Source organism: Peromyscus californicus, unplaced genomic scaffold (assembly GCF_007827085.1).
Source record: "Peromyscus californicus insignis strain IS unplaced genomic scaffold, ASM782708v3 Scaffold_19__1_contigs__length_69161282, whole genome shotgun sequence".
Taxonomy (NCBI): Eukaryota; Metazoa; Chordata; class Mammalia; order Rodentia; family Cricetidae; genus Peromyscus; species Peromyscus californicus.
This window is the reverse complement of record NW_026294491.1, coordinates 62281635-62417011: the sequence shown is the minus strand read 5'-3', so window position 1 is coordinate 62417011 and position 135377 is coordinate 62281635. Positions and strand designations below refer to the sequence as shown.

The window sequence follows — 135377 nt, the reverse complement described above, 5'->3', positions numbered from 1 at the left end:
ACGGAGGCTGAGGCTGGCAGTGGAGCATAGGTCTTGCACACGGGGGTTGGGGCTGGCATAGGAGGGATAGGATACCTTTTTCTGATGATTAGGAAGAGAAGAAGGACCCCTAGAGAGGGGCTGTCCCTGCAGAAGGAACCCGTGCTTCAATCTGCTTACTGTGGGTACTCATTCAGCTTCGAGGCTTTCCTCCAGTACCTGCGGACCCAGACTGAAACCAAGCCAGTGTTCAAGGAACCAGTTTGGGAAGGAATGGGATTGTCATCACAGTTCATTCAACAAACTTGCCCTTGGCTCTCCACTTTCAGGGGGTCCTTTCCTCCTCCCCAGACTGTGCCTGCAAACTGGGGCCTCTTGGAGTCCTGCAGGATAGCTCTCAAGCAGGTCACAAGGGACAGAGGCCTCAGATGCCTATTCTCCAGCTGTACAGAGCATGTCTGGTGGTACACACCTTTGATCCCAGCACTCAGAAGGCAGAGGCAGACTAATTTTTATGAGTTCAAGGGCAGTCTGATCTAGATACCAAATTCCAGGTCAACCAGTCTTTTATAAGACTCTATCTTATAAAAAAAAAAAAAAAGGCAACAAAACCAACCAAACACCACACACACACACACACACACACACACACACACACACACACACACACACACACAGAGAGAGAGAGAGAGAGAGAGAGAGAGAGAGAGAGAGAGCACGCATCTGTACAGCTCATTTCCTTTTGCACAAGCTTTTGGCCTCTATTATGACTCTCACATTCTGCGTCCCAGACTCGTCTCCTAGACCTCTGTGGCAGGATTTGCTTTGTGTTTGCACCCACCTGAGCTGGCCCAGCAGTCTTTTCATCACTGAGGAAATGGAGGTCTCAATGTTCTCCACTGTAATAAATCACCATTTTTCCAGCTCCCTGAACTTTCTGTCTACCATATTTGTTTGAGGTGGGGTCCCATCTTATAGCCCAGGCTGCCTGAAACTTGCCATCCTCCTGCCTCAGCTTCTCCTGAGTGCTAGGATTACAGGCATACACCACTATGCCCATCTTGTCTGCCATCTGCCTTAGTCTCTGGGGACCTGTATTTTAAAAAATCATTTATTGCAGTTTGGTGAGATTTGTAGACGCTGCAGAGATGCATGCTGTGTTCAGTCTTTGTATAATTAGAGGTCTTAATCATTTATTCAATAAATTAGTCTTCCCACAAAAGCGAGAACTGGGTCTTTCCTTGAGAGGCGGAGATACCGCTAGAACCATCTGTGCCCTCCCAGACTGTTCGGCTGACCCAGAGGGTGCAGGGCAGGGTTCTCAGAGGGAGTTCAACTCCAAGAGCCAGAGCCTCTGCGCCCCCTGGAGCCGCATTTTGGCAGCGCAGCCGCCAGGGGCACCTGCCCGCGGTCCCACCGGGATGGGGTGGGTTAATGCCAGGATTAGCAGTTTGCTCAGGATTCTGTTGTGTCTCTATGGGGTCAGAGTGAGCTCATCCACTACCCTGGAGGAACCCTCCTCTCTCAACTTCTGCCTTCCTCCTCCTGCCCCACGCTTTTTGGCCCATTCAGCTGTAAAACTATGCACACCAGCATGGCGCCTTGCCTGTATAGAGAACTCGCCCTTATTCTCTCCACGCCTTTCTGCAATTACGTGTGTGCCTCACACTTCCCTATTTCTGTAACCGTGCATGCTTGCACTCTTCACACACACACACACACACACGCACGCACGCACGCACGCACGCACGCATTCTGTAGCCACACTTGTATCTGTTCACACTTCAACCCTTTCTGCAATCACACATTTGCACACTTGTCCATTGACGATGTATTTGAGCTCCAGCTCCTCTCAAATGTTAATCTGAAACCTGGTGTGGTTGTGCAGGCCTGTGATCCCATCTACGCATGAAGCAGACGCCGGAGAACCACAAGTTGGAGACCAACCTGGGCCCTTTAGTTAGACCTTGTCTCAAAACAAAAGTAAAAAGATCCTGGGGAGGCTGCTCAGTGGTCGAGGGCCTGCCTAGCACAATTCCCAGTTAAACAAATCAAAATGTTACTCTTGAAAAATATTAATCAAGGGGTCTGGAGAGATGGCTCAGTGGTCAAGAGCACTGACTGCTCCTTCAGAAGACCCCATTGGTTCCCAGCACCCACACAGCGGCTAACAAGTCTGTAACTTCAGTTCCAGAGCATCCCACGCCCTCTTCTGACAGGCATCACAGCTGCTGAGTGAAGGAAGGGAACTCCAGAACTGGGGCTGAACCCAGCAGGAAGTCCACTCCTTTATACTGTGGCCAGCAGCAGGAGTGAAGGCAGTGGTACCCAGTCCCTCTCTCCTGCCCCTCCAGTCTCTAGCGCATCTCAGTGGACGGGCCAGCTGGGAGTCAGGGGGCGGAGGTGGTAGTCTTTGGGGATCAGTGTCCGAGGAGGCTCAGGGCTGCATGGATGCGATGAAGGGGAGAACCAGCATGTGAACACACAGCATAGGAAGTGCTAGGTGTTGAAGCGTACAGAGATGAATGGGAATGTCTGCCTTCTGGAAACTTCCAGCTTATTAAGGGCAGCCTGGCCTGACAACTACTTGCAGTCCCAGAAGGAATTGAGTGTTGTGTCTCTGTTATTGTCCAACAACAAATGATACCACAGATCCTAGACCCCAGGTGACTCCCACCTCCCGATGTCCTGTCTCTGTACGGTCTTCTCCCTGGGTGAGGCCTGGAACTTGCTTCCACAGGCTCCATAGAATGTGACAGAGATGACAGAGGTGGTGGAATGTCACTGACTCGAGAGGCTACGTTGTATAAGACTCCCCTTACTGGCTTGGAGTAAGAGGCACACCATGGAAGACTCTGGAACAGGAGCTGAGGCAGCGTATAGAAGCGACAGCCCAAGACCTGCGGCTGTCCTCAGACAACATCCAGCACAGAACTGCAGCAGCAGCCGCCACACAGCGACAAGGACGGGAATCTGCCCCAGCTCCAGTGAGTCAGAAGGCTGTTCTTCAGCTGAGTGCTCAGAGGAAAGCGCCACCCACTGACTCCCCGACAGCAGCGACAGCAGCGTGGGGGACCCTGGGCTGCAGAAACGCGGGATGACCAGTCTGTGTAGGTTTAAGCTGCTACATTGTAATTTATTCTGCAGGGTAAAAATCTCATAAAGCATGTAAGCAAATGTCAGTGGTGCTGCCGGGGAGATGAATTCTGCTGAGATTTGGGGACGATCCTTTAGCGTGAATTCTAATTGTCTTAATAATAGAAACAGATATCAGGGGTAAATGCTGAAAGATCAGAGACAAAGGAGTAAACCACAGCCACCTCTTACCTTGCCAACTCCTCATCCTGAAAAGAGGCCAACTCCTAACCCCCACCCCCAGCCTTTTATTCCTCTCTCTGCCCAGCCAAATCACTTCCGGTCTCCACCTCCCAAGTGCTGGGATTAAAGACGTGTGCCTCCTAAGTACTGGGAGCAAAGGCATAAGATCATAAGATCCCAAATGCTGGGATTAAAGGTATATGCCGTCTGGTGGTGGTGGTGGTGGTGGTGGTGGTGGTGGTGGTGGTGGTGGTGGTGGTGGCGGCGGCGGCGGCGGCGGCGGCACAGGCCTTTAATCCCAGCACTTGGGAGGCAGAGGCAGGTGGATCTCTGTGAGTTCGAGGCCAGCCTGGTCTACAAAGTGAGTTCCAGGAAAGGCGCAAAGCTACACAGAGAAACCCTGTCTCGAAAAACAAAACAAAACAAAAGCTGTGTGCCACCACTGCCTGGCCTCTATGGTTAACTAGTGGCTAGCTCTGCACTCTGATCTCCAGGCAAGCTTTATTTGTCAGAACACAAACAAAATATCACCACATTTCCCCTTTTTGTCTAAAATAAAAAAAGGTTAAAGGTTATAACTAATATAAGAAAAACTACATACAATGAGTACAATAACTATATACAATATATACAGGCAATAAATACGTCTAGTCCATTAAAAATTCACAAATACAGAGAAAATACTCCATATCTATCCTATCTTGGTGAATCCAAAAGGTTGTACCTAATTCACTTTCTATTCTAACTTGCATTACCAAAATTATCTTTTAATGTTTCTCAACATTATACACTTTAATATGGTGATGTTTTGTTTGTGCTCTAACAAATAAGCTTGCCTGGAGATCAGAGGGTGGAGCTAGCCACTAGTTAACCATAAAATCCAGGCAGTGGTGGCACACACCTTTAATCCCAGCACTTGGGATCTCACGCCTTTGATCCCAGAACTAGGGATGTAGAGACAGGAAGTGATATGGTTGGGAGGAGAGAGGAATATAAGGTGGGCAGAGACAGGAGCTGGGATGGGGGGGCTTTCAGGCTGAGGAGCTGGCGAGGTAAGAAGTGGCTGTGGCTTGCTCCCTTGTCTCTCTGATTTTTCAGCATTTACCCCAATATCTGGCTTCGGGATTTTATTATTAAGACTAATTAGGATTCGCACTACACGATCCCTGTACTACAAGTCTACAGAACTCAACCAAAGTTAGGGATCCCCCCTTTGTGTACCTTAAACTCATCCTTTCAGGAGAACAGATGCAAAACAGACCTGACTGGTTCTTCTCCAAAAGATGACCATCCTTTGGGTTATGTGAACATACATTCATTACGAAGCACTATAAAGAACAGATGGCTTTTATATATTTTCAAATATTTTATTTATTTATTTATTTTTTGTTTTTTCGAGACAGGATTTCTCTGTGTAGTTTTGGTGCTTGTCCTGGATCTTGCTCTGTAGACCAGGCTGGCCTCGAACTCACAGAGATCTGCCTGGCTCTGCTTCCCGAGTGCTGGGATTAAAGGCATGCGCCACCACTGCCCCAGCCTCAAATATTTTATTACATTTTTATTTGTGTGTATGTGCGTGATGTGTGTGTGTGTGTGTGTGTGTGTGTGTGTGTGTGTGTGTGTGTGTGTGTGTGTAGTATGTATGTGTGGTATGTTTGTGGTGTGGTGTGTATGTGTATGGTATGTATGATGTGTATACGTATAGTGTGTGTGTGTGTGTGTGTGTTGTATGTGGTATGTATGTGTGTGTGGTGTATATATGTGGTGTGGTATGTGTGTGTTTGCCACCAAAAAATACAATAAATCTTCCAAATGGCTGAGATACAGCTGCTCTTCATTGTTGTGCCTGTCACTTGCCTGTGCCTACAAGGAAAGGACCCAAATGTCCCGTTAGCACAGGACATAGGGCCAGGCCATAAAATCTCAGGGCCCACCCTGGTTACGCTCTTCTTCCAACCTGCACCTCCTCAGGGACCCACAACCTTCCCAAACATGTCACCAGCTGGGGACACACGAGCCTGTGGCAGACAGTTCACATTCTAACCACAGTGTAGCCCACAGGACGCTTGGAGACAATTCTCCCTCTGGGACGACGAAAGCCGGGCACAGAGAGGAAGCGTCCAGCTCAGGCCCAGCTTGACTCCTCCATGCCCTACAGCCAAAGCTCATGTCTTCAGCAGCAGGGCCCTGCCACTGAGTGCTGGGGATGCAGCACTGGCAGGCCTTTACGGTGTGTGCGGCCCCAGAGACCTCTTGTCAAAAACCCCTAGGGAGGTAGCCTACCCACGTCACCGAGGTTTTCACCCATCCACCTCGTGGCTCCTGGGCGGTGACAGTTTGCACCCGTGCTGTGTGCCATTGTTCAAACTCTTCAGTTGTTGGTTTCATAGATGCTGTCACGGATTTTTTTTTTTTTTTTTTTTTTTTTGTTTTTTTCGAGACAGGGTTTCTCTGTGCAGCTTTGCGCCTTTTCCTGGAACTCACTTGGTAGCCCAGGCTGGCCTCGAACTCACAGAGATCCGCCTGGCTCTGCCTCCCGAGTGCTGGGATTAAAGGCGTGCGCCACCACCGCCCGGCGCTGTCACGGATTTTTAAGAAACTCAAGGGTTTGTCATTATGGGCTCTTTTCAGTCGGTGAGCAGGGTCTGTGCTGCCAGCACCTGTTACAGGAAAGTGCCAATTGGGTTTGGGACTCAGCAGTTACAGGAGCCTGGGCGACATGTGGTCAGCTCTGTCACGGAAAAACCCTACCAATGGGTGATGGCTGTCACGGAAGCTCCATCCTTCCAGCCCCCTGAGGAAGGCAGGTCCCTGAGGAAGGCTCTAAACTCTGAATCCACACAGCAACTCTCATGTGATTGGACCCCTCAGTGACCTCTCAGTAGAGAATGCACCTGGACAGCTGTGCACAGCAGCGCTACCAGGTCCCGTGTGGCCTCTGTCTGGGAGAGAAGCCAGGTCTCTCTGACGTGTATGGCAGTCCCATGTCCGAAGGCAAGAGCCAGAGCATTGGGGATGCAGGCGTATGAGAAGGGCATGGAGGTCATAGGATCAGAGTAGCTGCCGGCCGGCCACCCACTGGATCCTGTTAAGGGATTAGGAGACTGCAAACTGGGTAGAAAAATCCTCTCCTCTGCAGCTCAAGGCTGTAATCTTAGGACCATGGGTCCCCAAGCTTATGCTATTTCCATTCCTTGCCGCCCCCGCTGGTGTAAGGATTTGGTTTTAATCCCAGTCCTCTGGCACCCCCTCGTTTGGATGGGAGTCACAGCCTGCTCTCCACCCTTCTCAGTCGCCTGCGCCATCTGACTCACTGAGTGGCCTTTGTGAGAAGGGAGGGCGGGTTCCGTCAAGTCAAGCCACCCTGTGCAGGGGACACTGGGGAACAGGACCCACCTGTCCATCTAGGGCATCAGTCTCTGGTGGGCCTGGACCATGGGCAACGTCATGGAGGGCAAGTCGGTGGAGGAGCTGAGCAGCACCGAATGCCATCAGTGGTACAAAAAGTTCATGACAGAGTGCCCCTCTGGCCAGCTCACCCTCTATGAATTCCGCCAGTTCTTTGGCCTCAAGAACCTGAGCCCCTCAGCCAGCCAGTATGTGGAACAGATGTTCGAGACTTTTGACTTCAACAAGGTGGGCCGAGGATGGGAGGGAAGGGAAGGGGGGCATTCTTGGGGGATGAGCAGCTGGGGGTGAGGGAGAGAGAACAAGAGAAAAGAAGTAGCCATCCTAACAGTTACTTCAGGTTTTCACTGTTTCCGAGGCTGAGTCTTAGTGTGGAGCCAAGGTTGGCCTTCAACCCACGGTGATCCTCCTGCCTCAGCTTCATATTTGCTAGGAATACAAGCATACGTTGCCATGCCCAGCTTTAGCCACCTGCGAGCTGAGTCAGTTGGTGTTTCCAGCACCTTGTTCGTCTGGAAGGTGGATTTTGACTTTAGAGGTTTGAATCAGCAGATGGTTAAGGGTCTCCACTTTAGGCCCTGGGGATACAGCGATAAGAAGACCCACTTCACAGTGGAAAGCAGAGGTCAGAGGATGAACGCAAGGATGTTCTCTGTCCACATGTTCTATTCTACACCTCAGTGGCTTCCAAGGCAGGTGTGAACATGTCCAAGATGGCCACTGAGCACCATAAGGTGCTGTTTCTGGGTGGGTGTGCTGCTTATGTAGAGATCCCTAGAAGCTCCTTGAATGTGAGGGGTGAGGGGTGAAGTCAGAGAGAGAGAGAGAGCGCCCGCAGGACACTGAGTTGAGTTGCCGCCGAGGTTAAACTGGTCTGGGCAGGCACACCATACTGGCGTCTCCATGATATTCTGAGTATTAGAGTATTAGGACTGGACCCAGGTTGGGACCCAAACATCTAACTCCCAAACTCCCAGGACCTTGGTTCACCTTTCCCCCGGGGCAGTCTGAATGTGCAGGTGGAGAACAAGTAGCATGTCTTCCTGGAAACTACCCAGATGCACTGAGTGGGATTTATGGAGATGTTGGAGGGACAACCTTGAGCCCATGATTGAACCTAGCATCAGCTCGTCCACCTGGATCTGCTTCGAGGATGGGCGCTGTTGGCTAAGGTTTCTGTTGGAGCTGGTGTGGTGGTGCACACTGTTAATCCCAGCACTCAGGAGGCAGAGGCGGCCTGGTCTCTGTGAGACCAGTCAGGACTACATAGTGGGATGCTGTCTGAGATGGGGGGTGGGCAGAGACAGACATACAGATTTGTTGGAGCTCTTCTGTCAATCTGCCGGTTATCTGGAGCAGTCAGGTATAACGATGGAGGAATCCAAACCTGCAGACCTGCTTCCCCACCTTGTGCTCTGCTGATCATCAATTGGGCTGGCCTCTCACTGGGACATGGGATCTCTCAGCGATGTGGTTACATACCCACTGTGGCAGAGGGAGCCCCTTGAACACACCATTGTGGTCAGGGCTTCTAGGGAACACCAAGATCCTGCTGTGGTTATTTAAAACTCACTAATATGTGAGTTAAGAGGCCGAATCGGATTATGAACTCAAGGACCAGCTCAAGGGCAGTGTCCTGGTGTCCGAGGGCTCTTCCAATGGGGGGAGCTGAGCCACAGAGCCTGAGATAGGGTGCTGAGGTGAAGGAGTCACCTCAGGGTGGATACCCCAAAGCGCTTCAAGGGAAGTAGTGGTCCCTCCTGACCAGGTTGGGAGGGGCCCCAGGACCTTACCTCCAAAATCCCTGAAATATCCCCTCTCCATCTGCTACAGAAGCCCTTTGTGTCGAGACATATCTGTAGGAAGAGTCCTTCAAGTCACACACCACCCAACTCCCCCACATTCACCTAACCCTAGTCACTAGTGTGCCATCTCTTCGGTTTCTGTGGCATGTGTTAGCTGGAACTCAATCCTTTTCACTCAGTCGGGGCCTGGGCAAGGTGCTGATTGCTGCAATCCCGGCACATGGGAAGAAGAGGCAGGAAGATGTCCAAGATCACTCTTAGCAACACAGTTAGTTACCAGCCTGCCTGGGGTGCATGAGACCCTGTCCCCACCCCCCAAGGCCCCCTAAACAACAGAAAAGTCAGTCAGCTTCTTGTCTCTGCCCAACCTGGCTCCTCGCGACCCTGCATGCCTTGCCCTGGGGCTTTGTATTGCTGTGGCTCTCTCCCTCTAGAGCAGTGGTTCCCACCCTTCCTAACTCTGCGGCCCTTAAATACAGTCCCTCATGTATGGTGACCCCCAACAGCAAAATTATTTCATTGCTGCTTCATAACTGCAATTTTGTTACTGTTATGAATCGTAATTTTTTTTTCTTTTCGAGACAGGGTTTCTCTGTGTAGTTTTGGTGCCTGTCCTGGATCTCACTCTGTAGACCAGACTGGACTTGAACTCACAGAGCTCCGCCTGGCTCTGCCTCCCAAGTGCTGGGATTAAAGGCGTGCACCACCACCGACAGGTGTATAAATATTTTTGGAGACAGAGTTTTCTGAGGGGTTGTGACCCACAGGCTGAGAAGCAGTGCTCTAGAGCCTGCTGGCTCCCGCCTCCCTTGCTGTCTCTGCTCAAGCTTCACCAACCCACTCCCTGGCTCCCTGATTTAAACTTTATTGAGAAAATTGGGTCTGACCCCACTTCTGCCTTTCCTGGCCATGGCTTTCTACCCAGAGCAGCTTTCATTTTTAAAATTTTATTTTTGGGATGGAGGGTTGGCTCAGCAGTAAAGACTTCTTGCCAAGGACATGGGTTCTATTCCCAGCACCTATATGGTGCTAACAACCTCCTGTTCCATGGGATCCAGCTCCCTCTTCTGGCTTCCTTGGACAATGCATGCATGTGGTGCATGGATAGGTATGCAGGCAAACACCCACATGCATGAAAAAAACTAATTTATTTTTTATTAATTTATTAATTCATACTTATTAATTTAAAAATTCACTCATTTAATTTCTTGTTTTCTGATGCCAGATATTAACTAGCTCTGACCCCTCTGGTCTGACTCTCTTTGCTGGGGTGTGTGCTTTGTGAGGACAGGGACTTACCTTGTTGATTGCTGTGGTTCCAGATCTGGGACAGTGCCTGAAACATTAGTTACATGAGTAAGTGAATATATGAGAAATCCTGAGCCTTTTGGGCTAATATGGATTTTATAATATGCATTAATTTAATTAAGCAATTATTATAATGACGAGCATAGCCAAGCGTGGTAGTACATGCTTACACTTAGGTGGCTGAGGCAGGAGAATCACCACAAGTTTAAGGCCAGCCTGGGCTTATAACAAGACTCTGTCTCACACACACACACACACACACACACACACACACACACACACACACCACACACACACGAGTCTGGATAATACCTTCCCACACCATTGTATTCAGTTGCTCCGTGGGCCACACTGTCTTGACCTTGACCCAATGGCATCAGCACAGGGCAGTTTAATAGCCTGACCCTGAGATAGAACACATCCCTGACCCCTTCCTTTGGAAGCAAAGCGCGGTTAAAGTGCAGTTGTTCAGATGACAGCCCAAGGATAGGGTCTCATGTAGTTCAGGCTAGCCTCAAAGTCATTACCCTGCTGAGGGTGACTTTGAACTTTTTTTTTTTTTCTGAGACAGGGTTTCTCTGTGTAGCCCTGGCTGTCCTGGAACTCACTCTGTAGACCAGGCTGACCTCGAACTCACAAAGATCCGCCTGCCTCTGCCTCCCGAGTGCTGGGATCAGAGGTGTGCGCCACCCCCCGGCTGACTTTAAATGTTTATTTCCCCCTCCTTTGTGCACAGCCACAGCCGGTTTATACCACGCTGGGAACCAAACCCGAGACTTTAAGCATGCTCGGCAAGCACTCTACCAACCAGGCTACCCCCAGCCCCTGCTTTTGTGTTTGTGACAGAGTCTCACTGTACAGTTCAAGGCTGGCCTTGAACTGTGTCTGACCCTTCTATCTGCCTCTTGGGTGCTGATGTTACAGGTGTGCGCCACCATGCTTCACTATCCGAGAACCTAGCTGTGTAAATACAGTTTTACTAGAGCATACTATACTCACTTATTTAAGAACTATGGGGCTGGGATACAGCTCAATGGTAGATGCTCGCCTAGTGTGCTCAAGGCTCTGAGTTCTGCGGCTGCCGCTCAGTTGGTAGAGTGTTTGCATAGCGTACTCAAGGCTTGGGATTCAATTCACCACATAATCTGGCTGTGAGGGTGCACGCCTGCAGTCTTTGCACCCAAGAGGTGGAAGCAGGAGAATTAGAAGTTCAAAGTTATCCGGGCTATATAGGGAGTTGAAGACCAGCAAGGCTTAGAGACTTTTTTTTTCTTTTAAAGGCATGGGTTTCTATTCTCAAAATTATCTCAAGACATCAAAACCATTATTATAGCAGCACCGAGTGACAGTGACTGGCTGCTGTTCGACTGTGTGGCTGAAACACTGACTCATACGACCCCTTGAAAAAAGTTAGCCGTTCCAGTGAGAGGACCTCTGGGTACCAGGGAGCTGCCCCAGATACACGGAAGGGGGGCAAACCAGGGGGGCAAAGGGGAGGCCTGGGCCCGGCCCCCTGCTGGTGTCTCCAGGGCGTGAATGTGCAGGGTCATCACACCACACACAGATCCGTGTTGTCCTTTCAGGCTGTGTCTGTGCACTGGTGTAGAGTTTAGAAGACCCAGTTTCGAGACAAGGCTTTGTCATTCGGTTAATTGTGCGGCCTCATCGCTCTCAACTTCAGCTTGAGTGGGGACAGAAGTGGGCAACTCCTGGGAGGAGCTGTGGGATGAAGTGAGCGAATGGAAATTCTCAGCACAGGAAGTCCATGGAAAGTGCTGGAATAAAAGGACTAAGGGTCCGGGAAATAGCTCAGCCAGTAAAATGCTTCCATGCAGGTGTGGGGTCTGACTTTGATCACCAACACCCACGTAAAAAGCTGGATGCTGCCGGGCGGTGGTGGCACACACCCTTAATCCCAGCACAGGCCTCAAAACTACACAGAGAAACCCTGTCTCGAACCCTCCCCCCCAAAAAATTGCTGGATGCACACTGTAACTTTAGCCCTGGGAAAGGGAGTAGATATAGGTGGGTCCCTGGGGCTCACTAGCCAGCCAATTTAGCTGGATCAGTTTCAGGTCCCAGGAGAGACCCTGTCTCCAAACATAATGTGGAGAGTGGTAGAGGGAGACACTTAATATCAACCTCCGGCCTCCAAAAGTATGGCCATGTACACACACACACACACACACACACATGCTCCACAGCTGTGCTGTTACTGAGGAGAAGCCATTTCACAATCTCTTTATTTAAATTATTTTTTTGAGATGTGTGTCTGTAGTGTGATACTCACAGTATAGCCCAGTATGACTTTAAACTTGAAACAATCCTCCTGCCTCAGCCTCACAAGTTATTTGGATTACAAGTGTGTAGCACCCTGCCCGTATCACAATTTTGGAAGTTCATATTGTCTTTCCCATCTCCGCTGAGGACATGGGGACTCAGAAGAACCCTGTGACTTGTCCAAGGTCACGTCTTTCCCAAGAGGTGGCTTCGGTCTTTTTGGTTTTTCCATTGCTTCTTTGTAGTCATTAAAAAAAAAATCACAACAGTAATATAACTCCTTGTTAGAATGTTCAGTAATACAAGAAGACGAAAAGTGAAGATCGAGGTACCAGGGCTGGAGGCATGAGCTCTTAGCCCAGCATGCAGGAGGCAAGGCAGGAAGATCCTGGGTTCCAGGCCAGCCTGGGCTACAGAAGAAGACCCTGCTTATTTAGTGCTTATTATGTGTCGAGCAGTTTTCTCTCTTCCTCAAGCGTTGTTGCAAAGGGCCTTGTTCCATCCCGATGGCCGTCCTGGGAGGTACGTTGAGCAGAGATGGAATGAGCTAAGGTGTGTGCAGAAGCCCTCAAACACAAGACAGCACCACGCAAATGTTCACTCTGAGCCGGATCCTTGCTGTGTTGCTCAGGGTGGTCAAGGTCTTGCTTAAGGCCACCGGCGGCCAATCAGACCAGGGGGGATCTCAGAGGCCATCTCGCCACGTCCCTGCCAGCTCCCCTTGCACGCATCCGATGACAGAGATCTCATTCCTGATCAGATGGCCCTCCCACAGACCTCTCCATTTACAGCTCTAATCTGCCTGTTTGGACATCTTGGGGCTGCTGCTCTTGCCCTTCCTTGACATGCTGGGATTGAACAGGAGGCAGGAGCAGAGCGGCAGGGGTGCTGGAGGACTGTCCGACAAACAAGTCTTATGCTCCTTGAGCTGCGGACATAGACGAGTGGTAGCATGCTTACCTGAGGTACTTGAGGACCTAGGTTAAATCTCCAGTATTGCAACAACTTTATGCTACACATGAAAGTCACACGTTCCTCCATGACCAACCCCCTTCAAGACTCAGTGGAAGTGTCACCTTCCCTTGAAGGGTCCTCTGAAGTCCCCTTCTGTCCTGCCCTAGCAGAGCTGGGGTGATGCTATAATGTCCCGTCCAGATATTGGATGCATCGTGATGACATAGGCATCTCCCCCCCCCCCCCCGCCCCCATAGTGACTTTGTACTGGTAGTAATGAGGAGTCATCCTGGGACTGGAGAGATGGCCCAGTGGTTACGAGCACTCGCTGCTCTTCCAGAGGATCTGGGTTCACTTCCCGCACCCATGTGGGGCAACTCACCATGGCCTGTAACTGTAACTCCAGCAGATCTGACACCTTCGCATCTGCACTCACGTGCACACACCCCACTGGGCAACACACACACACACACACACACACACACACACACACATGCACGTGTGCACACACACACACACACACACATGCACGCACGCACGCGCGCGCGCGCACACACACATAACTGAGAAAGGAGTTAGGTGCTGGAGACAGGGCTCAGTGGCTGAGTGCTTGCTGCTCTTTCAGAGGCCCAGAGTTTGGTTCCCAGCACCCACATCAGGGTGCTCTCAACCACTCCAGGGACTGTCACCTTCTCTGCTGGCTTTTAAGAATACCCACCCACACATATGGCAAACACACAGACACACATAAACAAAAATAAATAAGTTTAAAAAACATTGAATTTATTTTTATTTTATGTGCATTGGTGTTTTGCCATGGGTGTCCGATCCCCAGGAACTGGAGTTACAGACAGCTGTGAGCTGCTGTGTGGGTGCTGGGAATTGAACCAGGGTCCTCTGGAAGAGCATCAGTGCTCTCAACCACTAAGACATCTCTCCAGCCCAGTAAATAAATTTTTTAAAGAAAGCAAACAGAGCTGGGTGTAGTGGCACATACCTTTAATCCCAGCACTCAGAAGCAGAGGCAGGTGGATCTCTGTGAGTTTGAGGCCAGCCTGGTCTACAAAGCGAGTTCCCGAACAGCCAGGGCTACACGGAGAAACCCTGTCTTGAAATAAAACCACCAAAGAAAAAGAAAGTCAGCATCAAGCAGCATTCACTGACTTCCTGCGCTCCGCTGTGCCCGCTGCTCCAGCTCCAGGAGCTCACTTCATCAAAAGCAATGCTGACGGTCGGCGGCGCCACTGCCGCTAGTCTAGATCAGGAAGTCGAGTGCCGTAGAAGGGACAAGCTAAGTCCCACATCCTAAAACTGAGAGAGGGCCAAGAGGCGGGGTTCAAACCCGCACCTCCAACACTGTACTCCTGTCAGGACAGGGCGACTGTTTCACTGAGCTCCGAGTCCTCACAGTCTTAGCGTACAACAGGGCTCAGTGGAGCTTGAAGCCAAGAGGAGAGAGCCTCCACGTGGGCATCCTCCCCTACCTGCCAGGCCAGCAACAGGTTTGATTGACAGCCTCTGAGGCGGGCAATGTTGGAGCGCCCACAAAGACAGATATTGGTGGTACAATGTACAAGCCTCTGCTCCCTTCTGCTTAGCATCTGAGGGCTTTTGGATGCAGGGGTGGGGTGAGGGAGTGAGGAGGCAGGATTGGGCAGAGTCTTGGAGCGGGGTTCTGGCTGAAGCGGGGTTCTGGCTGAAGCGGGAGGGGCTCTGAGAAGGGTGGGCGGAGCCCTGGTGTGCTGACCCCGCCTCGCCCCTCCCCGCTCACCCAGGATGGCTACATTGACTTCATGGAGTATGTGGCGGCGCTCAGCCTGGTCCTCAAGGGCAAGGTGGAACAGAAGTTGCGCTGGTATTTCAAGCTCTACGACGTCGATGGCAACGGGTGCATAGACAGGGACGAGCTGCTCACCATCATCCGGGTAACTTCAGGTGCAGAGGGCTGGGCCGGAGGTGCGTGGTGGGTGGTCAAGGGTGGGTGCCGGGGCTGAGAGCCCAGGATGGAAATTGCAACCCAGAATTGGGATGACAGCTTTCTCACCAACTGCATGATCTGGGTCTCAGTTTCCTCATTGGTACTAAAGCTCCACTCTTTACCCGTGTGTGTGTGTGTGTGTGTGTGTGTGTGTGTGTGTGTGTGTGTGTGTGCGTGCGTGTGATGGTGGGTATATGGGAGGCCAGAGGAGGGTGTCAAGTGTCTTGCTCTGTCCATCTGTCTTATCGAGACAGGGTCTCTCCCTGGAGCTAGGTTGGTGACCAGCAAGCCCCAGCAGGCCTCTTGCCCTACCCCCACCCTCACCCCCAGCCCTTGGGTTACAGCAGCAGGGCCACACCTGGTTTTTTACCTGGGCAGCAAGCATATTTTTTTAAAAGATTATTTATTTATTATGTATACAGAAGAGGGCGCCAGATCTCATTACAGATGGTTGTGAGCCACCATGTGGGTGCTGGGAATTGAACTCAGGACCTCTGGAAGAGCAGTCGGTGCTCTTAACCTCTGAACCATCTCTCCAGTCCAGCAAGCATACTTTTACAGCCATCTCAGCATTTGAGTCTCACTATGTAGACCAGGCAGGCCTGGAACTCATGGAGATCTGCCTGCCCCTGCCTCTGCCTCTGCCTCTGCCTCTACCTCTGCCTCTGCCCCTGCCTCTGCCTCTGCCTCTGCCCCTGCCCCTGCCTCTGCCTCTGCCCCTGCCTCTGCCTCTGCCTCTGCCCCTGCCTCTGCCTCTGCCTCTGCCCTGCCCCTGCCCCGCCCCTGCCCTGCCCCTGCCCTGCCCCGCCCCTGCCCCTGCCTCCCGAGTACAGAAATTAAAGGGATGTGCCACCACGACACCCCCTGCCCCCCTTTTAATGACAGGGTCTTACATTGTAGTGTAGACTGGTTCACAACTACTTGGCCATATTGACCTTGAATTTGAGGCTTTCCTGCCTCAGAATCCCAAGCGCCCGAGGCCCTGAGGTACCACGATCTCCACTCTGAACAGCTCTCGGGTCTGACAAGTTTGCTCTGCTCACCCTCCCACCCCTGAGACAGATGTCCTGACTTCTGTCTGTCTGTCCTCCCAGGCTATCCGAACCATTAATCCCTGGAGCGACTCATCCATGAGCGCCGAGGAGTTCACAGATACCGTGTTTGCCAAAATCGACATCAACGGGGATGGTGAGAGGGCCGAGGAAGGGGTTCCCCAGGGGATGGCAGCACCCCTGGAGAGGGGCAAGAGAGGAGAAGGAGAGGGGGCCTCCACCCGGCCACCTCCTCTACCCACCCCTGCTCTGACTCAGAACCGGATTTTGGAGAGCCCTGCACCAGATCTTGGGTTCTGGATCCCTTACCATTGCCCCCCAGAGCTGGCTCTGTCTCTGCCCTGGACTACTGAGACCTCATCCTGCGAATCCCTTTCTCTCCATCCCAGGGGAACTGTCTCTGGAGGAGTTCATGGAAGGCGTCCAGAAGGACCAGATGCTCCTGGACACGCTGACCCGAAGCCTGGACTTGACCCGCATTGTGCGCAGACTCCAGAACGGTGAACAGGAGGAGGCAGGCGCTGGCGACCCCGCAGCAGAGGCTGCCGGCTGAGCCTCGCCCTGTGTGGCTTCTGCATGCGAGGGTTGGCCCGGTGCGGTGCCTGATGTGGTTGTTTTGTTCTTGTCTTAACATTACATAGACTCTCCTGAACTCTGCAGAGGCTCGGCTTGTTTCTTTGGGTGCGTAGTGCCAGCGGAGGGCAGTAGCGTGGAGTTGAGAGCCCCCGCACAGGGGATGGTCCCCGGTCCCTCCTTCCTGCTTGGTGCTTCCTGCTGGTATCTCTCCGTCCTGACATCCCTCTCTTGCCCCTCACATCTTCTTGCCCAGCTTCCCTGCTCTATTTCCAGGCCACATCCTTTCGGATGTGGAAGCTCTGAGAGGCTCCTGGACCTCTGATGGAATCCTGGCATCTGCTAACGCAGCTTGAGGCAGTCACACCCTGCCCTGACCCTGGAGCCTGTTTGTGTGACTTCAAGTGATGAAGAGACATTTACTGAGGTTCTACTGTGTGTCAGTGCTGATTGAACACCCTCCAGCCCGCTTCATACACATCCATTACTCCATACACCTCCATGACTCAGGGAACAAATCTCCTTGCCTACCTAGGATACTATTGCATTTTTCATGGACCGTTTCCATCTAAGTGATTTCTAAAGGAAACCTTATAGCAACATCCTGGGAAATACAAAACCCCAAGGGGCTGAGACGCCACTCAGCAGCAAGAGCTGGTTGCTCTAGCAGAGGACCCAGCACTCACATGGTGGCTCACAAACCTCTGTAACTCCAGTCCCAGGGATTGGACGCCCTCTTCTGGCCTCCGTGGACAATGCACACAGAAATATGCAGGCAAAGCACCCATACACATAAAATAAAAATACGACTAAGTCGGGCGGTGGTGGCGCACGCCTTTAATCCCAGCACTTGGGAGGCAGAGGCAGGCAGATCTCTGTGAGTTCGGGGCCAGCCTGGGCTACAGAGTGAGTTCCAGGAAAAGGCGCAAAGCTACACAGAGAAACCCTGTCTCAAAAAACCAAAAAAAAAAAAAAAAAAAAAAATACTAAAAAAATGAAACAAAACAAAAAACACTCAAGTTCAAGCTGGGCACAGTAGTGTACACCTGTGATACCAGCACCCAAGGGAGGAGGAGGAGGATTGCCATGAGTCTCAAGCTAACCTGGGCTTCTGAAACTGTCTCAATTGCCCCACAAAATGAAAACAAATAACCTCTCTCAGGAACAAAAACAACAACAAAAACGTGGGCCTAGTGGCTCACACTTGTTTTAGGGCTCTAGGGCTTGAGGCAGGAGTTCTGGCTAGCCTGGGCTATAGAGTGATCTCCAGGCTAGCCTGAGCTACAGTGCAGGAACTTCTTCAAACAAGCAAAGAAACTTCCCCTCAAGGTCAATAAGTTAGTTTACTTTATTTTAACGTAAAAACATATCTACTCAAGGTAAAGCCAATAATCCGCCAGGCTTCACATTTCAGCGTCTCAGTGTGACATTGCTCCAACTTCCTGTCCTCGGAGGGGCCTTCCGCAGCTGCATTGATGGAAAGGGTTACCTAGGGAGGACCCTGGGAATCTAACTTCTGTACTGGGGTTGCAGGAAAGATGTTTACATAACTATCTAGAAACTGTCTAGTCAGCCTGCAGGACATTAGGGAGTCCAACAGCAGTCGGAGGCAAAGTCTGGCCTGGAACCCCAGTGCAGAGGCGCCTGGTTCTCCCAAGAGATGAAGAGAGGGTGTCTCCACCCGTAAGGAGGCATGTGGGCTATGGCTGGACATGGTGGCAGGCTCACACTGGCGATGGGTGAGGAGGAGGAGATGGGGAGCAGCGCCCAGCAGAGCTGACACCTTCTCTGGCAAGCCCAGCAGGTCTCCAAGAGCAGGAAGATCACAGACATAACTGTCTGCTGCCATCTGCCCCTTTTGTCAAGCCTGGTGGCCACCTGGGGGAGGAGGCTGCTCAGGGTGGGTGGGGCTGTATCACGGTCCTTCCCCGTCCTTATTCTCTTTTCTGACGCTTCCTACCAATCTGTGACTCCCACCCCACCCCACCTTGCAGCTGCCCCATCTCCACCAACACCTGAAGATTAGAAGGGGCCCCACAACTCCCACCAAAGCCCAGTTCTTCCGGGAGCAGTGTGACAGAATCCCCACAACGCTAGAAATCTCGAGAACGGACCGAACCCCAGTGGGCTTCTGCAGACCCGGCAGCCGCTGCTCATCCCTTGTTCTCCCACACCCAGAGGATCAGGAAGTCCACACCAAGCAAGAGTTGGCCTGAGCCAACCAGGCCAGGGGCCTCCTGCTACTTTGAAAGCCTGGAGCACCCTGGAGGCTGAGGGGAGTGTGGGCTCCCGTGGGGTCCCCAGGCCCTCAGAACATGGCACTCCTCCGCCTTTGCTGAGTGATCCAGCCGCCAGGGTTGACATCCATCTGGAGCATCTTCATTACCCACTTGTCACGCCGGGCACCTTCAACGAACTCTGTCAGAGACAGCTGGCCTGAGCAAGGATGGGAGAGATGGTCACAAGGGGGAGGGAAGCTGGGCCTGGGTCCATGGGGAGGGCCTCTCCTAGTCTGGCCCCCCTGGGCGCATGGGGAGGGTCTCTCCTAGTCTGGCCCCCCACCCTGATACAAACCAGACTGAAACCTCAGATTCTAGTCCGTAGCTTGTCAGTTCTGAGTCCACAGGAGCCTCTTGGTACTCACAAGTTGTGTGTGTGTGCGTGCATGCGTGTGTGTGTGTGTGTGTGTGTGTGTGTGTGTGTGTGCGCGCGCGTGCGCACTCAGGCTCAAGCATGCATATGAAATCCAAAGGACAATTTCCAGTGTCATGCCTCAGGCACCAACTACTTTCTTTTTCTTTTTTTGAGACAGGGTATTACTGAGTAGCCCTGGCTGGCTTGGAATTCACTATGGAGGCCAGCCTGGCCTTGAATTCACAGAGCTCCTCCTGCCTCTGCCTCCCACACCTTTAATTATTATTATTATTATTATTATTATTATTATTATTATTATTATTATTAAAATATATGTTTGTGTATATATTTATATATAAACATATATGTTATATGCATATACATATATTTGTGTGTGCATGTGGGGGGGCATACACACTCACCACAGTGTGAGTGTGAGGTTAGGGACAACCTGCAGTGGCTGGTTGTCACCTTCAACCAGGGATTTAATTCAGGTCACCAGGCTTGGTGACAAGTGCCTTCATCCACAGAACCATCTCTCTGGCACCTTTTTATCTTCTAAAAAATATATTTGTGCCTGGAGAGATGGCTCAGAGGTTAAGAGCACTGGCTGCCCTTCCAGAGGACCCAGGTTCAATTCCCAGCACCATGTGACGGCTCACACTTGTCTATAACTCCAGTTTCAGGGGGTCCACCACTCTCTTCTGGCCTCACTGGGCTCTGCATGCACGTGTTGCACAGACATACATGCATGCACGCAAACGCTCATGTACATAGCACAAAATTAAAATAATTCTCCTTATTTTCACGCTCAGCCTTTACCAGGCACTCTCGGCAGAGTTGTGCCCTGCAAACGTGTGCTCTGGTGTTTCCGGTGCCCTTTGAGATTCAGGTCAGCCTTTCCCCAGATCTCTCTTACCATCTCCATTCTCGTCCACCAGGAGGAAGATCCTGTCCACGACCTCCTCAGGTGTGAGCAGTTGGCCCTGCTGCTCCAGGTCCAGCTCCACCCGGCAGGCTTTCTTCAGCTTGTAAATTGCCTATCAGAGAGAAAGACCTAGGCAACTCTGACAGACCTCAGGGACCTGTGTCCCTTAGTGCCACCTCCCAGCGCTGGCCTCCAGGCCCAGCATCCTCATATCACCTGACCCAGATGTCCTGGTTACTTTTTGTTCATCTGACACTAGGTAGAGTCACCAGGGAAGAGGGAATCTCAACGGAGAAAACGCCTCCAGCGCCAGTCTGTTGGGCACTTCAGCATCTTCCTGATTAATCATGGATGTGGGTGGGCCCAGGCCACTGTGGGCAATGGCACTCTGAAGCTCACTGGCCAGGCCACTTAGTGCAATCAGAGAACTTTAAGAGTGAACACTTTCTCAAAACAAAGAAACAAATAAGTAGAAAGTATAGGGGCTGGAGAGATGGTTCAGTGGTTAAGAACACTGGCTGCTTTTCCAGAGGACCTGGGCTGGATTGTCAGTACCCACATGATGGTTAACAACCCCCTGTCACTCCAGTTTAGGGGACCTGACGCCTCCTCTAGCTGGCTCTTGAGGGCACAGCACAAAAATGGTACACACTGTACATACAGGAAAAACATCCATACACATAAAATAGCAAAATATAAGTTGCTTAAAAAATATTACCACAAACACACACCACACATGCCGCCTGCCCCACAAAAAGAAACAATTTTGATTTTTGTTTTTGTTTTGTCAAGACAGGGTTTCTCTGTGTAGTTTTGGTGCCTGTCCTGGATCTTGCTCTGTAGACCAGGTAGCCTTGAACTCACAGAGATCAGCATGCCTCGGGCTCCCGAGTGCTGGGATTAAAGGTGTGTGCCATCACTGCCCAGCACAATTTTGATTTTTATTGACTTGTTTTTTTATGTTAGTTGTTTGAGACTTGATTGGATTGAGAGATGCCTAGAAGATTTGTTAAGTACACTTCCACATAAATGAGGTGTTTTCTAGAGCTAAGCAGATCTAAAAGGCTCTGAGGAATCAATGGCTTAACCCACTGATGGACACAAACCCTGAGGAGACTGTGGAAGGCAGGTCATGGAAGCCTAGAAGACACAGCCTTTAGAAGGATGTCTTTACTGGTGTCGCTAGCCCTGGTTGCACGCTACGGTCACCGCGGTATTTGACGGACAGGAGGCTGGAAGAGTGAGACCTCTGATCAGGAACCACAACGGTCCTTCCTGTTTTAAATTCTTCCCTCAGGTACTGTCCCAGCGGTGAGTTTTGACTCAGATTGTTCGCTCAGGCATGTGTCTCATTCCAGCCAAAGCTGGCGTGGCACTCACCATACGGGGTGCTCAGGCCTTGAACGCTCCATCTTCATGCTTAAGTCTCATGTGTGCTGAGATTGCAGCGTGAGCTTTGATTTCTACCCTATTCACTTCTTGTTTTTAATTTCTTTGGGTTTAATTGGCTTTTAATTTCTGTAGATGGCTTCTTAGATCATTGGCATTCTTGTTTTCTTTTCTCAAATTAAAATTTGTTGTTATTATTATCACTATTATTACTGCTGTGTATGTGTGTAATAGTGTGTGTGTCGGAGGGTATATTCTGTATATGCGAGCACATGTGTACCATGGTGGGCGGGTGGAGGTCAGAGGACAGCTTCCAGGACTCTGTTCTCCCACTCTACCATATAGACCCCAGGCTTGAACTTAAGTTGTCAGGTTTGGTGGGAACCAAACAGCTGGGCCTTTTTTTGTTTGTTTGTTTTTCTGTTTTTTTTTTTTTTTTTTTTTTTTTTTTTTTTTTTTTTTTTTTTTTTTTTTTCGAGACAGGGTTTCTCTGTGTAGCTTTGGAGCCTGTCCTGGAACTCACTCTGTAGACCAGGCTGGCCTCAAACTCACAGAGATCCGCCTGGCTCTGCCTCTCGAGTGCTGGGATTAACGGCGTGCGCCACCACCGCCCAGCAGTTGGGCCATCTTGGTGGCCCCAGACAACACATTGTAAATGATTTCATCCCTTCTACCCCGACTCAGTGCCAGGTGGCTCCCTGTTGAGCGGGCCACCACGCCCCAGAAGTGAGAAGGGGACAGGGCCTGCTCACAGGCAGATGCTGACCTCCACGATGTCCAGCAGCTCTAGGCGGTCGATGCAGCCATTCCGGTCCTTGTCATAGATCTTGAAGGTCCACTTGAGCTTGTGCTCCAGGGTACCCCTCAGCACGAGGTTCAGGGCTGCCACGTACTCCAGGAAGTCAATGGTGTTGTCCTGCATTGAGTGTGGACAGTGTCGAGGCCCAGATCCCCAGCCTCTCCTCCCCAGGGTGTGAGTCCTGTTGACAGGATGTCCCCAGACCCAGTGTTCCCTCTCCCTGCACACCAGAGGCCTCTCTGTCCCTGTGCATGCTGTTCCTCACCCTGGGACCCTGCTCATTCTCTGCCTCGCCCTTCCATGCAGCTGGGATGGCAGACCCATGCCACCAGGGCTAGAGAACTGCTCTTCACTTGTCCAGAGTTTTCCATTCTTAGAGTATTATCTCCCAACATAATTCAGTTTCCACACTGACCCCCATGCTTTAGGAGGCACACTCTGGCACAGCTCCTTCCTGGTGTAGCCTCCTCCCCTGTGAGGTCATAGAAACTCTGGGACGGACCATTTCTGGGACACCTCTGGCTGGGGTTAATCTCATCTATTCATGGGTCAGCAACAATTACCCACGGTAGCCTGAGATGGATGGAAACACCCATACCCTCAGCGCAGGCTGGAGGCACCTGGGAGATTAACTTCCCTGGCTTGGCTGCGGGGTGCACTGACCCTGCAGCTCTCACACAGGAAGTTCAAACTGGTGCCTGTGCTAGGGCCAGTCCAGACCACACAGTCTCGAAAGGTCAGCAAGCAAACAGAAGGAATCCTGACTAGCAAAAGAGACGGCTTCAGCTACCCTTACATTTTTTTTGTAGATTTATATTTATTTTGTTTTACACGTATGACTGTTTTGCCTGCATGTGTATATGTATATCATGTGTGTGTCTGGTGCCCATGGAGGTCAGAAGAGGGCACTGGGTCACATGGAACGGTTGTGAGCCACCATGTGGGTGCTGGGATCAAGCCTGGGTCCACTGAACTTCCAGCCTCCATCTTCCTTTTTCAAAACTCCATCCCCAGGCTACACTCAGGAGGGGTGTTGCAAGAGAGAGGAGGGGCAGAGATAGGAGGCTGAGGCAGGGGGATCTCAAGTTTTAGGCTAGATTGGGCTACCTAGTAAGACCCTGTCTCAAAACAAACAGGCTGGAGAGGTGACTCAGTGGGTAAGAGCACTGGTCCTTGCAGTGGATCCAGGTTCAGTTCCCAGCATCCACAGGGCAGTGTACAACATCTACAACTCCGGTTCTAGAGAATCAGATGCCCTCTGACCTCCGTGGGCACCAGGTACATGCTGCACTACATATGTAGACATGCAGGCAAAGCGCTCATATACATAACATAAAATAGATCTCAAAATAGCAACAAAACCCCAGTCCTCTAGGTAGGAGCACTGGACCAGGAATTAAGACGCCCGAGTGAGTACTTAACCTTGGACAAATGGCTCACTTTCTTGGGTTGGATGTGTTGGTGTGAAACAGGGTCTGTCTGTGTGGTCAGTGTTGGCCACACCTAGCTGTCAATGCACCCCCTTTCACCCCAGTTTTCTCATCATTTAATTGGGACAAAAAACCACACCCCTCCTACAGCTTTAAGAAGAGGAGGTGGACCTGCGAGGTCGGAAGTTGGCTCTGTGCCCTGTGGGTCTCATGGCTGATCTCAACAGAAGAGGTCCCATCACATTGCAACGGCTGAGCCCACCCTCTGAGTGGGGCTAAGGGCCTTAGACCTCGAGTGGCATTCCCACCAAGTCAGCTTGGCACAAGTTCTTCTGCATGACACTTTCTTCAGATCACCTGTGTGTCCCCTCAATTCAGGGAGCCAAAATAGTCTTTACTCCATACTACAGACCGCAGGGGCTCGGGCAGTGGTGGCACACGCCTTTAATCCCAGCACTCAGGAGGCTGAGGCAGGTGGAGCTCTGTGAGTTCGAGGCCAGTCTGGTCTATCGAAGAGTTCCAGGACAGTCAAGACTAGATAGTGAAACCCTGTCTCAAACAAAAATCAAAATAACACAACACAGCAAAAAGGACCTCAGGACACTGAACTAGATAACCTTTAAAAATCACGTCCTTTTTTTTTTCCATATAATTCTTTCTTTCTTTTTTAAAAAAATAATTTACTTATTTTTATTTTATGTACATTGGTATTTTGCTTGCATGTACGTCTGTGTGAGGGAGTCGGATCCCCTGGAACTGGAGTTACAGACAGTTGTGAGCTGCCATGTGGGTGCTGGGAACTGAACCTGGGTCCTCTGCAAGAGCAGCAAGTGCTCTTAACCACTGAGCCACGTCTCCAGTCCCTGAATTAAAATACATATTTGAAGCAAAGCTAGAGTTGAAGAGAATTTGATACAGATTTTACATACTAGGGTTGAGAGAGAGAAAGACAACTTGGGAAGAAAATAAGAGACACTAAGAACGTGGCTCTGGGCTTCTCGAAGGAGAGGAGCAATGGATTACATTAAGATTGGACCTGGGAGAAGGCTCAGTCCGTAAAGAGATCGCCATGCAAGCATGAAGCCCTTCCCTAGCACCTACACAAAGGCTGAGCAGGGGCCGGCCGGGGCGGCGAGAGACCGCATCAGCCAAGGGCAGGCACTTCCCCACCACCTGTAACTACAGTTCCAGGGGATCCACTGCCCTCTTCTGGTCACCACGGGCACTGCACTCATGTGCACAAACCCTCACACAGTTTAAAATTCAGTAGAACTTTGAAAAGAAAACACGGAGTGTAGTGGCATCTACTTGCTGTTGCTGAGAGAGTGGATACAGCAGGATTTCTGGGCTTACTGACCAACCAGCTTATCCTCATCAGTGAGCTCCAGGCCGATGAGAGGTGGTGCCAAAAACAAGATGGGCGCCTCCTAGGAAATGACACCTGAGATCCATCTCTGGCCTCCATATGCACACAAATGTACCTCCCGTCCATAAACACATGAATACAAACACACATACATACAAATTATAAGGCCCGATTACCACGTGTTTATTATGTAATTTAGTATCTTTTAGCTGCTGGTGCCATTGGAGGGCTTAAAGAAACTCTGGAACTTGATTCACGCAGTCCCCCGTATCTTAGAGTTGAAAGGGGGAGCTGGAGAGAAGACTCAGCAGTTAGAGCATTTAACTGGTGTATCAGAGGACTGGCGTTTTTCTGGATCCCAGTACCCACACTGGGCAGCTTATAAACACCTATAACTCTAGCTCTAAGGTATCTGATGCCCCTTTCTGGCCTCCACAGGTACGTGCACACACACACACACACACACACACACACACACACACACACACACATGCACACACACACACACGCACGCACGCACGCGCACACATGTACAGTTAATCTTTTTTTTTTTAAGAGTTAAAAGGGACTTTGGGAACTACCCACCCACCTCCCAGTCAGTGTGAAGCCCCCTCCACCCTCCACAACAGAGAAGAACCGAGGGGCCTCCGTCTGAAGGACCCTAGCAAGGGGCGCTCTTCGTCTGTGCTAAGATGGCTTTGGGACATCTCAGCTCCCTGCATTAAGAGCATCAGGGACTCTACGGGGGTGACAAACTGCCCCTTTGCTGCAGCTCCTGACTCAAAATGCCCAGGCTGTGTGCCAGTGACCCTCGGCTCTCAGGGAGAGGATGCAGAGAGCCCAGGAGAAGAAGGGAGAGGGACACATGATGGCAGAGAGGAGTCGGGGGAATGGCGGGACAGAAAGGGCGCAGGGCACGGAGGGTCTCCTCTGAGGGCTCAAGGATGGGAAGGGCACCGGGTGCACTGGTCACGAGTCCCCTGCAGGGAGGACTCCTTACCCCCGTTCTTGTCGAAGGCTCGGAACATGCCCTCCACGTACTGGGTGGCCTCCTCATTGCCCGTGACCTTGAAGAAGCGTTTAAACTCGTGCATGAAGAGGGTCCCACTGGGACACTCCACCACAAACTTCTTGTACCACTCCTGCAGCTCTGCCACGTCCATCTCCCCGGCAGCCTCCGCCTCCTCCCAGCTAAACTGCTGCCCCATCTCGGCTCCTCGAAGGCCTCGGCTGACCTTAGGCTCCGGCCCCTCGCTTCCGTCGCCTTGGTTCTACCAGCGCTTTCATTGTCTCGGGGAAACTGAACTTGATTGGTAGTGAAGGACCTCCAGAAGGGGGGCAGGCCGGGCCAGCTTAGCTGTGTAAGACCATTAGAAGATTCCCCTGTGTCTGACCTCCATATGGCTAAGCTTCCTCAGCCTCCCCTTCCACAAGTCCGATGAGGCTGTGAGCGTAAGAGCCCAGCGGGTTTCTCAGTCTCTCCAGTGTCTGTGGCTCCCTCACAGGCCATGCCTGAATCTGGAAGTTTTCATTTTCCAGCTTAAAGGACAAATGCTTCTCTCCAGTCATCACTCAAGCTCTGAACTCTCTCTTTCCCTCTCAAGCACTAACGACCGGCAGGATCTGGGAGTGTGGGGCTAAAGTATCTTTGAGTGTCTTATATTGAAGGCCACGTGAACCTCCTTTAGAAGCAGTTACATATTCACGCTGTTGACCAAGTATGTGTTCATTACATATTGAATCGATTACATATTCATTGTACGAGAGGCAGGGGGATCTTGAGTTCAGAACCACTCTGGGCTGCCCTGTTGACACAGGAAGACACCCCTGTGTCAACAACAAAACAATCAAATTATATATTTATGCTATCTTTTAGATTTTATTTATTTTTTGAGACAGGTTCTCACATTGTAGCTCTGGCTGTCCTAGAACTTACTCTGTAAACCAGAATGGCCCTGAACTCACAGAGATCCACCTGCCTCTGCCTCAAGTGCTGGGGTTAAAGGTGTAGACTACCATGCTTGGCTGCATTTTATTTTTATTTTGTGTGAGCAGGTGTTTGTTTGTATGTATGCACGTATGTATCACATGAATGCAGTGTTTCATAGAGGTCAGAAGGTGTCGGTTCCCCTAGATGTGGAGTTACATTCATGGTGAGCCACCACGTTGGGTGCTGGGAACTGAATCCGGGTCCTCTACAAGAGCAACAAGTGTTTTTAACCAGTGAGCCGTCTCTCCAACGCTTTGGCTTATTTTATTTTTAAAGATTTTTCTTATTTTAAAATTATATATATGTGTGTGTGTGTTGTATATGTGTATGTGTTGTGTTCACGTGAGTGCAGTGCCTATGGAGGCCAGAAGAGGGTGTCAGATCCTCTGGAGATGGAGTTACAGGCAGTTGTGAACCACCCAACACAGGTGTCGAAGTCTGAGCTCAGGTCTCTACAAGAGCAGCATAAGCTCTTAACCACTGAGCCATCCCTCCAGCCCACCAGAACCTATTTATTTACTTACTTACTTACTTACTTACTTAACTTACTTACTTACTTACTTTATTTATTTATTTATTTATTAAAAAGTTTTTTTCATTTTACATACCAATCCCAGTTCCCTCTCCCTCCCCTTCTCCCACCCCCTCAATTCCCCCCATCCCACCCCTCATCCACTACTCAGAGAGGGTAAGGCCTCCCTTGGGGAGTCAACAAAGTCTGGCATACTAAGTTGAGGCAGGATCAACAACCCCCACCCCCCCACCCCCCGTGTCAAGGCTGAAACAACAGGGCATCCCACCCTGGGGAGTGTGTTCAAAAAGTCATTTCATGCACCTGGGATGAGTCCTGGTTCCACTGCCAGGGGCTCCCCAGACAGATCTAGCACATAACTGTCACCCACATTCAGAGGGCCTAGTCACACCTATTTTTTTAAGTGCACACTTGCGGTTCCACCGTGGAAGGGAGGCTCGGGCCAGAGCTCATCTCCAGCGATCTGTGCCAGCTGACACCCCAGTTTCTCTGAGCCTCACCACTCAGCCCCAGTGTAGGACCTTCCGCTGTCTCCCTTTCACGGTCTAGTGAAGTTTTCTCCCACATCCCACATTCCTCTGGGTCTGAGGCTAGTGCTCTCCTCATATCCCACTGTTCCTTCAATGGCTCCTTTTCTCCCTCAGACTGTCTGTTCCAGGGCTGGAGAGATGACTCAGTGGTCAAGAGTCCTTTCTACTCTTCCAGAGAGACTGGGTTCGGCTCCCAATACCCACACTGAGCGCTCACAACTGCCTGTGATTCCAGTTCTAGGGGATCCAACGCCCTCTTCTGGCCTCTGCAGGTATCTGCAGCCACATGGTGCACATACAGGCCAGCACATGCACATAAATAAAAATAAAAATTTTAAGTGCTTGTCCCTTTGAGGCCATGTCCTGCTCTGCTTTACTCTTCCTTGTTACTGTCCTTCAAGAGTAATGCCACACTTGTCCCCAGGCGGCGTGTCCATGATGTCAACAGCCACGTGGATGACTGACCATCCATCCACACCAGCTCACAAATTCTTGGCCTCCTTAGCGGTTTTTTGTTGTTGTCTATTTAGCTCATTAATTTGTGTCTGTGTGAGCACAGGCACATGTGTACCACACTGTGCATGCGGAGGTCAGAGGGCATTTCCAGGAATCTCCTTCTACCTTGTTGAGCCAAGGTCTCTCTTGTTTCTGCTGCTCTGCTTCCTACTCCTGCAAATGTCTGGATGATTCTCCTGTCTCTATCTCCCATCAAACAGTGTGAGCGCCGGGCTGCAGGTGCACACCACCACGTCCAGCTTTTCCTGTGGGTTCCAGGGACTGATCTCGAATCATCAGCAACTGATACGTTTGCCTCCTGAGTTATCTTCCTGCCCTCCACCTGCTAAATAGTAACAAGCATCACCACCTCTCCGGTTCACCCGTGGTCCAAACAGTAGCAGCCTCTGGGAATTTGTTACATACAGAATTTCCCAGGTGTCCACTCCTAGTGAGCTGACTCAGGCACCTTGGGGTGCGGCACAGCACTGTTCAGAAAGCCCTGCAGGGCTCCCGAACACAGCGGAGTTTGAAAGCACTGGGCCTTGCCCTGACCAGTTTCTCTGCTGTCTCTGAAAGTCAGCCATCTTGTTGGTATTTCCTCCCCTTCCAGTTCATTTACATTAACTCCATCACTCCAGTAATTCACCAACAGGACGACACTTGCAGGCTGCCGATCCAGCGTTTTCACCCTGTCATTGCTCATGTCCTTTTCCTCACAGCTCAGCACGCTCTCAGTTCCCCACGTGGAACTCTGACCTCCCAGCTAACCCTCGCCTGGCCCAGCCCTGCCTATGCCCTAACCCTGGCCTGCACCTAGGAGGCTGAGAGCTGCTGGAGCACCAGGCAGTCTGCATCCCGTCGCCCTAGGCATGCTTCCCCAGTGAAGTCACACCCCCTCAAGGTGACTGTCCACACACTCCCCACTAATCCCCGAGACCCTAACCCTCGCTTGAATTTGGTGTCTGTGGAGGGAACTGGGACGTGAAGATGGATGAGGACAGGGGCTGGAGTGTATAGGCGCCATGTGAATGGGAAGCTGCAGCTTTAAAGCAAGAGAGCAGTGGGTATGACTCACTCTCTAGAACACACTGCTCTGAGAGTGGGGAGTGGTGACTCAGGCCGTAATCCCAGCCCTTAGGAGGTTTAGGCATGAGGGCTTGGAGTTCTGGGCCAGCCTGGACTATATAGCAAGGCTATGCCTCAAGAGAAAAAGGAATGAACAGGGGCTGAAGAGACGGGTCAGTGGGAACAGAGGACCTGGGTTCAGTTCCTGGCACCCATGTGGTGGCTCATGTCCACCTATGATTTCAGTTCCAGGGACTCCAACCCTCTCCTCCAGCTTCCTTGGGCATGGCATGCATGTAGTGCAAAGACATAAATGGAGGTAAACACTTATACACATAAAAGATAAACCTTCAAAAATTAATTATAAGAAGAAACAAATTGTATGTGGGCCTGTTGGCAGACTATAATTCTAGCCACTTAGGAGGCAGGCACAGAAAATGTATGCTCGAGGCCTTAGTGAGACCCTTGTGTGTGTGTGTGTGTGTGTGTGTGTGTGTGTGTGTGTGTGTGTGTGTGTGAGAGAGAGAGAGAGAGAGAGAGAGAGAGAGAGAGAGAGAGAGAGTGTGAGCACACAGGCCTACTTAGCAGTAAGCACTTGCCCAGCATGTATGAAGTTCAATCCCCAGCATCCAGGGGGAAGAAAAATTAATTCTATGAATGAAACACAACTTGACGTAGTCTCTGGCTGAGGGATCACAAATTGGTTGGGTTTTCACGTGGGCCAGTTGCCCATGACCTGCCCTATAAATACCGCTGACCTAGCTGACCTATGAGGTATAAATATATCACTTTAAAGAAGATTAAGAATCCACAGCAGGGAAGGAGAGCTTGAAGGGGTAACAACAGTAGGATTTAAAGAGGGCAGAGCTCAGCACGGAGCAGGGCATTTGCAGAGAGCCCTAGACAGCAGGCAGCCCGCTGGGCTGCTCGTGTGCACCAGCGAGGTGCGGAGTCCACTGACCCCCGCCAGGCCCGGCTGAAGCCCTGCCATAGTTCCCATGCTGCCGTCCTTCTCACACAACACAGCCCGCTGCCTTGCCGAGGCCCCAACACTGGGCTGTCCCCTCACTCTTGGCCTGTGCCAGCATCGGGCCCACCACACCACTGTGTGTCTGCTCCCTTTGCATACATTATTTATTCCTTAGGACCCCCTTCCCCCAATCTTTTTTTTTTCCAAGACAGGGTTTCTCTGTGTAGTTTTGGTGACTGTCCTGGATCCGGCTCTGTAAACCAGGCTGGCCTCGAACTCACAGAGATCCACCTGGCTCTGCCTTCCGTGTGCTGGGATTAAAGGGATGCGCCACACTGCCTGGCTCCCCCAGTCAGTCTTTTAATGAGAAAAAGGAACTGTGGAAAGGGAACTGGAAATAAGGTCTGAATATACTGAAATTGACATGGACATTCGAGTTCTTCAAAGGCTCTTTTTGAAAATCCTGTGAGTGTGTGGGTGCACATGCATGCCATTACACCTGTGTGGAAGTGAGAGGGAATTTGGGGAGTTCTTTCTTTCCGCCATGGGGATTCCAGGGATCGAACTCGGTTACCGTGCTTGGCTGGTTTTCATGCTTGGCTGAACCATCTTGTGGGCCAGTACAGTAGGGGTTTTCTTATTTTGTAAGACAAGGCTGTACTATGTAGCCGAAGCTGTTTGGTGGGTGTGTGTGTGTGTGTGCGCGCACGCTTGTGTACAACTGCACGGGTGGCGGTCAGAGGACACAGCCTTCTGCAGTTGGTTCTCTCCATCCACCATGCCGGTTCCAGGAACCAAACTCAACTTGTCAGGTTGAGGTGGCAAGAGCCTTTACCTGTTGACATCTCAGTGGTCCACAGCCTCTTTTCTTTCTGTCTCTCTCTCTCTCTCTCTCTCTCTCTCTCTCTCTCTCTCTCTCTCTCTCTCTCTCTTCTTCTTCTTCTTCTTCTTCTTCCTTCCTTTCTTCTTCTTCTTCTTCTTCTTTTTTTTTTTTTTAGGCAGGGTTTCTCTGTGTAGCCCTGGCTGTTCTGGAACTCGCTCTGTAGACCAGGAAGACTTGGAACTCACAGAGATCTGCCTGCCTCTGCCTCCCAAGTGCTGGGCTTAAAGGTGTGTGCCACCATGCTTGACTACAGTCTCTCTCTCTCCCTGTCTCCCTCTCTCAAGATGGGTTTCACTGTAGCTCAGGCAGCCTTAGACGTCCTCAGCCTCCTCAGGGCTGGGGTCACAGGTGTGAGTCACCAGTCACAGCCCCTTCAGGTCCTGACTTTGTCCCCGTCCCTCACCTGAACTTCAATCAATTTCACCGCTTCTTGCCCCAGGTTCAGGCACAGCTCTTCAAGGCTTGGCTCTCTGTTGTAAAGGGTTAACGGCAGCATCTGCTTTATTGTTACTGTAAATCAGATGGCACCTGTGTATGAGGCCGCCCGGGAGAGACTGGGCATGGCATGGGGTCTATAGGGCATGCCACATGAGTCCCATCTAGCCAGCTCTAAGTGGCTCTCTCTCCGTCTCTTCTGGGTGTCTCTTAACCCAACACACAAGCATCACACCGCTGCCCCAGTGCTGCCGCTGCCAGCTAACACATGCCTACCATGAGCCCAGCTCTACCAAGCTGCTTTGTCTAGACCAGTGCACCAAGCTTAATAAGTAGGTAGTTTCCTACATCCCACTCCAGAGTAAGCTCAGGCTGTGGTAGGATTAAGTATTCTGCCTGGGTTTACAGCACCTTTTGTGAACTCTTAGGTGGTACGTCTGTTTTACTCCAAAGTCCATGTTCCTCTACTATTAGTGGAGGGACACTCATCAACAGATTAACGGTCAGCTGACTAACGGGTTCAGGCTGCTTCAGGCCCCCACTGTGGCTTTCCTCTTGGGCTGGACACATCCGTGTATGTGGAGGACAGGGCAGAAGCTGGGTCTCCTCCTCAGCTGCTCTCCAGGTTTCTTCCATGTGTACATGTTTATATGTATGTGAGCACACGCTTATGAGTGTGCATGCACAGGATGGATGTGTGTGTATGTGGAGGCCAGAGGTTTACACAGGAAATCACCCTCAGCTGATCTGCCTTGCTCACTGGGCATCGTCTCTCAGAGCTCACTGACTCGGCTCTTCTCACCAGGCAGCATGGTGGGGGAGCTGGTCTCCTTCTGAGGCTGAATTACAGGTGGGTCGCCATGCCAACCTGGTATTTACATCAGTTCTTGTGCTTACATGGTACGCATTTAACCACTGAGCCATCTCCCCTGCCCCTCTGCCTTATCTTTTGAGACAGGCTCTCTCACTGAGCCTGGAGTCTGCCCAGTCAGCTAGACTGGCTGGCAGCAAGTCCATTTCCCCAGGGCTGGGATCGGAGAAATGCACCACTGTGCCAGCTTTTTATATGGGCTCTGGGGGACTGCGGTCAGCTGTATCTTTATCTTAAAGTGCGATTTTAAATTTTCATTTCTATTTAGTGTGTTTGGACATGCACATGCACAGGTCAGAGGACACTTCCAGGGGCAGTTCTCTCCTTCCGGGTGGGTTCTGGGGGGTGAACTGGGGTGCAGACGCTGCAGTAGTCTTATCCGGTCCACAACTGCCGGCTCAAGATCTGGCTGTGTATGACTGAACTAAGTAACTTGACTCATGGGTGTTTGTCCGAAAACAGCTGAAGTGGATGTACACCCATGAAGTGGTTCGTGAGGACCGGTCCTTGGTGGCGAGCATTTATCTATTCTGTTTTTACTGTCTATAGAAGGAAAAGCCCCCGAATCTTAGTGGGTCCTGATTTCTTTTACTCCATCTTTTAGATCCAAGTGTGTCAGGGCGCTGTTCTGCCAGACCCAGCACCAGCTCCGCTCCTGCCTGAGCGCTAGCTCCTAATCCTGAGCTTTACTCCTGCATAAGCACACTTCAGGCTTACCTTGTGAATGGCAGCCAGCACCTGAGTGGAAGGTCACAGGCGGGCGGCGGGGCTGTAGTTCTTTCTGTGGTGATGGCAGTCCGGCAGTATGTACTCAGAGCACGGACACCTGCTATTAGGTCAGGAATTCAGTGTACAGGACAGAGAAGTGAAGGAAACCCACAGGACACAGGCCTCCGTATGCTTTAAAAGAAGCCTTCTCCGATGTGTGTGTGTGTGTGTGTGTGTGTGTGTGTGTGTGTGTGTGTGTGCCATGCCAACCACTCTCTACTTATCAAGCCAAAAAAAAAGAAGCGCAAAGATTTCAGTGCAGTGGAGTCTTGCCTCACCCTGGGCTTTACATGCAATTGAATCTCACAGATGTGCAGGTATCTTCAGACAAAGCAGGAACACCTATCAAACAAGAACGCCATCTGCAAGGGACAGAGAGAGGTACTTACTTGCACCTACCAGTACTTGCAAGTCACTGGATCCAGTGAGTCACTGGTATTGACCACAGTTCTCAGGGCAAAGTGCACTGCACAGGAGCTTGGTGAATGAATCGCAGGGGAGATGAAATGATGCTAAATTCCTTGAAAGAACAAACTCTCTACAGTGGCCATGGGCAGTGGCTCTGTGAGTCCCTGGGTTCAAGACTCCTGTGTGTCACAATGTACATTCAGTTTCTGAAACAGCACTGCCATCAGGTCACTTGTTGACTGCACCTCTGGGCAGCACAGAGGAAAAGGCCGAACTTCTAAGCGCTCAGCAGTCCATGAACCACAGGTTGTTCTGGGAACTTCAAAATAAAAACGTGGGTGAAAATTATATCATTCATTTTCTATTGAATGAACAAGTAAACATTTAAAATTAGGCCAAACGAGCTGGGCATGGTGGAGCATTCCTTTAATCCCAGTATTTGGGAGGCAGAGGCAGGAGGATCTCTGTGAGCTTGAGAAATAAAAATGAATGAATAAATAAATAAAAACAATAATACAGTAAAATCAGCACAGGTAGTCAGTGGCAACTATGTAAGTGTGTACATCTGGATAGTTTATTTCAAGTTATACAGAAGTCTGCTAATGTTGTTCAAACCAGAACAGAAGCAATGTCAGGTAGAAAAGAACAGATACAGTGTTTCTTCAGTCTGCCGTGAAGGCTTCAGTGCTTGAGGAGTCAACAGAGCAGGTCAGGGGGGCCTGACTTGTCCTCAGCTGGAGCTAGTCCATGGCACTCACCCCGGGCCTGCTCCGTTCCGGTCCAGGCCCAGGTGGCATCCCCAGGCTATGACTTGCTTTCTTCTTTCTCCTCAGTGAGTGTTTCCCACATTGGCTCCTTGATATGTTCTGGCAACTGCTGTATCTGTGTCTAAAACCAGAAACAGACCCAGCTGGAATACAGTGTGGACTTTGAAATGGACTCTGCCTACAACCAGATCTATTGACCTGCCACATCCTCCTGCTTCTCACTGATCCCCTGACTTCGAGACCTTCAAGGAGGGGAGGGAGCATAAAGCATGGTGCATAAGTTGTCTCATGCCCAGTGACCTCTGGGGGGCTGTCCTGTGGTCCTCAAGCCTAAACAACTGTTGGAGAGACTTCCACGGTGGCTCAATGAGGACGTGGGTGGTGGTGGGGTGGGCCTAACTCTGTTCCCAGGGTGCCACAGGCCCTCACCCCCACAGCTAGGACAAGGCTGTATAGTAAAACAACCCAGCTGGCCCTCTTGAGGCAGGAATTTAAGCCTTACCTTTGTTACTTCCATGGCAACCCCTTCGGGTAGGTTCCGCTGGATATATTCCAAGTAGACGTTGGCTGTGCACCCAGTCAGGTGTTTTAACTAAAACGGAAATATGAAGACGTCCTGACACAATGCAGGTCACAGATCTTTGAGTTCTCTGTCCCTGTCACTCTCCACCATGCTCCCTCCAGTGATGAAGCCTGTTCTAAGAGATCTTACACAGAATCTCATTTTAAAACATACAGGAGGCTGGAGAGATGGCTTAGTAGTTACAAGCCCTGGCTGCTCTTGCAGAGGACGCAGGTTCAATTCCCAGCATTCACACAATGCCTCACAACCACCTGTAACTCCAGTTTCAGGGGATCCAATTCCCGCTTCTCACCTCTGCTGGCTGTGGGCACATGTGACGCATAGACATCCATGCAGGCAGACCCCGTACACAAAAAATGAAGAAAGCTAAAGAGGGTTTGGTTGTCGTTGTTCTCACATGTAGGAGCCAACAAGATGGCTCAGTGGGTGAGGGCAGAGCCCTCGAAGCCTGAGAACCTGACTACAATCCCCGGCACTCAGCGTGGTCAAAGGAGAGGACCCGCACCACGAGCTATCCTCTGACCTCCACACATGGGGTGCCGCATGTGCCCCTCTCCCCACAGATAAATGTTTTTGTTTATTTTTTATTTTTCAAGACAGGGTTTCTCTGTGTAGTCCTGGCTGTTCTGGAACTCATAGACCAGGCTGGCCTTGAACTCAGAGATCTACCTGCCTCTGCCTCCCCAGCGCTGGGATTAAAGGTGTGCGCCATCACTACTCAGCACAAATACATAAATGTCAAAAAAAAAAGAGAAAAGTATCGATGCCCTGACTGAACCTGATGAAGGGCTTTACGTTCAGCTACGTGCTGGGTAAAGGTTTTGGGTGTCGCACAGTTGCAGACGGGCTGACTGAACCCACCTCCAAACATCTGTAGAGCGTCCTCATCTCATACTGAACTCTGTGCTTCTTAAAGATGTGCACCGACTTGAGCAGAGTGAATCGCTCTATTTTCCTTGGCGGTTCGTGTCTGAAATGAACGGACAGGACAAATGTCAGCTCAGTGATGTCCCACGTGAGTCACTGCTACCAAAGCCTCGGTCTGCAGCTTTGCAGGTCAGACCCACTCAATTACAGGCACTGACTGCCACTTACTGACTCCAATTGTCAAGCCTCATCTCTAACAGATGCTTTCACAAATCTCAGGCCAAAATAAACACTGCAGATAGAAAGAAGAATCTTGCCCACAGTCCCATCAAGCAGTGCCACTCAAGAATGAGCACGCACACACACACACACACAGGCCATCTGATCCTTCCTAAGGCCCTCCCTCACACACCAAGCATGCCAGTTATGAAGAGTGGCAACAGTGTGGACATAATTGCAATGTCTGCTGTGTTAGGGTAATTTATGGATACACTGACAATCCCAGAACAGTCTGTTTTGGGAAACAATTTAGTCCTTTGTTTGTGCTACAAGGACAGGCTGCCAGGGCCTCAGACAGCCCCGCTCAACAGCAGAAGGGGCGGGTGCCCAGAGGCAGTTCCATGTACCCTGCAGTCACTTCAGGAGCTCATAAGCGCATCTTACTTGAGGCTCCCAGGGAGGTGGTGTTGCTCAGGATGGCTGCACATAATGGAGGTGTTAGCCAATGAAGCATCATGGCCAGAGTCTAAACGGAGAAGTGCCTCAGAGCCTCCTCTCAGGGAGATCCCAGACAGAAGGCTTCCAGGGCTTACTTACATTAGTGCAATGTCTAGACATGGTTTCTCTAATTTTCCTTGTTTCCTCATTCTAGTACTTAACAATTCTAGCAGACACAAAGTGATAGTACTTTTCAAGATGATCAGGACAAGCTTCAACTTTACCCACAAATTTATCCTATTTTACAAGTTCAGACCTATCTGGGATCACAGTCAGGTTCCTGGCTAATCACCCAATGGCAGACAACAAGTCAGATTAGGAAAGGTCATACTCACACGTTAATAGAAATGCCAAGTTCTTTAGCAGCGAGAACAGCAAAATACTCATAACTGTCTAGTACAGCCTTGTCGTGGGCTTTCACTAAGATGGACAGGCGTTTATACAATGTGTCTGGCTCACTGGAAGTGCTTATCTGAAATAAAAGAGAGAAGTTTTGGTTTTGGTTCTTGTAATATTTATTACCAGCAAATTTAACATATTACTGATTGAACGACTTCAGAATTTACTAATAAATGAGAAAAATAACAAGCAATGTTTGAAAACTACTAGCTTTACTACTTCCAAGTCACACCCATCTGCCAAAAGACCTTCCAAACCGGTCAAAATCTACTGAGAATCAAACAACCTTCAAGGTTACTACAAAATCACCAGGAATGTTCCAAATTAATTATTACTGAGCCCCAGATTCTGGTAAGAAAGGACTCAGGGTCTGCTAACAGATGACCTGGGTAGGAGGCTGGGCCTGAAGAGCTATCTTCTGGCGGCTGGATAGAGAGAGAACTGTACGATTTCCTGGCTCTCCCGTGTACTCACGTTGAAGGTAGGGTAATGACACCTGTGCTGAAGCTCGCAGCATTTCCGTGACGAAAAGCTACGAAGACACCAGTTAAAGTGCTTATAAATGTTAAACACGGCTACACAACTGCTAAACACTGTAATCTTTACACAAAGCCCGGCTAGCTCTATTCACCCCTTTTTATTAGGATTTATTCATGTATGGTTGGCCTGTCTTCACACAGAAATTATTCATGTCTAATTAAAATGTTATGACACTAGCTGGACCTTCCACACTAATACCTAAAGACCTTAGAAATAATGGGCTTGACATTTCTGACTATCTTCCAAGAGGTGAATTATCTTCATTTCCTTCACCCATTAAACTGGTAAATGTTATTACTAATCAAGTGAGTCAGAGTTAAATTACTTCACCCCTGAAAAGAGAGCTACTTAGTAAACAGAAAGGCAGACATCTATTCTCAATTATTCCAAATAAGATGGTTGGAAAAACAGAATTAACTATCTTTACATCAAAATTGGTCCTAAGATGTGTTCTGTTTGATTCGTGCAGGGTTTATTTATTTAAATTCTTGTGGTATCAGAGAGTTCTAGGCAAGAACTCTACTACTGAGCTAGCCTCAAGCTTCCCTATTGGCTTTTAAAGCTATTGTGAATTTGCACCAAATCTCAAGAGACTTCTCGAGATGTTTTGTGAGATCATCATTGATTTAGCTTGAAATAGGTAGACATCTAACATTACAAGGTCTGATTTCTCAGAGGTCCTCAAATGACCAGGACAAGTAGTGAGGAGACTGTGTGTGTGTGTGTGTGTGTGGTTTGCGCACACACTCAAGCCCTGGCATGCACGTGAAGGTGGCCCAAGGACAACTTCTCTACTATGTGGGTTCTGGGAAATGAACTCAGGTCAGGTTGATCAAGTGCCCCTACCCACTGAACCACCTTTCTGGTCTTCTAGGTCACTATAGCAAAACATTCGACGTGCACTAACTTGTCTGTGTGCATGCCGTGGCACACGTACGGCGGTCAGAGGACACCTTGCGGGAACGGCTCTCACCTTTTACTGTTCGGGTCCTAGGGCTGCACTCAGGATGTCAGGCTGAGTGGGAAGTGCCGTTACCACTGAGTCAGCTCACCGGCTGGACCATCTATTCTGAAACAGGGTTTCTCACTGAACCTGGAGCTTACTGACTGGGCTAGACTAGCAGGCCAGCAAGCCCCAGGGACTCCTCATCTAGTCCCCCTCAGCACTGGGATTACAAGCACGTGCTGCTGTCCCCAGCTTTTTACGTGTATGCTGGAGATCCAAACTTGGGTTCTCACGCGGTGCTCCAGCCCTCCGTCACTTCTTATACACAGGCATGGCCGTGGAGCACCTGAGCTGGAGACCAGCATTTATACATTGTCTTGGATATCTCTCTTTCTTTTTTTCCAGAGATTTATTTATTTTTTATGTACACTGGGGCTTTGCCTGTGTGAGGATGCATGTCTGTGTGAGGATGCCAGATTCCCTGGAACTGTAGTTACAGAGAGTTGTGAACTGCCAGGCTGTGGAATAATCCTGTCGTACACTGTAAAGATCTGCCACTCCAATTGGTTTAATAAAAAGCTGACCGGCCGATAGCCAGGCAGGAAGAATAGGTGGGTCGACCAAACTAAGGATGCTAGGAAGAAGGGCAGAGTCAGCAGAGTCACCAGCCAGACTGAGAAAAAGCCATGGGTCTTGGGGTAGCACACAGATGAAAAGAAATGGGTTAAGCTGTAAGAGCTAGTTAGTAATAAGCCTGAGCAACTGGCCGAACATTTGTAATTGAGTCTCCTTGTTGGTTATTTGGGAACTGGTGGGCAGCACAGAGAGTTCTACCTACACTGCCATGTGGGCGCTGGGCACTGAACCTGGGTCCTCTGGAAGAGCAGCCAGTGATCTCAACTGCTGAGCCATCTCTCCAGCCCAATATTTCTAATATTTATTAAGTGAATAAAGAAAAAGGAAACAGTTGCACACTGTGGATGAATGATTCCATGTGCCTGAATAAACTATATATATGGACTCACACCAAACTAAAAAGAGTTTTTTTGTCTTGTTTTGTATTTGAGACAGGGTTTCTCTGTGTAGCTTTGGAGCCTGTCCTGGATCTTGCTCTGTAGACCAGGCTGGCCTTGAACTAACAGAAATCCACCTGGTTCTGCCTCCTGAGTGCTGGGATTAAAGGCGTGTGCAACCACTGCCTGGCTTTTGTTTTGTTTTTTAAAAGACAGAAATGGAAGGATTTGGAATTTTTACAACTTTAGAAAAAAAACCCAATGGGCTGTGATGATGCATACCTTTAATCCCAGCACTCAGAAGGCAGAGGCAGGTAGATCTCTAAGTTCAAGGCCAACCTGGTCTACAGAGTGAGTTCCAGGACAGCCAGGGCTACCCAGAGAAACCCTGCCTTGAAAAAAACAAAAGAGAAAAAAAGAAAAAAAATCCAAAGCAAGAGTTAGGAGTAAAGACATATCTGTAACCTTATCACTTAATACTTAATACAAGGCAGGAGGATTAGGAGTTCAAGGTCATCCTTGGCTACATAGCTAGTTTAAGACTAGCCTGGGCTAGACAGCATTCTTGTCTTAAACTCTACAAGGTCACATAGCTACTTGTATATTCCCACTGTGCCAACGATCTGCATCAATGTGAACAGAGCACAGCGAATGCCCAGGCTCAACATTCAAAAGAAAAGACTTGAAGGCTACAGAAAGATTATTTTTCTGTAACATCAAAAGATTCAGCATCGCTAATTAGCGCACTCCTGAATTACGCTAAGAGTAAGAGCACTCATTACCAGTTACCTGGGATAAATGCCACACCCCCTTAGGACTTACTGTGACAGCATGAAAACAGCGCGCACGGAGGGGGGGGGCTCCCAGGGACCTCAGGAGTCCGCAATGTGCATCTGCTGGTGTTCTAGGGTAAAATGGTCAGGTGTGTGGGAAGTAAGCCGGAATGAGATAATCAGGAAAAAAACAGAATGAAATAGTTAATGTAACTCCCTCTGTTGTTGCTGTTTTTTGAGATGGGGTGGCACGTAGCCCAGGCAGTCCTTGAACTTGCTACGTGATTGAGGATCTCTTACCTCTAGCTCCTAAGTGCTGGAGCCAGAGGCCTGCACTGCCATGCCCTGCCGAATGGGAGTTACCCACCGTAGGTTTGATCAAATCCCTTGGAACATCAATGTGCAGGTTTGACAACGGTGCCCACTTCATACTGGTGCTGCTGTGTGGGGAAGAGAGGTCTCAGTCAGACAGCATGGAGCCCGTTTTCTAGCACAATGAGCAGCACATCTAGTCGAATACTTACAGCAGGAGGCCGCCAGTTTGGGCTGAACTGCGCTTAGAACCATTTACAGACAAATTCCCCAGTTCCTAAAAAGAAGGGAGACGCAGGTGTCAGGAACAAAGTTGGTTCCCACAGCACTGGTGATTTCCACTCCAAGTCAGAAGGTGCACGGTGCTCAGTTAAGGGTCTTGATTTTTCAGAGGAAGATACTGGGCATGAAAATGACCAAATTAGATTTCATCAAAAACAAAGTGCTTACTGCTCTTAGGACCCCGGTTCAGTTCCCAGCACCCACAACCTTCTCTAACTCCAGGGCATCTGGTGACCTCTGGCCTCCATGGGCACTCACAATGCATGTGATGCACATCACAATGCATGCGATGCACAGCAAACTCAGATAGATAGGTACACACACAGACAACACTCAGCTAGGCATGATGGTGCATGCCTTTGACTGGAGTACTTGGGAGGTGGAGCAGGGAGATCCCTGAGTTCGAGGACAGCCAGACTGTCTCAGAAACAAAACAGAACAACAAAAATCTTTTAAAATTACATGTCTGTATGATTTAATCTGTTGACAGCTGGAATAACCTTTGCTTGGCTACAGCACCTTGCCTGTAAAGAAACGCAGCACACATCACGCCCATACCCATCATTACTACTGGGCAAGGAGCCCTGACTCAACACTGCCCAAACCCCGTTAGTGAGCGCCCCCTGGTGGAACAGTTTTAGGAGGCAATTGGCACTGTTCAGAACTGTGGTTTCTCATCCACCCAATAATCCTTTAAACTTTCCAGAGATTGAACAATGTAGCCCTGAAAAGCAAAAATAATAATAATAATGATAATAAAATAAATAAATAAAAACACAACAAAGATGGAACTAACAGGGAAGCACAAGTAAGGCTTAGTTAAACAACTAACGGTGCTTTTAAAACAACCTGTTTTCAATGGCCTAGTGATGAATGAACACCTTTAATCCCAGCACTCGGGAGGCAGAAGCAGGAGGATCTGTGAGTCTGGGCCAGCCTGGTCTACAGAGCAAGTGCCAGGACTACACCGAGACCCTGTTTCAAAACAAACAAACCCACCCCCAAACCAGCCCACGCTTCTGCTTCCTTGTTCTCCACTCATGCTGTGAGACACCAGCATCCAATCTGACTTGGCTTACATGCAGGAACAGAAACCAGGCACAATGCAGGAGCATGTGTGATTCCTCACTCCACTCATACAGTAAGGTCTCCTACATCGGTGACCCCAAAACCTAAGAAGCATGATGACTCCCAGTCATATTCATCTCTAAAATATGTTTGTTTGAGACAGGGTTGCACGCAGCACCACCTGGCCTCCAGCCGGATAGATGACAGTGGCCTTGAGCTCCCAATGTTTGCCTTCACCTCCAAGTGTGGGTTGTGAGCCACTGCACCTAGCTTTAGTCTTTGAGGGCTTGGGTGTGTGCAGATCTGGCTGGGAAATGTTTTTCATACAAGTGCAAAGATTTCAGTCTCTAGCATCATATTTTTCTTTAAAAAAGGTCTTCATTTGTATGGGTGTGTCTACATGCATGTATGTGCAAGTGCAAGTGTGTGGAAGCGAGAGAGGAAGCTGTTGGGTGTCATTCTATCCGTCTCTCCCCATGCCCAAACTTGAGTTTTCTTGGCTAGTCTGGAAGCCAGAAAGCTTCAGGAGCCCTCCTATGACCCCTGGTAGGTGGGGTCACAAGTGAGCAGGAAAGCCCTGCTCCTGAAGCTGCATCCCAGTCCTCACAGCTGTGCAGCAAGTGCTCTAAGCCACTGGACCGCCTCTCTTGGCCCCGTATATTAAGACTGGTGGGTATGAAAGTGTGGCTAAGACCTCTCAGGAATCCTTATCACCTTTCAGGAGGTCTGTAACCAAAACTGTTTTCATAATAACACTAGACATGACTCAAGACTTATCTGTTTCCATTCTCTCACAGTGGATGTTTCCAAAGCTGCATGAGTTGTACTGTATAATAAAGGCGGAATGCAGAAACAGACCCGAGAATAAAGCATCAGGCACTTAAACATTACTCTTCATTAAATTTGCTTTTGAAAACCGTCTTTCTAAAGTGTTAACTATTTAACATGTGAAGACTCCGAGGCAGAGGACCTGAGTTCCACTGAAGGCTAAGAATGCAGTTCAGCGGCAGGACCTTTGTTTGGTGTGGGCAAGGCCCTGGGTTCAATCTTTAGCATGAGTTTTTTTTTTTCGTTTTTTGAGACACAAGCTCAGAGAGCCCAGGCTATTTTTGAACTCTGTGTGCAGCTGAGAATGACTTTGAACTTCTGATCCTCTTGCCTCAACCTCTCAAATGCTGGTAGTTCAGTGTGGGCCACCACTTCCTGGTTTATGTGGTGCTGCAGAACCAAACAAGGGCCATCTTTAGGTACATCAGTCAAGCACTCTAGAAACGGAGTTATATTCTCAGGCCCCCTTTTTTTCATTCATTTGTTTTTTGGGGGGTGGTGGTGGTGGTGTTCGAACCAGGGTTTCTCTGTGTAGCCCTGGCTGTCCTGGACCTCGGTCTATAGGATAGGCTGGCCTCGAACTCACAGGGCTCTGCCTGCCTCTGCCTCCGAAGCGCTAGGATGTGTCTATTTTTGGAGACAGTCTCGACATGCAGGTCAGGCTGGTGGCAATCTTCTTCATGCTTTCCGAGCGCTGGTATCACAGTGTGAGCCATCACATCCAGTTCTCGGCTTAATTTTCTAAACCACTAAATGGCCACTGGTGACACTCACGAAGGCTGCGAGGCCAAAGTCCCCGAGCACCGCCTAGTTAAAGTTTTTTTTTTTTTTAATATTTATTTTGCGACAGGATCTCAATACCTATGTAGCCTGGCTGTCCTCGAACTCTGAAGTCCTCCTGCCTCAGCGCCTCCCCCGTGCTGCCATCAAAGGCATGAGAACGCCGGTCAGGATTTCCTTCTTCAAAGAACCTCTTGAGGGCGCTCTAACCCACGCCCGACCTCGGAGACCTTCGCGCCCATCTCCCCGGAGTAAGGAGACGCCTCGGTGCAGTGCCACGCGAGGTCCCGAGCCCCAGCTCGGCCCCCTGCCTCCGAGGCTGGCCCCCTGCCTCCTCGGGGCCCAGGGCTGTTTTCATCACCCTTCCTAACGTGAAAGGTGGGTTTCTGAATAGACTTTCCCATCGTCCCCGCCCCGCCATGCTACAGCTCTCGTTCCTATCTCAGCAACTGGCGTGGGATCCCGAGAGGGAAAATCCAGCCCTTTCCCTGTCGCTTCTAAACAACCCAAGGCAGCAGCCCTGGAGGGGAACTCCGGTCCGGCCGGGCAGCGGGTGGCAGCGAGACCCAGCGACTGCGCCCGCGGCTCGCCGGGGCCCGCCCGCCCCTTTACCTGCTGCAGGCGCCTGCACACTGCCGCACACGCCGCGCGCGCCGCCATCTTGGTGCCCTGACCTCACAGGATCGCTTCCGGGGTCACAGCGTTGTTCTCGGACCATAGAGTTCGACAAAGAGAGAGAGAGAGAGAGAGAGTCTCCTGGTGTTCCCGCACTGAAACAACCATAGAGACGTGGTTCTTTTGATTTTTTTTTTTAATTTCGACTTTATTGTTTATTTACTTATTTATTATTAACTCATTCATTTAATTTTTTGAATGGTTGTGTCGCTTTTGTGGTTTGGGTAAACTGGCTTCAGCCCCTATCTCGTTACCAAGTTCTGTCTAAATGCTGTTTATCCTAAAATCCTGTTTGTCTTGGGTGGTTGGTTCAGTTTGGTTAGAGACAAGCACAACAAAACACATGCTTGGAAAGAAATTTACTGCTACTGCTGAGTCCAAATTCTAACATTCTACCTTGTTGCAAAAGCCATTTTATTCTTAAACTCTCTTCACACCAACTAGAATGCTTGGTTTGTTAACGGAAATTTTTAAGCTTTGTTTTCCAAAATGTCTTCACATGCAGTTCAACATATTGGAAAGCTCTACAGTTAGGAGCTCTGGTTTCTGTTTAGCTGGGTGACTTGTTCAAATTTCTTCCCCACTCTGAACCCATGTTCTCATATGCCGAGTAGGGACAAGAGGATAAAGTGTACTTATAGCAGAGGATTAAATAAGATACTGGTGCAGTGTTTAGTACAATACCTGCCACGTGATAAGTGCCATCATTGTCACATAAGATTTCTTCTACATCCTGAGTCTTAGGAGGTTGTTGGGAAGATGAATGAGGATCAACTTAAAGAGGACACATAGTATCTCAAGAAAGCACCATACCAATGTAAAGTCCTGTCTCCCCAAGTAGGTATTGGTTGCCTTATTCAGCAGGCGAGAAAACTAAGCCCAGAGTAGAATGATTTGGTCCAGATGGCGCAAACGGATGAAAGATCTAAGAGTATGAACCACTTTCTGCCCCCCAGGCTGGCTATGTGGGGGTATTTCCATGCCTCAATATGGAAACAGAATCTTCATTAGTACTTGGCTGGACTTGGCTATGCCCTACCTGGACAGGCAACCCAGAGGCCTCCTCAGGATTAGGCTCTCTCTAAACCGTGACATTCAGGGTGGTCTGTTCTGACAGTACCCCAACCTTCATCTCCCTGCTGCTTCTAAACTTTGCATCCATGGCTCCGTGTGGCACTTCCCTGATGGCTCTTCTGCCAGTCTCCTGTCCTTCTGGGTGGTCTCAGCTAGTGAGTGTGCCACACCCTTAATGATGGTGACACAGCAGCTTGAAAATGACTTTCACTTAGGTTACCTAATCAATCTCATCCTCACGAAAATAATTGTATCTTAATTTTTAGGTGGGGAAACTAAGGCTCAGAGACTAGTTGAATTGGTCGAGGTCAGATGATGAGTTACTGAACCCATAATCATCTTCACAATCCTAGTTCAAGGCCTGCTCTACCCTGTGAAGTGGGCTGATGACGATCAGCTTTTGTTGTCTCTTTTGGAGGAGAGGACTGAAGGTGCCCACCCTCCCCTACACCCCACTTCACAAAGAAAAGGCATGATCTGCTAATTGAAACCAGAGAGATGTGCTTTATGCAGCCTTAGGACTGGATGCCCTCCACTCCTCAGAGGCTTTGGCCTTTTTCTTGATGGGCTCTCTCAACTGAGATTCAGCTCGCTCAGGACTCTACCTGTGGCCATTGCAGCTGCCTTTGGTTCCTCAGATTTCTCCACGTCTGTGCTCAAATGTGGGGGTTTACTGAGACCCCCTCATTCTCCTCACCTAAGTCATGTCATAAATCATAAACTATATTTCTGTGTAATGCCCCAGGGGCAAGTGTGAACCTTGTGCAATTAGCCGGGACAAGGTGGGAGTCACCATGTCTAAGTCAGGGTTTCTATTGCTTTCACAAAACACCATGACCAAAGCAATGTGGGGGGACCAAAAGATTTATTTGGCTTACACTTCCATATGACAGTTCATCAAAGGAAGTTAGGCTAGGAACTCAAGCAGGCCAGGAACCTGGAGGCAGGAGCTGATGCAGCATTACTACCATGGAGGGGTGCTGCTCCTCAAGTCTTGCTCAGTCTGCTTTCTTATAGAACCCGGGACCACCAACCCAAGGGTAGCCCCACCCACAAAGTCCTGGGACCCCTCACATCAATCACTAATTAAGAAAATGCCCTATAGGCTTGTCTACAGCTAAATCTTAGGGAGATGTTTTCTTAATTAAGGTTCCCTCCTCTCAGATGACTTTAGCTTGTCCAGCACCCATTATAAAGGAAAAAGCCAGGTTTTGCCAGCAGTAGAGCTGGCATGGCAGGGCCAGCCACTTTCATATTCTGTATAAAACACACACTTGTATTGCATGTTGCAAAAAGGAGTTGGCACACACACACACTGATCATGGTGTGCTTCTGGTTAACTCTTCCTCCCAGCCCCGATGTCCCTGGAGGAGGTTTGATACTGACAAGACACTAACTAGATTCATGGTCCCCCCCCCAACATATTTTATTTATTAATTGTGTGTGTGTGTGTGTGTGTGTGTGTGTGTGTGTGTGTGTGTGTGTGTAAGTCAGAGGACTGAGAACTTTTGGGAAGTGGTTCTCTGGGTCCTGGGGAATTGAACTCAGGTCTCCAGTCTTGGCAAAAAGAACCTTTACCTGTTGAGTCATCTTGGTGGCGTCTACATTCAGGGTTTCAAGCAGAGCTTGGGGCCAAAGATCCATGGAGTGAGAGATGAGTGTGCATGAGGGTGGTTATGAGAGGCACAGACACCTCAAATCTCAGAGACCTGGCCAATCACTGCCCAGAGGGGAGAGACTGATCTCTAAATGACAGAATGCTATAGTGAGAAATTCACGGAGTCTGCTTAAAGGGCAAAGGAATTTATTAAGAAAGGAAAACTCACAAGACAGAGCAGAGGAATTGTCGCAGAGTCCTGGAAAATGTGAGGCAAAGTCCCATGCTGTTCTTCTGCACCTGAGACTGTCCCAGCATCTAAGTTCCATGAGGGAGCTAAGAGAGAGGTCTATGTGCATCTCAGATCTTAAGGGTCTCCTCGAGGCCATGCCCCAGGGGCATGTACTTCAAGGTCATTGGCAGGTAGAGCAGTTACCTGCTGTATCTCTAGGGGCGGGGCTTCAAGGTCATAGAACAGCCATCCACTACAGACTGCTTTTGTTGTGGAATATTATTTTAAGATGTGTTACATTTGTTTATTCTGTGGAGCTTTTGTTTAATGATGCAAAGATGTGTTGCGTTCTTTTATGTTGCATTTGTTTAACTCTGTGAAGCTGTGTTACTTTGCCTGTCTAAAATGCCTGATGGTCTAATAAAGAGCTGAATGGCCACTATCAAGGATGGGCTGGCAGAAGAGAGAATAAACAGAAGGAGAAAAAGGGAGGAAGAAGAGAGATCAAGGAGTGAGAAAAGAAGGGGCCAGCCACAGAGTAAGAGTAAAAGATTACAGAAGAAAAGGAAAAAGCCCAGAGGCAAAAGGTAGATGGGATAATTTAAGAAAAGCTGGCTAGAAATAAGCCAAGCTAAGGCTGGGCATTTATAAGGAATAATAAGCCCCTGTGTCATGATTTGGGAACTGGGTGGCAGGCCCCCAAAAGAGTAAAGAGCCCAAAGAGGAAAAAACAACCAACACCATGCCTTTGTTCCCCCATATGATCTGCTGGTAAGAGATGAGACTTCAGGTCAGTTTTTTGGCTGTTAGTCCACAGTCTGCTTGGCAGCTCTCTGGATGAAGTGTAGTTTTAAAGATTCAATTCTTGTCTCTGCTCACTGGTTTCTTTAGGCCACAGGCAGCAGGTGAGTCTGGAAACTCCAGGTATAGACAGGACCCTGGGAGCATGCTGTGTGGGCCCCAGCAGCGTTCTGAAGCTGGGCAGATATTACAGTTCCCTTTCCTACAGCCGGAACTTTTAGACATCTCACCCCACTGAGAGGAGCAGTTCTAGAGAGTCCCTGCAAGGGCACCCTGCTTCCGACCCAGAAAGCAGGAGTAAGCAGATCTAGGTTCCACCCTGTTTCGACTGTTTCAATTGTTCTGTTTTTGAAGAGAGCCCCCTTCAAAAGATTCATTCTCTCCCTTTATGCATGCATGTATGTATGTATGTGTACGCTCTGTGTGCGTGTGTGTGTGTGTGCCTCCTGACTGTCATGTCCTGGAGATCAGAGAATAACTCTCAGAAGTTGGTTCTCTCTTCCCACTCTGGGATCCAGGGATCCGACCCGGCCCCTTGTCTGCTGAGCCATCTCACCACCTCTTTTTGAGATAGAGTCTTGTGCAGCCCAGACTGGCCTAGAACTTGCTATGTAGCCGACGCTGGTCTTGAACTCCTGACCCTAGTACTTCCACCTTCCAGGCACTAGGATCATAGGCAAGCACATCCGTACTCAACTTTGCCTCTCTTGCATAAAGGAAGCAATCCACCTCTCTAGAGCTTTTGTTGTTTAGAATTATTATTTTTATTTTCCCCAAATATTATTTTACAGTTCTTTTATGTAGAGATATCTGTGATCCATAGATCATGTCTGTTTCTCTTATGGATGTATTGCTCAATTCCTTAAAATGCCTAATTATATTAAAAACCCATCTCAGCTGACCGGCTGTGCCTGGGGAAGATGAACCTTGCTGAATTCAAATTTGACTTCCATTCTAAAAAGAATGGGTGCTCTTTCTTAGACAGAGTGTACCTGGGAGAACAGAGAAGCTTTACCGGGTGCCTGCAGAGTGCTGGCTATAATTTACCCTGGAGGTGTGTGTGTGAGGCAGTTCCTGGTATTGATAACGTTACACTTTGCTCGTCCAGTGGCTAAGTGGACCGGCCCCCCATATGCCTTGTTCAGTATTCAGTTCTGGGTGAAGGAATCAGCACAGCCATCTTAGCATTCCTACATTCCACAGTGTCCAGTACAGAGCGACTCATGAGGAGACTGAGTGCAGTGGTGGAACTGGAATCTTGACCTCTAAGCCGCCTCAGCTATAATCCTCGCTGTATGTGTGCTGCATCTAGACCAGCTGTTATTTTATATAGGATCATCTAAAAGAACGATTACAATTCAAGTTAAAAGAGGGGGCTTAGAAGATCAAGATGTTGAACGAGGAAGCTTCACTTAGGGCAAACTGTATAAAACACAGATTTTCAAATTTTTTCTCAAGTTTGCTGCTGACTACTAAAAAGTAAATGCGTATAAAATTTTGGAAATTCGTATTAAAATGCAAATCAATCAGGGTGGACACAGCTGTTGTTGAGGACTTACAGTTAAGATTTCCTTTCTTGTTTGCTTTGTGTGTGTGTGGCGGGGGGTGGGTAGAGGGTCTCACTGTGTGGCCCTGGCTGACGTGGAACTCACTATGTAGACCAGGCTGGCCTCAAACTCTCAGGGATCTGCCTGCCTCTGCTTTCCAAGTGCTGAGACTGAACACTTCAGTTTGGAGAATGGCACGTCTTCAAGTGGCTCATCGATTACCCGAGGAGCCAAGGTCAGTCCTTGTTTTCCCAGGCAGGAGCACTTAATGAGAATAGTCTCTGACCAGCAGACTAAACCCACTGTCCACGGACGTCATCGAGACGGCGGAGCCAGCACTGACCCCGTGTCCAGTTGTGTGTGGCCAAAAGAAGGAATGAGCGAGCCGAGTGAGACTCCAAAAGGTGAGTTTATTTCAGGGCAGCTCAAACACTGAGTCAGGTTTTCACAAACAAATGTGACTGTGTATTTGGTTATACGTCTACCGGGTGAATGGCCATCTGTGGGAATGGTCAGGTTTCTGGAACTTCCTCAATAGCCTCCTGTTCCTCTTCTGCAAATGCACTATGATCATTTAAAAAGAGAAATCAAAACAGAATCAGCACAAGGCTTACCATCCAGGACAGGGGACAGTGTAGGATGCTCCAGAGAGGGCAACGCTTACCGTCCAGGACAGGGGACAGTGTAGGATGCTCCAGAGAGGGCAACAATGCTTACCGTCCAGGACAGGGGACAGTGTAGGATGCTCCAGAGAGGGCAACGCTTACCGTCCAGGACAGGGGACAGTGTAGGATGCTCCAGAGAGGGCAACGCTTACCGTCCAGGACAGGGGATAGCACAGGACACTTCAGATCACCATCGTTATTATTTTAATTTAAGGAATGCACCTTTTAAGGACAGGTCTATAAAACATCTTTATTCATTTGTTACATATGATGTTTAAATAGTACTTTGCTTTCCAGCTTCAAACTTTATTTTTTTAAACCCCTGGAAAATAAGACTTTTGGTTCACCTTAACAAAAACTGACCTAGGAAGAAACATTTTTAGCAAAATGTTATTATAAAATTCATAGAAAATACTGTCCTCTTCATTTTTTTGTTTTTGCCAAAATGTTACATAAAATCCTTATTAAAAATACACACATTACAAAAGAAAGACCATAAGTAGATTACACACAGCGTCTGCTGTGAACCGAGGGAGCGGCATTCCAGGAACATACAGTTAAGCACATTGGAAACTACGATGTCAACTTCGAACAGTGAAAACCTGAATTACATCCTGCTGTGAAGGCATGCAAGTCACTGGCTGAGGACAGGACAGGGCAGAAGCCGGGCAGGAAGCAGTCACAGCCACTAGTTAAAAACGGTTTCCTTTTTATTACATTAATTTTTTCAAAAATACTTTTCTTTACAATAGAACTCCTAGAAAATATTTACAACCTTCCTCTAATAAAATATAACAGCAGTTAAATATATTTGAAAATAAGATGGGTTTTTCCATAAAATATATCTGTTAACTTTTTATGTACAAGCTTTCTCAAAGGGAGTCTAAGTTCATTACTGAAAAACCATTGCGTCAACCAGGAGCCATGTGAAGACATTAACCGTTAGGAAGAAAAGTTCTTTGGGGCTGGGTGAGGTGGGGGGCAGGTAAAACACAACACGCACATGCAGGTAGAATCATTTCCAGAAAAAAAAAAAGTGCAATATTTTAATAGGAAGTCAATTCTCTAAGTTGATAGCCGGGAAATACTAACTCAGGTATGTGAACTGTCTCATTAAGGAGGAGTTCTTTGGTTATTTCAAGTCAAAATATTCCTTATGCTATACTGCGTGGAAAAAAATCAAAATTACATTATGCGTTGGATATTGGCGGTGGCAGGTCAGTTTATTTCTAAGGGTTCAAACTGGGCAAATCCCCAAGCGGAAGGAGTGCATGGACTTCCTAAAGTCATCTGGGCATTTGCTCTTTCATGTGGCTACGCTTTTCCAGACGTAAAGGCAGATGGGGCCTTGCGGTCTGCCGCCACCACCGAGTGGCAGCTGGATAGTTCTGAAAGGGAGCTCGTGCACAATGCCCAGGCAGGTTTTAACTCAACACTTCTGAGATCATACACAGGCTACAATAACCCTTTGAAACAATAGCAAAGAAAACACACCCCTACCATCACCTAGAAAGGACCTCAAGATAGTTCTAAAAACAGTGATGGAAAGGGAAAGAATCTTTGAAAACAGTCTTCTGTTTGTGGCTTTCCTGAGACTCAGAAGCCACTGCCTGAGTGGGGGCTGTGGTGGGCCACGGTGCCCTGGCCCCGAGTATGTGCCAAATGGTTTTGTAGATTCCCATGTGAAGGATGTCCAGCCCCACTCCCTCCTCTCTAATGCCAAGCTGATCATGGGCCAGCACAGTGGCCCAACATGACAGCCACACTTACATAGAACTGGGGAACTAGTCTACTCAAGGAGGGTTACGACCTGAAGACATCTGGCCTGGAGGCCACAGGCCATGAACACAGAAAGGGGGCTCACAGGAGCGCCTCTGTACCAGGGCAGGTTCCACTCTGACTGTGCATTAACAGTGGGAGGGGGTCAGCCCAACTGAGCCCAAAAGCCTGGGCAAGGACATTTCTGAAGGATTACAGGTTTATTGCCTTCAAGTACAAATGGCGCCCCCTGCTGTCAGGGGCAGAGCAGAGTCATGTAGCTTAGAGAAGTCCACAATCGCTTTGGTAAGTGACTTGTAACGAATACATTCAGGATTTGAATGCAAGCATCGTAGCGAACTTGAATCTGAGCCCATTTTTGTTGGCTTTCAAAGCAGTTTCCATTGCATCTGCTACTTCTATGTGTTAGAAAACTACCTCTCTGCAGCTAACATCTTGGCAAACCTCAGTCCAGCACACACAATTGAGAGCAAATCGGAGTGAAAGGTTTCACAGTATGTTCAAGTGGTGCAAAGTAAGTTCAGAACTCAACTGGCCAGGAACCATGTTGAAAAAAAAAAAAAGAAAAGAAAAGAAAGAAAGAAATAGGTTCTTCTGACCCAAGAGAATGCTTTCTAGTGGGTCAGAGCTGAATAAAAATAATTCTTGATGAGAAAAACATGGCCTAAAGTCCCAGCATGAATGGGGTAACCTGCTTCCTATACACACATACACGCATATGCACACACACACACACACACACACACACACACACACACACGCACACATGCACGCGCGCGCACACACGTTCACACATGCACACACGCTCACATGCATACACACACACACACACACACACACACACACACACACACACACACACACACACAGCAAGTTTGGAGATAAAAGGCAACCAGGGTGGCTGACATCTGAGAGCAAAGCAACACGCACGTGAGGTTCATCCCCGCGGGAAACGGCCTCGTGAGAACACAGCCCAGATGAGACACCTCTTAAAGATAGTTGTGCCAATTTTTTATTCCCCCCAACCCCCAACAAAAACAATTTAAAAGAAGGTAAAAGAGAAAAGAACTGGATTTTTCCCCTCCCTTAACCTGAAGAAAAGGACCGCTTTTTAAACAGGTAGTTTAAAAGGGTTTTCAAAGGAGCAGGAAGTCCAGGTTTTCCTGACTGATGAAGGTGGAGGCCGTGGCTTCTGTGTCTCTAGGTGATGAACAGGGGCTTAGAGTTCTGTATCACCCTGAAGCAAAACCGAATCTTGGTCATCCAGGAGAAGATCCGTGCCCACCACCTCGGCCTCATCCATGGCCCCTAACTGCTGGACCACATCGTCGTCCAGGATGTCCACGTCCTTGACCGGCTTCATCAGACTCAGCTGGTCCAGGGGCAGCAGCTCAGGTGCCCCCACCGGCCCAGTAGTCCTCTCGATGGTGGCTGCCATTTCGGCTGCAAAAGCTGCCTTCTGAGCCTTCTGCCTCTGCTGCTCCTCCTGCTGCCGGTGAGTTTTCATGTGTGCGTTCCGGCTTTTGATCTTGAAGAAGACCCTGAAAAGGAGGCAGAGAGCAGCTTGTGAGACTCTGGGGAGGGCTGAGTTCCTGCTGATAAAGATCACCCTTTCCTGCAGGGACTGGGGGGATGCAGGCTGCAGGTCTGGTTTGGGGTGGCTCCCTCCTGCTGTGACCAATCATCTCTCTGGGCATTATTAGGAAGAAGAATGGGGACAGGAAATCACTGATGCTGAGTCCTGTCTCCTCCCTGTGCTAATGGAGACCTCTGGGCTGTCCTGTCTGGCTAGTCTCAGTCCAGCAGGCGCTCTTGCTTCTCCTACGGCCACCTCCTGTTCCCATCATTAAAAGCACCCTCTACACTGGAGAATCCCAAATCTTGCTGATGAGTTCTGACGGTCCTACCACAAATAACAAGCCGTCTCCTACCCCTGGCTCCTGGGCCTCTTCTTCCAGCCCAAGTCCACTAAGGATATGTCCACACACACCTGATGCACCCCTTTTTCATTCCACTCTTTCCAACGAGGCTCGTGACCCTTCCACTTCAACCTCACTGAACCAGTAACCCTGTGCAGCCGATTCCAGTGGCCTTCAGGCTTTCTTGTGCTGGGCTGCCAAGCCCCATCTACCACTCCTTTTTGCTGCAGACCCCTCTGGGCCATCAGAATTATCATTTCATACTGTTTTCTTTAGAATGAAAGTGGGTCTCAGCCAGGAGAGGCTGTGCCCTCCCAGGAAACATCTGGCAATGTCTGGAGACACATTGGATTGCTGTATCTGAGTTGGAAGGTGTCTGTCTAGCACCACAAAAAGGCCAAGGACGCTGTTAAATGTCTTATTTTAAAGGCCAGCCCTTTTCCCCCAGGCAAGGAATCATGCAAAATATCAATGGTGCCCACAACCCTGGATAAAAGGATGCCAGGTTGTTTAGATCAAGGGTCCAGCCTTTTTATTCTAGCCACTGGCACACAGCTGTGTCTGTCGATTTTCCCTACTGCTTTTGGGATATGGTGGGGACGAGGTGTTGAGACAGCATGGCCTGTACATTCTGTATGATTTGCCGTCTAGCCATTTTCAGGAGTTAGCCCAGGTATGAGCCTGTGCTTATGGAGAAAGAGTAGCATAAATACGATTATGTGACTCTCCCAAGCTAATCAGCCAACCGTCCACCAGGTTGAGGACTTCTATCTGGACATGCTGGAAGGGAACATGAGCAGCAGCAGGAGGCTGTCTATGAACTTGCTCAGTGTTAGTCCTAACTGGAGAACCCCAGCAAGCATTTCGAGTTTTCGTAAGGTCTTACTCGAACTTTTGATAGGAAAAGAGGCAGGTGAGAGGCTCAGCTGGTACACGTGTTTGCTGAGAAAGCCCGACCACCTTGAGTTCGAGCCCCAGGACCCACATAAAGATGGCAGGAGAGAACAGACTACACAAAACTGTCCCCTGGCCTCCCACATGTCCTGACATGTACAATGGGCACACACACACTAATACCAAAGAAAGTCAAACAGAAAGAAAAGATCTCAAATAACATAAAGAGGCAAGACAAGAGAAAATGCTCACTGCATGCTTTTGAATGGCAGCTGGAAACATGAAATATAAGGCAAGCACCCCTGTCCAAATGTACGCACATCTGTACACACAGTGAGACTTCCTGAGATGGGACCCATTCTAATTGCAAGGCTCACATGCTTTATACCCACTTTTTTTTTTTTTTTTTTTTGGTTTTTCAAGACAGGGTTTCTCTGTGTAGTTTTGGTGCCTGTCCTGGATCTCGCTTTGTAGACCAGGCTGGCCTCAAACTCACAGAGATTCTCCTGTCTCCGCCTCCCAAGTGCCACTACCACCCGGCCTTTAAATATCACAATTATCCTTTTTATTTTATTGTTATTTTATGAGAATGGGTGTTTGGCTGCATGTAATTCTGTGCACTGCATGTGTGCAGCACCCATGGATGCTAGAGGAGGGCATCAGATTTAGAACTGGAGCTACAGATGGTTGTTAGTTACCATCCAGGAGCAGACCCAGGTCCTCCGGAAGAGCAACCAGTGCTCCCAACTGCTAAGCCAGCTCTCCAGCCCACCTGACACAGTCTATGAGGACATGGACACAGAGGTCCCCACTGGCCTCACTTATGGTACTAGGAACATCTTCCTGACAGTTTCAGAGGCACTGGTAGGCAGCTCTCCATTGCTTGTGTTTGGGACCCTTGAGATTATAAAGAGAAACTCAGCAAGGCCCGCCCCTAATGGCCTCTAAGCTATGATGACGCTAGAGCCTTGAGGTTTCGCAGACTCACTGGGAAGGGAACTAGGAAGGAGCCATGCATTTTACCACTAGTTTGGCTCTTGGTAAAGCAGCTAGGCAAAACAAAGCCGAAGGCTGGGGCAGCGTGGGGAAGCCAGGCACTGCATCCGGACAGAGCAAGGGTTAAATGTCAGCTCTGCTTTCCTGGCAGTGTGACGTGAGACAAGTCATTTTACCTGACTTTAAATCTTCATTTATAAAATAAGCATGAAAACTTGGATTGGGTGGAGTTTTCCCCGTGAGGATTAAGTGAGTTCACACACGTGAGGTATGTGTGGACACTAGCTGTTAACGTCCTACCCACTGTTAGCTTCCTCCCTCAGCTGCTGTTTTAAGTTACACGTGAACGGGCTCTCATCAACTCACTGTGCCAGCTTGCAGCATCATGATACAGAGGACAGGACACCTTAATGTGATGTTAGAGAATGTGGTAATCGATTAGTGATGTCTGCTGTGCGCAGAGGCATGAACAGAGGTAGTGCGAAGGTCTACCTGCAGATCCCATGGATGGTATCAAGGGGAGCCCTGAGACTCTGGTTTTTTTTTTCCCCCTAGTTGGAGAAACAGCCCCCACAGGACAGGCATTCACTGTGACCCTGGGTTCGGTCCCTGGTTCCAGTGTACCTACTTGCCACACTCCTTGCAGGGGAAGATAGTGGTGGGGTCTGTCTCTCCACTGGTGGTGCTGTGAGATGGTGAACTCTTTACTGAGCAGTACCCACTTTGGGTGCCACCTGGCTTCTGCTTCCCAGAGGGGACAGCACCTCGGGTCTTGGTCACCTGGTTGGTGCCGCCATGGATGCGGGCATGGCCATTCAGTGCCTGTCGGGAGCTGAACACCTGGGGAAGAAAGGGAGTCACATGACATCTACAGTCCTGAAAAGGAAATTAGGGTTGTTAGTTACTCGGTGGTAAAACATGTGAAACATGAAACAGCACACGGTTCATACAAGCAAACCCTGGGCGTGCGGCATAGAAAGCAAGGCTCTAATACCCCAACCACTTCCTCAGTGGTCTAACCTGAGCCCAAGGCAGTGTGGCTCAGCACCAAGGACAAAGCTATGGCCTCGAAGCCAGGAGACCCAGCGTCTAGCTCTAAATTCTATCTCTGTTGCAACTAACAGAGGCTGTTGAACCTACTTGGCTTTCAAGTCCCCCTGCCATGTGCAAAACGAGAGGAGTTAGAACCTCCCTCGGTAACCCATTGTTTTAATTCTTGTTGGTTTCTGCGATGCTAGGGATGGAGCCCGAGCACTTGCTAGGTGAATGCTCTCACTCGGAGCTGTCCCGCAACCTAAGAGCACTGCAGAAGTCATGGTTAAGACCCCCAAAATTTAATAGGATTAAGCAAGAGGCCAGGTTTTCTTATAGTTTTGGGGACATGGTGTCACTCTGCAGGTCTGGCTGTCCTGGAACTTACTATGTAGAGCAGACTGGTTTTAAACATGAGCCAGTTCTCCTGCCTCTGTCTCCTGAGTGCTAGCGTGTATCACAATGCCTGGCCGGAAATATGCGGACCGATGACTTTGAGTCTCAATCTACAATCCAGGCGGCCTTGACCTCTCTGTGTCGCTCAATTACTCATCTTCTTGCCGGCATCTCCCAAGTGCTGGGAGCACAGGTGTGCGCCACACGCCTGGCTAATTGTACAAATACCGACACACAACAGGGCTTCTTGGCTTAAGAATTACGGATACTAGGGGCTGGATACTCGGGGACTTCCCCATGCACAGCGGGTGTTTAGTGGCCTCTTCCCACCAGATGTGGGTCCCCCCTTCCCAGTCCTTACAGGACCAAATTATCCTCTGTCCAGAACCTCTGAATTCTAGGGATATAATCCATACCCTAAATCCTATAGCCCTTTTTCCATTTTGCTCATGGGCCCTTTTTATTGTATTACAGAAAAACAAGTCTGTTTCTGATTTACTGAACCCAGCCTCTGTTGTTAGGCATGGAGTGGGTTACCACACTGACCTTGAAGAGATTTAAAACGTCATTAAGGATGTCTATCTTGCTGAGTATGTCTGATTAGGCAAAGTAAAAGATGATTTTCTGCCCTGCTTGGCAAACAACCCCAAACCCAAACATTTACTGTACCCAAAAACCATGAATTGAAAAAGTACCCAATTTCTGAACAAATTTACCAAGAAACATTGTCACTTAGTCACATCTTAGCTCAGAACCAAAGCGATCTGGGCAAACGGCAGAGATGCAGCACAGAGGCCAGGCCATGAGCAGCCAACCCGCTGGCCAGTTCTCATGTTCTCTACAGAAGTGAACAAAGATGTCTACACCTCTGTTCTTTTAAAGCCTTTTCATTTTCTTTTTAAAAAATGTAAATAAAATGAGTTTTCCGTATTGATACATAAACATTTTATTTATTTATTTTTGAGACAGGGTCTCACTATGTAGTCCTGGCTTGCCTCAAACCAGAGAAGCCTGCTTCTGCCTCCGGAGTGCTGGACTAAAGGCGTGTGCCACCTGCCCAGCCAGGATGTAAACATTTTAAAGACTTTCTTTAAACGGCAGACTCCATACACAACATTCAATATACTCTACACTAGACGAGCAAAGAAGTCTGAGGACAATGTGCTCCCTGGGAAGGGAGGGGCACCCTCATCTGGGGGTGACACCCCTGGAACTTGTCCATACAAGTGTGTTAGGCTTTGAGAGTCACCGTGTTGGGAAAGGGAAACCCTGGCAGGCTCTTCCAGTGACTTTAAATGCATGCTGACAAGATAAATCTGACATATAGTCCGAGGGCCTGCAGAGAGGCACCAGGAGACCGTACAGCACACGAGTGTACTTTCTGGAGGCCTGGACACTGTGGAGCTGTCAATCACACACTTCCTGAGGGCAGCAGCCTTTTCTGGGTTTTGCCTGGAGACCAGGTCTCATTATATACCGCAGGCTGGCCTCAAAGTCTCAGTTCCTCCGGAGTGCTGGGGTTACAAGCCTGTGCCACCACACTTGGTTTTAGGGCCCCTCTAAGTTCTCCAGCATGCAGCATCATGCTCCACAGAGGACACTCACAGTCAACTCTCCCCTGGCCCAGCTGATTAAGAAAGAAATAGCTACATGGCGTGACCTCTGCCAGGTGTCCATTGCTCTTAGAACTAGGCACAGCTGCATGACCCTCACGTCTCCCAGAGCCAGGGACAACACAGATACTTACAGCCCCACAGTTGGGCATTTCACAGATGAAAGAGCCTGATGGTTGGCCAACGGCCTGCGTGGGTGGCCCCTCAGTGGGAGCCAGGGCAGGGGCAGGTGGTGGCTCTGGTGACTTGGGCACCTCACTCTCCTCTTCTTTTATGGATTTCCTGTCTTCCTCGGGCTCCTCCTCTTCCTCCTCTGCCTCTTCTTCTTCTTCACTCGTCTGGTGTTAAGAAAAGCAAGAAGGTGATATCCCCAAAAGGTATTTTTAGTGGTGGACAACAATCATAAGCCAGGAGCTCACGGGTCACTGGGGCTGTCACTTCTTTTCCTATGGTAGGTGACAGTCTGCCGCGCTGGTCTCTGGACACTTGGGATCCTGAGCTCAAGCCCTCTCCCTGCTGCACTTTGGGTCCCCCCATGACCCCTCATAGAAAAATCATGCTCAGGCAGAGGGTAGAGATATGAAGATGCCCTACCTAGGGGCGGGAGACAGCACAGCGGGTAAGCATTTCCTGCACAAACATGAGGACTGAGTCCCAGCTCCAGTCCCCAGATACAAGCTCTGTGTGTGTGTGTGTGTGTGTGTGTGTGTGTGTGTGTGTGTGTGTGTGTGCGTGCGCTGGGAGGTAGAAACAACAGGATCCCTCTAGGTTGCTGGCCAGCCGATCTAGCCAAGAAGTTAAGCCTCAGTCTCATGGAGAGACCCTGTCTCGAAAATCAGGTGGAGGGACTGGAACAATGGACTGCCCGTTAAAAGAGCTTGCTGCTCTTTCAGAGGATCTAAGCTCAGTTCCCAGCTCAAAGTCCAACAGGTCACAATCTCCAGAACTCCAGCTCCAGGAGATCTGATGCCCTCTTCTGGCTTCCTTGAGCACTGCACACATGTGGCATACATTTATAAAGACACACAAACATAACCCATATAAGATAAAATAAGGGCTGGAGAGATGGCTCAGCAGTTAAGAGCTTTTGCAGATGGCCAGTGTTCAGCTCTCAGGACTCTCAACTACTTGTAACTCTAGTTGGAGGGTGGTATGATGTTCTCTTGTGGCCTCTACAGGCACGTACATGAATGTGGTGCATGTAGAGAATTCACATTCAGGCCCACAACACATACACATAAAGTAATAAAATAAATCTTTTATAAAAATAACTTTAGGTGGGGGTGGGGGGCTAGAGAAATGACTTAGCAGTTAAGAGCACTTGCTGCTCTTTCGAGGACCCGGGCTCAATTCCCAGCACCCACAGGGTTCCAAGGCTCTGAGCTTTCTTCTGAACTCCATGGGCATGAGGCATCATATACAGGTAAAACACTCATACGCATACAATAAGACATTAAAGTAGCAAGTTATTGAGCAGTATGGTGTGGGTAGGGCTGGGAAAGAATTCAGGGATTAATCTGATTTTAAAATAGAGATGTATTTGTTTTTATTTATGTGTATGTGTTTACACCTGCATTAGTTTATGTGTGCCATGTGCATGAAGTGCCCAAGGAGGCCAGAGAGCAGGCAATTCCTTGGAGATGGAGTTACAGATAGTTATGAGCTGCCTAATGTGGGTGCTGGGGTACCAATGACGAGCCATCTCTCCCATCTTCTTTTTCTTTCCTTTTTAGACAGGGTCTCATGTAGCTCAGGCTGGCTACATAACCAAGGCTGCCCTTGACTCCTGATTCTCCTACTTCTACCTCTCAAGTGCTGGAATTTTAAGCATAGCCTATCCCCATGCCCTCCCTCCCTCCCCTCCCTCTCCCCCCAGCCAAGGCCTCACTACGTAGCCCAGATTGGCTTTGAAGTTGCAATCCTCCTACCTCAGCTTAAGTAATGAATGGATTACAGACGCGCACCACCATGCCTGGCTAAACACAGGATTTTAAGAAACTCTCATCTACTTCCTGCCTGGGCAGCTACTTGACTCTGCTCTGTCTTCCCAGGGTAGAGTGAAGGTGGCTGGCTCCTGCATGCTCAGAAGCGGCTGAGGACCAGGACACAGGAATTCTCTGATATAGATTTTTATTCTAGCTACATTTTTACCATCCACAAGAGGCTTGCATACTTATTATGCCATGGAAGAGCCTGTAAACAGTCATCCCATGGTACAAACGAGGAAACAGAAGGTATGCCCAGCTGCTTTACCCTCTGCCAGGCCCTCCCTGTACACCCACTGTTTACAGCAGGCAAGCTCCAGTTTGCCAGGCAGCTCGAGGCAAGCCTTTGATTCTCAGAAACTAGAAGCAAGAATTTCCAAGAAGAATGAAGATTTCTGAGAACGCAGCCCAGTACCCCGGATCCAGAAACCACAGGTTTCCTCTCTCATGTGTTATTTTTATTTTTATTTTTATTTTTTCAGACAATGTCACATCACTACATAACTCTGGCTGGCCTAGAACTTACTACGTAGACTAGGCTGGCCTTGAAAGTACAGAGATCCATCCACCTGCCTCTGCTTCCCAAGTGCTGGAATTGAAAGTGTGTGATACCACACCTGGCTTTTTAACTTTTATTTTTAAATTATGTGTATATCTTTATGTGGGTGTGTACATGTGGGTGCCCTTGGCAGCTAGAGGCATCAGATACCCTGGAGCTGGGGGTTAAAGGTGCCCAATTGTGAGGTGCCCAATGTGGGTGCTAGGAATCAAACTCGGGTCCTCTGGAAGAGCAGCAAGTGCTCTTAGCCACTGAGCCATCTCTCCAGCCCCTCCTTCCTCCTCCTTTTCACCCCCTTTAAGACAAAGTATCACTCCATAGTCCAGACTGGCCTAAAATTCACTATGTATTCCAAGTTAGACTAACTCATGACTAACTTGTGCCTCTACCTCCTGAGTGCTGGGATTACAACTGTACAATACCATATGTGGCCTCTCTCCAGTTTTAATTTAGGGGAGGGCTGTGGGAGAATGACAGAGCTAATACCAGCCAACCCGAGGCAGCTCCCACTTTTCCCCGTTTCAGCGACAGTCACGGGTAACACCATGTAGAGGTATATTCAAGAGGTTGCATTAGCATGGTATGTGTAAGAAATGGCCAGTTTCCAGCCAGTTAATTGACCAGTTAGTAATGATTTTTTGTTTTTGTTTTTGCTTTTGTTTTTTGTTTTTCGAGACAGGGTTTCTCTGAGTAGTTTTGGTGCCTGTCCTGGATCTTACTCAGTAGACCAGGCTGGCCTGAACTCATAGAAATCCACCTGTCTCTGCCTCCTGAGTGCTGGGATTAAAGGCGTGCGCCACCACCACCACCCGTAGTAATGATTATGTAGTCAATGTGAACTGATACAAGCCCAGCACCTATTGTGGAACAGTTTCTAGAATAAGGCCCCTTGTTAGTGGAGAACACACAGGCTGATTTTACTTAGGTGGCCTTCTTTCTGTACGCATCTATCACCTTTCAAATGCAGAGTCTTAGGCAAAACCATGAACGCCTACTTTCAAAGAATGGGGACTTTGTAGTCTCAAGCTATTAAGTGGACTGTGGTCTCCAGTTTGGCATTTATGAAACATGCTTCATAATAAAACTTTTGACAACAATGGCATTTGTTCCATGGTACTTATAATTACAGTTTTCGTACAATGCCATCTATTGGCTTAAGAACTCTGATGACATAGTTCATGTAGCCACAAAGCTACAGATTGAATTCGACCGTATGGTGGTTATGCATATTTCAGGAATTCAGATGGGCTTTTATTTCAATTGGCAATCTGTACAAGTTCACAACACATTTATCATCAAGACAAAGTGACTCAGAGATAGAAAGATAGGAGGACCAGAGCCCAGCATGCAGCACTCTGTAGCCACATGTCAGTCATTTCACAATGCACTGCGGACGGAAGCATTTAGAAGGACTTCAGATGGGAATCTGGCAAATACGGGAGGAAGGAGGAGATACACACAGACAGATATGTGTACACAGTTTTATCTGATATAATTGTATGTGTGTGTGTGTGTGTGTGTGCGCGCTGCGCGCGCGCGCACGAGTGTACGCCACTAGCATCTCTGCCTGCAGAAGCCAGAAGAGGGTGTTAGACGCCCTGTACCTGGAGTTACAGACAGTTGTGAGCAGCCCTCTGCAGGTGTTGGGAATAAAACCCAGCTCCTCTGGGAGAGCAGCAAGTGCTTTTAACCCCGGGCCATCTCTCCAGCCCGAGGATCGATATTTAACATGGCGCCTGGCCCTGGACTGCATACGGATGTGGAGGATGGCGCTTTTATACCCAGGCTTCAAGAAACAGGGAAACTGAAATACAGACTTTCAACCTGAATCTGCCAAAGACACACGTCTGAGTGTCAGGGCTGCTCTTGACAGCAGTGAAGGAATGAAGACAAGGTATTAAATGTGTGGTGTCAATCAGGCACCTTCCCCCACCCCATAAAACTTCTGATTCTCCCAAAACTCTCTACAGAGTTCTTTCTTAAGCAAATCAGGAAGTCAGCCAGGTAAGTCATTCTTAGCTCACACAGCTTGACAAGGACGTTGAATTGAGGGTGTGGAAGATGGCTCAGTTGGTAAAGTTCTTGCTTTGCAATCATGAGGACCTGAGTTCAAGTCCCAGACTCCACTAAAAAAGTTTGGCATGGTGGCATATGCCTGTAATCCCAGAGCTGTGAAGGGGGAGACAGGGGATCACTTGACAGCCAGCCTAACCTCTCTAGTTAGCTCTGGATCCCAGTTAGACCCAGACTCAAAAAGCAAGGTAGGAGGCACACTTTCCTCCGATCTTCCTCTAAGAGAGAACGGTCTCATGAGGTCCTGTTGAGCAAGTGATTATGCCGCGCCCACCCCGACCATCCCCATCACTCCCTCAGGGAGCCCCTTTGTACTTCCTCTAGGAGAAAATGCTCACTTGCCTCTCAGTATTTATGTGTGTGTGTATGTGTGTGTGTGTGTGTGTGTGTGTGTGTGTGTGTGTGTGTACCACTTTTAGTAGTGGGTTCTCTCCTTCCATCTTGTGGTCCCAGTGACTGAACTCAGATCACCAGGCTTGGCAGCAAGTACCTTTACCTGCTGTGCCATTTTGCTGGCCCCTTCCTTGCCCTCTGACAAAACACCGGGGAACAGGACCATGTGCACACGACCCTGCCCTCTGTAGGTTCCCGTTTCTACTTGGCAATCGGTGCTCAGAATGTTGACTGTACTCACAGAGCCAAGGGGGAGCTGGAGTACAAAGACCGCTTTCATGGGCCCGAGTCATCTTTTCACATAAGCCCTTTGCTTTCCCCGAACATCTAAGGGACAGGGTGTGGACACCACTGATGCAGCCCAGTGATGGCCCGTTGTCACCGATGCAGCCCCGTGATGGCCCGTTGTCACCGATGCAGCCCTGTGATGGCCCGTTGTCACCGATGCAGCCCAGTGATGGCCCGTTGTCACCGATGCAGCCCAGTGATGGCCCGTTGTCACCGATGCAGCCCAGTGATGGCCCGTTGTCACCGATGCAGCCCAGTGATGGCCCGTTGTCACCGATGCAGCCCGGTGATGGCCTGTTGTCACCGATGTAGCCCAGTGATGGCCCATTGTCACTGATGCAGTCTAGTGATGGCCCATTGTCACCGATGCAGCCCAGTGATGGCCCGTTGTTGTCACCAAGGCAGTAGAAGTGGCGCCTTCTCCAGTTCTCTTCCTCATGGGAGGCTGCACTGTGGCCTGGCCTTTCCTCCATTAACGTACACTGACCAAAATGGCTCTTCTACATTGTCTGATGCTGTCTCCCCCACAGCATGTCTCTGCTCAGCATCTCTTTGCTCATCCCATCTCCCTCCGGAGTTCACAGAGGGATGCTATTATGGACCAGTGACTCCTGTCTCAGAAAACCGTTCGTCCACTGGACAAATACTTAGCGAGCGTCATTTTTATGTATTCCCCTGGGCACTGGCTCTAGGCCCTTGTTACACCAGAACCTGAGAAACGACTTTCTCTTAGCAGACCACATCATGTGATTTTCCCTCGTGTGTGTGTGTGTGTGTGTGTGTGTGTGTGTGTGTGTGTGTGTGTGTGTACATATGTGTATGGAGGCCTGAGGCTGAGGTGAGGAGCCTTCCTCTATCACTCTCCACTAGATCCACTGAGGCAGAGTCTCTCAGTGTATCCCAGAGCTCACAGATGTGGCTAGTTTGACTAGCTAGCCTGCTACAGGGCCCCTATCTCTGAGCGCTCTCAACACTAGAATTATGGCTATGTAGCCATGCTTGAATGACATTTACATGGGTTCCGGGGACCCAAACTCTGGTCCTCATAGTTGCCGGGCAAACACTTTAACCACTGAAACATCTCCCTAGTCCTAAACACAGCACTGACATGGTCTAGAATATTCCAGAAACAAAAGGGACTTTCCAAATCACTGAAATCATCTGTCTCACTTTACAGTTCAGCAGGGAGTGAGATCCTAGGTCTAAGGCTGGCATTTCCTATGATTCCTCTCATGTGGACAGCATGGCTCAGTGACCCAGGGCAAACCTCCTTCCTGGCCTGCAGCTCATGAAGCTGAGCATCCTTTTGCAGCATCTAAGACTGTCTGGTTCTCACCTCATACTGTTTTCAAATACTCTTGGAATTCACGGTCATTGTAAGCATGACATCATCCCAACTAGAATATGTCCTGTGAGTGGTGAGGACAGAGAAGGCAGACACCATTTAGCATCTTGACTGCTGACACCCACACATACTGCTGTTTAACATTAAGGAAAAAAAATAGGGATTTTTTTTTTTTGGCTTTTTGTCTCTGTGTGTCTGCTGCATTTGTGTGTTTCCTTCTCAATAAATGCCTTTCTTCAACTGCATAAAAAAATGGTCACATGCATGAGTGTTCTGCCTGGGTATGCACCATGTGTGTGCCTGCTGTTCAAGGAGGCCAGAAAGGGGCGCTGGATCCCCTGAGACTGGAGTTACAGACAGCTGTGAGACAACATGGGAGCTCAGGGAACCACACCCAGGCCCTCGGCAAGAGCACTGAGCAGTCTCTCCAGCTCACATATTGTTTGTACGCTGTGGGAGTTAACTGCTTTTAGTTGGCTGAACTACAGGATGATGGATTGTTTTGTCTTTCTTTCTTTCGTGTTTCATATATTAAATTTTAAAAGACTGACTGACTGACTTTATGTATTTTGTTTCTTTGAGACAGGGTGTCTCTGTATAGCCCTGGCTGTCCTGGAACTTGCTCTATACACCAGGCTGGCCTGGAACTCAGAGATCCTCCTGAGTGCTGGGATTAAAGCTGTGCACCACCACTCCTGGCTACAAAAGAGTTACTTTGTGTGTGTGTGTGTGTGTGTGTGTGTGTGTGTGTGTGTGTGTGTGTGTGTACACGCGCGCGCGTGCACCTAGGTGTGACTGTGTATATATGAAAGCAGGTGTTACAGGAGTCTAGGAGAGGGAACTGGTCCCCTGGAGCTGGAGGTGCCATGAAATTGTGAGCCTTCCCCATTTCATCGTTGGGAACCAAACTCAGGTCCTCTGGAAGAGCAAGGTGCCCTCTGCACACTAAGCCATCTCTGTGGCCCCAGGCCTTTACTTTTACATTTTATTTTTATTTAGGTTTTTTGAGATGGATTTTCATATAGCCCAGGCTAGCCATGAATTATGTAACCAAAAATGACCCAAACCTTCTGATCTTCCTTGTCACCACCTTCTGAGAGCTGGGATGACAAGTGAGTGCCACCACACCCAATATTATATAGTACTGGGATTCAAACCCAGGACTTTGTGTATGCCAGGCAGGCAGTCTACCAGTTGAGCCACATTCTCAGCTTCCATCATAGGTCTTAGGTTTAGAATATGAAGATGACCCTGGATTGTCTGCTAATAAAGGAGATGGATGCCCTGAGTGGACGGTGACACAAGGACTGGAATCATCCACACTCACTCAGTAGCTCTTCAGTGGCTAAGACTTCCTGGTACTACCTACAGGTCAAAGCACCTGTTGTTCATGCTTTAGAGAGACTGCCACAAAACCCCAGAATGGCTTCATCTTTCTGAGACGCACTATTGTGGGAGGTGCAGAGGTCCCTTTGCTCACATATAAGCACTGGTGGAACCGAGAATGTTAAATATACAAGGCTATCTTTTCAAAAGAAGGGACGTATAACTTGTCATCTGCTCAGAAGGCTGGGAGCAGACATGGTTAATAGCCTGGTGACCTTTGCGCTATCTGTGTGGAAGAGAGGACACCAGATCCTCCCCCAGACCCTTAACATGAGCTTGTCAATCTAAAGAACCCATCTTTAAGGAAGGTGTCACATGTAGTCAATCTATTGAACCCATCTTTACGGAAGTTGTTACACGTGCTTTACAAAGAAAGAGTTTCTCACACAGAATGAATTATCACCAAGAAAATTTTCACTGAATTGTGCTGTGCTTAAATACGCCTACAAAACTACTTTGGTCAGACTCCTGAAGTTTGAACTGATACTGGCTCCTGAGTCGTGCTGAACTGAACTACTTTCTCCTGCAGATTGTTTACTCTGCTGGCCATGGTGACTGCAGAGACACCCCTGCTCCTCAAACCGCACATTATGTCCTCAGGCCAATGACATCTGAGTGGAGGTAGGGGCAGAGGAGCCAACTGAGTAAGACACTCACCATGCAGTCATCAATGGTTTCCGCTAGGCGTGTCCGGTGTCTCCTCCCTAGCCGCATTATCTTCTTCCAGGTGTAGTAGTATTCCACGCACTGAGCCACTGTCTTGGACTTCACCTGCCAAGAAAGTGCGACCACGATTAGCTCCAGCGCTGGATGGCAGGCAAGCTTGGTGGGCCAGTTAATTCCGAAATAGGTAGAGTCTGGCATGCCGACCTCTGAGAGTTCAAAGCCAACCTGGACTTTGGGGAGTTCCAGGCCAGCCAGGGCTACATGGTGAGACTCTTAGAAACAAAGACAAAACCAAAACCCAAAGAGTAGGAACTATTCTTTCCACACTTTTACCTGGACGTCTGCAACACAAGTGGGTTCTCTTAATCCTTTCTTTAAAAAAATTGTAACATTTATTCATGTGTATTTCCTTGAGTGTGTCCACGCATGTGTGGGGGTCAGAGGATAACTTGTGGGAGTCAGTTCTCTCCTTCCACCTTGTGAGGCCTGGATTGAACTCAGGTCACTGGATTTGGCGGCAAGCTCCCTGAGCCATTTAACTAACCCTCTACTATTCAATTATCTTAGGCCTCATTCCAGAAATTCTTTATGCAGGTAATTAACAACCAGCACAAATGCATATTCTTCCCTCCGCCATCTTTTCCTCACAAGGGGCAGTGAGCACTCCATAAACACTGTTTTTTTTTTTTTTTTTTTTGGTTTTTCGAGACAGGGTTTCTCTGTGTAGCTTTGCGCCTTTCCTGGAACTCACTTGGTAGTCCAGGCTGGCCTCGAACTCACAGAGATCCGCCTGGCTCTGCCTCCCGAGTGCTGGGATTAAAGGCGTGCGCCACCACCGCCCGGCCATAAACACTGTTTTGTGACATGATGACCTCTGCCTCCATGACACAGCGTGGAGATTTGTAGAGCAGTCTATGGAGATCTTCTTTTTCTACGCCGCACAACAGATGCTTTTCCATATAAAGGGCTGGAGTACTCACCTCTGACTTGATGACTCTCAAAGCCTATTTATGATCTAGGTGTGGTGCACACCTGGAATCCCAGCACTTGGTAAGTGGGGGCAGAAGGATCAGAAATTGATGTTCAGACTCAGCTACATAGCCAGTTCCAGGCTAGCCTGGGCCATAAGAGAGACCTGGTCTCAAAACCAACCTATACCTATTTATGAACAAGTCCTCAACAACAGACTAAGCATTGTAGGCACAAGAGCTTCCCTAAGGCAAGGGACAAGCTTTGCCCTGTGAGCCCCAGAGAGGCATCTCTTACCCAAGATGTTTCAAGCCAGGTGATGGCACATGCCTGTAATGCCAGCTCTCAGGAGGTGTAGGGAGGAGGACTCGACGTCATCCTTGGCTACATACTGAGTAGGGGGACAGCCTGGGATACATGAGCTGACTCGATGGATAAAGGTATGTGCCGTCGAGCCTAAGTTTAACCCTTGGGACCCACATGGTGGGAGGAGAGAACCCACTCCTGTAAGCTGTCCTCTGGCCTCAACTCCTCCATAAGTACTGTAACCGAACACACACACACACACACACACACACACACACACACACACACACACACACACAGGACAGGAGAGTATCAGGCTGGGATGTAGAACTGCACAACCTTTCCTGGCTGCAGGCTCTCATCTGGAAATCAGCTGCTCTAAACCCTCGGAGCATTCCCGATCTTAGGTCTCCGCATTCGGGATGCTCAACCTGCATATGTCTTGGAATGAAGCATTCCTTCCTTTGCTTAGTTCATAGACCTCTATGCTCAGGTGGGGTTCAGTCACCCTGGTATGGAGATGCGAGGGTGGATATGCAGCCACCTACATGATGGGATGAGGCCACCACCAGAAATGTTGGTTGCCCTCTTCAATGTCCACCTGCCATTTGGAATTACTACACAGGTTCCAGCCCGAGGAGCGAGATATTGTCCCAAAGAGCTCTTGATTAAAAAACTGTACTGACTTGTAAATACCGCACATGAACTAGTCATGGAAGCCAAGTGCTGGGCCTTCCAGGACTAAGGTACAGGCAGAGTGCTACAGTTTTAGTGTGGCTTGTCTCCAGAGGGCTCATGTGTTGGGAGCTTAGTCCCCAGGGTCAGGTGTGACACCTCTAAGAAATGGGGCTTGTTAGGAATGACAGCACACGGCTTGAATCCCACCACTTGGGAAGTAGAAGCGGGTTAACCTCTGGGAGTTCTAGGCCAGTCTGGTCTACATAGTGAGCACTTGCTAAAATGGGGGGAGGGGCCTCTCAGAAAAGGTCATTAGGTCTTAAGGAGCATTACCCTGGGAAGCATCAGGTAGGGGTGTGTGTGTGTGTGTGTGTGTGTGTGTGTGTGTGTGTGTGTGAGGAGGATGCCAGGGGTCCTGGTCTAGTACACCCTGCTTTATTCCTTTAAGACATGGTCTCTCAGTGTACCTGGAGCTCAGTTGGCAGTCAACTGTCCCCAGTGATCCTCCTGTCTCTGCCTCAAAAGCAGTGGAGTTACAGGTACATGCATAGCCCCGCCAAGATTTCTGATGTGGACATTAGGGATTTGAACTCAAGTCCTCATGTCTGCGCAGAAGGTACTCACTCCCTTATAGTCATCTCCCTGTGTCTAAGGGAGTTTTTCAAAGAGTAGCCATCCCAAGAGTGAGTTGACCCTCAACGACTCTGGTTCTGTCCCAGGAAAACATCTCCCTTCCGCTTACACCACCTGCCACTAAGCCCTCAGCAGAGGCCAAGCCAACGGGGCTACCTCAGGCACCAAACGGTGGGTTCTTTGCACTATAAAGCTGTTGAAATACTTGGGCATTTTAAATTTTCTGTCTAAATCACTCTCAGCCAATTAAAACCTATGAAATATGTTATCTATTAATGTATGGTTTCCTCTGTGGGTGCCTTATCTCTTTGCTTCTTTCCATTTTTCCTTTTGAATCCAGGGCCTCATGCATGCTAGCAGGAACTCTGCCACTGAGCTATATTCCAACCCTGAAAGGATCTATCTATCTATCTATCTATCTATCTATCTATCTATCTATCTATCTATCTATCTATCTATTCTACTTATCATCTACCTACCTGCCTATCATCTACCTATTATCTATCTATTATCTATTTATATCTTCTATCTACCTACCTAAATCTATCTATATTATCTCTCTCTGTCTCTCTCTGTCTCTGTCTCCCTGTCTCTCTATTTCTATCTCTCTATCTCTCTATCTTCTGTAAGAGGCTATATATTTATCACTCCCTCTCTTTTTTGGGAGTGGTGGTGTTTTAAGACAGTATCTCACTATGTAGCCCAAGCTGTCCTGGAACTTGCCATGTAGACCAAGCTGGCATTGAATGCAACAAAGATCCACCTACCTCTGCCTCCAGAGTGCTGAGAGTAAAGGTATGTGCCACCGTGCCTGGCAGATATTAATTGTTATCATTACTGTCACGATTATGAGTCTGACTCCAGCAATCCTGACACTAGATAAGGGAAAGCCACCTCCCTCCCTCCCTCCTGCAACATCCTAGGAGAGTGCCATAAGAAATGCAGTCACTTGCCTAGATACACAGGAAGCTAGGGAGGTTGGGATTAGCCCCACTTCTAGTTATGCTGAAAGAACTGCACATTCAACACAACACACAGCCATTAAAACAGAAGCTCAGGGGCTGAGGAGGCTGGTGACGTACTTCACTTGTAAGCAGGGGGATCCAAGTTCTATCCCAAGAGCCCACGTAAGGGAGACAAGACATGGTGGAGCACACTGACAGGCACGGTACCGAGGAGGAGGATCCCTGGTGCCCACCAGCCAGCAGCTCCATGCCAATTGAGAGTCTGTCTCAAACAAAAAAGGTGGGCAGCAGGGGCTGGAGAGATGGCTCAGGGGCTAAGAGCATTGGCTGCTCTTGTACAGAACCCAGGTTCAATGCCCAGCACCCACATGGTGGCTCACAACTCTCCATAACTAGAGTTCCAGGAGATCTGATACCTTCTTCTTGACTCTGTGGGCACCAGACATGCATCTAGTGCCCATACATACATGCAGGCAAACATCCATACACATAAAATAAAAATAAATCACTGAGAAAGGTCAACAGTATCTGAGGAACAACATCCAAGGTTATCCCCTGACTTCCACACACACACACACACACACACACACACACACACACACACACACACACACACACACAGAAACCCTAATACCGCAGGGTCTTAGCAATCTGTGCCATCACTCCCCGTCACCTTCATCACACCACCCCAGCTCCGCGTCACCCTGCAGTGACTGCCATCACTCCCCGTCACCTTCATCACACCACCCCAGCTCCGCGCCACCCTGTAGTGACTGCCATCGTTTCCCACAACGGTGGAAGACAGGCCTTTCGTGAGGATGGTGTAAAAGCAGCACAGGAAACCATCTCACTAAGGTGATGTCCAGAATCTCAAAGTTCCTTTCAAATGAGCAGTGGGAAAAGAGGCTTACCATCTTCTGTACAAAAATAAAGTCCTTGCTGTAAGTCGCCAAGGCTTTATTAAACAGTTTTCTTTCTAGAGATGTCCACTTGTCAGAACCTGGAACAAAACAGAACTTTCATTAGGGATCTCAATCTCTCTCTCTCTCTCTCTCTCTCTCTCTCTCTCTCTCTCTCTCTCTCTCTCTCTACCTCTCACCAAAACAAAAGTCTGGCAAGGTGGTGGTGCATATCCATCATCCCAGCACTCAGGAGGAGGAGGAGGAGGCAGGAGATTGAGGAGTTCAATCCTAGCCTGGGCTACATAGTGAATTTAAGGCTAACCTATGCTACATCAGATTCTGTCTCAAAACAAGAAAAATAAAAAGAGCAGATCCCAATTCTCTGAACATTCATTTGGTCTAAGTCAAGATCCAACTGTCGAGAAAAAGGGGCTATACATATGAAATTCATGTTTGAATATAAAGCTAGTCTAGAGCTGGGAACAGTGGTGTGTGCCTGTAATCCCAGCAGCAGGAAGCAGGACCAAGAGTCCAATGCTAGCCTGGGGCTACATAGGAAAGCCTTGCTTAAAAAGACAAAACAGCAAAAGGAAAAAAAAAAAAAAAAGCAAACAACCAATGAAATGTAGAAGTCAGCAGGCCTGATTCTGGTTCAAAACTCAGCAAGTCATTTAACCTAAGACTTCTGTTTGTAATCAATGAGCAGCAGTAACCAGAACCGCCCCTGTTAGTATTTAGATTTTTGTGAGGGTTAAAAATAATCCCAGGGGGCTGGAGAGATGGCTCAGTGGTTAAGAGCACTGACTGCTCTTCCAGAGGACCTGGGTTCAATTCCCAGCACCCACATGGCAACTCACAACTGTCTGTAACTCCGGAATCCAGCACCCTCCCACAGATACACATACAGGCAAAACGCCAAGAAAATGAAAATAAGTAAATTAAAAAAAAATCCCTTCTGAGCCAGGTGGTGATGGCACATGCCTTTAATCCCAGTACTTGGGAGGATCAGGCAGGCAGATCTCTGTGAGTTCAAGGCCAGCCTGGTCTATAGAGTGAGTTCCAGGACAGCCAGGGCTACACAGAGAAACCCTATCTTGAAAACCAACAAAACAAAACCAGCCTGATAACTGGGAGACTGAGTGCTCACTGGCGCAGCGTATCTACAGCTTTTGCTGAATTATTATTTCACGACGTAAGTACTCATGTAGTCAGTGATCCTCGGGGTGGCTAGGTTCACTGTCTCCACCATCACAAAGGCCAAAGGCCATGTTGTTCAAGGCGACAGCTACTGCCATGATGGTAAGTGACAGTCTTGTGGGACACAGAGAAGGGACACTGCGTTCAGATCAGGACCAGGGCAGCAGGGGAGGCTGTGAAGTAGACAAAAGTACCAGACTGGACTTTTAAAGGTCACACGAAGGTCAGTCAGGCAAGAGATAGAAAGGAATTCTGGGGCATGACTGTCAAGTGCAAACTCACAGACAAGAATAATATATTCATTCACTCATTCATTTAATAAGTACGTTTATCAGGTGTCAACTATAAGCAAGCCACGGTGTCAGGCAAAAAGAGCTGACAGGGACTGTGGGGATGGCTCAGTGGGTAAGAGTGCTTGCTGTGAAAACAGGATGGCCTGAGTTCAAATCCCCAGCACTCAGGTTAAAGCATGCATGGCCCACAGAAGCCTATGTTGGAGGCAGAGACAGGTGGGTCCTGCAGTACCACTGGCCGGCCTGCCTCGCCGAAACAGTAAGCTTCAGGTTCAGAAAGAGACTCTGTCCCAAACAATCAGGTGGAGAGTGATGGAGGAAGATGCCCTGTTCTTTTCTGACTTCTGCATGCGCCCATGCATGAAGACTGTACACACACACACACACACACACACACACACACACACACACACACACACCCCATCTAAAAGGAACTACCATTTAAGAATATTCACTACATCTCAGATTGCTAAGTATTTTATATTTACTAGTCACCGGGCCTCTCTCTCTCTCTCTCTCTCTCTCTCTCTCTCTCTCTCTCTCTCTCTCTCTCTCTCTCTCACACACACACACACACACACACACAATCTAAAAAAGCTGCCATTTAAGAATATTCCTTACATCTCAGATTACTAAGTATTTTGTATTTACCCGTCACCAGGCTTTACTAACAACCCTGTAAGACCTGCACTACTGTCCCGCTCTACAGATGAGGAAACAGGTCCTCTAGCAGGGCTCGGTTCTAGGTTTCAGGGGATGGGAAGCACACCAGGCTGAAGAGATGAGGAGGGGACAGTTAGCAGATTTGCAGCCTGTTGGGGCAAAACTGCCGTGGTCCTAACATGCCATTTATGTCTTGCTGATCAAACTCGATTAATGATTTTTCCTTTCTAACGCAATAGGATACGCCAGGAGACTGGATTCAGAATGCAACTGGCTTATCCAGAGTGAGAAACAAAGACCACATGGCGGGTGGGCAGGTGGGAGGCTTGCTGTGGTTTGGATGGCTTTAAATGTGCACTCCTAGCATCAGGTTATAATCGTGGTCCATGGTGTGGTGGTGTTGAGGAGTGGCCCTTTGAGAGTTGGGGCCGAGTGGGAAGTCATTCCCGGCCCCTCCGCAGTCAGTCTTTGGCTTGCCATCACACCAGGTGATCTTTCCCTCTTACAGTCAATCTGCAGAGGGTGCCACCTGCCACGGCTGCCCCCAAGACCTCACCAGAGGGCACCTAAACACAGACTTCCATTTTTTAAAACTGTAGCCTAAATCCATCTATTTTCTCTATAAAATATCCAACCTCAAGCATTTCATTATAGCAACAGAAAACACAGGGCTCTTAGTTCTGGCTGTGCTAGGAAAGGTCTAGCCACCGTGGTGGGCACACAGAAGACCACACTATTCTTCTGGCTCCCAAACTCTCTACATCTCTGATTCCTGGATGGCACATGGCTGGCTGGCCACTGACATTCCATCATCACCATTTCTCAGAGCTCTTAAAACTGCAGTTTTGTTTTTAAAGGGGTCTCATGATGTAGCCTTAGCTGGTCTGGAACTTACTATGTAGACCAGGCTGGCCTCTTACAGAGATCTGTTTGCTTCTGCCTCCAAGGTGCTGGAATTACAGGTGTGCGCCACCGTGCTGGAACCCCATAGCATCTTACTCCTAGCTAGGGCAGGTCCAAGTTTTCCATTTTACTCTGGTCATCTGCCAGGACTTAAGCACAGGCAATCTGAATAGCATTTCTATTCAAGCATATAAAAACTGGGTGAATGAAGAGAGCCTCTCTGGTAGGCAGCCATCCTGGGATTGTTGAAGGAGCATGTGGTTCAGTGATGTAAATGCAGGTGTCTGAAATAAACACCCTTTCCACATAAATCTTTGGTGGGTCTTCCAGCCAAGAGCTCTGGTTCTAGACTCTGAATAGTCCACAGTCCAGCTGGCTGGCTCAGGCCTCTAAAGACAGAGCAACTACTCATTTCCTTTGGTTTGCAAGGTCGCTTTTTTTTCAAGACAGGGTTTTTCTCTGTGTAGTTTTGGTACCTGTCCTGGATCTTGCTCTGTAGACCAGGCTGGCCTCGAACTCACAGAGATCCGCCTGGCTCTGCCTCCCGAGTGCTGGGATTAAAGGCATGCGCCACAACCGCCTGGCGCAAGGTTGCATTTTGACAGCATTGAAGAGAATGTTGTGGAGAAGCATCTTCTTCCAGATCTTCAGGATTTAAAGAGCCTGACTTCAAGCGCAAACCACCACAACCGGGTGTGTGTGTGTGCATATGAACATGTGTAAGGGAGGGTGGAAACATCTGTACCTGGCGGGGAGGGGGTTTCCAGCTCTTCTCTGCTGCTGGAGAGGTTGAAAGAAGAAGGCAGAGCAGATTCACCAGCCAGCCACTTTAGCTGAGTGACTAAAGAAAAGTCATGGCTCCCCCTTCAGGCGTCCATCAAAACAGCAAAGAGGTGAGAGGATCAGAAAGACAGTGTCAGAAGGAGATGATGGTATCCTGTCACACAGCTCAGTCACAGCAGGGGCTGTTGTGCTGGCCCCTGCAGGGCAAGGATGGTGGTCCTTGGTGTTTCCTCGGATGAAGCACCCAACCCCGCTAACACCCACCTCCAAGCAGATCAACGAAAATTCTTTCCAACTTCACAGATTTCTTGGAGTTATTGCCACTCCACCTGGAGACACCGGCAGGGTCATCCAGCCTTCTCAAGCCTGCAGCATCTCTAGGCAGGCTACGTGTACTTCTCAGGCTTGCCGGGCTCACTCTCACTGCTGGTCCAAAGAGCAGGGCTAAGTTCCCAGCTCCGCCTTCTTTTGAGATATCCACTCCTCTGTGTGTCCACAAGGCTTGCTGGTCCACTTGCTCGGCAGGAGTCCCCACACTTCAAGAAGAAAGGAGACCTCCTGGGGGGTGCCTTGGGGTGTGGTTCTGTAACGAGGTCTTCTGTCGCACATCTTCACTAGTCCTGGATAGAGGTGGGATGGTGGCTCCCTTTCTTTTCTTGTCACTTGTACTTTGAGTGACAGGTGGGAAGCACAGCCTAGAGAGGGTGGCACTTGTACAGTCCTTGGGTGTGCGGTTTAGTGAAAAGGACAGCGCTTGTATGTGTTTGTGTGTGCAATGTGCTCAATGGGGCATCTATGAATTTAAGAGCGGAAGCTAGACCAGACAGTAAACCCGTCTCTCTCACCCCCGCCCCCCCAAGAGATGGCCTCTAGAGACTAGGGACTACACACAGGAGTTGAATTCCACCCCAGGGCCTTGGACTGAATTCTTGGTACAGATAAAATGACATCTGAGCATATGACATCTCTAGGCCATGACAAAGGGCGACTTTTGTCAGGAGAGCTTCGGCTGTGAACGTGCCCCAGGCATTTTTTCCTTCTGGGACAGCAGGGAAGTCCACTTCTTAGTTTCTTCGCCCTTGAACTGGGGATGGTGGCCAGTTCACTGTGATCGACACTGCTTGGTCATTTATGTGTTCAACAGATGCTCTGTGTCTCTACTGGTCACTTGGGCAGATTCTGTATCAGCTCGGGCTATGGGACATACACTGTCCCTCTGATATGTGACTATGTCAAGGCTGCCTGTCCCTGCTGGAACTCCGTGCTTGGGTTCTCACAGCTCTGCCTCTCTCTGTAAGAGCCCCGCCCCCTCTCAGCTGGCAAGTGGGGTTAGTGGGCTGACACTCCCCCACACTCTCGTTCCACCTGGGGATGCCTGGCTGTTGGGCTATTATCAGCAGGGCCCCCTAACAAGCCGATTAAGGCTAATGACAAGGAGCCTAATTAACTGGATGAAACGGGCACTGGAGCAGTATCTAGAGGAAAAATGCACTGAGCTTTCGTTGCTGGGAAACGGGCTCTGGACGGTGGCTAATTTGGGGGCAATCTACAGCAAATCCAGGCAATTAAAAACAAACATTCCTAGGGCAGAGAGAACTTGGACACAGTATCTTTTTAGAGGGTCTTTCTGGCTTCTTTTCGGGATTAAAACCCACACACACACACACACACACACACAAACTTTTATTGGTGTCGTTATTGTGGTTACAGCAGAGACATGCTGGCTGCAGAAAACAGGAGACTTTACACAGACTTCCAATGTCATACAGAGTATTACAGGTCAGATTTGACCTCCTTGGGATGCAGGTTGCTATCCGAGTTTCTTCTAGGTTCTTCTAGGTGCAGGGAGGAGGGAAGCCTCAATCTGAACCCATATTTTGAACTTGTCACTAAACATTTTCTTTGCAAGTGCTGTATCAGTTGAGGCACAGAGAATGTGATGACTCAGATCCTGCCATGAAAAGGCTACTCTATAGTTAAAAGAAAAAGGCACTCACAGCTGTGTTCTTCGCAAAGTAATTCTAGCAAGCACATAATTCTGTCTCTATTAACCTTGGGCAGCATCCAAGACAAGAGCCCCTACTTTGCTTATGGAAAGGGTGTCTCTGTTAGGTTTCATTCACCTTTCAAAATTCCAGGCAGGGTTTGAGGACTCAGTGGGTGCTCATGGTTGTGGTGGGACATGACAGAAAAGTCTTTGCTGTGCCCTATGAAGAAGCTAGATCCAATTCTACCATCCCCAACACTGCACACATCTGCACAAGGACCTGTTCAGTGGAGAAATCAAGGCCGCTGACCACAACCAGGTGCCTCTCTACCACGGCTCCCCAAGCGGGACACTCCCCGCCCAATACCAGTGCTAAGGGAAACCACTGCAAAGGCCTGCTAGCCACACGTGGGCGGATGGAGCTGAGGGGGCCAGGGTGTCCTGGTGTGAACTGGAGGCATTGCACAGCTGTTCTCTGAGGATGCTGGACAGGCTGCTCCAGCTCTGGCAGGCTGCTTCAGGTCTGGGCCAGACGCCCACCTCACTGGTCCTTTGCTTCATAGTACTCCCCGTCCTGGTCCTGAGTTAGGGAGAAGGTTATTTCCACAGGCTTGTGTCTCTCTGCCCAGGAACCCTGTCCTGCTGTCTTTCCCCCAGGCACAGCAAAGCCTAGATCTGACTTCCTTCTCTAGGTGTCCCAGTCAGTTTTTGGTCAACTTGACACAAATTTTGACATATCTGTGAAGAGGGAACCTCAACTGAAAAATTGCCTCCATCAGATTGGCCAGTGACCACATCTGTGAGACACTTTCTTAACTGCTAATTGATGGAGGAGGCCCCGCCATTGTGGATGGTGCCATTCCTAGGCGGGTGGGCCTGGACTGTGTAAGAAAGGTAGCAGAGGAAGCCAGATTGACCATGCCAGGAAGCGGTGTTCCACCATGGTTTGCTTCAGTTCCTACTTCCTGGCTTCTGCCTCGGTTTTCCTCAATGATAGACTGTAAGACGTCCATCGAACAAACCCCTTCCTCCTCTGTGCTGGTTCTGGTCAGTGTTTCCTCACAGCAGCGGAGACCAAACCAGAAGAGTAACTAGAAGTCTAAAGTGAAATTCCAGGAGGGAGGTGGGTCGCAGCCTTAGAGCCGGAGGCCAGCAGAGAACGAGAAGGTAAGTGTTCCAATGAGGCTGAAACTGAGCTGACTGTCCAACCGGGAGTAATAGAATGGCTCTGGGCACAGAGACCAAGGCAGGTCAGCATTGTGATGGGACAGAATCCAGTGACATCCAGGAACCAAACTCGGGGGTTTCAGAGTGTAGCCAGAGTATGGCATGGCGGCTGGGACAGAAGATGGGACGAACTCAGCTGTCTTCCATGATCTGTTGACAACTGTTAAAGGTGTGGACTCGCGTCTGACTTCAGGGACAGTGTTCTCTGCCCCATCCGCTCATAGTTCTAGAATATCATCTGAGGCTTGGGTTAGAATCACTTCTAGAAGAAGGCAAGTGACTGGAAGATGTGGGTGTTGGTAACCTCCGCTTCTGCTCTCCAAAGACTGAATGATTTCAGAAAGCAAGGTAGTTTCTAAGCTACCTGAGGGGGAAGGAGTCGGAGAGGATTAACCATCAATCCTCAATCCCAAAAGCTCAATGGATTTCAGCAGATTTTAAAGTTCTTGGTAACATTTTCCTGTTTTGTTTTGCTTGGGACTGGGGTGGGTGTGCGCTAGCTCATGGCTTTCCAGTCCTTTCATGTCATGATGTACATAAAAGTGAAATAGTACTTGTTTACCACTGGAGAGGAATTGTGTCCTAGATGAAGTGGCTCTCAGCTGGCCATGACCAACACTGGGGCTCTGGTTAGGCAGTGTGACCTGGGGCCAAGGGCAGCAGCGTCTGGAAGCTTCTTCTAGCCAGCCCACAGCCTCACCCCTATGCGGAGAAGTTTGGGATAGGATCCAGGAAGTTGAGATGGCCTGCTTGGGTTTAATGGACAGCAATGATACTGGGAATTAAAAGATGAAACTGTTTTCAGGGCAGGCTGGTGGGCTCCCACATCTTTCTACCCTCACAAGCAGGAAATGATGACGTTGGCTCTTTTGGCCCCTGGTTACGTGAGGCCATTATTTCAATCATCCATTTTGTGCTTATCTCTTTCTTCCAGCTTTCTTTAGTTCAGCTGGAACTGACCCACAGAGAGGGCTCACTATGGTTATAAACAGCCTTGAGGCCTTTCTACCTAGTGACAACAGGTGGTAAAGTTGACTCACAAGTGAAGGACAGGATGGAGGGAGAGACGAATGAATGGTGGGTGATCCAGTACCTGTAAAGAAGCCTTCACTTTGGGGCTGTGTTTGGCTGTCTGGTGAAGGACTGTTAATAGTGTTATGAGCCCCCTATGATGATGCATTCAGCATCTACATAGGGGAGGTCTGCCCAAGGCACCAAAGAAACTCCCAAGTGATTAAAAATTAAGGGCAGGGGCTGGAGAGACACCAGTGTACACTGTTCTTGCAAAGGGCAGGAGTTTGGTTCAGGCACCCAAACAGGTGGCTCAAAATTGCTTTTAATTCCAGCGTTCAGGGATCTGGCGCCCTTTTCTGGCTTCTATGGGCACTGTACTTATGTATACACACACACACACACACACACACACACACACACACACACACACACACACACACGGAGACACAAATAAAATCTTTTTTTGGTTTTTCGAGACAGGGTTTCTCTGTGTAGCTTTGCGCCTTTCCTGGGACTCACTTGGTAGCCCAGGCTGGCCTCGAACTCACAGAGATCCGCCTGCCTCTGCCTCCCAAGTGCTGGGATTAAAGGCCTGCGCCACCACCACCCGGCTTGTGCCACCACCGCCTGGCAATAAAATCTTAAAAACAAAAAAATCAAGGGTCAATGGAAGATCCAGCCACTCTGCCATGGAGAACTGAGGAGAGAGAGTAGAGAAGAATGGATAGATTTCCATAGTTAGTGGAACCCATTCATGGCCTCATTTGTAGTCTCCAGGCTCCTCAACCTGTTTCCTTCTCACTCTGTTTAAATCTAGAGGTGTTTTCTACTTCTACTACTACTACTACTATTCTCTCTCTCTCTCTCTCTCTCTCTCTCTCTCTCTCTCTCTCTCTCTCTCTCTCTCTCTCTCTCTCTCTCTCTCTCACCAGACACTTGCATGCATGAAGTCTTTATCTTGGCCTTGGAGTGGCTTTTTTTGGTATTGGGAACAGAACTTAGGACCTTGTATACCCTAGGCAAGCAGTGAGTTACATCTCCAGCCCACGACCCCTTCAGACTCTGAGGTACACTTTTGCCTCTTCTTAGTACAATCGTCTACAGCCAGTAAACAGTCATTGAATGATGGAATTGCAATAGCTAGCAGGGTGTTTCAACCTTAAGATACATACACTGGCTTTAGACTTCATAAAAACTCTGGAAGGATAGAACATAAGCCTCATTCTGAGTGGGAAATCATTCAAGTCTCCAGAGAGCCTAGACCTTGATCAAAACCTGAACCTACCTTTCAAGATTCCAAAGCCACAGGACTGCTAATGTCTGCTGTGTTAGTAGCCTTGGTGGCTCTTTCCTCTGGTACACAGGTCCCACTGCCAGGTGGGCAGCCACTGTGCACCATCTCCCAGGTCTTAGAACATTCACAAGGGGCAGGTGTTGACAGTGACAGAGTGTTGGCCTAAAAGACCCAGTGTTATCTGTTTGTTAAAAAATGGCACACAGCCAAACGTGAGAGCTGCCCACTCTCAGGAAGCAAGAGGGCACAGGGTTCCTGGCAACCTACCGGCATAGTGGTAATTTGCTAAGGGATGACATTTTAACCTGACTGGCTTCCGCAGCAGCAGCATTTCCAGAGTAGCCTGCAGATTCAGAGAGAAGAGGCAGAAGTTAGTAATGTATGTGTGTGTCTTGGGGAAGACCACCTGTCTACCCAAGCGGAGACCAGGGTTAGCACTCAGTGGGACTGGGAAGAAAGCCAGCCAGGGGTGGGTGACGCTAATGGGATCTCCCTTCTGTTCAGCTCCAACAGGACTGAACATGGTAACACCGCCCCTGCCCCCAACCCTAGCCCATGCCTGAAGCTAGTTGGTCACAAGACAGAAAACTCAAACAGCCACTGAGACTTGAGTGCTTCCTTGGAGGAGGCCTATACGCCCCAGAGAGATGAGTGAGGTCTCTGAATGGAGGCGGAGTCTCTGGGGGAGAGCTTGAGAGGAAGGAGTGGGTGGCTGGTGACTGTTTCATAGACAAATCACAGGTCTCATCACTGAATGGAAACAGCTGTATTAATAACAAGTGTACCACACACTGTCCTTCCAGAGTGTCATCAAGGAAACCCTTCAGATCTGCCTTCTTCAGCTAGCTTGTATATATGTCTGTGTTCATGTGTGTGCGAGCATGTGGAGGTCAGATGTCAGCCTGTCATTTATTCTCCAAGTGCTTGTTTTTTTGAGATAGCGCCTCTCACTGGCCTGGAGGTCACCAAGCAGAGTAGGCTGGCTGGCCAGTGAAACCCAAGAGCCTGTGTTTCCCTCCCCAGCACTGGGATTACAAGCACATGCCACCAAATCCAGTTGTGGCTTTTTTTTTTAAAGATTTACTTATTTTTATTTTATGTGTATGAGTGTTTTGTCTACATGCATGTCTGTGCATCATGAGTATAGCTGGTACCCATGGAGCCCAGAAAACAGTATTGGATTCTTCTGGAACTGGAGTTACAGACAGCTGTGAACTGAGTCCCACATGGGTGCTGGGACTCAAACCTGAGTCCCCTGGAAAAGTCCCCATCTTGGTTTATTTATTTTTTTTTTTAAAGAAAAGGCAACAGCAGAGTTGACAGTAGATGGGTTTGGGCTGAGCAAGGCAGAGAAATATTGCTGCTCCGAGTCCACATATCAGCAGCCTCAGGATCCTTTGGGAGCTGCTTAGAAACCCAGAACCTTTAATCCCAGCACTAGGAGGCAGAGCCAGACGGATCCCTGTGAGTTCGAGGCCAGCCTGGTCTACAGAGTGAGATCCAGGACAGGCACCAAAACTACACAGAGAAACCCTGTCTGGAAAAACAACAACAACAAAAAAGAAACCCAGAACCTTTGATAGAGAGATGTACCAGTGCTTAAGATAGACTTATCTGGCCAGTAGTGAAGGATAGCTAGACAAATGGTCAGCTCTGACTCTGTGAGATGGCTCCATGGTTCTAGTTTAAGGACATCTAAGTGTCCCTAATGAAGGTCCCCACCATTAAGAACTATATATATATTTTTTCAATTTTAAAACTTATTTAAAAAATAAAATACATTTTTTTTAAATGTATGAGTGCTGTCTGCATGTATGCCTACATGCCAGAAGAGGGCACCAGATCCCACTAGGGATGGTTGTGAACTGCCATGTGGTTGCTGGGAACTGAACTCAGGATCTTGGAAGAGCAGCCAGTGCTTTTAACTGCTGAGCCATCTCTCTAGGCCCCATTCAGAAGCATGTTAAAGGTGGAAAAAAGGAATCAATCAATGTGTTAGAGAAAAGGGGTCTGGAAGCGTGCACATTTGACTGATTTCCACAACCGGGACCTTCAGGCCAATTCTTGTTTTAGTCAATCTTTCCTTCTAACTCCATCATTGACACATGAAGTGAAATTCTAGTTTCCTGGAGCAGATGTGCTCCGATTATAATTTAGAAACAGGTATGTCGGCAGGAGTCTAACTGGAATTGTTCTTCCTGTAGGCTTTCAGCTTTGGTCCTGCTCACTGAGATAAAGCACCCAACAAGTGTCCTTTGTAGCCTCCTTACCATCACATCACCTTTGGCCTCAAAGAGAGAGTGCAAAGCAAATTCAGAATTGGTCCCTCCGCCCGGCAGCGCACTGGAACAACACAAATTCAGAAGATTCTCCACTGGTGAGAAGAAGAAGTCACTGTATCAGACAGGTTCAGGGCCCTGAAAGCCCACACCCATTCTGGAGCCAGATGTCCCCACTAGAGAAGGGAGCCTCGACCACCCGGCTCCTCCTAGGTACCTTGTTGCTGGAGGGCCTGGTTTTCCAGCTCAGGCCACGGCTTCCACACCAGTGTGGCCTTGTGTGTGTCCTGAGCCAGGGCGGAGACATCTTGCAGTTCTGGGATCTCTGCTTGGAATCTCAAGCCAATGTTGATGCGTCTTTAACGACAAGAAAAACAGTGTGGTCTTCAATGTGATGGCCTAGGCCAGGGGCAACTGTCAAGAACTGAAGACACAGGAAAGCAGTTCCCTCTTGCACGTCCGGGCCTGGCCTTTTCACTGCTAAGAATAGCTTTAATACCGGGGGCCGGGGGAGCCCTTTGCCTGGGGATTCTCAGCTCCCTGAAACTGGAGTGGAAGACAGCTAATTCCAAGAGAAGAGTTGCTAGAACGTGGCTGATAATACCATGGAACTGGAAGTGGGGTCCATGTGTGCAACAATGTAAAGAATCTAAGTATTTATCCCTTCCAGACCACTTTCACGCCTGTGATATGAACAAGGCAGTAATCAGGATTCCCATTCAAGAAACCAACAAAGGCCTCGGAAAACTGACTCAGTACAGATCAGCACTAGAATGGTGTCAACCCAAGCTTTCTAATTCTGGGCTCTACGAAACTCTGTACCACGTGGCCTCTTTTCCAAGTTCATTCATGAAATGAACCGCTTTGCCCTTTCATAGTAAAGAAGTGCCTCTTTATCTACAGTTTTCCGTGGATTTTAGTTACTCATGATCAACTAATGTCTGAAAATATTAGGTGGAAAAGTCCAGAAATAAATAATTCCACGTTACTTTCATGCCATTTTAAGTAATGTGATGAAATCTCGAGCCAGTCTACTTGTATCTGTCTCAGATCAGAGAAAAGATGTCTCACCCTTTTGTCTACAGTATCCACACTGTCTAAGATATATCTGCCTGTTAGTCAGCTGGAGCAGTCTTGATGTTTCAGATAGACTACTGAGGTACTGCAGTGGTTATATACAGGGTATAGTATTATCAGAGGTTCTGGGTACCCAAAGCTGGAGTCTTGGCACACATAAGCCACCAATGTGTGTGTGGGTGCCGTACCCCACTGATCATGAATGATTCAAATACTCCACAAGCCCTTTTGGAAGGTTGGCCTAGAGTCTCAAGAGGGGATGTGGGAAGAAGAACATTCAGGAGGACCTTCAAGAGAGAGGCCTCACTGTCACTGGGGTATGAAAGTGTCCAGTTGAGAAGCTAGCCTGTGGAGGTGGGGATGCTAGATTCTTCGAATCCAGGGCTTCACAATTAGTCCTAAGAAGACTCTGAAATACTAGCACACAGCGGTACTCAAGAAAAGCCACGGTCCTACCATTTCCACAACTCCCCCCTCTCAGTGGCCACTGACTACAGAAGTACTGACTGCCCTTCTAGAAGCTTCCAGATCTTTCCTTATCTGAGGCTTGTGCTCGAAAGGATCATTGACTTTTCCTTACGGTTCAACATCCACAGTCTGCTCTCCAGGTCCTGGGGTGACCGTCACATTGCTGCCATCGATACTGCCTGAAACACAGAAACTAGAGTTTACTGGCTAACACGGAAAACTTCCTAAGACACAAAAACAAACAAGCAATTAGCTGAGCAGTAATTAGCCAATCAGCAATAACAAGGCTCTTCTACCCAACCCACATCAATTTCCAGAGAACTGGACGAATACGTGAGCTGTTCTTTTTCTTCCTCTCTGCCTCCTCCTTCACTCCCCTGACAAGGATCTTGATGTGTAGCCCGATTTGGTTTTGAACTTACTCTCCCACAGCTTTAAGCGCAGTTTCCCCAGAGCTTGGGTCTGCAGGAGTAAGACACCCATTCTCACACAGTGTGAGGAAAAGTTGCCGGGCTAAGCTACACGGTTTCTAGGCAACCAGAAAGAAACCTAGCTACAAAGATCTCGGTCCTCCCTTCTGTCCCTTCAACCCCTCTGAGGAGATGGGGATTTCCTGTGTTGCCCAGGATGGCCTTGAATTCCCCATCCTTCTGCCTCAGCTCCTTAGTAACTGGAGTTACACTCATGTGCTGCCTACAGAGTTCATGATTGGTTCCCCCCTCCTTTAAATAAAGCATGCTAAATATTAAGATTTACTCTTGTGGGCTGGAGAGATGGCTCAGAGGTTAAGAGCACTGACTGCTCTTCCAGAGGTCCTGAGTTCAATTCCCAGCACCCACATGGTGGCTCACAACCATCTGTAGTGAGATCTGGTGCCCTCTTCTGGCCTGCAGGGGTACATGCTGTATACATAATAAATAAATCTTTAAAAAAAAAAAAAAGATTTACTCTTGCCTATACCATCCAACCCCCCATGTACATCTGTTAAATATTTATCTTAAGCATCTTGTATGACCATCCAAGGCAGTCTTAGCGTGCACACTTCCCGTTTCGTTATCCCAAAGACACTTGCACTTGCTTTTCTCCTCAGATCGGGTCCCCTGAGCTACTAAATGAGATGCTGAGGACGTAAGAACCTTGCAAAGTATCTGGAACACATTAACTGATCCTTCACGGAAATCCGAGGGGTAAACTAGCCTGTTGAAGAAAGTGAGACCTGCCCCCGACCCCCGTCAGGGTGGTATCCAGAATCGACAGGGGTGACACCGGGGTTAAAGGACTCACTGGAGCGGCACAGCAGCACGCGTGGCGTGGGCGTGAGGGGAGTGAGGGGCAGCTGGGGGTGCACTCCGGGGCCGTGGCCCGAGATGAGGACATTGCTGAAGAGCCCCGAGCCCTGGCGCACCGGGCTCAGCATGGGGGGCGGCGTGTAGGGGGGCAGCTCGTGGCCGGGGTCCAGGAGCAGGTGGTCCCCGAGGACGCGCGGGGAGCGCAGCTGGCTCTGGTACAGGGTGGCCCCCGAGTACGAGGTGGGGTTGGGGGCGTAGGAGGAAGGCGGGGGCGGGATGAAGAGCGGCTCGGGCCGGTGCCGGAACTTCTTCTTCTCCGGGAGGGTCTTGAGGGGCTCCTCGGCTTTGGCGGCGGCGACGGGCGGCGGAGGCTTCCGGGGGATGTCCTGCAGCGGGAGGAAGGGGAGCTGGGGTTCACGGCCGGCCATCGCGGCCGCCCGCCCGCCCGCCCGCCCCTCTCCGCAGGCTCGGCCGGGCATCTGGAACGTTCTATAGCGGGTCGGTCTGCAGAGGGTGGCCCGGGCCACGCCTACATGGCCGTCGGTCCGTCCGTCCGTCACCCGTGCCCTCTCCTCGGGGCTGCGGGGCGGGGGCAGGCTGGCCGTGCCCACAGCCCTCGGGGCCGCGCCCACGGGCCGCCCCCTGCCACGCCCCCCCAGGCACCCCGTCTCCCGCCCGGGGACCCCGCCACACCGACGCATCTATGCCGGCGGGTCGGCACGTGCGCGTCCCGTCACGGAGAAGCAGGGCATGCCAAAGCCGGACGGACGGACGGACGGACGGACGCACGCACGCGGGCGGGCCTGGGGGCGAGCCGTGCCACCGCAGCCCCCGGGGGTCCCTGCGGGAGGCTCTGGGCGGCTGAGGTGCCCGCCCAGCAGCAGCAGCAGCCCCGGTGCCCCCGGGGCGAGTGGAGACAGCAGCAAGGGGTGATGGGAAAGCCCCCCCCCCCCGTCACATGACCTGCCCGGTGCCCCTCACTCAGCTTGGGGCGCCTCTCCCCGCCCGCCCGCCCGCCGGGGGTCTCCTCAGACCAGCGCCCTCCAGCCTCCCTCCTTCCCTCAAGCAGGGGCGCTGCACAGCCTGAGGCACCCTGAGGGGCCGCGGGAGGCTGAGGGGGAGAGAGGCTGAGGGGGAGACCGCTGCAAGGCGCGGCTTTGCCATCCCCACCCTCAGCTGAGGAGCAAATCTGGAAAGGTGAGCCCTGCCCGCGGGCGCTGAGGGGATCATCTCAGCGCTGCCCTGCGGCCCCAACCGAGGATCACAGGGTCAAGAGCCCCCTTCAGGCTCAGGCGAGCCTCTCCGAGCCACCAGGACCCGAGGCGCCGCTCAAAGTGTCACACTCGGGTCCCCTCTGAAGGATTTTAACTACGGATTCTGGGGGGGCAGAGCCAAACACTGTATTTTATAAAGCTCCTGCCCCCAGGGGAGGGATAAGTCCAACACTCTGAGGGAAACCGAGCCTCTGGGAGGGACGTTCTTATGCTCGCATTACCTCAGAGCTGAGAGTAGAATTCCGAGCCCTTTCCTGGATTTTAAAATGGTTTTTACAGCAGGGACTCGGCTTTCACGCCTTATTCGTCCCGCATGCATGCTTCTACTTCCGCCTGCCTGTCAACTGACGGGACTGACGTGGTCTCTCCCACCCTTGCGTTAAACCAAGTTCACCCCTTCCAACTCAGCCAACTAGAACCCCTCACGATCTCCTAAGCAATCTCCTAAGCAAAAACAACCACCACACTGTCCTGCTTGTTGGACCCACCCACGTGGTATACAGGTGCACCTTGATTTATGATGGAGCTACAATCCGAATAATTCACAGTAAAGCAAAAAATATTATTAAGTCAAAAATGAATTTAGGGCACCTCACCCATAGAGCATCCTCGCTCCAGAGCCCAGTGCACAACAGTCTCTCGCTGTTCTTTCCCTCATGATCACTTAACTGACTGGGCGTTGTGGCGTCAGGAGGGAAGACTGTATTGCATTGGACAGTTGTCTGTCACTAGCCTGGAGAAGACCAAGATCCAAAGATCCAAAGGACAGTGAGGAGAACTTTTAATTGTATGTAAAGCTGAAGATGTCTGAGGATCCATTTTAGCAGAAGACATCTGTATTTCCATCTTGCCCGCTCCAGGGCACAGGTTTCTCCTTAGCCCTCATGTGCTCACTGTCTTGAATGAGATGGGTGGCTGTAACCCCTGTGTGATGAGGACTTCCAGGACAGACATAGTGCCTTTCACACCAAATCTCACGACTTCCCCAGGCAAGGGGTGTGTGTGTGTGTGTGTGTGTGTGTGTGTGTGTGTGTGTGTAGATACGCTATTTCCTCTTTGCTGGTTGCTAGGTCCCTCTGGCCAGAATATGGAGGCCGTCCCTCAGTCTCTCTTCTTCTGAGTCTCAATGTCACAACAGAACCCAAACTAGTTCTTTCTGGGTGTTTCAACCCTACCCCTATGTCTTCTAGATTCCCACTCACTCTCTAAGGACACGTAAGACCCAACACACTACACCGTGGGCTGGGACAGGTGTGGTAGGGCCAGCCACGGAGGTCATAAATTCCCCAGGGTAGAGAGAAGAGAGGGGAGGGCGTGAGGAAGGCAGAGAGTTTCACGGTGAGTGAGAAACACAAATCCCTTTGCTTTCCTGAGATTTACAGCGTATGGCTCTCACTGGGCTGATTACGGGGGCTGTAATGGATTTGAGTCCCCAGGGCATTTAAGCAGGTGTGAGTCTGACGCTCTTGACAAGGCAGATCATCTGAGCGGACGGTGCTCAGGTGCGGCTACTTCCCAGAGGACCTGCCATTCCAAGGGTGACCTCTCTGGCAGCTGGATCTGGGGAGACCTGGAGGTCTTGGGAAAGGGCAACAGCTGTTCATTGTCCGGGGCAGAGATACTTTCCATGTCTTAGCAACTGGTAAGGTTATATTGATTTCTGCCAACTGGACTATCGTTTACGTTTAAACAGGAGAACACCTCAGTTCTCGGAATCGGATCCACACCATCAGCCTGGGGTAACAAGCACGGCATGGCTTGGTCGATGGCAGGTGGCCTGAAAGCCTGAGCCGAGAGGGAGACATGAGGCCTGAGCTCGGGCCAGCGACTGGAAAAGCCGTCTTCCTCTCCAGGAAAGCAAAGAGGGGTCCCCACCCCAGGCAGGTGTGGCAGCACAGCGACTCACAGCAGGCGCGCAGGGGGCAGCCCCTTGGGGAGAGCGAGGGGGAGAGAGGTTCATCCTCACGAGCACAGGCATCTCGTCGTCCGACACCGAGCTGGCTGGCTTGTCTCTGGCCGAGGGGGTGGCAGCGACGCTGTTGGTGAACCCCTGAGAGCTGGGCTTGGGTGGGAGAAGCTTGACAGGGACAGACACGGGCATGACCATAGGCGTGAGGCGTTCGGCCTCAGGAGGGAGCGGTGGCGGCGGAGGCGGAGGCGGCAGTGGCTGAGGCTGAGGCGGTGGTGGTGGTGGGGCCTTCTCTCCTTCTTCCTACACAGACAATAAAGGCTTTGATCCTGGGCTGAAAGCAGCTCTCCCAAGGGGGACAGTTTCCAGGATATCAGTGGTGGGGGGACAGAGAACCACAGCTGGGTGGTTTCCTTCCTGTGACTCTGGGTCCCTGAGCTACATTTAAGGTATCATTTCTATATGAAAATATTAAAAAAAAAAAAAAAAGCTGGTGGCTGCCATGGTTTTTCGAAGTCAAGAACAGGGATTGCTATTCAGTCAAAACCGAACATGTGATCGTATGCGGGGGGGGGGGGGGGGGGGGGCTTTCCATTCCCTGGGCCTCAGTTTATTCAGGCATCTAATGGAAACCGTCATTGCAGCCAAAATGTTCTTCAGTTGGGAAACCACATCGAAAATGCAGAACACGCTACGGTTTGATTTGTTTCTTGAAGACAAGGTCTCCATAGGTAGCACAAACTGACCTCAAACTCTGGATCCTCCTGCCCAGCCTCCCAAGTGCTGGGATTACAAGTGTGTAATGCCACACCAGGCTTAAAACACATTTCCCTTTTCTGCTTTTGAGACACAGTCTTGCTATGTTGTCTTGGCTAGCCTGGAGCTATATAAACCAGGCTGGCCTGCGTGCAACGTGCAGTGATCCCCCTGTCTCTGCCTCCTGAGCACTGGGATTATACAGGCATGAGCCGTGACCCACCTGGCAACAATACTGTTTTTTAAAAAGTGAAGACAAATTCTTTTACCTGGCACAGGTGGGAAATAGAGACGGGAGACTGAATCTCATAAAATCAGTATTTTAAGAATTTTCAGAAAATTCTATGAATTCTAACCTAACCCGGAGATGATTTCCTACCTGGAGACTGAGGGCGTTACAGGATCACTGGACCCTCCCTGTAGCCAACCACTGCATGGATGAACAGAAACTTCTGGCCAAGAGCTTGAGAGTTACACGCTTTTTCTTAGCCACTGACTACGGATCTCAAAGGCCATCTAATTATGGTCTTGAGTGCTTTAAACAATCTGTGTTACATTTACATATCTATATACTCCGCATTTACAGATTTATAGACTTTTCATTTTCATAGTTCCTTCCACACCCTTCTCTAGGAAAAAGAGATGGTGTTCCCTAAAGAGATTTCCAGTGCCCTTCTTTGGACACTTGTCTATAAAGCCGGGGAAGTGGGGACTGTATGGTCTGGCTGGCTCCTGGGGAGGACCACGCCTCCCCTGGCGCCCACACAAGGCACACATCCCTCTGTCTCACGCTGACAGCAGCAAAGCAAAGCAAGCAGCACATGACCTTCAAAGGACGGGGTAGGCTCTTGCTGACCTGTTTGAGGCTGGGGGAGGCCCTCATTCCCCCGTGGGACCGCATGTGGCCATTCAGGGCAGGCAGGCTTTTGAACTCCTTCAGGCAGATGGAGCAAGTCAGCTTGTTCTTGGCATCAAACTGTTCCCCAAACGCTCCTTTGGTTGGACCACTGCTGAAGGGTAGGGCCACATGGGAAGAACACACACATTGAGGAGGGGAAAGACAAATTTATCACAAGGCTTCACACCTACAATGCACCCATTTTATTTATCTAATCTTCCATTGTCCAAGGCCTTAATATATCCTCTAAAGAACTAAGGCCAATGTACAGATGGAAAAACTGAGGCTCAGACGGAGCAAGGGTGTTCTTTCTTTAAAAAAGTAAAATTTTAAATTAGGTTTATTTTGTGTGTGTGTGTGTGTGTGTGTGTGTGTGTGTGTGTGTGTGTGTGTGTGCGCGCGTGCACACACGCGTGCACCCTAGTGCATGTGTGGAAGTCAGAGGACAACTTGGAGTCAGTTCTCTCTCTCCTTTCACTATATAGGTCCCAGGGTTCAAATTCAGGTCATCAGGCTTAGCAGTAAGCACCTCTACCTGCAGGGCCATCTCACTGGCCTGGGAGGGGCTTTCTCTCCTTTAAAAAATTACAAATATATGGTGCGTGTGTATGAGTGTTTCAATTGCTTGTATGTATGTGCATTGTGTGTGTGCCTGGTACCTGGGGAGACCAGAGGGTCTGGTCCCCTAGAGCTGGAATTATAGGCACTTGTGAGCTACCTCGTATGGGTGCTGGAACCCCAACTCTGGTCTGCTGCAAGACCAGCAAGTGCTCTTTATTGCTAATCCGTCTCCCCAGCAGAAAGGGCTTTCCTAAAATCCTGTCACACAGGACACCCCCCCATCTTTCCAGCCCTTCAGGCATTTGATCATCCTCAGCTTTCAATGCCCACCCACCGTGGGCACGAGAGCCTGTACTCTTCGCCGCCACACGCCCAAAGCCCAGCGCTAACCCTGGTACACAGAAGGCACTCGCTAAGCGCTCAGTGGTTGAATAGCTGAAGAACAGAGCACAGGCTTGGGAGCCTTTGGCCATTACTGCTCCTTGCTTCAGATGTACCTTCAGTTCTGAGCCCAGCTTTCCAGAACAAGAGAGCGGTAGCTGACGAGAATCCAGGGCTGGCAACTGACGGCACCCGACAGCAATGTCTGCCTCACTGCGGGTTTACTTTACTTGACACATGGGTTAAGCACACAGTTAAGTGTTCAAACACAGCTGCTACTGCTGTTCCTATACTTTCTTTGAAACATTGGCCTTGAATTTATAAATGAGTCATTTATACAACCCAGAAAACTCACAGCCTCCCAAATATCCCAAACCTTTGAGCGTACCTTGATTCCGGGGACCCTGGCTGGGTTCTCCCATCAGGTAGGTGCATCTAATTTTGAGCCAAACAGGACACCGAAAGAAAACAAGAGAGAAAAACAAACATGTATGTCTAAAGGGAGGACTCTCAAGAGGTCTGAACACCAGGATCCACCCTTCTAGAACTTTCTCTGCTCATGACCCTGCACGTCTACTCATGCCTTTATTCTGCATCTGATTTCTTTTCCCTACTTCCTAAATAAGGACACGACCTCCTCTATCCTCTTTATTCTGTCTGCATCTACTCTGCACTAACAGGGTCTATCTTTCCATGTTGGGCCCTGGCCTCCGTTTTGGGGGAGCTGTTGCCTTGCTCGCTGACCTTGACCAGATGTCCTCCCTATGCTAATTCCCTGACGGTTTCCTTCCTCCTAAACAGCTCACCGAAGGTTCCTTGTTTGCGTATCCTGCATATTGGTGTAATGCTAGAATGTAAAACATCTGTAGCGAACTTTTGCCCTCCCAGGTTCTTCCACTGTACTGTAAGTCTGTATTTAAGGTCTCCTCCCTCCTTCAATAAAGGGCATTCTACTGAGACCAATGACCCGCTGTCTTGTCTCTCTTTTTAATCCTCAGCCTCTCGCTCGGACATGGTGAACGGGTAGTAACGCGGGCGTTGCTACACTTCCAAAGGACAGGGAGGAAATGGGCGCACAGCGTCATTCCGGGAGACCGGATAGAACAACAACAAAAACCTTTGTGTATATGAGTGCATGAACAGTGTGTGTGTGTGTGTGTGTGTATGTGTGATGGGGGAGCACACATGTGCATAGTGTTTGTGCAGAGATCAGAAGACAAGCTGTGTCTTGGGGAATACTCCAAGGACAGAGATCCAATGGGGGTGAGAAGTTCTCACTATGTGGTTGTCTCTGATCTAGACAATTGTGCACATATGTTTGCATGTGTTCCTGTGCATTTGGTTATGTATGCATATGTGGGCCACATGAGTGGAGGCCAGAGGTCAGCTTTGGCTGTTGTTCTCCGGGTACTGTCCACATGGCTAATTTTGTTACATTTATTTATTTATTTAATTTATTTAATTAATTAATTAATTTATTTATTGTGTGTGTATGTGTTGCCACAGCACATGTGTGGAGGCCAAAAGACAACTTGTGGGGGTCAGTATTCTCCTTTCTCCACGTGGGTCCTCGGGGGATGGAGCTCAGGTCCTCGGGCATGGCAGCAAGTGCCTTTACCCTCTGAGCTATCGCGACAGCCCGACTTGTCATTTTGCTTACTGGCTTGGAACTCTGTAAGTAAGCTAGGCTAGCTGGTCAGTGAGCCCCAGGGACCCTCTGGTCTCTGCCTCCCCGGGGCTGGGATTGTAGGCACATGCTGCCTAGCTCTGCCCTGCATCCCAAGATGGAACTGAGCCACCCTCTAGCCCGACTCTAGGTCTTGATCATTACATCAACCATTTAGGACATACTACAATACTCTCACCACCTCATGACAAACCCTCAGGCCAAGGACCGAATCCATATTGATTCTGTATTCCAAGTGCCCGGCACAGACAGTGCCTGGCACATGTAGGTTAGCATTTGAGAAATGTATAAAGAACGGAAAGAATGAAGGTTGGGGAGAGAAGTGGGCACTGCCAAGACTCATGCCTGTTGCACATGCAGATATGGGGAGAAACTTCGACGCTGAGATACCTGGGGCCACATCGAACTGGGAGACGGCTGCTGATGCTGAGGCCCCATGTTGTTGAGGTGGATCCCACTGGGGGACAGGAGCGGTTGGTGAGGAAGGGTACTGCCAACTCGGGTCATTTCTGAGCTTGCGGGGTCTGCCACGCCTGTATCAGGAGGCCCCATGTCCCCATGGGAGCTCAGCATCGCTGGAGTCTGCCTGTCACTAGAATACGTCTTCAACTGACTGTCTTCACGCTGCTGGTGCTGGGACAGGTGGCTCTGTTGGTAGAGGGGGTGGCTGTAGGGCTGCTGAGGCTCCTGGTAGTAATACTGGGGCATGGAGCCCAGCTGGATCAGCTGGACAGCATGCGCCTGCTCCGGGGTATACTGATGAGGGTCCCTGTGATACGAAGGGGGCTGCAGGTGCATCGGGGGCTGCTGCTGCTCTTGCAAGTGTTGCATCATGGGTTGGGGCTGATAATACTGAGGTATCTGCAGTGAACCCTGCCGCTGCTGCAGTTGGAGCTGCTGCTGCTGCTGCTGCTGAGGCTGTGGGGGGCGAATCTGCGGCTGTGGTTGCTGCTGCATTTCTTGCATTGAGATCCGCTGCAGCCCGGCTTGCTGCTGCTGAGGCGGTGGCTGTGGGTAATACTGGTGCTGCTGCATTGGTTGCATATGGCTGGACAGCACCTGAGAGGCTGGCAGTGGCTGTCCTCCTTGCATTGGCATCTGGGCCAGGGGCTGCTGGTAGTCATAGTACAGGTGCCCTTGCGGGGCATGCTGCCCGACCGGAAGGGCCGGTTTGGGCAGTCCACCTGTGAACCCGGGGTGAGGCTGCTGGGGCACCTGCTGGTAGCGGGAAGCTATAGCAGATGCGGAGGGCTCCACGGGCTTCTGAGAGAGCAGCTGACGAAGGGCGCTGTCCGAGGCTCCATCCATCACTGCTGACTGGGTGTGCAGCACCTGGGCCATGTTATTGACCTGAATTCGCAGGTTTTGGTTGGCAAACACCTGGGTGAAAGAGTCCAGCTTGTGTAAAACACCACTGGTGAGTTTCTGGGTCCGGATCTCACTGGCCTGGGAATAAGTGTATTGGTAGCCATCAGTGGGCTCTACCTGGCCCGGGGCCCCCCACATCATGTTTGAGTTGGCCAAGTTGCTACGAAGCTGGACGTGGTTCCCAGGCCCTGCATGGCTTCCCCATCCTCCCTGCCTGGAGGTATCCATTTGGCCAAGGTTTTTGGAGCCAATTGGCAAACCCAGACTATCCCGAGTATCTTGAGGGAAGTGAGGCGAGATGGGCGAGGCCTGCGGGGCATCCATTCCAGCCCCTGAGATTGTATTCCCATAGCTGTGGTTCAGCCCGCTGTGGACACCGAGGGGTGGCTGTTGATAGAAGAGGTTCTCACCACCGTGGGCCACGTGGTTGGTCTTGTACAGCTGCTGGTCCCCCATGATGTCTTCTTGGTTATGAATGTTCAGCCACAAAAAGGAAAAAAAAAGGAAATGAAGAAAATAAAAAATCCTGAAACCCTGAGAAGATGAGAGAAAGTGTGCACCCTACTCCACGGCTGACATGTCTGTGAGGGTGGCTGGAGGCAGGGGTTCGTGTTGGCTTGAACCATTCATCTGCAGAGCTGAGGTGTCTACATCCTCCCCCGGGCTGAGGTATGGACCAGACACCACCGTGGTGGGGAAATGTTGTTCACACCTGGAAGACAGGATGCAGAGGACAGAATTATTTCCCTGGACGTTTCCTGACAAGCCATTATATATATGTGTGTGTGTGTGTGTGTGTGTGTGTGTGATTATTTATAAAAGGTGAGTGCGGGGAGGGCGAGGGCACTGGGTCAGCAGGGGAGGCACTGGCTGCTAAGCCTGATAACCTCAGTTCAAATCCAGGGAGCCACATGGTGCGTGTGGTGCGCATACACACATGCAGCGAGTGTAAGTGTCCGAGTATGTGCAGATCAGAGGACACTGGATGACCTGCTCAATCACCTCCCACTTATTTATTCCAAGGTCTCTCAATGAACCTTGTATTAGTGCCCAGCAAGTGCCGATGATCCCCCCACTACGCCACCCCCAGGGCTGCGTTACGGCCAGAGAGCCACACCTAGCTTTTTATATGGGCGCTGCAGAGTTTAACTCAGAGCCTCATGTTTGTCAGCAAGTGAGCCACCTTCCAGGCCCTCCCCCTCCAGTTCCATTCTTCAGTCATTTTCCAACTGGGCCACGAGTCTCTGTGAGCACAGGGGCTTTGCAGGCACTGCGCACGCGCCCCAGTTCTCACATTCCCGAATGCCCCCAGAAGGGCTCCCCTAGAACTGAGATGAGAGAGGTACAAGGGGATCTTTTCCATCCGCCCTCCTGTTTCACCTGCTCCATCGAAGATGTCGATCGGATTCATTATTTACTTATTTATTTACTGTGTGTGTATGTGGGTGGGAGCATACACGTGAGCGAGCATTCAAGAGTTCCTGTGCCACGGCATGTATGGAAGTCAGAGGACAGCTTGCAGAGGTCAGCACTCTCCTCCCACCACGTGGGTTCTGAAGCTCGAACCTGGATCATCAGGCTTGGCAGCAAGCTCCTGTACCTGCTGAGACACCTCACTGACCTTTTTTGTTTCTAATTCTTTTCATATTCCATGCGGCTGGGGAGAAGGCTCAGTGGTTAAAGAGCACTCCCCATTCTTGCAGGACCCAAGGCAGGAAGTTTAAAGCCTCCTGTAACTCCATCTCCAGGGGGGTCTGATGCCCTCTTCTGGCCTCCTGGGGCATTTGCACACATGTACACACACACACACACACACACACACACACACACACACACACACAAAATAAATCTTACAAAAAAATCCCAAAGGAAGTTCTATGACGTTACGAAGTTGTCTTCTGACCCCAACAACGACGCCACAGCACGCACACCCATTCCCAAACACATTCACACAACAGTAAATAAGATTTAAAAGGAAGTTCTAAGATAAATAGTTAAATACAAATTTTGGGTGCTAGATCTCAATGTGATTTTTGGTATAGAATTCAGAAGCAGATCAAAGAGCTGAGTGGCTTGCTTTAACAACATGTGTGCTTAACAGAATGGCCTGGGGCTACAGCTCGGTCACATGCACAGAGACACTGGGACTGGGTTCCTGGCACCACACACAATGAACAGCAGTGAGGTTTTTTTTTTTTTGTTGTTTGTTTGTTTTTTTAAGACTTATTCCCTCATTTTTAAACTTATGCATATGTGTGTATGTAGCTGTGTGAATTTATGTGCATCATGTGCACACAGTGCCTGCTGAAGCCACGGACCACTGGGTGCCTGGCGCTGAAGACAGAGACAGACACAGAGACAGAGACACAGAGTGAGCTACCTGATGTGGGTGGTGGGAACTGAACCCAGGTCCCCTGGAAGAGCAGCAAATGCTCTTAACCACAGCCATCTCTTCCAGTCCTGAGGTTTCCCTTGATTGTTTTGTTAAAATCCCATGTTCCTCCTATCAAATATGAACAGTGGCTTTCTGGGCTTAAGTTTGGATAGATGGAAAACACTGGTCCTGCTCTCACACTAGCAATAATTAACCTTCTTAGATGTGTTTTTAATTATTTCTTATGTATGTATGCATGTGTTTATGCACACATGAAAATGAGTTTGTGGAAGCCGGAAGGAGACAGACCCTCTGGGGCTGGAGTGATGGGGGGGGTGGAGGGGGGCTATCTGTCCCCCAGCATGGGTGCTGGGGACTGATCTAATTTTCTGGAAGAGCAGGAAGTGCTCTTAACCACTGAGCTGTCTCTCCATAGTTTCACATAGCCCAGGCTGGCCTTGAGCTTGCCTTGTAGCTGAGGACGCCCTTTGGTTTCTGATCCTCTTGACTCCACCTGCTAAGCGCTGGGATTACAGGATGGAGACTCCTGCTTTACACAGAGTTGGTGATCAAACCCAGGGCCTGATCAGGCACACGAGGCAAACTACTAACTGAGTTATATTCCAGCCAGTGAAAGTTTATTTTTAAAAAGGCATTCAGTACCACTGTCCTGAGGTACATTTTCAATATAATTTTACTTTTACTGTTTATCATTTATCCGTTTGTTATACATTTATATGGTTTGATCAACTGTGTACTCTTAAAAATTGTAACTCAAACCAGAAGAAACTTTCAATATAGCTTCATGATTCAGGAAATGAAAAATGTCAACTTTATATAAAGTTGTTACAGACCAATAGGATGGGCCACAAACAAAAGAGCTTTAAACCTAAAAATATATCAAATTCCTGGAGGAAGTAAAATACAAATAAAATTTCAAGGAAAAACAGAGGACACTGTGTGTGTGTGTATGTGTGTGTGTGTGTGTGTGTGTGTGTGTGTGTGTGTGTGTGTGTGTTTTAAATGAGCAATGGGTGGGTATCAGATGGCTAGGGTGTTTAGATTCCATGGGGTAAATTCAAAAGTGATGTCATAGTTTCACTTAAAAATATCAATATTTATACTATGCTGGAAATCACATCTGCAGACATGATAAAAACTGTAGATGTAAACTTGGACACTAAGCTGGGTGTGGTGACACATGCTTGTAATCCCAGTGCTCAGAAGCAGGAGAATCAGGAGGCCTTTGGAGGCCATTCTGGGCTACATGAGATCCCGTCTCAAAAACCTAAGGAGAAGGAGTTTTACAAAGTTAATTTTGGGAAGATTTTTAAAGGGAAACACCTGGAGTTGACCCTGAATTTGAGGTGGAATGGAAAGTGAGGGGCAGTCACTGAAGGCTTCTCAGCAGATGCACAAAGGTGCTGGGAATGGGGGTGACGTGTTCCAGAAGCAGGGTCCCTCATCACCAGGGTGCTGGTTAGAAGTTTACAACCGGGGCTCTTGCCCAGACCTACCTGTCAACTTGACACAACCCAGAGTTACCCAGGAAGAGTTTGTCATTGAGGGATGGTCTACATTGGGTGGACTGTGGGCATGTCTATGGAGGACTGTCTTGGCTGACTGATGTGGGGAGACCCAACCACTGTGGGCAGCACCATTCCTTAGGCAGGGCTCCTGAACTGCACAAGCATGGAGAAGTCAAGAGGAACACAAGCATGCTGGGACATATAAGCATGCATGCTCTTGGCTGGATGTTGTGTGACCAGCTGTCTCAAGCTCCTGCCCCTGTGATTTTTCCCACAGTGATGGACTGTAACCTGGAACTGTGAACTAAAACAAACACATTTCTTCTCAAAGTTGCTCAATTTTTTTCCCTTTATTTTTATTTTATGTGTATGAGAGTTCTCCCTGAATGCACGCTTAGGCACCATTGTGTGTGATGCCTGTGGAGGCCAGCAGAGCGCATTGGATCCCTTGGGACTGGAGTTACAGACGGTTGAGAGCAGAATCGAACCCAGGTCCTCTGGAAGGGCAGCCAGTGTGATTAACCACTGAGCCCTCTCTCCAGCCTCTGTGACTTGCTTTTGTCAGGGTATTTTATCACAGGTATATTTACTACATCCCAAAACAGAAACTCCATTTTATGAAGGGATCCAGCTCTGACCAGGGGCTGGTGTGCACATCCACCAGAAAGAACTGACCTAGCCACATTCAGGTGAAGACTTGAACCCATGTAAGAGTGAGCATGGAGAGGCAGAGACAGGGAACCACTTCTGTAATTCTTGCCCTTCAGAGCCTTGTGCCCCAGTCTGAGGAGACACTCTACCTCTCCCAGGACAATCTTACCTGCCCCATTTCCCATGGGCTCTGGATCAGCTGCCAACTCCATCCACCACTGTCAAGTTCAAAGCAACTCAACCACATCTGTCACAGACTGGCTGACCTGACATGCTCTGTCCCCATAACAGGGCCTTGGGACATGCTGTCTCCCCATTATGAAGAGTTCTTCCTTTCCCTGGCCCCTCTCCAACTAGCCACTTGCCAGCTAGTGTAACTTTCAGCTACAATTCAAGCTACATTCAAGTCCAGCTGACCCAACCGCAAGTTTACATAAGGTTCCATTCTTTCTTTAAAGAAATGATTGATGTGGATGTGTCTGTGTCTAAGTATGTGCTGGTGGGTGTGTTCCCATGGAGGCCAGTAGAGGGCATCAGATCCCGTAGCGCTGGAGTTATAGGCAGTTGTGAGCTGCTCGATGTGGGTGCTGAGAGCCAAACCCAGGTCCTCCAGAGGAACAGCGAGCACTCTCGATGGCCGAGGCCTTCCCCAGCCCTTAGGCTGCTTTCTTGTATTTTGTCATGAAACTGTATTCTCCCTAACCAACCTCCATACCTCACCGGCGTCTCCTAACCGTCTGCTGTTTGTTTTCTGAGACAGGCTCTCATGTAGCCCAGGTTAGCTTTGAACCCATTATGTAGCCCATAATGCCCTTAAACTTATGATTCTGCTGCTACCATGACTGGTTTATGTACTGCCTGGGAATCGAAACCAGGACTTCATGCATACAAGAAAAGCAGTCCACAATCTGAGCTACACCCAGCCCCTTCTTAACATGTCCTTTAAGAAATGGCTTATTCGGTGATGAAAAGATGGCTCAACAGTTAAGAGTGTTCCTAGTGCCCACGCCGGGTGGCTCACAACCACCTGTCACTACAGCTCCAGTGGTACCCCTGGCACCTGTGTTCATTATGTCCATACACCCCCACACAGACACACACATAATGAAAAATACAAATTTAATTTGTGGTATGTGCTTATGATGAGTGTCAGGGTAAGAAGATGCCACAGTGCTCACGCGAAGATCAGAGGACAACCTTGCGGAAGTTTAATTTTTTTTTTTTTTACGTGAGACAGGGTTTCTCTGTGTAGCCCTGGCTGTCCTGGAACTCAATCAATAGATCAGGCTGGCCTAGAACTCACAGAGATTGCACCTGCCCTCTGCCTCCCAAATGCTGGGATTAAAGGCATGCACCACCACCGCTCGGCATGGAGTTTTTTTGCTTCCACCTTTGTTCTGGGGATTTAACTCGTCATCAGGCTTGTACAACAAGCCCTTTACCCTATGAACCATCTGCTGCCCCCTTAATACTTTCTTAATTCCATCCCTATTTCTCTGTTTGTATCCCTATCATCCTAGGGTAAGAGACCCCGTAGCTGGCTTCGGGACTATTCAATAGCTTGCAACTTGCTTCCTGACACCTGACCCTCAATTCCATCCTCCCATTCTCTCAGGGGCTTGGAGAAAGTTCCTGCTTGCTAAAAAGGGACTCACCCTCCTTATCTCTGGTAAAAGGAACTTAGGGCCCTTCCGTTAACATAGGGCCATTTTGTTTTGGTTTCTTTACTGAACCTGTACTTGATACTAGAAGAGCTTCAATTCAAAATCATTGTTTTTTTTGTTGTTTGTTTTTCGAGACAGGGTTTCTCTGTGTAGCTTTGTGCCTTTCCTGGAACTCACTTGGTAGCCCAGGCTGGCCTCGAACTCACAGAGATCCGCCTGGCTCTGCCTCCCGAGTGCTGGGATTAAAGGCGTGCGCCACCACCGCCCGGCTCAAAATCATTGTTTTTAAGGCCACTTATTGTAGACCGTTAGAAAACACACGTAAATAGTCAGTCATCTTATTAATAATCAAGTTCTTTAATTGTAGTCATGCTAAGTACTGATGTAATTAATCACAGGGATAAGCTTTACTTAGTCCCTTGCATATGTTTTCAGGGTTGAGCTTAAAACAAACAACTTAAAAGAAACAAAGTTTGTCTATTCCAATATACCTGGACAGCCCTTGTACTTCAGAGACCTGCAGAACACGGCATTTAAAATGTTGATCTCAAAGCTTATTATATCAGACAGACTCCCAGATCCTAGCAGTGACCCAAGGTCTCCAAAGAAGATTACAGGGCACCACAACGTCTCCACCTGGATTATGGCAACACTGACCACAGGGCAAGATGCCCCAATGTAATACCTGCTGCCAGGACCCAGCCCAGAGTGTGGACAAGCAGCAAGACAGTGGAGAATTGACTGCATCCCTTTTGCCTGGACAAAGTAAGATCAGTCTCCTCTGTGTCCCTCTTTTACAGGAAAAACTCTGCCTTATGGGCCTGATAGCCAAAGAAGATTGATGCTGTGCTGATACTTGTGCCTTCAACACTATGGAGACCTGGGGATGGACTGGTCCTTGTCATTTATAGAACTGGAAGCTTCTTGGTCTGCACTCAGATATAATTTATTCTTCTCAGATCTCTGATAGTACTGACGGCTAGGCTAGCTATAACTGTCAGCTTGGCACCATCAGACAACCAGATCCTTCCACAAGGCTATACCCAGCTTGTAAGCTCATTTTTAAGAAAATGTTCTAAGATATGGAACATTTAAATAAGTCATAAAGGTTTTAATATGGGTCTAAAAAAGGTCTGAGCATATTAAAGTCTATGCAAGTTATGAAGATACAAATGAATGGGTTAGATTATAAGAAATGTTTCAGATTGCTTTCCCCTTCTATGATATAAAAGTCCAGACCTTGACATTTAACAGAGTTCTGATAAGCTGGTAGAGCATTATACTTACTGTTCGATCATAAGCTCAACATTTTAGGTTTATTTTGGTTGTCATTTAATATAAACTTAAAAGTGCTTCTCATTTCATCAGGCCAAAAAAAAACCCCCAAAAAACCCCACCGAAAACTAAACCAAACCAAAACAAAAAAACCCAAAACAACAACAAAAACCCAAAAAACAAAAGCAAACAAACAAACAAACAAAAACCACAAACCAAACCAAACTCTGTCCAATCTATACCTGCTTCTCTGGACCGAATGAAAAGGCATACGCTTTTAACCCAAATCTGTAGTTCTTGTTGGGACTCAAAGGTATGACTACTCCTGCTGTTTTACAGATACCCATTACCTGCTTTGTCTATGATAAGGATTTCAGTACAGATTGGTAATACTAATGTATCTAAAACTTTTATGTCATTTTGTAAGATAATTCATATAGGCCTCAGAAGATTAAAAGAGTCATAAAACCTGGATCCACTTCACAGACATTGAAAGGACTCTAGGTAAGTACAGCTTAAATTTTCTCCACTTGTCTATTCCTAAGGATGGTATTTTTCTCTTTCCTGGTCTCAGGACTCCTGTTCTTCCCAATTACTAAGAAGGCCTAAAAGCTACTAGGCCTAAAAGCTCCAAATAAGTTCATAAATTTTAACTTCTGTTCCGAGTTTAAATTTGTCTCAACAGGTTTCCACTTGGCTGGCAGACACCTCCAAGCTTCAGTTGCTGACTACACTGCTCCAGATGACTATAAGCTCTGGACCTGCTAGAGGCTGACGTGGACCAGCCCAGCCGACGTGATTATTCCCTGTCTCTACAGCTGGGTTAGACAGCCACATGCTTCTGAGAGATGCCCCACAGCCCAGCCTTTGACCAGCCTTTCAGCCTCTGACCAGCCTTTCAGCCTCTGACTAGCCTTCCAGGCTTTCTTGGGGCCCTGACAACAATGTCCCAATGTCAGCTTGAAGCAGTTCTAGAAGAGAATACATTGCCCCATGTTCCCCACCCAAAATAGGTTGAAATGCTGCATCAAAATGAAACTCCCTGGCATAGGGGACAAAGTGGCTAACTATAATGCCCATTGACATACCAGGAAAATAGGTTCAGAGTTGTGGTTGACTCAAGGTCAGAACTTCAAGGCCTTAAGAATGGAAATATAAGCCAGGCAGTGGTGGTGAACACCTTTAATCCAGCACTCAGGAGGCAGAGCCAGTTGGATCTCTGTGAGTTTGAGGCCAGCCTGGTCTACAGAGTGAGATCCAGGACAGGCACCAAAAACTACATAGAGAAACCCTGTCTCAAAAAACCAAATAAATAAATAAATAAATAAAAAATAAAAAAAAATGGCGATAGATACAAATGTTGCTGCTGTAGAAAAATATGTTAGCTAATGGTTCCTATGTCCCAATACCCTTAAATCCCTGGGGAAATAGGACTTATAATTGAGTCCTGTCATTGGTACTTGTGAAGAGGGGAATGGGGGGGGGGCAAAACAGCTTGAACACACAGCTGCTATGACAGGCTTAGAAACCCAGACACAGCTTCTGGCAGGCAACACCTGGACCCAGGAAAAGCCATATGCTGACCCCACCCAGGGAGGGCCTGCATCTAAGGGGAAGTACCTGACATTCCAAACATTCTCTATACCCCTAGACAAATGTCAGCCAATCAGGGTCCTGAACCCTGGAAATCTCCTCACCTCAACCTCTGCTATGATAAAAACCCCACCCTGCCTGGGCTCAGGGCTCTCTGCTCTCACTGCTGTGTTGGATAGACAGTCCAAGCTCTGAGCTTGAAAATAAAGGCTCTTTGCTTTTACATACGGGATTCCGTTTCCGTGGTGGTCTTTTGGGGGTTCCCGCGATCTGGGTACAACAGTTGCACAGATGTTAGAATAGTCAGATTTCTCCGAAAGTGGGGAAAGGGACCCAGAAGTGTTCCAGAAAGGGAACAACATTAACGAAGCCATATAACCAGGTGTCCACACTGGGGCATCACATCCGCATCAGAAACTCACCAACAGGGCTGGTGAGATGGCTCAGAGGGTAAAGGGGCTTGCTGTCAAGCCTGTCAACCTGAGTTCAATCCCTGGGACTCACAGGTGGAAGGAGAGAACTGACTCTCCCAAGCTGTGTTCTGACTTCCACAGGAGCATGCGTGCACAAGCACATACATAAACAAAATGTAATTTAAAAGAAAAAAAAAAGGGAAAGTGCTGAGTGGTTAGGGATACTTGCTGCTCTTGCACAGGACATGGTTCTGTTCAGAGCACCCACATGCTGGCTCACAACTGTCTATAACTCCAGTTCCAGGGGATCCAACAGCCTCATCTGGCCTCTCAGGGCACCAGGTCCACAGATGGTGCACATACATGCATTCGGGCAAATGCCTGTACACATGTCACTCACCACAGACGTCCTGTACACGGTATGAAAGCTAGACCACGCCACATCTGCTGCTGTGTGAAGTCTTCTGGAGTGCAGGGGAGAGTGATGGAACAGGTTGTGTAGTGTTCTCTGGCTGCCATATTCACACACACACACACACACACACACACACACACACACACACTCCTCTTTAGCTAACTGACTGCACAGGAATAGATGTGGCTGGACTTGACCCAAGCCACAGTCTGGCCCTTGTCTCCAGCATTGAAGTCTCCCCTCAGCCCCCAGCGTGGGGTGCCAAGAGATGGGGGTACAATCTTCAAGGAGGACATCTGTCTTGGGGCCAGCCTTTGAGCCAGAGAGACAGACAGGCACACGAGGGGAGGAAGTTGACTTTGGCTGAAGTCTCTGTAGAACTTGTTTGCTTACAATTCAGAAGGGGTAACGCCCCGCTCCTGCCAGACCACCACTGCTTGTTTGAGGAAGAAAATCCAAGAGGCCTTTCCTTTTTCCGGCCAGGGCATCATTTAGAGACTGTATACACAGTTCCCCAAAGGCTCTGGCTTACGCCTTAGGCAAATCTTCCTGTCAGCTTTCAAGGATGCTTAACTCAGATCCCTCTGGGATTCTCCTCTCTCTTTTTGTCTGTCTGTCTGTCTGTCTGTCTGTCTGTCTGTCTCTATCTCTCTGACTCCTGCCCCTCCCTTCAGGAGGCAGCAGCTACAAGAGGGAGGTTTTTCAGGACATGGGCTTGTCCTCCTCTTTTGAGCAGAAGATGTCACGGTCCTAAACGCTTTCTGATTAGTCTCCTAAATAAGGCTGGAGGGTGTTTTACAATCCAGTAACAGATTACAGCGATGTTCTGTCAATAATGGTGGTTAGTGCCTAAATCCTCCCCAGCAGAGTATCTGAGTGCCTTCCTTCCTGGCCCTGCTCCTCTCTGCCCAGGGTTTGAGGCCGACTCTCAGTCGCTGGAGGATCTCCTGCTGGCTCTGGGGGACACTGATTACTCTACCCTCTAGTGCAGTGACATCACTGCTCCTCTGAAGCCCAGGGAGCCTGACCCTTAGCTCGGGAACCTTCCAAGTAGACAGGCTGGGCACTGCTTTCTGGCTCTTGCTGTGTGGAGACCCCTGGTGCTCACTGTCAATGCCATCTTTCTCTGGTCCAGGCAACACTGACATTTGCTAACTGTAGTGAAACATGCCTGTTACCCTAGGACTTGGGAGGCAGAAGCAAGGGGACCAAGAGTTTGAGGCCATCCTTGGCTATAAACTGGGTTCAAGGCCAGCCTGGAGGTCTGAACTCTTTTTTTTTTCCTCAAAAAGTCAAACCAATGGGCTAGAGAGATGCTTAGTGAGGAAAAGTGTTTATTGAACAGGCCTGAGGGCTTGAGTTTGGATCCCTAGTGTTCATATAAAAGCTCTCCATGGTGGCATGAGACTGCAGCCCCAATGCTGAGGTGGGGGTACAGACTGCGGAATATCCCTGGGGCTTGCTGACAAGCGGGTCTGGTTGAAACAGCGAGATCCAGGTTCAGTGGGAGAACCCATCTCAAAACTATACGCGGAGGGAGTCACAGAGGAAGACCGCCAGGGTTGGACGCTGGCCTCCTCACGCTCACAAGTCTCTCTCCTTTACAACTGGCCAGTACCTGGTTGGCTGGTCAGGGCCATGGGCACTGAGTGGATGTGAGATGGCTGGAGGGGCATTGAGAAAGAGCAGCGTGGAGCCCTGGGATTTGTTCCATAGACTCTCCAGGACCCTGTGGAAGTCCTGTGCTCTCTCTGGATGTCAGCCATTGTTTTCACACATCCAAGTAACTGAAGTAAGTTTCTTAGAAAGAGCCCGAATAAAATCCATATAATCTCAACACCATCTTTGCCTGCGGAAAGTACATACAGTTGGTGTTTGTGGTCACAGCATCAACCTGAAAATTGTTTAGGGGGGCAAGGGCACAGAACACTTTCAGCTTTGAGGAAAATTCCAGAACCAATAGGCACTGCTTTGGTTCAGGAGAGGGGAAGAGGTCGGGACCCCTGGCCTTGCGAGGCCGACCGTCAAATGGGATGGAGATCCGATGGCTTGGAAGCGGACATCTCCGCTCTCCGTGTTCTCTCACACAAACCAGCGCCCAGGACCCGCTGTGCTGGCACTCCCCTATGACAGAGGTGCCTTGGACCTCACAGCCTGCAGGCTGGGGGTGCTGACAAAAGCCCCCCAGGGAAACTCACAAGGAGGAGGTGCCCCTCCACAAGAGGGGTCTCTCTGGCAATCCTGACCTTCCAGGGTAGAGGCTACAGTATAGGCCTCCAGCCTCCTGGGAGAGTAAAGCTGTTCTAGTCAGGGCCTGGCAGGGGGCAGTGGGAAGGTCCTTGCTGTTAGGGACCCAGGCAAGATCTGTGTAGGGAAGAGGGGTGTGGAGCCAGGGCTCTCAGGAAATATCTACTACTGTCCTTGAATACAAGACCTTCTGAGTCAGCCCTGGGCTCACAGCCAGAACAGGGATGCCCATCCAAGAGCTGCCATGGGCAGGGCAGGGCGGGAAGAAGAGGGGAGACATCTTCCTAGCTGTTCCATCAAGGCCTCAGGGAGTGTGGAGGGAGGTGGAGGAAAGATGGGGGTGTGATCATCTCTTATCCCACCTACAGTCTCAGAGTGAACTACTAAGCTGAGAAAACACAAGTATCCAAGGGCTCCATTTCTACCACACCCAACATCCTTGGCGGCAGGGGTGGGGTGGGGAAGCCTCCAAGCAGTCGAGAGAGCTCCAGGTCAGCACCACAGACTAGCTTCCCCTGCAAGGGACAGTGGAGAAGGGTGTGGCTGGCAACATCACTCTGTGTGTCTCACAGACCTCTAGGTCCCAGGATTCTAGGTACCCTGTTGAAGTTATGACCTCAGTGGAGCTGGACAGGTCTCAGGGCTCAGGACAAAGCTCCGAGACTTGACTCAGGTCTACAGATGCCCCTGGTGAACTCCCTTTGTCCTTCCTTGTGGCAGGGGAGGCCCTGTAGGCACCATCAGTGAGAGAAGTCCTGATGTGAAGATCCTGGAGGAACCTTACCCACTGTGACATACCCTGGGTGACAGGGCCCCTGCAGAGCTGCTCCAGGAGGGGGACGCAAGATGTGAAGTGTGAAATGAATTGGGTGAATGAATGAAGGCCTTATCCTCAGCATATTGTAAACCACAGGGAATCATGACTAAGAAAGACCGCATGTCACAGCTTCCCAGTTACAGTTTGAACGAGAACTGTCCCCCACAGGTCCATGTGTTTGGACACTTGGAGACCAGCTGGGGTGCCGCTCTGGGGAAGAATGGGACCTTGTGGACAGAAGATCTAGCTAGCAGACCACACCACTGTCTCTTCTCCACCACAGTGGATTGTATGTCCCCAGATCTTGAGCCCAAAAGACACCTCCCCTCCCTTAAGCTGGGTTTTGACAGGAACAGAGTCACAAGAGTGAGAAAGTGACTGTCACAACAAATCTTGGTGGATCCTGTGCCAGGATGAAGCTGACCAGGGAGCCCACTGCCGTGAGTTCTGTGTGTGGACGGTGGGAGGTGTCTCGGGAGTGGGTGTCCGGGTCTGCACGGGGAGGGCTCAGGAGTGTAGAGGACCCCTTGCCCTTTCTGGGCTTGCTGCTTCTCTCTGTCCACGTTTCTTGCCGAACAACTTTCTCCTGATGCTAGGAGACCAGAGGCTGAAGCGCTAGGACACTAGAGCCCCTGCAGATGAACTGAGAACAGTCATGGGTGGGAAGCCTGGGGGAGGGAGGGAGACCTGAACCCTCACGGGGTGTGGTGTAGGCCCAGGCAAGCACCCCTCAGAGTGGGAAACATGGCTGTTCTATTTTTGACCAATACTAGATTTAAGTTCCTCAGGAGTGGGACTGGGTCATACTGCCTCTGTTTGCAGTCTGTTCCTCCCCTTCCCACAGTGCCACAAGCAGCGTTGGCTCAAAGCTGACTCACTCAATGTTTATGAACACAGTGACCAAGTTTGTTGACCATGACCCTGTATGCGTGGTTAAAGATCAGGAAATCAAAGAGCCAAAGATCTGTCACAGAGCAGACTTTAGCTTAGGATGGCTGTGGGAGAGCCCCTGGCATCCTGGGGCATACCCAGGACCTCATGGAAGTCACCTGGGGTGGCCAGAACAGGAGGAGTGGGGCAGTCAGAACAGCAAGAGAGACAGCAGTGCTATGTCTATGAGCTGGACCCCCTGGGAGGTGTCCACATGAATGACATCTAACTTGTCCCGATGCTAACTCCTGGCCAGTGCTAAGACAGCCCCCCACCCAGTGACTCTGAGGTGGTTTATTATCTCACTCACCCTGATGGTACCCAAGATTACTAGTCTGAGATGCAAACCCTTGGGAACCCCGGTGAGTTCTCTAGGATCTACAGCAGGAGTGGGTGTACATGAAAGCTTATATGATGGCTTGTTCACCTTTTTTTTTTTTTTGGTTTTTCGAGACAGGGTTTCTCTGTGTAGCTTTGCGCCTTTCCTGGAACTCACTTGGTAGCCCAGGCTGGCCTCGAACTCACAGAGATCCGCCTGGCTCTGCCTCCCGAGTGCTGGGATTAAAGGCGTGCGCCACCACCGCCCGGCTTGTTCACTTTTTTAACAGTTTTCGTTTGCCTGGAGTAGATTCTCTTATGGCCTAGGCTGCGGGCATTAGAGGCATGAGGCACCACACCTGGCTGTTTATCGTTCTCTGGCACAGGGTTGAGCTGTGTAGTCCAGGTTAGACTTTGTGAGTGAATGCCATGGCTGTGGGAAGTGGTATTAGTGGGGGTACCAGCAAGCTATGGAGAAAGCTGGTTGTCCCTCAGCTTTACCGACCTGATGTAAAGGTCGGTAAAGACATTACCGACTGTGCGCCACAGTACCACGCCAGCTTTCACGTGCGACGAAGAAGCTGTCTATGAACACATGACATTGCTCCCTAAGAATGTCGGATGGATGCCAGGGAAGTCTTCTTATAACACAGCTAAGGGAAATGATGGAGAGTATACAGTGAACCAGTCAGGACCTGGTGATGGAGTGGGGTGTGGGGTGACAAAGTGACATCCAGATGTTGGGTTCACAATGAAGCCTGGGAAATTTCTTTCATTTTGACACCTATGATGGGCTCTGTCTCGGAGCTTCCTGGACAGAGATTCTTTTTTTTTTTTTTTTTTTTTTTTTCCGAGACAGGGTTTCTCTGTGTAGCCATGGCTATCCTGTAACTCATTCTGTAGACCAGGCTGGCCTCGAACTTACAGAGATCTGTCTCTCTCTGCCTCCTGAGCGCTGGGATTAAAGGCGTGCGCCACCACTGCCCAGCAGCTGGACAGGGATTCTAAGGCCCAGAGAATTTGGAGGCTCTTGACAACAGGTGGTAAATGAAGACAGGACACAAGAAGGACGTTCAGAGACGGCTCGGTGAGGGAAGATGCCCGTAGCCATTAGGCAGCTAGGCTCAATCCTGGGACAAGCATGGGTGAAGGAAAATCAACTCCTGAAAACTGTCCTCTGACCTCCATCCTCTGCAACACATCAATTAACGGACTGATTAATGAATTAATGATTAAAAAGAATGCCCATAGAGCAAGACTGGACCCAATACATCTGCATCTTCCCGTAGCACTTAGCACACTGGTCTGAACAGTTGTCCTAAGGAGTGCCTCCTTCACTCCGTTCTGAAGGGGCGGCGGCGGCGGCGGCGGCGGCGGCGGCGTACCTATACTCACCAGGTCACACAGACAGAGAAGAGAAGCTTGCTTCCACAGCTGGACATGGAATCTCCCCAGTGCCCAGTGGAGGCGACTTCCACTCCTGCTTTGAAGGGCCACCCACCCCCATGGCTTGTCTGCCACAAGACATGCTTCCAGAGAGACCCGCTACACCCTTCCCCAATCACCTTCAATTATCCAAGTGTGCATGCCTGTGCACACGCTGCCTCCCAACCCACCCTGGGAAGCGATTTATGGTAGTGTATTGACAACATACCTGTCAGCTGTCAGCTCAGTACGTCTAAATATTATGTTCTATTACCCAGAACATCACTTACAAAAATTAAAACAGTGGCAATATGAGGCTGGAGAGATGGCTCAGCAGTTAAGAGCACATAATGCTCTTCCAGAGGACCTAAGTTCTGTTCCCAGCGGCCACATTAGTTAGTTCACAACTGCCTCTAGCCCAGCTCTGGGGAATCTGACACGCCCTCTTCTGGCCTCTTTGGGTATTGCAGCCACACACACACAAACCCACACTCAGGATAATCACATATACACGTAATAATACCCCCCCCCCTTTTTAAAGTGACAGTCCTACTTACATCAGTGGGGAGAGGGGCAGGGAGAAAACTGGTGGCTAAACAAAATTAATTTTCCTTCTCCACCCCTTTTCCAGTTAAATAGTTTGAACTGAAGACTAAAAAGCTCATGGCTGTTTCTTCTGTGACCCGGGGGCTGGAGTTCAAAGCAGGGGACCTGGAGGGGATACCCAGAGTGAGCTGAAGCAGTGTCCACAGGGTTTCCCTGACATCAGCAGGACTCAGAAGACAGTCTTCCTGGGTTACAGCTACACAGCCCCGACTCTACGGTCTCTCATAAGGACAGTGAGGAATTCGAGAGGCATTCAGGTTTCATGGCCACCAGCAACATTCTAGAAAGCACTCTACAAAGTACGGGCATACATCATTTTACTCTGTTGCCACTAGACTCCTGACTGTCGGAACTGTTTTCTCTCTCTATTTCAAAGATGAGAAATTAACACGAAGAGATGATTTGCCGTTTTTGTCGTTTGCTCTTTGTGTTTGGAGCCAGCCTCCTGTAACCCAAGCCGGCCTCCAGCTCACTCTCTACCTACCCAAGGATGACCTCGAACCCCCGACCCTCCTGTGTCCACTCTGACAAGTGGGTCTGAGCTCTTCTCAAGCCCCTGCCATGCTAGTAACTCTGTCAAGTGCTGGGATTACAAGTGTATGCCCCCACATCTGGCTTTAACCGCACTGGCAGTGAAACCCAGGGCATAGAAAGGAACCGAGCTACAATCCCAGACCAGGTCAGGATCGTCTTAAGGTCACACTATGGATGTCAGTGGCCAGCCCCCTCCAATCCTCTGGTGCCAAAGGATGAGGCGTGCACAGTGCTCTGCACAGAACGTTGCTCCGCACTGCAGATCTGACTAGGCTGAGGCTACTCCCCTCTCGCTGGGTCCTTGTTGTTCACTTTGACTTCTGAAGGGTCGTCAGTTTACACTGAAGGACAGAAGCATCCTGGGACCCGGCCATCAGTTCCCAGACAGTCTGCCCTCCAGGAAACGGATGTAAATTTGGAAGTGGGAGAAAGAATACGGCGTATTTTAGGCTTCCCGAGCTGGTAAAGGAAGGGAGTTTGATTCTGAGCAACTGGATCTGGCACCTCACCAGTGCCTATAACTCCAGGGGATCTGACTCCCCCTTCTGACCTCCACAGGCACCGTATGCATATATATATATAAATATAAATATAAAATAAAAGGGGGAACATGATATACTTTCTACCAAAAATGAATGAATGAATGATATTTAAAGGGCTAAGAGCCCTTCATCCCGAACATCTCACCAGAGGAAGACAAATGGCTTTCTTCACAAAGTCAGCATCTGGGAGTCAGAAGGTCAAGGTTCAACTCCGACCCTGCCCTGGCAAGGTGGGGAACCTCCAAAGGTCCACACCACTTGCTTCAGGTTTTTGTTTCGGTGTGTGGGTAGGCCAGAGGTCAACTTTGTTTTTTGGGACGCGAGCTCACTGATTTGGCTAGGACAGCCCCAGGGAACCTCTGGCTCTGCTTCACCAGCAGCAGGATATAAGCCACCCACCGTGCCTGGGTATTGAACTCATGTCTTCACACTTGCATGACAAACACCTTACTGACTGAGCCAACTCTTCAGCCTTGGAACCTCAGTTTTGACTTCTTCTTTTCCCTTAAAAAAAAAAATTATTCCTTGCCAGGCAGTGGTGGCGCACGCCTTTAATCCCAGCACTTGGGAGGCAGAGGCAGGCGGATCTCTGTGAGTTTGAGGCCAGCCTGTTCTACAGAGCGAGATCCAGGACAGGCACGAAAACTACACAGAGAAACTGTCTCGAAAAACCAAAAAAAAAAAACAAACAAACAAACAAAAAAAAACCCAAAACCCTTTTTATTTTATGTTCACGAGTGTTTGCTTGCACCCCACCCCACCTGGAGTCTTTGGAGGCCAGTAGAGGGCGTCAGATCTTCTGGAACTAGCGTTGTAAGCCATCATGTGGGTGTTGGAAACTCTAACCTGTGTCCTCTGCAAGAGCAGCCAGTGCTCGTAACTGCTGAGCCTTGCTCTCAATTCTGCTATCTGCAGAAGAGGAATAGCAGTGGCTACCCCTTGGATGCTTCTGGAGATTCAGTGAGACTGCGGGCCACACCCGGCTCCACTGAGGACGGGTGCGTGCTGCACAGGGTGAGGTTTCTGATGTTTAGTTTTAGCATGGATACAGTTCCGATCAAGCCCAGTGACTCAGTCATGACTAGTTGGGTTTGGTAATTTGTTGCCTGGGTAACCTTCAGTCTTCCCTGTTTCAATTAGCAGAATGAAGTGATTTAAGAAGGAAGAGCGAAGCCTCGGCAGCCTGGGTCCTCTGAGTGTAAGGCCCAATGACCCTGCTTACTCCTCCGCCCCCAGGAACCAACGCATGAGAGTGCTTCCAGAATGAAGATCCAAAGCATCATGGGAAGAAGGCTCAGCTACCCCCACCAGGCAGAGCAGTCACCAATAAATACAAACTTTACAGCTCTGCTTGACTTTGTAGGTGGCTCCCTGGAGTTCATGTTGGCACTTGTGTGCAGGTGTGTGAGTGTGTAGGGTGGCTCTGAATGTGGCTATGGGCCAGGCCAGACTCTCTAATCTGGTATTGGTGGTGACAAAGGTGTGTTAGAACCTGACCAGATGCTGTCCAGGCCACGGCCATCCACAACTGCATCTCTCTCCCAACTCATGGTTGATTCTGTGTACAGGTCTTAGGTCACCAGACTCTGCGCTTTCAGGGGTTACCGGTGACACAGTCACACGATGTAACTAAATGGGTCTTTTTCCCCACTTCCCTATAACCTCATGGTCACACATTCCTTCCTCTGCAACACAACACTGCTTCACCTTCCTGGACTACCCCGGGATCCAAGACAGCCTGACACCAAAGCTGAGACCTTTCAAGATGGGCCTTTGCTTTTTGGGGTCCAGATTCTGAGCAGTTCAAGCCCCCCCAGGAAAAGAAAAACCATAGTGTCATTGCTACCTGGAACACAGCAAAGTCTTAATTCTAGAATGCTGAGGCAGGAGGATTTCATAACCAAAGCAAGTCTGGACTACATAGTAGGACCCTATATCAACAAACAAACAAACAAAACAGTGGTTAAGAGCACACCAGCTGCTCTTCCAGAGGTCCAGGGTTCAATTCCCAGCACCCACATGGCAGCTTACAACCAACTATAGTTCTAAAGGATCTGAGATCGTCTTCTGGCCTCCAAGGGCACTGTATGCATGTGGTGCATAAACATGCATGCAGATAAAACACTCATAAAATTATTTTTTAAAATTTAAAGCACTGAAAACACAATAATACCCATTAACGGGAAGTCTAAGAGGGTGCACCCAGGAGGCCTGGAGTCATCTCAGCTCAGCTCTGGTACAGAGAGGGTAAGGCTTTTGTCATTTCCTGTGCCGAGAAGCCCAAGCTCTCAGGAAGCCAGCAGCATGGCCGCCATTGCTTTATTTTAGGTTGCAACCTTTCCTCCACTGGATGACAGTCACTCTGAGGAACTAGGGATACGCGGTCTAGCAGGGCCATCCCAGGGATGCAGGCCTGGAGCGGCCTCAGCTCCACGTGTGTCTAGCAGGGCCATCCCAGGGATGCAGGCCTGGGGCGGCCTCAGCTCCACATGTGTCATCTGGTCTGATGGCTGAAGGTCCCCGCGCCTTCAGACCTCATTCCAGCCTCCCAGATTAGAAGGAAAAGCATGAGGTCAACTCTGCAAAATCCAAGCTGAGGGACACAGCCACCTATGATCTCTCTGATGCACATTCATTCTGAGCTGAGTGATGGGCACTCCAGGAAGGCAGAAGTCCAGAGGTCCACATCCCAATCGACGGATCCGTGAACAGAAGTCAAGCGCCTCCATGGAGTCCAGGCCAGATGACACATGCCATGAGCACTCTCCAAGAACACAGGCAAACTGCTATTTGTTCCCGTGCCGGCACTGACCATGTCCTGCCGCCTCTGACTAGCTCTCATGTGCCATCCTTTCCCCTCCACCCTCGGCGTTCTGGACTCAAACCAAGTCTGTTTGTATGTCTGTTTGATTCTGAGCTCACAGATTATCTTCTTGTCACCGGAAATTGAAACAGTCTGAGACAGGGCTCCTTTAAGCCCACTTCCCCTGCCCTGCTCCCCCAAACCTACCCAGTTGTTAAAGATTCAGGAAATACAAACCCCACATAAAGATAAGCTGGACTGAACAGCAGAGGACCAGCTCTGTGACCTTGTTGGGCAGTGACTTCCGCTCCTGCACCTCAGAGCTTCAAGAGGGAACTCAGTGTTAGGGGGTTCCCAGATGCTCCCCAGGACACCCCAAAATCCTGGACCAGAATATTGAAACAGTAGCTCTTCCTCCATACTAGTACCTTAGGTGATCCCTAAAGATCTATCCTATTGGGGAAGGAAGGTTGGAAAGATGTCTCAGCAGTTAAAAGCACTTGGGTGCTGTTCCAGAGGACCTCCATTTGATTCCCAGCACCCACATGGTGACTCACAATGGCCTATAACTCCACACCAGTGTGGTAATATATTGTGTACCCTAATAAACTTGTCTGAGGATCGGAGAAGCAGAACAAGCCACAGCCACCACCTATGACCTCATCAACTCCAAGAATCCTCTGACTGAAATCCTTTGAGTCTTCACCCGAAAGGCCCTCAGCTGAACTGCCTTAGTTCCTGTTTCCTCACACCTTATATACCTTTCTCCACCCTGCCTTCACTTCCTGGGGTTAAAGGTGTGTGTGCTTCTCAGTACTGGGATTAAAGGTGTGTGCCACCACTGCCTGGCTCTGTTTCCAGTGTGGCCTTGAACTTAGTGATCCAGATGGATCTCTGCCTCCCAAGTGATAGGTTTAAGAGTGTGTGCCACCACTGTCTGGCCTCTGTGTCTAATCTAGTGGCTGGCTCTGTCCTCTGATCCTCAGGCAAGTTTATTAGGGTACACAATATATCACCACATTAGGGGATCTAACCTCCTCTTATGGCCTCCTTGGGCACTGGACCCAGCACCGGGTAGCAGAGACAGGAGGATTCCTAGAGCTCACTGGCCAGCCAATGTAGCCTCATCTGTGAGTTCCAGGCCAATGAGAGGCCTGTCTCATAAGACAAGGAGGATAGCTAAGGTCAAGGTTGTCCTCTGGCTTCCATGTGCACACGCATATGTGCATGCATCCACACGCGAGCATGTATATGCACATGCACATACACATAAACGTAATTTTAAAAGTACATAGCTGGTCACAGTGGCTGATGGCTGCCACCCTACCACTCAAGAGACTGAGGCGAGAGGGTCGCCATGAGCTTGAGGCCAGTTTAGGCCACAGAGTGAGAGAGACCTCTCAAAAATCCACAAATAAACAAGTAAACGGAGATATAGAAATAACAGAATGGTACATGCATGTGAGCACTACCAGTCAGGTTCTTAAGGTAGTTTTAGAAAGAGACCACTCACTCAACAGTGAGGAGCTGATGGCCAGTCTCCAGAGCAGCACTTAATGACTCAGATGGGAACATGTTTCTGTCAGCTCTGATGGGACTCTGAAAGCACAGGAGACCTTGGCCCGGGGCCCCTCCTGACTCCACACCCAGTCACTCTGGCAGCCCAGGCTCCCCAGACAGCCCGGACGTGGTGCACCCTGCCTCCCGGCTCTGGAATGATCTCCATAGGTGTATCCAGGACAAGCCCTTGCCCTGGGGAATCACCAGTGGGAACTATTCATCTCCCCACTGAGCTCCCCCTGGGCCAGGCCCGCTGGATGTGAGCATCAACCTCGACTTACAGTTCTGAGTAAGTGGAAGCAAGGTGGGGCAGGAAGGCTGAATCACCCAGCAGAGAGGCTGGTAACAGACTGAGGTTTACTGTGGAGTTGGGCCTTCAGCCCCAGGCGCCTGGGCCTGGCCACTCATTTGATTGAGAACATCAGGACATCATCTCCTAACTGTAGGAGAAGAGAAGAACTCTTCCCTAATCCCATCCACCTCCATGCCCAGCTTGCCTAGCCACCTCCACCACTCCAAACAACCAAGCGACATGAGATGGTTCTGAAGCTTTGGAGAAAGGTGCCAGTCCCTGTGTCTGGGGACCCAGGTGCTCAGAAGAACTTAAGACAAAGGTCACTCAAGATGATGATGCTCATGAGTAGCCAGATAGACTAAGGAGCCCGGGGACACACAGGTAAGCATTAACTGCAGGGCTTCCCAGGGATCTGGATATGCCAGCAGCTGGCGATCTGCAGGAGGGCCATGGAGGCCAGCTGTGGGTAGGAAGTACTCACTGCCTATAAGGACACCGGCAGGGTCTCACTGCCTGTAAGGACACCGGCAGGGTCTCACTGCCTTTAAAGGACACAGGCAGGGTCTCGCTGCCTATAAGGACACCGGCAGGGGCTCGCTGCCTATAAGGACACCGGCAGGGGCTCGCTGCCTATAAGGACATGGTCCTGCCATTTCTACAACCGAATGCACCAGGCTCCCTCTGCTGCCACCTCACCTACCTGCACCACTGACTTTGGCAGTCTCCCTCCTCCAGGAAGCCTTCCCTGACCACTCATGGGCACAGCACTCTCTTCCTTAGACCCCTCTCCGAGTGTCCAGCATTATGAAGAAACCTGACCCTTTATGTACTTGTTGGTTATGAGTCTTTTTCTTTCATCAGTTAATTTTTAGGGAACCTGTAGGTTCACAGCAACTTTACGCCTTTTTTGATACCCCATGGCCACCCCACGGAGCCCAGAGTCACACAAGCAGCAGGCACGGAGACAGCAGTGGCTACTTCATCGATAGCAAATCAGGAGGTGATCTAACACAAACCTGGGGGCACAGAGCCGCCAAGCAGAAGGCGAAGGAAACCTGCAGGATGGAGATGGGGCAGCAGATGGCTCAGTGGGTAAAGGTGTTTGATCTCTGGAGGCCATGTGGAGGTGGAGTGGATTCCGCAGAACTGTCCTCTGACCTCTGCGTTCTTGCTATGGTGTGTACATCACCCACGCTATCATCATCCAAGCATATGCGGGCACAACACAACATGGAGGTGAATGGATGCTGGGGATCCTTCTCCCCTGGCCGGAAGACCATGGTTATGGGCAGCTAGGCCACCCCTAACCTAGGGCTCCATAAGGGAAAGGTCCACAGTGAGAGGTTCCACCACCCCTTGTGGCATGGCACAGAACAGTTTGGAGAGAGCGTACAGGAGTGTGGGGATATCTCAGGGTCACCTCCAGAAGCCAGGCTGATAGCCTCTGCAAGCAATGTGTTGTGTCTGCTTTCTGATTATTTTATTTTATTTGAGATAAGATGTCACTCTGTAGACCAGCCTAGCCTGAAATTACATCTGTAGCCCAGGCTGCCCTCAAACTCATAGTGATCCTCCTGCATCAGCTTCCCAAGTGTTGGGATTATAAGTGTGAACCATCATGTCCAACTTTTGAAAGGGGATCTCATTATGTTGCACCGTCTGGCCTTGAGTTTCTAATCTAAAGTGATTGTCCTGCTTCTGCCTCCAAAGGGCTGGGACGACAAGAGCATGTCACACCCAGCTCCTTGGTTTATTTGCTAAATGCTCCAGTTCAGAGACTGCCATCAATAGTGAGGCTGGGACTCTCCATTCACACTGGATTCTCAACTCCACTTTCATCCCATTTCCTAAACCAGCTCTGTCCACTTGAAGCACTATTGAACAAAAGCACCTGCCACAAAGTGATCTGGTCTCTCAGCATGGCCATGAGCGACGTTCTGATCTGGTCTCTCAGCACGGCCACGAGCAACCCCCTAGATCAGGCTGCCCTGTAATCACGTCTTGATCATTAAGTGATGTGGGAGGGGAGTGGGAGTGAGCTAGAAAGTAGCGTTCCTGCTTCAAGTTCATGTTTGAGCTCTTGACTTTCTTAACGACGGACTGTAACCTGTAAGCTGAAATAAACCTTTTCATCCCCTAATTGCCAGAGAGTTTTATTAAGTGCTTTCAATGGCCTCCAAGTCCCAGGTTACAAGGCCCCCATTCCTCATCTCAGCCCCGGCACAGCACTGTCTACTGCCCTTGGGTGACAAGATGGAAGCCCAGAGAAGCCATGCTGGAAATGCTACACCTGGGTCACACTTAGCTCCTCTTGCCCCACAGCTGTCCCCCACCCAACCTGGTGTTCCACAGCCATACCCCACCCGACCCAGGAGCTCCACGGCCATCCTCCACAAAAGGCTCACCAGTGGGAAAGAGAAAGAGCCACAGCAGGAAAGGACGGGATGGTGAGGGAAGGGGACATGTGGGGAAGGGGCAAAAGTGAGGGTCCACATGAGGGTCCAGAGGAGAAGCACTGGGCACCTGACTTTGGGGTCCAGAAGCCCTTGGCAGGATGGAAATAAAACAGGAAGGTTTGCTGGTGACCACTGAAGAAGCAGGCTACCATGTATGCGGAAGCCACTTCCTGTCTCGTGGGAGATAAACAACAGACTCAAATAAATCTCCCAAAGCTATCGGCTATCTGAAGCACCCTCACAAACTGATATTCTCCATGAACACTATCGTCCAAAATGGTCATTGGTGTCTCGGGACAGGGAAGGTGGGAAAAGGGGCTGAAGAGGGACATAATCAAGTCCTCCAGACCAGCCTGTGACAGTGACCTCTCTGGACCTTGGTTCACTCTAAAGTGAAAAAGGATTAGAAGTTTCTGCTCAAGCCGGGCGGTGGTGGCGCACGCCTTTAATCCCAGCACTCGGGAGGCAGAGCCAGGCGGATCTCTGTGAGTTCGAGGCCAGCCTGGGCTACCAAGTGAGTTCCAGGAAAGGCGCAAAGCTACACAGAGAAACCCTGTCTCGAAAAAACAAAACAAAACAAAACAAAACAAAAAAAAAAAACAAAAACAAAAACAAAAAAAAGAAGTTTCTGCTTAAGAGCGCTCTTGTGGTGACGGGGAGAGACAGAGAGACAGAGACTTTCTGACAAGACGGAACAGCAGAATCCCAGCTTGACACTTTTGCCATCGAGTACTAACCAGGCCCGGCCCTGTTTAGCTTCTGAGATGAGACAAGACCAGGCGCGTTCAGGGGGGCACGGCCATGGCCTCTACTCAACACTTCTAACTGAACCAATAAGGGGCACATGCCTTTAACTCCAGCAGAGGCAGGGGGATCTCTGTGAGTTCAAGTCTAGCCAACACTACACAGTGAGACCCTATCACAAACAAACAACTTCTGAGAATCAAGTTTCCTGGGAAGATTCGGTGCCTGGGGCCTTGGGCAGTGATTTCCACACAAGAAAGCCCCTTTTCAAAACAAAGCAAGAGAAAGCACTTGTGGTCCTCACCCTTGGCTGTTAAACCTACTAGAATCACCACGGAAACAAGTCTCTGGGTGTGTAGGTGAGGGATTACATAGATTAGGCTAATTGAGGTGTGAAAATCTGCAGGTAACCTTGGGCAGCCACATGCCCTGGGCTGGAGTCCTGGCCAGCTGAGCACTAGCACCCTGTGACCACTTGTGACTGGCACCAGGATAGCTGCTTTTGTGAGGTATTTTGTCACACCCACAAGAAAAGTTGTTGATAATACAAACCAACAAAAAGAAAACCTCTAAACACACACATAGGCAAATCCCAAGAGTTGCCGGTTAAACCCCATGATGATGTCAAAGACTGTATTTCAGGGAGATGAGAAATGACTCCAGTTTCAAGAAAGAACAACCCCAAAGTCTGAGAAAAGAAGGTGGATAGGCATGAGGGGAAATCTGTACAAAACTAGAAAACAAGAACATCTGGTTTTAGGGGGAAAAATCAGGTCAAGGGACAACACAAGCGAATTATAACATGTAAGCTGGGGGAGGTAACGGTTAAAATGAAAGCAGCCTGCGGTTCTGTATTATTTGGGAGGAGGGGAAACACTGGTTAATTTTAGACTTTAATGTAGCTGTTAAAATATCCGGGGCAACCCGTGAAAACAGGTACAAAATACACAGATTCTAATTAAGATAGAGAGCAGATCAAAGAGGAGACCAGTTCAGAGGAAAGACCAGAAAACTTGCAAACATATTCGCATGGTACCAGCGACCCTAATTCATGGTTAAGCCATGCAATGAATCTTTTTTCTAATGGTTTTTCGAGTCAGCATCTCAACCAGTAGCTCAGGTAGGCCTTACTTGGAATCCTCCTGCCTCAGCTTCCTGAGTGCTGGAATGATAGAAATATGCTAATCTACCAGGCAAGACAGAAAATAACCAAAGTCACACACCAAAGAGCATTGCCTTAAATATATAAAGTAAAAACGTCTACATTGCAAGGAGCAGTTCAAATCCAATGAGACATTTTAACACATTTTTCTCTCTATTTTCGGGAGCTTGTGGAGCTGGGGACTGACCCTTAGGGGTCAGACAAGAAAACTACCACCGAGCCATGTTCCCAGCTCACATCTCTTTCAACAACTAACAAATTAAGCATACAGAATCAGGAAAGGACATAATATAGATGATCTGAACAGCACGAAGAACAACTATGTCTTGTGTGGTGGCTCATGCCTTTAGTCCCAGCACTTGGGAGGCAGAGACCAAAGTATTTCTGAGAGTTTGAGGCCAGCCTGGTCTATATGGTGAGTTCTAGGCTACACAGAGAGACCCTGTCTCAAACACAAGCAAGCAAACAAAATCAAAACCCAAAGTCAACCTTATTGTGTTGATCATGTAGACAAAACTAAATGCAATAATAAAAGAACACGTATTCTTTTATGAACTTATAAAATATTTTTAAAAAATTGAAGAGATTATACATAAAATATAAAGAAGGATTCCACAAGAATAGTTCAATACACACTCCAAACTCTCTCAGAGAATCTACTTTAAGAAGAGAGAAAGATAATCTAGGTCTGTCTGTCTTTCTCCACGCCCCTCTCTTTTTCCTCCTCTTCCTCCTTTTATTTTCTTCATGACAGGCTCTCACTATGAATCCGTGACTGGCCTGGACACCACCTGCCTCTTCCCCAATCGCTGACCCCACAGGTTATGCTACCATGCCGGCCACAGCCTTTCTTTATCTCGAACAGAGGCAAGAGCCTGTCTCAGTGAGTGAGGAATGGAAGACTCTTGAGGATGATACAGGTCGAGGAAGCTAGTGACCAAGCAGAGCCTGGAATTAATGAAGTAATGAAGTCCCTTCCAACATGGAGAGGACGGAGGGACAAGATGAGTGAGTGACATCAGTGTCTAGGAACGATCTGTCTATCCATCTATCTATCTATCTATCTATCTATCTATCTATCTATCTGTCTGTCTGTCTGTCTGTCTATCTATCTATCTATCTACCTACCTATCTATCTATCTATCTATCTATCTATCTATCTATCTATCTATCTATCTATCTATCTATCTATAAAGTAATATCATGAGGTACTCCTTCAAATTCAAAGCCTGAAAGGTGAGTCTGAGGCGCCAGGCAGCAGTGAGGGACCATCAGACAGAAATTACAGAGACGCAGAAGCAGTCCCAATGTTAAGAAGAATTTTCCACCACGTGTCTGTGATGGTCAGTCTTTACTGTCAACTTGACAACACTTGGGATTACTAGAAGCAGACTTCAGGGTTAAGAAGGGTATCGTATCCAGGGAGTTTTAACTGAGGAATGAAGACTCCCCCTGAATGTGGGTGACACCATCCCACGGGCTGGGGTCTCAAAATAAATACACAAAGGGATGTGAGTGGAACACCAGCATTCAGCTCTCTTCTTCTGCTTCCTGACTTCAGACACAGTATCCCCGGCAACCTCAGGCTCCATGTCTTTCCCACCGTGACCGGCCTTACCCTTCACAAACCGGAAAACCTGAACAGACCCTTCCCTCCGTGTGTGGCCTCTGTCAGGCATTTTGTCACGACAGGAAAGTAACTTGTCTTCCACTTTTTGTCTCTCACTGGCCTGGAACTTTCCCCAGGATTCTACACTAGTTCCTGAGCAAGCTCCAGGATCGATTGGCCTGCCTCCAACCCCCAGCTCTCCATCGCTGGGACTATGAGCGCTTACCACTGTACCTGGCTTTTAACTCAGAGTCCAGAGTGTTTCACCTATTAAGCCATCTCTCGAGTCCCAACATAAGGTGTTTTCTGTGTTTGTTCGCCAGTTTTCTTTTGAGCCAGGCTCTCACCTTGTGTAGCCCTGGTTGGCCTGGACCTCCCTATGTAGACCAGGCTGGCCTTGAACTCAGAGATCTGCCGGTCTCCTAAGTGTTGGGATTAAAGATGTGGGCCTGGCTGTGCCTGAGTTTTTAAGCCCACCCCTTCCCCAGAACCTTCCATTCTTCCTGCACACCATGAGGGCGGAAAACGGTACATACAATTTGTTTAAACGAAGCATCTGCTTCCTCGAAGCGAGCAAGCTCACCTTGACCTCGGTAGCGGCTGGCTGCGTTGGGGGCCTGGCTCTGGGGGCTTCTCCTGCGGCTGGCCAGTCATGCTGTTCTCATACTGCTGGGCAGGAGGGAGAAGCGACCTGGGTCCGAGGGAAAAGGACAAGGCAGGGTCACTTTCGCATCTCTCACTCCCACATCACCATCATCTGGCAGAGGCCACTGTTCCAGAAGCTTCCCTCACCCTCCCATGCCCTGGGGAAGCCCGTTGGCAGGCACACACCACAGACCTTCACCAGGCTGTGCAGTGTGTCCAGGGGACCCTGAGGAGGAGGCCACTGAGGTGACTTAGATGAGGTCCTCAAAACAGCAAGACAGAGTTGAAAGGGGGCTGTGGCACTACAGAACAGTACCCCTCAAGCCGTCTGCATGAGCTCCAAGTACTGTGACACAGTACCCCTCAAGCCATCTGTGTGAGCTCCAAGTACTGTGACACAGTACTTTTCCAACCGTCTGTGCCTAGCTACAGGTGCTGTGACACAGTACTTCTCCAATTCTCTGTGCCTAGCTACAGGTGCTGTGACACAGTACTTCTCCAACCATCCGTAACAAAGGACATTGTTACATTGTTTTGCATCTTCATTTCTAAGCAGTTGACAAATACTTTTCCAATATATAAGACAAATTAACTGCTAGAGAAATGGAAAGATACTCAAAGACAAAGCTTTTTTTTTTTTTAATTATTCAGTATAGCAGATTATTGTCGAGTGGATGTGACGGTTCCTAAGTGTCTACTCTCAGTTTCTGGCTTCCTTCATGGACTGAGGCAGGGACACCGTCCTGGCGAGTCCTGTTCCTGGAGCACAGTTGTGGAGCACAGCCGCACAGACACCTCCCTGAGGTCTGGCTGGGGTCCTGGTTCAGAGAAGTGGGAGGGGCTAGACATAAGGAGTAATTTCAAGTCACCCCCTGGACTACGGAAAGTTAGTTCTGGGGGTCTCTCTCCAGAATGAGGAACCACAACGCCAACTTTGGTAAAGTGTCTCCAGCCATCTGGAGCTAGGCACCATCACCCACTTGCCAAGATCAGGAAATGAAATGCAAGCTCCTCTGTCCCCCAGCGCCCCTTTCACCTTCCCAACCTGGGTTCAAGTCGCCTCTCAAGTGAGAACAACGAGACCTCTATCACAGAAAGTACATCGTTTTCAAAACATTAAGAGGGCCACTGGTGTTCATTCCATTTAATGCTATAAAAATGACCCCTGTCTTGTGGGTCTCACATGAGTGTGTGGAGGCTCAGGACTGACGTTAGAGTCTCCCCTGAATGCTCACTTACTCACTGGACAGGGTTTTCTGGTAAGCTCAGAGCTCGCCATGGACCAGTTGCTACATGGACCCTGAGTCGGTGTTGGAATTACATGCAGGTTGCCACGCTCACCCAGCATTTATAGCACTAACATGAGTTCTGGGGATTCAAATTCCTGATCCTCATGCCTGTGTGGCAAGCTCTTCAATCAGCAAGTCATCACCTCATAAAAACAACTGAAGGAAAAACAACAACAAACAAAGCCAACCAGGAGCTCTGGCTGCTCTCACGGAGGATGCAGGTTCAGTTCTCAGCACCCACATGGCGGCTCACGACCCTTTGCAACTTAAGTCACAAGAGAACTGGGACACCCAGTTCTGGCTCATGCCAGTAGCAGGCATGTACACAGATGTAGGTAAACACAAATAATACATACAGTACACACAAAATTAAAACAAACAAATATTTTAAAAATTAAAATCAAATATATTTATTAGATTTGTATGCATGCGTGTGTGCACATGCTCATGGGGGGTTGAAGGAGTCACAGTTGACTGTGGCAGTCAGAGGGCAGCTAGCAGAAGTCATTCTCTCCTTTCACTATGTGGGGCCCAGAACCACCTTTACGTGACCAGCCATCTTGATTTAAGAAAGAAAAAAAAATCAAGAAACCCTTTGTTAGTGACAGTCAGCTTAGAAAGAGAAAAGAAAAGAAGAGAAGAGAAAAGGAAAGAAAGAAAGAAACAAAGAAAGAAAGAGAGAAGGGGATGGGGAAGCCTTCCATGCCCCCTGTCTTCACGATTACCTTGTGCCTGAGGGGGGCATTCCAAGCCCTTCTCACCCATCCCAATACTCCAGAGCAAATGCTCAGAGCTTCCAACGTGTCTGCTTTTAAGCAGTTCTTATTTTAAACTTTAGAAGCAGCTAGCCCTGAAGAAGAAAACTTCCCCTTTCAAAGGCTTGTTTTCTTTTTAATGCAAACACACACGCCCTCACTCCCCCATTCTAACCTAAAGCATCTGCAATTTTGGAGTTGGCTGCTCACGAAATTCTATCAAGAGGCTCGTCGTAAACATTCCTATGGCAACGGAAGTTTTTGAAGGCTGTCTGTACCGCTCCGGAGATGGTACATCATTAACTCTGAACGTCGGCGAGGAGATGGTTCTGGGGGAGACATGTTTGTGTACAAAAGTCGAAACAGCTATTGGCATCTGAACAGTGGGCCTTATGGGGAGCCAAGAGATGGCAGAGGGGGAAGTGGGGGAAGGCTCAGTTCTGGGGAGCTGAGGAGTCAGTTCACAGCCCCTATCCTGGGCTCCCTGTGGACCACAAGTTCTTGGAAGGGCTTGTCTCTCAAGTAAGCCTTGAGCCCAGGCCAGCAACTCAGATTGTCATCTACTGTATGTCAGCCTTGGGGTGCCCCTCTAACTCCCTAACGATGGGTTCATCACAGAGACTTAAGGGAGACATAAACAGCTAGCTATGGGCTGAGGTTGGGGGGGGACTCGATAAAATGCCCACGGCACAAGTTCACCAGTATCTGTACACACATGTACACACATGTGCACACACCTACACTAACAAGTACACACCCCACATACAGAACAACACACACACACACACACACACACACCACATACAGAACAACACACACACACCTCACATACAGAACAACACACACACACCTCACATACAGAACAACACACACACACACACACACACACACACACACACAAACACCCCACATGCAGAACAACACACACACACACACACACACCTCACATACAGAACAACACACACACACACACACACACACACACACACACACACACACATCCCACATACAGAACAACACCTCTTACCCCAGTTTATAAAAATGTCCAAGACCAGATAATTACAATTGCCCTTTCTTACTAAGATGAAATGAGTGGCTGGAATTAAGGGAAGGGAAATTAAATTAACTAACGCAGTCCACTCAAGCATCCGTTCACTCGGGCAGCGGTACTAGTGACTGATGGGCAGTAACAGAGCCGGGCAGCAAACACCTGCGTCACATGAGACCATCTGCCCTGACTCCAGGAAGCTTACAGTCTGGTGTCAACGATTCAGGAATCAGAAACAACAGTGATGGTGGTGACCGAATGAGGTGCGGCTGCTGCGGTACTAGACCAGCACAAAGAAGGGCTGGCAGCGCCTTCTCCAGGAAAACGAGCCACGTGAAGCAAAGAAGAAAGGATGCAGAGGAACCGTGCTGCAGTGTGGCACAGCACAGCGGTCGGCCTGTGCAAAGGTCCTGTGGCGGGAAGGATGTAAGCCGTAAGCCGGTTCCTGGCTTAGTCCCCAGGCTCTAGTCTCTGTGTCAGTCAAGGCAGGCACTCAAGCTGTGCGATTTTCGTTGCTTGTTTGTTTTTAATTAGTTCCACCAGGCTACCTGGAAGAAATCAGGAACTATTTATGCATCTCTGCTAACTCCTCCCTCTTCCTAAGCTGGCACAGAGTATTCAAAATAGGGGCCACTTTGCCCTCCTCCCAGCGTATGAGACTCCTGGGTGAGCGAGGGCTGTTCTTTCCACACCACTCGTCTTGGTGAACTTCAGTTTGGCCAATGGTAAAATCAGTTGGGCAGCGCTGATGTAAGAAGGGCATGGGTGTACAGGCCGAGGTTCCAGGAGGTGTCCGTTATTAAACTTACTGCTGGCCCGGGGGTGTAGCTCAGTGGTAATCACCTTGAGTACACAGGCCCTAGGCTCAGTCCTCAGGAAAGCAAAAACTTAGGGCTGCAGGACCCTCACGCGTCTGTAAGGAGGAGCACCCCGACTCATGTACAGACCAGGAGTGGTGAGGCTAAGAAGACCCGACTCCAGTCTGGCCCTGCCCCTCACTGGCCACGCAGCCTTGTTCCTCTCCTAGAGAGAGACAAGGGTCCCATGAATCAGGTCTACACTGAGCACACTTGCTGTTCCCAACAGGCCCTGGCAATGGGGCGACCATGATCCTCTCTTGATGTGAAAATCCAGAGGAATCCACAAAGATTGCCCAATCAGGCCTTGGACAGCTGTGCAAGGCCCGAGGTTGGTCTCTGTGACTGACTCATGGGTTCTTGGTCGGTCTTCAAGGATTCACAGCTACCGTACTGGATCCCAGAGTGATACTGTTGTCACTTGGGGACTCCACCCAGGGCCTCGGGGCTGGGGACCTAGGCACTAACTAGGTCTAGCCCCAAACCTATCACTAGTGATTAGGGGTCCGGGAGGCAGGCATGGTGACCGGACTTCCACCTTCCAGGAGCAATGGAGAGATGTCTCAGTCAATAAAGCTCTGCTGTGTGAGCGAGAGGACCCAAGCTAATCCTCAGACCCCCAGGGAATGGTGCGGTGTGGCATGTGCCTGTCATCAGTGATGGGGAGGCGAAGGCAGGAGGGTCCCTGGGGCTCACTGGTCAGCCAGCCTAGCCTAATCAGACAGTGAGAGGCCCAGTCTCAAAGCAAACAGATAAAAATACAGCAACCAATACAACAAATAAGATGGGTGGCACCTCACCTGAGGAGGAGACACTCGAGACTGTCCTCTGGCCTCCACACACTCTCACACCCACACACACACACACAATCGTACACACCCCTGAATCACTACTGAGGTCACTAGGACATGAACATGGAAGCCAAGACCTGGTGATTTGCCCAAGTCCACACCGAATGGCTGAGTCCAGACACTCAGCCCTTCCTCTCGGCCCCACTGCCGTCCCTCCTCATGGGACAGAAACCGGACTGAGCCGCTTCCCATGTGTGACCATCCAGGAAACTCTCTGGAAAGAAGCATGTCTTCCCAAGGACCCATGGCCAACAACGGGCCACCAGCAAAGCCAGATCCACCGGACATCTCGTCCTCCGCCTGAACCTCCGTTTGCATACCGCACAGTGAAGGTGGCAAATATGGGCTCTCACACCACACAGCTTTTAGAATCAGGAAGAATGAAGACGAAGGTTAAAAAGGGTTGTATTGCACTGACAGTGTGTGTGTGTGTGTGTGTGTGAGTGTGTGTGTGATGGCACTTCTGCGGAGGTGAGCGGACAACTTTTGGGAGCTGGTTCTCTGCTTCCAGGATGTGTGTCCTGGGGACTGAGCTCAGGCTGTCATGTGACTGTACTCTCAGTGGAGTCACCGTGCCTGCCCCAGGACTGTCCTGAGGGGAACACATACAGAGATGAACACTTTGAAATCAGCGCCCGGAAGTCTAAGTAAAGGGCTGCTCCCTTCAGCCAGATGGCAGCTGAAATGGAAGGGACCGAAAGGGGTGGGGTCTGCCACGGAGGGCGGGACACAGGATACAGCCCACTGGACTTCCCACATGGGAAGCTGGACCAAATGAAGTGCAGAGAATTCCCTCCTTGCCAGCCACCCACAGTGAGCTAGAAACTGGCAAAGATGGAAAAGGGGGAAGGTGAGGGGGAGAAAAAAAAGCGGGGAAGAGGAGGGAGGGAGGAGGGATGCAGTAGGTTCCACAGAACGCCCCAGAAGCAGTACCAAACCATCAACTCAGTGAGAAATCAGACTCTGGGTTCTCTGTGATGGGATCTGTTCTCACCCAGGGCACAGAGCCTCTGGTCTATGAAGGAGTTGTCTAGGTTAAGTTGCCTGGGGTGAGAGACTCGGTGAGTGGAAGCAGCATCACCCATGGGCTGGGGCCTGAGACTACAAAAAAAAAAAAATAAAAAAATAAAGAGAGAGAGAAGGAGCCGGGTGAGCGCTGTCTGCTCCTTAACTTCGGATGCAACATGACCAGACACTTCATGGCTACCATGATGTCTGCATCCCTGAACTGGAGTTCCAAGGAAACGTCCTTTCTTCAGTGGCCTCAACTGGGATGTTATAGCCACGCCTAAGACACCAGGCATTCGGTCACATGCACTCCCCTCAGTGGGGATGGCGGGAGGAGACTGACTGCATTTACATCTCTTACTTCCTGCTGTGTGCCTGTATAGAAGGGGGTGTGGAGGTCAGAGGGCAACCTGTGGGAAAAAGTCAGTTCTCTCCTTTTGCCAGGTGGACCTCAGGTCATCAGGCCTGGCAGCAAGTGCCTTTATCCACTGAGCCATCTCACCGACCCCCAAAACAGAATTTTCAAGAAAGGACCAGAAGGGAATTAGACATGGAGAAACTCTTAGCCTTTCTCCAAACTGTTCTCTCTTTCTTCAGATGCCCTGCCAACCCCACAGAGGCTGAGAAAAGGATGCTTTTCATGCACTGGAGGTGAGGACCCCCCACCCAAGCCATCATGACATGCAGGCAGGCCACTTCATCCAGCCAGCATGAGATACAGGCAGGCCACTTCATCCAGCCATCAGGAGATACAGGCAGGCCACTTCATCCAGCCATCAGGAGATACAGGCAGGCCACTTCATCCAGCCATCAGGAGATACAGGCAGGCCACTTCATCCAGCCAGCATGCATGCGATCACTCCAGAATGCAGGCGCTTGGGCCTTCCACATCAACACTGAAGCAGCTCAAACACTGACTCCTGCAGTGGAGGGAGGTCAGGTCCTGTCCTCCGCCCTCCTTATTCACAGCTCTGACCACTTTGTCTTTTGAGTCCCTGGCCACTCCAAGCTCCTTCCCTATCCCTGGGCCTTTGCACATGCCAGCTCCACTGCCCAGGATGTCTCTCCCCAACTTCCCTTGATGGATGTCTACTGATAGCCCAAGATAGCTTCAGTGGCTCATCTCAAATCCTCCAGAAAATTAACACAGTTGCCATCAATTAATTGAGTAAGGAATCGGGCACCCCATCCAGTCTGTAAGCTCTGCATCACGGCCTTCATCAGTTTTTCCCACCACTGTGTTAGTGGTCTGTCCACCACAGCAGTTCTCGGTCCTGGCTGCCCATCCAAAGCAGCCAGACAGCTTCAGAACCCAGACGCCTGGGTTCCACCACAAACCTACTGGACTAGAGTGCTGAGGGCTGAGGGCAGAGGTCGGTCAATAGAGCGCTCACCTGGCATGCACAAAGCCCTGGGTACCACCTCACTACCACACAAACCAGGTCTCACCCCAGCACTTGGGAGGTGGAGGCAGAAGGGCAAGAAGTTCAAAGTCATCCTCAGCTACATGGAGAGTTCCAGTCGGTCTGCACGACATGAGAGATGCCGTCACGAATGAATGAGTAAGTAAGCAGAATGTTGAGAGCCGGCCAGCTGCCTGAAGTGTGTGTGTGGCCAACCCTGAGACCAATGCCTGAAGGAAGAGGCCCTTCTTATGCCTAACAGCAAGCCTGAGTGAGCTCCCCCAGGGGCTGCTCCCTCTGGGTGATCATATAATAGACCATCGAAGTGTTGAGGCCAGGGAGATGGCTAAGGGGGAAAGTGTTTACCGAATAAGCCCAATGACCTAAATTCAATCTCTGGGACCTACACTGAGGTAGAGGGACTGACTCCCGAAAGTAGTTGTCCTCTGACCTCCACACAGGTGCCATGGCATGCCCAATACAGACAGACAGACAGTCAGACAGACAGACCCACAGACACACACAAGAAATGCTGCCCTCCACCCTAGAGATGAATTCTGAAGCGATTCTGAAAAGAGAGACACTCCCGCTGTTAAGAGGGCTACAATTCCTTTCTCCAGCTGTTCCTCATCTGGCTACTTCTGTCTCCTCACCCTGGTCCACGCCCTCATCCTCAGAGCCACAAGAACGGCCTGGTGTGCTCCTGAAACAAATGGGAGTACCTGGAGCAAAAGCCTACCTTAGCCAGGGGTGGCGGCGCACGCCGTTCATCCCGCACTCGGGAGGCAGAGGCCGGAGGATCTCCGAAGATTGAGGACAGCCCGGTCTATAGAGAGAGTTCCAGGGCGGGGCTATGTAGAGATACCTGTCTCAGAAAACAAAAAAACAAACAAACCCTCAAACTTTTCACTAAAATGTCTCCAGCTATCCTGGACAGCAGAATGTCTAAATTCATTTCTTTTTTCCCTTTCCTTTTCTTTCTTTCTTTCTTTCTTTCTTTCTTTCTTTCTTTCTTTCTTTCTTTCTTTCTTTCTTTCTTTCTTTCTTTCTTTCTCTCTCTCTCTCTCTCTCTCTCTCTCTCTCTCTCTCTCTCTCTCTCTCTCTCTCTCTCTTTCTTTCCTTTTCTCGTCTCTTCTCCTTCTTTTAACAAAAACAGATAAGTTAAAAACTAGTTCACACTGGGATGGGCCCTCCAGGCCAGCCCCGGGTAGCCAGGTCTCTAGAGGCACTTTGCAGAAACTGGCTGCAGGGCCTGGGGCTGGGGGAGCCCCGCACGGGTGGGCCCTGGTCTGGCCTTCTCCAACAAGCCAAGAGTGGGCATTTGTTCCCATTCAACGATCCCCACCACGCGGGCGTAGGAAGGTGGGAGAATTCTATTCCCAGGCACAGAATGGGAAGAACTGAAGGGCAAACGTCTTCTTGAGCTGTTATCAGTCACAAGGGCCAAAGAGCCAGAACGGGACCAAACGCCCAGCGAGCGGGGGAAGGAGCGCATGTGGCCGCTGCACAGGAGGGAATATTATCTGCTCATAAAATGAATTCAGTTCCAATAAATGCTAAAACATATCCTGGAGTATAACATACCAAGGAATAAATCAAATACAAGAAGCACCCAGAAGCAGGGAGTCGGGGGGGTGGGGGTGGGGGTGGGGGGTGGGCGGCTCGCTCCGTGTCGTCTGGGGCTGGGGTCGGGTGGAGAGTGATTGCTTAACTGGCAGTTTCCCCTGGGACTGATGGCAGTGCCTTGGACTGGGGTGAGTGTGCACAGCATGCAAACACACCAAACGCCACTAGTTTGTATTTTCTTTTTGGAGACAGTGTCTCATGTAGTCCTGGCAGGCCCCTGACTTACTACGTAGCCAAGGACAAACTTGAACTTTTGATCATTCTTTCGGTGTCCGCTTCCCAAATGCTGGAAATGCAGGTGTGCACCATCATAACCTGGTGTATGTGGTGCTGGGGACTGAACCCGGGGCCTCAGGCATGCTAGGCAAGCACTCTACCAACTGAGCTGCGCCCCCAAGCCCTGGCTGGTACTCTTTAATAGGACCAATGACTAATTTGATGTTACATGAAGTCGGAAAAACGTGCGAGGCTTGGGGCTCACGATGAGCATCTGGCTGGTTAGCTCTGGGTGAGTCTGGGGACTGGATTCTTTTTTTTTTTTAATTTATTTTTTAAAATCTTTTTATAGGGGACTGGATTCTTAAAGAGCATGCTGAGTAACTGTGGGATGAGTGGTCTTTAACCACAGCCTAGAAGGTGGCGCAGACTTGTGTACACGATTTCTTTTCTTCTGAAGCGTCAGTAAGCACGGGCTATGTATTTTTTGAGTGCTGAGTGTAGGCCAGGCACTGGCTGTGGTGCTTTCTAACTCAGAATCACACTGCGGAGCAGGGAAAGCCTCTGTTCTGTTTCATAGATGAGGAGACTCAGGCTCAGAGAGGCCACGTTAACAATAAATACGTTTGACGTCACAGACATATTTCCCACTGCCTGCCACTTGTGTGTTTTAACGGACTCTTCCAGGGGGCAGAAATGTCATTTCCAGGGTGTATCAGTTCCACATCCCTGACCTGAAACGTTCTAAAACCTGAATCACCACAGGGAGAAAATTCTACACTCTCACCTGTAACCCCAGCATTTGGAAAGAGCTGAGGCAGGAGGCTCTCTATGAGTTTAAGACCAGCCTGGGCTAGAGCAAGACCCTGTCTGAAAAAAAAAAAAAAAAAAAAAAGAAAGAAACAGGCAAGCCTGGAAGAAAGTTCCTGAACTGTCACATCTTTCACGAACATAATCTTTAAAAACTATGTCGCCGGGTGGTGGTGGCGCACGCCTTTAATCCCAGCACTTGGGAGGCAGAGCCAGGCGGACCTCTGTGAGTTCGAGGCCAGCCTGGGCTACCAAGTGAGTTCCAGGGAGGCGCAAAGCTACACAGAGAAACCCTGTCTCGAAAAACAAAAAAAAAATAAATAAATAAAAACTATGTCAAGTTATGGGCCAGTGAGATGGTCCAGTAGGTGCTGGCCACACAATTCTGATGAGTTGAGAGTAATCCTCAGAATCCAAGAAAGAAGGGGAAGAAAAATCTCCCTTATCCTGTGACTTCCACATGCACACGGTGGCATGTGTGCACACAGACATACATGCATAATACCAGTAAATTAAGTAAAAAATGTATTAAAACATTACATAAAGTTAGCTTTAACTCATATGTGTAACATACATAAGAAATAACTGAGTATTTATGTATACACTCGGGTCCCCTAGAAATCTCATTAATACAGGCAGATATCCCCAAATCTGAAGTTAGAAACACTTCAGGTGAGGTTCTACTCAGCCTAGAGGTGAAGAAGCTCCTCTGTTCACATGAAGTGACTCTGCCTGTCTTACTCAAATTGTGTCCTCGGGCAGGAGCTCCAGGCTTCAGGAGACTCAGTCCTCACCCCTGGACTGCTCTGACTCTGCTGTTCCCACATAATTCCCGGGTGAGCTGGAAATGTGAGAGAACCACCTGCTTTCCCAAGGACCACAACAGCGATTTCAATTAAAAATCACTAAAATGGGAGCTAGAGACATGGCTCGGTGGTTGAGAGGATGTACTGCTCTTGCACTGGACCCAACTTAGGCTCCCAACATCTGGGCTGCAAGCTCACATCCACCAGGAGCTCCTGTCCCAGGGGATCTCACGGCCCCTTCTGGCCTCCCCAGGCACCTGTACTCACATGCACATACCCACACAGGCACACACACATGCATAATTAAAAACAAAACAAGGCTGGAGTCCGCGGTCGTGGAGAAGAGGAGGATGCCAGAGATTACAACCTGAAGGGGGAACAGAAGGCAGTAAGGCCAGC

The 135377-nt window shown here is 49.5% G+C and overlaps 4 protein-coding genes and 1 long non-coding RNA gene across 16 annotated transcripts; 2 read left to right on the top strand and 3 right to left on the bottom strand.

The window, feature by feature from the left end:
• The first annotated feature begins 6701 nt into the window (after window positions 1-6701).
• On the top strand, window positions 6702-16652 carry Guca1a (guanylate cyclase activator 1A). Its single transcript, XM_052743988.1, has 4 exons — window positions 6702-6933; window positions 14828-14977; window positions 16125-16218; window positions 16472-16652. The coding sequence occupies exons 1-4, from the start codon at window positions 6733-6735 to the stop codon at window positions 16633-16635; spliced, it is 609 nt and encodes a 202-aa protein (XP_052599948.1). The 5' UTR covers window positions 6702-6732; the 3' UTR covers window positions 16636-16652.
• Window positions 16653-18764: 2112 nt separating this feature from the next.
• Window positions 18765-27697, bottom strand: Guca1b (guanylate cyclase activator 1B). Its single transcript, XM_052743987.1, has 4 exons — window positions 26204-27697; window positions 22373-22523; window positions 20209-20329; window positions 18765-19091 (listed from the first exon to the last, which is right to left on the bottom strand). The coding sequence occupies exons 1-4, from the start codon at window positions 26407-26409 to the stop codon at window positions 18964-18966; spliced, it is 606 nt and encodes a 201-aa protein (XP_052599947.1). The 5' UTR covers window positions 26410-27697; the 3' UTR covers window positions 18765-18963.
• A 7006-nt stretch (window positions 27698-34703) lies between these two features.
• On the bottom strand, window positions 34704-44706 carry Mrps10 (mitochondrial ribosomal protein S10). 2 transcript variants are annotated; one of them, XM_052745530.1, is made up of 7 exons: window positions 44639-44706; window positions 41281-41345; window positions 41124-41196; window positions 37421-37557; window positions 36363-36471; window positions 35421-35510; window positions 34704-35039 (listed from the first exon to the last, which is right to left on the bottom strand). In XM_052745530.1, the coding sequence occupies exons 1-7, from the start codon at window positions 44684-44686 to the stop codon at window positions 34956-34958; spliced, it is 606 nt and encodes a 201-aa protein (XP_052601490.1). In that variant the 5' UTR covers window positions 44687-44706; the 3' UTR covers window positions 34704-34955. The 2 variants fall into 2 exon arrangements, with proteins under 2 accessions (XP_052601490.1, XP_052601491.1); XM_052745531.1 differs by having other exon boundaries at window positions 41124-41193; window positions 44639-44702.
• A 6141-nt stretch (window positions 44707-50847) lies between these two features.
• Window positions 50848-96158, bottom strand: Trerf1 (transcriptional regulating factor 1). Of its 11 annotated transcripts, none has more exons than XM_052745518.1 (14): window positions 94725-96158; window positions 93036-93082; window positions 91664-91817; window positions 90049-90354; window positions 86864-87254; window positions 85692-85758; window positions 84252-84391; window positions 84026-84129; window positions 82023-82098; window positions 72404-72492; window positions 67933-68046; window positions 59381-59584; window positions 56834-57081; window positions 50848-53937 (listed from the first exon to the last, which is right to left on the bottom strand). In XM_052745518.1, exons 1-14 carry the CDS (start codon window positions 96156-96158, stop codon window positions 53616-53618), a joined length of 3696 nt encoding a protein of 1231 aa, XP_052601478.1. In that variant the 3' UTR covers window positions 50848-53615. The 11 variants fall into 11 exon arrangements, with proteins under 11 accessions (XP_052601478.1, XP_052601480.1, XP_052601482.1 ...); XM_052745520.1 differs by having other exon boundaries at window positions 56834-57045; XM_052745522.1 differs by having other exon boundaries at window positions 90109-90354.
• A 138-nt stretch (window positions 96159-96296) lies between these two features.
• Window positions 96297-124272, top strand: LOC128115015 (uncharacterized). Its single transcript, XR_008219957.1, has 2 exons — window positions 96297-96406; window positions 124243-124272. It is a non-coding gene; the product is annotated as an uncharacterized LOC128115015 (long non-coding RNA).
• Window positions 124273-135377: the final 11105 nt, after the last annotated feature.

Coding starts and splice junctions, on each gene's coding strand:
- Guca1a (XM_052743988.1), top strand. CDS start 6,733: ATGGGCAACGTCATGGAGGGCAAGTCGGTGGAGGAGCTGAGCAGCACC. Junction 6,934..14,827: donor AGACTTTTGACTTCAACAAG/GTGGGCCGAGGA, acceptor CCGCTCACCCAG/GATGGCTACATTGACTTCAT. Junction 16,219..16,471: donor AATCGACATCAACGGGGATG/GTGAGAGGGCCG, acceptor TCTCCATCCCAG/GGGAACTGTCTCTGGAGGAG.
- Guca1b (XM_052743987.1), bottom strand. CDS start 26,409: ATGGGGCAGCAGTTTAGCTGGGAGGAGGCGGAGGCTGCCGGGGAGATG. Junction 22,524..26,203: donor CGAGCCTTCGACAAGAACGG/GGGTAAGGAGTC, acceptor ACACTCAATGCA/GGACAACACCATTGACTTCC. Junction 19,092..20,208: donor GGTGGACGAGAATGGAGATG/GTAAGAGAGATC, acceptor ATCCTTGCTCAG/GCCAGCTGTCTCTGACAGAG.
- Mrps10 (XM_052745530.1), bottom strand. CDS start 44,686: ATGGCGGCGCGCGCGGCGTGTGCGGCAGTGTGCAGGCGCCTGCAGCAG. Junction 35,511..36,362: donor CGCTCTACAGATGTTTGGAG/GTGGGTTCAGTC, acceptor TTTCCGTTTTAG/TTAAAACACCTGACTGGGTG. Junction 35,040..35,420: donor TTGCCATGGAAGTAACAAAG/GTAAGGCTTAAA, acceptor TTCTGGTTTTAG/ACACAGATACAGCAGTTGCC.
- Trerf1 (XM_052745518.1), bottom strand. CDS start 96,158: ATGGGGGACCAGCAGCTGTACAAGACCAACCACGTGGCCCACGGTGGT. Junction 72,493..82,022: donor AGCAAATTACCACTATGCCG/GTAGGTTGCCAG, acceptor GTTTTGTTCCAG/GTTCTGACAAGTGGACATCT. Junction 57,082..59,380: donor AAATGCCCAACTGTGGGGCT/GTAAGTATCTGT, acceptor TTTCCTTTTCAG/GACTGTAGATGTCATGTGAC.